This window comes from Tetrao urogallus (genome assembly GCF_951394365.1).
Source record: "Tetrao urogallus genome assembly, chromosome: 13".
Lineage (NCBI taxonomy): Eukaryota > Metazoa > Chordata > Aves > Galliformes > Phasianidae > Tetrao > Tetrao urogallus.
Window position 1 is genome coordinate 14,984,556 of NC_136826.1, and position 144,179 is coordinate 15,128,734.

At 45.2% G+C, this 144,179-nt stretch overlaps 6 protein-coding genes across 10 annotated transcripts in view; 3 read left to right on the forward strand and 3 right to left on the reverse strand.

Annotated features, from left to right (window-relative positions):
- Positions 1-25,288: 25,288 nt before the first annotated feature.
- SLC9A6 (solute carrier family 9 member A6) lies at positions 25,289-40,535 on the reverse strand (the record flags this gene model as incomplete). Its single annotated transcript, XM_079541836.1, is given in 18 exon segments — positions 25,289-25,564; positions 25,981-26,086; positions 26,620-26,699; positions 27,650-27,680; positions 27,800-27,953; positions 28,145-28,256; positions 29,794-29,907; positions 30,120-30,208; positions 30,405-30,505; positions 30,723-30,878; positions 32,816-32,921; positions 34,566-34,678; positions 35,469-35,545; positions 36,157-36,234; positions 36,569-36,768; positions 39,887-40,303; positions 40,306-40,356; positions 40,457-40,535. Coding segments are annotated over 18 exon segments (2,340 nt in total).
- Positions 40,536-40,583: 48 nt separating this feature from the next.
- On the forward strand, positions 40,584-43,241 carry MMGT1 (membrane magnesium transporter 1; the record flags this gene model as incomplete). The annotated part of the gene is made up of 4 exons (XM_079541902.1): positions 40,584-40,665; positions 40,914-40,966; positions 41,816-41,919; positions 43,082-43,241. The coding sequence occupies 4 exons, from the start codon at positions 40,584-40,586 to the stop codon at positions 43,239-43,241; spliced, it is 399 nt and encodes a 132-aa protein (XP_079398028.1).
- Positions 43,242-54,632: 11,391 nt separating this feature from the next.
- On the reverse strand, positions 54,633-86,831 carry LOC306951279 (integrator complex subunit 6-like; the record flags this gene model as incomplete). The annotated part of the gene is made up of 18 exons (XM_079541750.1): positions 54,633-54,732; positions 55,148-55,241; positions 56,651-57,043; positions 57,902-58,133; positions 58,274-58,416; positions 58,943-59,066; positions 59,519-59,734; positions 61,302-61,412; positions 62,148-62,242; positions 66,182-66,314; positions 67,888-68,040; positions 69,061-69,224; positions 71,187-71,315; positions 72,131-72,314; positions 72,621-72,710; positions 73,395-73,544; positions 86,564-86,641; positions 86,721-86,831. 18 exons carry the CDS (start codon positions 86,829-86,831, stop codon positions 54,633-54,635), a joined length of 2,700 nt encoding a protein of 899 aa, XP_079397876.1.
- A 26,269-nt stretch (positions 86,832-113,100) lies between these two features.
- MOSPD1 (motile sperm domain containing 1) lies at positions 113,101-120,781 on the forward strand (the record flags this gene model as incomplete). Of its 2 annotated transcripts, none has more annotated exons than XM_079541933.1 (5): positions 113,101-113,315; positions 113,494-113,569; positions 116,440-116,666; positions 118,259-118,420; positions 120,750-120,781. In XM_079541933.1, the coding sequence occupies 5 exons, from the start codon at positions 113,162-113,164 to the stop codon at positions 120,779-120,781; spliced, it is 651 nt and encodes a 216-aa protein (XP_079398059.1). The 2 variants fall into 2 exon arrangements, with proteins under 2 accessions (XP_079398059.1, XP_079398058.1); XM_079541932.1 differs by having other exon boundaries at positions 113,162-113,315; positions 116,440-116,669.
- Positions 120,782-127,466: 6,685 nt separating this feature from the next.
- Positions 127,467-138,711, reverse strand: LOC306951565 (P2R1A-PPP2R2A-interacting phosphatase regulator 1; the record flags this gene model as incomplete). Its single annotated transcript, XM_079542088.1, has 10 exons — positions 138,560-138,711; positions 136,916-136,994; positions 133,584-133,640; positions 131,292-131,335; positions 131,158-131,212; positions 130,645-130,737; positions 130,031-130,119; positions 129,362-129,426; positions 128,660-128,756; positions 127,467-127,626 (listed from the first exon to the last, which is right to left on the reverse strand). Exons 1-10 carry the CDS (start codon positions 138,673-138,675, stop codon positions 127,467-127,469), a joined length of 855 nt encoding a protein of 284 aa, XP_079398214.1. The 5' UTR covers positions 138,676-138,711.
- A 2,224-nt stretch (positions 138,712-140,935) lies between these two features.
- PABIR2 (PABIR family member 2) overlaps positions 140,936-144,179 on the forward strand; it is a gene marked incomplete at both ends in the record, with an annotated part of 7,980 nt that continues 4,736 nt past the window's right edge. For 2 of the 4 annotated variants that reach the window (XM_079541709.1, XM_079541710.1), the window contains 6 exons: positions 140,936-141,051; positions 141,266-141,344; positions 142,591-142,647; positions 143,024-143,067; positions 143,146-143,200; positions 143,427-143,528. In XM_079541709.1, the coding sequence (XP_079397835.1) occupies positions 140,936-141,051; positions 141,266-141,344; positions 142,591-142,647; positions 143,024-143,067; positions 143,146-143,200; positions 143,427-143,528 (453 nt within the window). The remainder of the gene's footprint in view (positions 141,052-141,265; positions 141,345-142,590; positions 142,648-143,023; positions 143,068-143,145; positions 143,201-143,426; positions 143,529-144,179) is intronic. The other 2 variants (XM_079541711.1, XM_079541712.1) reach the window with 1 other exon arrangement.

Consider the following 144,179-nt stretch of genomic DNA (forward strand, 5'->3'; position numbering starts at 1 on the left):
TCAGTACACATGCAAGGTCAGCGTCATCCCAGCATCCTCAAGTTTTCAACATTGCCTGGAAAAATCACACTTGCCAGCATGCTGTCCCTGAACGGCCCAGCACGACCCATTCGTGTAGCTGTTTGAGGCTGGAAAATGTGCTAAAAGACAAGCAAACCAAAATCCCTTGGCTAGGAAAAGCCTTACATTACTCCAGCTCACCTATAAACTCTTGCAAATTGCTTGCATAATTCAGATGGTAACAGGAACTGTAACAACTGGTATTTTCCTGTGCTAATCTTGCAGTGCGTGGTGTAATATTTACAGACATTAGTTCATTTTTTGGCAATACATGTCAAGTTAGCACCATTAACCACTCTCACACCTTTCTAGTTCTCTACAAAAGAGTTGACACATTCCCACATGGCTATCATTTTCTCCTTCCCCAACACACCCTCTGTTTTCAATCACAAACAGCAATCTTTGCTCCCCATCCTGAACTGCAGCACTGCCTCGTCCCACCCAGAGATGGCTGCAGTCCAGCTGTGCCGTGGCAGCATCTCAGACATTTGGCCATCAAAACGCTTCACGTGCACAAATGCATGTGTGTTTGCAGCAACAACAGGCATGGGTTGGAAGAGGTGGCAGGGAGGAAGCTTGACCAAACAACAGGAGCAGGACACAGAGGATACTGCTACCCATGAAGTTTCACCATGAATCTCCCTGCAGCAACATTTTACTGCACAGCTCGGCCTGGCAATTCCCCAAAAGCAGTCTGTAATAACAAGGCCATCTTTGCTTGAATTCGTGGCCTCCTGGGCCAGTACAGCAAGGACAGGCTGGGAAAAAGCCTTGCTGAGAAGACAGGGCTGCTCTTGTATTTTCTTTGGTCTCATTTTAGCCATATGACCTTGAGCAATTCCCATCTTCCCCCCACAGGTCTAATTCATCCCTGCAAGCCCAGCTCCTTCTGAATGCAATTAAACACATCAGTGGTGCAAGGTACAGCGCAAGCACCAAGGAGGGATGTTGTCACCCCATGGATTACGGCATGGAGCTGAAGCTACCAGGAAAGACAGCATGCTCCAGAGAAAGGAGGGCAGTCCTGACAGACAGCACATCCCACTGCCAGACATAACACACAGCCTTGTGCAGCATCACCACGATGCCTCTGCTCCCATCCCATCCACGCCACCACTCTCTACCAGAGCTGGGCAGAGAAGAAGGAGTGCTGTAAGCACACAGCAGGGCACACAGGCTTGGGTTTTGAGGGCTTTAGCATTAAGTATGTCCTGTGGGTTTTCAGCACAGCAGGATCTGGACACAGTGACCCCACCGCACAGGTCTGACTGCAGAGCAGCATGGCTGGCACATAGTGTCATCTGCTCGGATAGACAAATGATTCACATTGTGCTTTCCAGAGTATTTTCTTGCCCTAACAATCCTGCCAGAAAAGGTCTGGGCGTCTCAGCTTGCCCACACATCCTACTGTCACTCAACAGGCTGTGAGTCCTAAATAAAGCCAACGGAACCCAGGCATTGATTAACTATTAGTCACTATCATCAAAGAAAGAAGCAGGCAGCAGTAAATACGAGCAGGAAGGGGGCACCTGTCCACTTCTTAGGGCAACACTTCACCTCCTGCTTTTATCAGCTCTGCCTTGGATGCAGAGTGAACCTGCACAGAAAAGCACAGCAGCGATTCAGCTGCTCCGTGTGAAAGCAAAGCAAGAGCCCAGGTTGTTCTCAGCCTTCCCATGGGACCAGCAGGCTGAGACTGCTGCAATAGCACTGCAATGGCATGGCCTCTTTGCACACACATTTCCTTCTTTTCAAGTAACAGCTGATTCAGGGTTGCTTCATTTCTTCAAATCCACACGTAGCTGGTGTGCAGCGTGCATTCTCCTGCAGCAGGGAGCCCTCCTTCTGTCCAAACTATTGCAGATCTTAAACTCCCCTTGGCTCTTCTGAGGCAGAAACTGAACAAAGTAATTCTACTTAACAGAGCTCACTCTTTCCCCTCCCCCCCCCCCACCTCATCTTTTTCTCCTTTACCTTTCGCTAAAGACAAAGTTTGCAGGAAGCCAGCAACAAAGGAGTTGGACTCACTGACACAAGCACCAGCAGGGTTAGGGCAGAGGACAGATCCCTAGGGCTGATGCAGCTCTCCAAGTGCTTGGCTCTCCAAGTGCCTTGACTTCATGTGCTTCCTGCTCCCAGCACCAGTTCTGTGCTGGTGGAAGGGCCACAGGGTGGTGTTTGCACTCGGAGGGCTATAAGCAGACAGTCCCACAAAGAGGGAACCAGGATGATTTCCTTCCTACTGTGCTGACCTCCAGCCCAGAGACTGAGATCTGGGTTCTTCCAGCCAAGGGAAGCTTTCAGGATCAGCGATGGAGATACGGCACAGTGGAAGTGGGAATAAGCTGATAAGAAGGCACACACAGGTCAGTTAGCCCTACATGAACTCAGATATAACACAAGTAGAAACAAAGGGGGGAAAAGAAGGAAGGATAAGAAAAGAGAAAAAAAATAAGATGTAGTAACAGACAGGAAGGAATGGCACAGTGATAATGGAGCTGGAAACAGAGGGATCTGAAAAACAGCAAAACTGGGAAGAAATAAGCTGGGTTTTTCCCATCTGCCTCCATCCACAGGCTGGAGCAGTTCCAGGACTATTCCCATGGCAGCTCCAAGTTTATTTCCCTGCTTCCATCTGCTCTGCAGCTCCCCTCCACATACGCTCTGACTGGCACTTGTTCCCATCACCTGTTGCTGACATGGCAGCCCTTCGGTGGCTGCTGAAAGCCAAGTGACACCACAGCTCGAGGAGAGCATCTGTGTATAAATCAAGAGCTGCTTTGTACAGACAAGCTCTCTCTCTCTGCACTGGGGATGGAGAACAGAACAGCAGAGACCTGCAGCAAAGGCACAGAGCACCCAGCCAGGCAGCTTGACAGCCTATTCCAGAAGAGACAAGCTCTGATGTGCACTCACAGCAATATAACCTTACTGTACCCATAAAATAACCACTTGTGTTGGGGCTTCACCAAGCTTTTAGTGAGGCGTCACTGAAATAATATTTCACAACCTCCAGTATGTTCTCTGCACTGCTAATTGCCTCTCATAGGCATGGCAGCTGGCTGAGCAATGCTGTCCCCCCAGTGAAGTCAAATAGCTCACTGTAATGAGCACAGAGGTTCAACTATTAGTTTGCATCACTGCCTGAACTCTGGGTCATTCACCTTCCTTGGAAATCTACACGTTATGGATCAGAAATGTTTCCCAGCATACACTATGTGAGCATCCTGCGTTCATTCAACACTTGTAAAACACTGAGGATAAACAGCTTCAGTTGAGGTGGTCAAGAAGTGTCTGAACGATGCTTTTGGTCACACAGTCTGATTTTGGGTGGTCCTGCCTGGAGCCAGGAGTTGGACTCTATAATCTTCCTGAGTCCCTCCAACTCGGGATATTCTGTGATTCTGTGAGATGGGCTAAGCAGATTCTTCTCAGAAAGAGGCCATGCAGAAGCACACTGCCCAGCTATGGTGAAGACACACCATTTTGATGAGAAGGACATGTCCTTCCTAGCACTAGCATACCAGTTGGGAAGACTCCCTGGCATCCAGCACACCATCAAAGCACTGCCCGAACTTGGCACAGGTGCCAAGGCCATGTCCCAAGCTCTGATTTCAAGCTGGCAGGATCCAGCCCTGGCATATAGGTTTATCAGAGCAGTCAGCCCATCTCCACAAGCATGGGACAGTCACCTCCAGCAAGATTAGCATTCTGCTATCTGCACTTTCACTTGTTAGATGGCGCTGGTGGCTGAAAGGACCAAATCACCCTTGTTACGTGGTCATCTTTAAAAATAACCTTTCCCAAAGCCCCACAGTGCATAACCCTGCGTCCATCTCAGCCAGAGGAGATCAGCTTGCAGGGCTGAAGGGGTATTTTTGGGCACTCTGACTAATTGTCAGGACATATGCTGTGCATTCTTTACAAGGAAAAACAAAGCTGCAAAGTGCCCTCCGGTAAGGCCTATGGAGTTGGGTGAGTCACAGAAGTTATTCTCAGCAACCTGGGCTTTGAGAGGGTTTGGTTCCATGTCTGGCTCCAGAGAAGCGTGTATGAAAATGGAGGAAGGGTCCACTTCCTTGCATTCTGACACCAACAACAAAGGCTGAGCCAGACTGAGCCACACCACATCACAAGGGCAGAAATGAAAACCTTTTACACTTTGGAGTGGCTCCAAAGCCACAGCTGCTTTTTTTGGCACCACCTCACATGGACGCTCACTGGATGTGCCAGGGGATGCGCCCCAGAGCAAGCAGAGGAGAGGTTGCTCACTTGAGGAGGCCCACAACACCCGCACAACAGTGAGAACCTCCTGAGACCTCAGTAGCTCTTCACCTTGAAGCCCATTTAAGCCAGCACTCACCCAGCTCCATTTCTCTGAGCACACCTTCAGACCAGATGCTGTTTCAATGTTCTGACCCCACTGGCATCTCAACCCTGTTTGCTGGCCCACACTCTTTTCCTTTCCCCTTCTCTTGCTCTTTTTGTTCAGCAGAAGCACTGCACCAAAAGCACACACACCTCAAGTGACCAGAGCTCTGGTCTCCTCTAGTGCCTCCTGCATATCTTTCCCTTAAGCTGCAGAGCAGTTTCCACTGAGAAAAAGTGTTGTCAATTCAATTTCTAATAGTGGCATTAAAATGTATGAGCCATTTCTCTGGAGCCAGGGATAATATTTTCAAAGTGCCTGTGTGATACAGGAATGTAAATCTCATTTTTCATAAAGCAGTAAGGATCTCAGGTCTCCCTGGAAATCATGTCAGATGAGAGCTGGGCAAGGACTACGCTGAAAAGTATTCTCCATGGGTTGGTTAAAAAGCACTGATTCAAATTAAAATTAAAAAAAGAAAAAAGGAACTGATACCCTTACATCTTTCACTGGGGTTAGAACTCAGCTTCAGCCAAAACCAGAGGGACACAGCCCTTGGCCATGGCATGCAGTGTGCCAGCTGAGCACCCTACCTGCAGGATGGAATTACGCTGCCGAATTAAGTTTGTTCTCCATTTCCCAGAGCTGCAAATGCCTTCATCCCCACCTCCCTGAGGACAGGCTGGAGCAGCTGGACATCCCCTCTCCTCTCCCATGCTCCCTCCACAGGTCTCACAGCAGAGTGGCACAGCATTACTATCCCTACTTGCTCTCAGACCGCAGGCTCTGTGGGCTGCTACATTTCTCAGGCAGAAAGCTTAGGATAAGAAAAATAAGATACTTAGAAGCGTGCTTGAATTTAAACACAGAAATTAAGTGGAGTTGGTACAACCACTTAAGTGCTTCATTAAGCCATCCTCTGCTCTGCAGCTGGATCTGGGCCCAAAAATGGTTTTGTTTTCTTTTTCAAGTAGGAGTGAGACAATAAATCGAGGCACAATGAGTAACACAGTCTGCAAAGGGAAGCAGCCCTTCTCGGTACAATTGCTGCTTGGCTGTCAAACCACGGTCCAAATCAAACCAATAGAGGGTCGGCTCTACATGACTAATTGTGTTAATTGCACACAAGTGCCAGAGAAAACCATCAAAAAGCTAAAGCAGATGTGAAATAGTGGCTTGTTTCTTTTAAAACCAACTTGTGCAGCAGCACTGCACGAGGCCTCACAAACGCCCTTATCCTGCAGTGACCAGCACAGGGCAATGCGGAAAACATGAGGTTTCCCAATCCTTGAGGATTCATCCAGCAATAACAAGGCATGGGATGGGACTCCAGCATCACCTTGCTATTGGGCAAAGTTCTCTTCCCAGCTATGCAAGCCCAAATTTCACTTGGTTACAGCTGATCACGTTAAAATTGCCTTCTTTCAAATGCCAACCTGCTCCAAACGCTGGAGTTCCCTGATGCCCTTTCCTGGCACTGCTCACAGTGCCAAGAGACTCAGCTGTGTCCCCAGCACATTTCTCATGTGGCTCCAGAGAGCAGCTAACAAAATCCACCCCCAGGCCTGGAAGGGACTTGAAAGAACACAGAGACCTGACACTCAGCGCCTATAAAATTATAATAAAAGGCTTCCAGAACATAAAAATACCCCCACTGAAACCAACGTGCTTTTTATAGACACAGCCTTTGTCCCTTGCTCCAGAATGCATTTGGATAAGCAATGCCATTAATCCAAGAACAGATTGTGTTTTTGTATCATGTGAGTACGTTCAAGGATTAAGTTTCAGTTGCTCAGTTTCTGCCTGTATTGGTGCTGTTAATAACTGTAATCTGCTTTTTATCACCAGTATCTGTGCCTTCAAGATATGGTGAACTGGGTCTCTGGGAGGCAGTTTGTGCATGGCTTCAAGCCTCCCTCTATCCCTGAGCCCAGGCCTTGTGCCCATCCTGGGGCTCGTTGCTGAGGGCATGAGAAGAACAGGGGCTCAGGGTGCTGCAGCCAGCCCTGTGAGTGCCACCAGAAAGGGGAAAGTGGTGCTGTGTGGGGCACTGCAGGGATGGGCAGATGCAGAAAGCTGCCGTAATGAAATAACATAGAATCATATAATGGTTTGGGTTGGAAGGGACCCCAGGGGACTTCATGTTCCAAGCCCCCTGCCACAGGCATGGCCACCAACCTCCAGATGTGGTTCTAGACCAGGCTGCCCATGGCCCCATCCAACCTGGTTTTTAGCACTTGCAGTGACAGAGCATCCTCAATCTCTCTGGGCAGCCTGTGCCAGTACTTCACCACTCACTGTAAAGACCTTCTCCCTGACATCCAGTCTAAACCTTCCCTCCTTGATCTTACGATAATACGCTGCCACCCATCTCAAACAAGTCCTGGTCTTGGCTCTGTTCTGGTTACTTAACCTGGGAACACTTCAGGGCACAATAATGGCAGAATCCACAGTTTCAAGCCCTTATCCATGGCGTGTTGCAGAAAGTAGGTCAGATTTTACCAACACAAGATAGAGGGAGGAAGCAGCAGCTACCCCCTCGGGGCTCTCTGACCCACAGTCCCACCAGGAAAACCACTGCTGCATTTCCAACAATTGCGAGGGCCTGTGCTCAGCCACAGCCCCATGCACCATCCCCTGCACAAGCTCATTCGCAAGGCAAAAGCAGTCTGGCAAAGCAGCACACACAGCTTCCAAATGTCGGCTGAGCAGACAGCGTTCCTGGCGCTGGCTCCCCTTCCATCCGGCTGCTCCAGCTCAGGCACCGGCATTGCTCAGAGGATGAGCTCATCGCTATTTCAGGTTGCATTTGCACTTGGCAATCTCCCTGGTAACCAAAACAAGTTACTCATTGGTTTATAGCAGATTTATTGGTTGTTTGTTTCAGCCTTGAGTGAAGTACACAGAGAGTGTCACTACACCGTGTCCAAAAGCGCGTAGGACGGTATTTACAGCCATTGCTATGGAGATGGGCTGTGTTAGCACAGGAGGTCAGGGGGAAAGCTGACCGTGAGCCTGGCCCAGTGAAATGAAATGGCAAAAAGCAGGTTTGTGGCATGGTGTGAGCTCAGATGCTGCTGCACAGCAGCCTCGGGCTGTCCCAGACGGTGGGCAGGCGTCAGTCACCTCTGGAACAGCAAAACAAGCCAGAAAGAGGCTGCTCACAATCCTCCTCAGGCAGAAATCAAGAAATCCCTCCCAAAACAGGTATCTGACCCTCTCAATTCCACTAACACCAGCTCTCCTCAGCTCCATTTCACAAGTCAGGACCATGAGGACACAAGCCTGTTATAGGATCCACTGCCTGCTTATGCTCTTGGGCAAGAATTTTCCCCCCATTCATCATCACAAGCACCAGCACAAAGGGCAGGGAGAAACCAGGGAAGCAGGACTAACTTCACTGTATTTGCCTGCAGAGTACTCAAAAGAAATCGGCGATGCCCATTTCTCTGTCGCACCCAAACCCAATCTATGATACTGCTCAGAAAATGCACAAATTGCATCGTACATTTCATGAGGGGTTTTTGGGCTTCTGTTTATTTTACTGAATGTGTTTTTGCCAGAAAGACCCTACCCAGATGGGCCCAGTCCTGCAAGACAAAACATTTGGAAGCCCTGCAAGTAGGCAACCTGCAGCTGAGCTCCCAGCCCTGTTTTCCCAAACAGAAGCACACAGGCTGTGTCCCCTTCCTGGGAAGGGCACATCCCACCTCACAGGCAAATCCAGAGTCAAAGTTTGTCACCATGGTGGTTTTTGGCTACAGGTGGGATCATACAAAGGAGAAGGGAAGATTTCAGCAGGAGGTAAGTGACATGCTCATGAAAATTAGGACAAAATAAGAGACTTTAATCCCTGCCAAGCAACTTTGTGCCTCCATGGGGTGAGCATGGGCTGCATTCTGGTCCTGCTCCCATGCTACTTCCAGAGGCAGCACTGACATGCTTTATCCATCAAGCAGCATTTACCTGGCAGGCTGTTCCAGGGTGGAAGCGTGACTGGCTTTCAGTCAGCAGAGCAGGGATAGACAGGAAACAGCATTTGCACGTGTTGAGTGAGATATATAGCTCTGTGTATTTTTAAAGTGAGATGAGACCAGAGAGAGAGGGAGGGATTCTTGCACCCTCGGCTGCTCATTACTGCCTTGCCTGTGGAACTGTTGGAAGCACGGCCAGGTCAAGACAACGCCTAGAGCTCATCAGGGAATTCTGAAGTGGAAGCAAATCAGTAGGAATTGCTCATACATCTACATCAGGACTGGATTAGAACCACAGAGCCCTGTGCTTCCGGAGGTGCTGCCTGCATTGCATTCCCTCAAACCACCAGTAGCACTATGGTAAATGTGTACAGAAGAGCAGGATGTAGTGCCAAGCCCCTGGGATGCTATCAGGATCCTAACAGAGCCCCTGCAGGTCATTCATCTGAGCAGACATCACCCAGATGGCTCGTGTGGCACATCACCAGATTGGGTAAGTAGCACTGAATAACACAGGGCCCAGCAGGACTGCACACAGCTGTACCATGGCTGCCTGTCTTGTGGGATGTAGGTAGTCCTGGGTTTGGCACAGATGGGATGTTTAAAAAAAGCTCTCTGATATGCAGACAGGAGCAAGCTAAGGGGTGCAGAGTGAAGTGGAAAAGGCTCAAAGGTCCAGAAACAAGATGGTAAGACAGAAGCTGGAAAGGCAGGCAGTGCCTCAGAAGTGACTAATTCCATGCTTTTGCTCCAGTGTTTATTATAGAAAAGAAGAGATAAGAAAGGCAGCTAGTGGTAACAACTGCCAGAGGCAGCCAATCCCAAGCTAAACAAATACCAAATGCCATGCAAGCAGCCTGCCAACTCAAAATGGTTCCCACAGCTGGGGGCATTAATTTATAACAAATACATTACCCTTCAGTCACCCACTTCAGGACGCTATCAGGGATGGAGAAGCTGTGTTTTGAGTGGTTTCATAGCTACTCTTGGGGGGATTGTGGCCAGAGACAACTGGAAGTCTATGAAAACTGAATATACCCCACTGAAGGCATTAAGGAAGAGCTGGGAGCCAAATCCCAGCACAAAAGCCAACTAGGAGCCACAGTGGGCCAGAGCAGCTGTGGGTTTAGTGTGCTGACCATTATTTTTCTTAGCAAGGGAAGAAAAGCACATCCAGCACGCTAGTTCATAATACAGCCTTGGAGAATTGAGTGTTTGTTGGTGGTTTATTTTTTTGCTGCCTCTGTCCAAACAAAACAATGGAAAGCAATTCTTGCTCTGCCAGAAGCTCTGAATTCTTTGCTGCTTGGACACGGGTGTCACACAGGAGAGCTTGCATACTGGTGCAACTGCATTGTCACTACAACCAGCTTGCAAGAACCTAAAGCAAAATAAGTGGATTGTCCATCTCTACACCAAGTGCTTCCCAAAAGGAGTCCTTAGCACATCCAGCACACACATGTGCTTGCCACCACTTCAGGACACAGATTCCATTGGAGTCAACCATCATCCAAAGCTGCCCCATCCCAAAGCATCAGGGTCTCCAATGTCTTGAACACAAGTGGAAGGATTTTCCAGAAGGAAAAGCATTTTTCAGCTGTTTCTCCTGTTCTTCCTCCCATATACATCACAAATGTACAGATAGATGTCAGAACAAACTCGTTTTACTGTGGTTCTACAGCTCAGCAAGAAGCAAGCTGGCTCCAAAACACTTTATTTGCAATCGTTAAAACCTAAGGCAAACCTGTCAGGCAGCCTCCTGTGAGACAGATGTCAGTCTCCTCTCTTCCATGAGTGGAAGGATATTAGAAACAAGGATGTGGAAAAGCTGCCCTGCAGTGCCTATTCTAGCAGGAATGGTCTTTTCCTGTTCTTCACTGGAGGTCTGGATGACAACACGCAATCCCGGCAGAACATAAATGCACCCACCACTTTAATCCCTCTGAGTTAGCAGCTGCTTGCTGAGCACTTGTGTGCCAAGCAGGCAGCTCTGCCAGGCAGGAGACAGCAGAGGTTTCCATCTCCAGCTCTTTCCCACCACACAGGAGAGAGCCACCCCAAAGTGCACCAAGCACAAGGCTCAGCTCAAAGCAGGCACACCCCCAAAACGAGTGGATCTTCTGAAAATGCCATTCTGTCCAAGCAATCTGAAGTTAAGAGGTTTTGAATTTCATATTTGCAAAAACAATGCAGTTCTGCAATACCGTTCCAACCAAAATTGTAACTTTGCCTTAAAGTTTCCAGTCAGGCGCGCAGCTAAATACCACTGCATCCATCCTGGCCTGCAGCTCCCACACTGACGGGAACCCTGTGCAGCCTCACCCAGGATACAGTGCATCTCACTCCAGCACGCCTATGGTGCAAGCCTCGCCCTGCTTTTGAATAGCTCCTAAGCCCTAAAAGACTTTCTAGCCTTGTCCTGCCATAGAATGTGATGTGCCTGGGGCTGGCTCCTTGCTGCTGGCCTCCAACAGCAGCAGGGCACGCAGGTCAGAGCTGAAGCATGCCGGGCTGTATCCATGTCTGACCTCAGGGGATACCCCAGTGCCTTTGCTCCTACAAACTGCCAAGTGCTGCAGACAGGGTTTCGCCAGAGCCTCGGGATTTAAGAACTGAAGCCAGAAAATACGGCACAGTTCTCCTAAAACTATGCTGCAGAAGTGGAAACAAAGCATTTATCTAAATAGCATTTAATCCTTTAGAGTCCTCTTGTCTCAAGAGCCATCTGGTTAAAATTCCTCTCCAAATCAGGGTATCTAAATGAAACATGAGGTCTCTTTCTTCCTCCCACACTCCCTCTGCCAAAGTCAGACATGAAATATCTGATCTCAGACACTTTAACTTTGTTATCTTCCCTGTCTGAGTTTTCCGTAATTGAGAAATGAAGGGGAAAAAAAGTCACCATGAATGAAGCTGAAGCATTTTGACTGTACAACTTACAGAGTGTTTTTTAATAAAAAAGGGACAGGTCGGGTCTGGAAACATTTCTTTTACAGACATTATTTCCATTACCTTCTCAAGCAAAAGTAATTCTACGTAACTGAAGTTTAGAGAACTATATCTGAAATCTCAGCATTGCTATCTAAATTACCCAGTGCTGTCCCCAAAGTGGGACTGAGCTCAAAAGTGCATCACTCACATAGGTCACTGCTGTGGAGGTGACAGTATTCCTGGCTCACATCATCATTATCTCCACTGGAGCACGTGCCCCAGCCTCAGTGTGCTAGGAGCTGCGTGCTCACAGCACTGGCAGCAAGTACAAGTTTCCAAGACCGAGATGGAGAGGGCAGTCACTCAGCCATGGTACCCAGGAACCATGGAATGTCATGTTTTCACAAGGTATTAAACAAAAAGGAATATTTTTCTTCTCTGTGACAAGGAACAGAGTTTTTTAAAGCCTGTGTTATATGCTGGTGCAACAGACAGACTGTACTACAATATATTTAGAGAATATGAGCCTAGATCAGGGCTAGCACACATGCAGCAGCATCCTTCCCCCTTCATGAGTACAGACCTAACAGAGCTCTGCCAGCCGCCCCGTGCCACACATCTCCATTTTCCATTCATGGTGCAGTTCGATGGAGAGGCAGCTTCCGAAATAGAGGCCAGCCAAGATGGGCTGGAGAGTGTTTATATTCAAGTGTTCGAGTACCATAAACACTGCCTCCTTTTGAACAGCTGCCTTTATTTACATCCAGGCAGAGAACTATACCAGCGTAGGTGGAGGCCAGCCATCATTCACAGCAGGGAATAACTTCTGTTAGAAACACTCCAAGAGCCCAAAATCCAACAGATCTCTCGTGGCCAAAACTCCCCAAAAGCAGTTCAACTCAGACAGAAGCTGTAAGCCCCAGCTCTGACAGGGTCCCTCCAAGCTCCAGTTCCAGACCTGAAGCAGTTGGATTTCTGCTGCCCTGAGCTCTTGGTTTTAGCACCTGCGCCTTCATTGTTCCAGCAGGTATTACTCAGTAAGGAATTTGTCTGTGCTGGGCTCCTTAAGGAGAAATTAGGAACTGGTTTGCATTCAGGAATAGGGGAAAAAATACAGAGGGTGTTGTCACTGCGATGAAGCATGTGGGTGCTTTTATCATTAACATTTCAACTTCCCTTTTTAAAGCCATATTTGGTTACTTGATCAGCTATTTCCTTCATACATCATAGCTTAAGAATTGAAAGAGTTTCCTTCGTGAAGTTTTTTTAAACAAAAAGCACTTCCTCTCAAAACAAGGTAAAACTAATTAAGAGATGGATTGCTCTAATCTTTTTTTTCCCTTTCGTGTGCTATTTACAAAGCAACCCCATTCATATCTAAGCCACAGACCAGCGCCTGCTTACACAGTGCGAGCTGAACCAGAATCTCATGCATTAACTTATCTTGTGGGCAGCTGCTAAAGAAAAGATTGATGACAGAAACACCCATCTTGCAAACACACCAGTGAATAGTTTCACTCATCCAAGTGATTCCACAAATACAGATAGAGAAGAGGGCGCAGTGTTTGGGTAAAGATAAAGGCGTTTGCTTTCAGATGGGAGCAGCTGTGAGTGCCACTTGTTAGAAAATCTGCAATTGTTGATACTTCACAATATAGAAAGAAAGCAGTGACAGTTACTAGCTGAAAGCTGGCATTTCCACATTTTCCCCGGCTCTGTCCCATGCAGCATTCTCCCTCAGGGCAGTGGGTATAACTCCTATCTTTGCATGAACATCGCATCACCTGAGCTGCCGACAGAACAGCGGCTGGTTTGCTGATTTCCTCCCCAGCTGTTATTAACCACTTCAAACAGGCACAGCTGATCCCCTGCCTTGGAGAGCCCTGCTGACAGCTCACACACAGCTCTGCCCACTGCAAGCACTCCCAAACAACACTCGCCTGGGAAGCAGAGAAAAGCTCTATTTATACGTAGTGATTGCCTGCGCTCTCAAAGCCGTCACCTTATGGGGGGGAGGAATAGACACATCAGAGAAAGAAGATGCAAGAGAAATCAGAAGCAAGAATTTAGATAAATCCCCCAACCAAAACATCCCTGAAGCAGAGGCAGTTTCCCATGAGGAAACTTTTCTAAAAAGAGTGCTTTAGAAGTACATTCTGCACTCGCAGACTTCCCATTTCCCCCAGCCTTTCCCAGCCAATTCCCCAGCCAAGCAGCCCCAAGGCAGAGAAAGGAACCAGCACAAGCCTTGAAATCCAAAGACCTGTGGAACGCAGGATGCTGAAACACTCCCTGCTCAGCGAGGATGCTCGAGAAGAGTGAGACAGAGGCATGTGCTTACTGGCAGCTGGAGAGCCTGGAGCTGGGAAGGGATGGAGCACACTCCCCTTGCAGCTGTGCTGTGGGCAGGACGTGGGAGAGCTTCGGTCCAGGGCTGAGCCTCCAGCCCCTGGCTGGACAGCTGCTGCTTCGACACTTATAGCAGGGAGGCGCGTTGCAAAAAATTAATCCAGCCAATAGCACCGGTCCTGCCCAGGGAGCAGCTGGAGGTGGGGGGAACAGCCTGCTCCTCCCAGGGCCTCTGCACCAGCACTTTTTGGGGAAAAACCCAACCAGCAATGGCATTTTGCCAGCATCGCTCCCCTGCAGCAGCAAAGCTGCTGGGACCATGGGATTCACCAGGCTGGGCAAAGTCCTATTACCCCACGGTGATTCCAGAGCTCTCCAGGCATAAAAAATGCAGCACCAAATCTTTGTATGGGGGGAGATTTGTTTTCAGACTCTCATTCTGTCCAAGCAACCCCCTCCCATATCTGAAACATCTCCTGCCATACCTTGTGTCACCATCAGGTACATAGATAGAGATTCAGGACAGAAAACAAACAGGAGGGATGTGCATCAAGGCAGCAGCCTGCAGGGAGGGGAGGAACACAGCCAGAAAAGCACAGCTCAAGTGATGCCAGAAGATGAGTATTTTCTTCAAAGACATGAGAAAAAGAACTATCAGGTAGCAAATCATTCTTGCATTTAAACACATTCGCCTGTTGAACCTGCACCAAAGTAGACAAATCTGACAGCCTTCATTCTATGTCTATCATATAGCATATGATATATATGTATGATATATAGCATATACTATGCTATAGCATAGTAGCAGCTAAACAACCAAACAACATGTCAGCATTTGCAGGATCAGACCTTAAATCTGAAGATTTAAAGCAACTGGTATACCTAACACAGAAGGACTTAAAGCACTCTTAATCTCATATGCATCAAAATAGCAGCTTAATTCTGCTTGGAATTAAACAGAAGATAATCTAGAGAGCATAGACAGCATATGACTAAAGTCAAGGAAGAAGCACTCCAGTTAGAATTGCAGATGATACAATATAGCGCTATAAAAGCCTCTGCCAAAGCTCTGTCCTGAGCAAGAATGCACTGCAAAAATGACACAATTCATTTCACAGAGTTGAGACAGCTCTGAGTGCTATCACCACTGCTTGGTGAGGAACATCGCTGGTTATTGGGCGCATTGATTTTTGGCAAACACAGTAAAACTTAAAAAAAAAAAAAAAAAAAAGGAATCCAATGTATCTCTGACTAGCTATCCAAACAAAATGAACTATGAAGCACTTCAAACTGAGTCGGCTGAATTACTCACCCAAAAGCTAACTGCTGGGAAACTTTATTTGGAAATAGCGGAGCTCATAAAGCTGCTTCAGGGCAGAGCAGCGCTGGAAGGAGCCCCAGGGAGCAGCAGGCTGCCCCAAGGCCACAGCAAAGGGCTTACCTGAGAGCAGGGAGCTCGTCCGGAATGGATGGTGTAGATCTCAGACATTGTAGATCTCCAGCCTGCTTTAATTCAATCTCTCAGCAGCTACAGAGTGAGGAATCTTCTATGTAATCAGGTCCCTTTTTGCACACCAAAAAAACCATTTTGAGGCACATCTGTGCAGAATGAGGGTCCTGCACCCCTTGGGTGGGCTTGGTTATCCTGATTTTCACTTGTCATGGCATCCCAAGACCAGAGCTAGCATCAGCACCAACAACAGCCACTCCATCTGTGGGGACAGGGCCATCACCGACACCTGTCCTCTACCAAACTGAGCCAGAACAACTCTCCAGGCCAGCACAGACATCCTGTCCTCACAGCTTGCAAAAACCCAGCAGCCATAGCCCAGGCAGCATCCAGCCATCTCCTGCCTCCTCCCTTCCTTCCCCTCACAGCTGCTCACTCCAGGTGGGGCAATTATCAGTTCCCCTCACTGACTCTCCCCAGGCAAACACCCTTTCTCAGAAGCAGCATTATTCTTTCCTTCAAAACATCCTGGAAAAGCCCTTTTTCCTTTGCAACACTGCAGCCTGAGGGAGGGCAGCCACGTGGGGGCTTGGCGCAAACACAGCCCCCTCATCCCACCAGTGCCTGAGAGCAGGAAACATTCCTCTGGTGGAAAAAGAGAAGGAACAAAGCAGGGAGAAGGCACAGCAGTCTCCATGCCTGCCATTTTGTGGTCCTGGGGACAACTCTGGCCAAGCTGGACCCACAACAGCTGAGCCTCACCTGCAGGCAGGCCTCAGCAACACGTCGCCAGGCAGGAGAAGTAATGGAAAAGCTGAAGTATTTCAGAGTCATTCCTCTCAGGGAGTAAGGAAGGGTGGGGCTTTGGGGATTTTGTAACGGTGTGGTTAAAGCGTCAGTGATGTAAACCCTTTTTCCATGGAGTTTAATGCGGAGACTGCTGGGCTGTCAGGCTCTGTGCCAGGTGCACCTCTGCAAAGCACAGGCGTTGGTCAAGCAGAAAGCAGAGCCTGTGGAGCAGCGTTCAGCCCTCCTTGCAGCCAGCAAACATCAACAGGAGGCGAGGGCTGTACGTTTCCACCTCTCCGGGGTGGACCAGCAGCCCAGCAAAGGCCCGTTCATGTGCTCATCTTCAAAAAAAACATTACCACAGCCTTGCTAGCTGGAGATGCTAAAGCAGTGCACTGCAGGCAGCAAACCCATCCAGGTGCAGCTTTGGGTTTGTTTGATTTTTCTCAGCAGGTGATAAACTGCTAAGCAGAGGGCCCCACTTTTTCTGCAAGTAAAACCCATCTTTGCATACAGTGTAATTCTTCCTGTTGCTGTGGTTTGGGCATTGTACATATGCACACACTACAGATAGGGGTTACATTGCTGCCAATGGGCATCAATGGACCCTTTTCCATCAGCAGCTGTGCCGCCAGCAAAGGATGTAGGAGGAGGTTCTGAGCGCGGCAGGCAGGCAGTAAGACAAGAAGAGGGCTGTGGCTGCTGCCACCCTACTCCGCTTTCCACCCTTTAATGTCTAAATACGTCTGTAGCACAGCCCTACAATGCCACCAGCAAACCTGGATCAAAAAAGAGTTTCAAAAGCTAGAAAATCACCTGCTGAAGGGCCGGTGCCAAAGAAGCCTGCGAGCAGTTACAGTGACCGTGTTATTCGAGGCATCACCACCACTCAGATTTTCCTGAGTGCCACCAGAACCTGCACTTTGAGAGAGGATCTCACTAAGGATTGTTCCCACCTTCAAAAAGCAGCTGTGGGGAGGGTTCAGCTGTCAGGTGAAGAGGGGTGGCCGTGTCAGCCTGCACGCTGGCCTTCGGCAGGGGCCAAAACGCTTCTCCCGGTACATGGAAAATCGCAAAGGTGACTCCCATTTATAAAGGATGATGCACCAGAGCCCTGCAGAAATGGACCCATCTGTTGGCTCCCCAGCTGCATTCTGAAAAGGCAATGCTGACAAAGGTTTCCAGCTCTCTTTCCAGCAACAATATAAGTTTTCAAGGAATGCTGGCAGCATAGGCGGGCATTTATCTGCAGCCTGCGGGGGGCTGTTAAACACATCAGATTCTCTGCCAAGGGCAGGGCTGGAGGCTTTGTGCTGCGTTGTTGTTGGAGCTCAGCGTTTCCAGCCACATTCACGTGCCGTGCTTTGTTTGCTCTGCTGCTGGATGTGGAAGCCAAGGGGCAGCAGCACGTGGGTGTGCGCCTATGGGGCACGCTACCCCTGTGAATGGGCACACAACTGCTCTCCCCTCCCCATGCTGAGGTCTCCTTCGGTCTCAGGGCTTGTGTAAACCTTTCCTGACCCTTGCAGTCTGCAGCACGGGGAATAGTCTGGGCAAACAACTTTCCTCGAGCAGAACTACTGCTGTGACTGAAATTTTTCAGCCATCCTCCACTGAAGTCAAATCAGTTTCCATTGACTTCCACAGCTGCTGGGTCACCGTTTGCTTAAATGTTTCCAGACTTTGGCCCTGCAGCGAACATCTTCAGCTGATATCCCTCAAATATTTTAGTATTTGCATAAGCAAACCAGATAACATCTGTGACAAGGTGTGGTTCTTCTTCGTCGTTATCAGTTATTGCTATTGAGTGGATATATATCCACCCATATATCAAAGTTACCCTGTGCTTATCAAACAAAGGGTGCTGGCAGCAATGAGGCAAACTGATAGCAGTACAAGGTTTTACTTCTAACGTAGCAATGGGGTTTGCAGACGTATCTCTTATTGCCACCTCAAACATCCTTAGTTTCATCTTGCTGTCCATAATTCCCCTAACTGTGTTCTTTTTGTATGTTGTGAGTCTCAGTGTGACATTCATGTTCTGAAAGATGGCTTCTGGATATCAGATCAAAATTAAGTCCTTTTATTAATTTTAGCTTTTGATCTTAGTCTCATAAAATAATAATAATAATAATAATAATAATAATATTTCAAGGAACCCACAGACTAACGTCAGTAAAGTAAGTGTTTAAGTGGCAGAGGGTTTTTTCAAAGCACAACAAATTTTGTTTTGCTTGAGTCTGCAGCTAAAATCAAATCAATCAGCAAGCTGAGGATCATGAAAACACACACACAGCTCGGTTAGTTCATTGAGATGCCCATGAGAAATGATAGGTACAGCATGGGCTGGGGTTTACAGCTCAGGGAACTCAAACAGAATTCCTCATCCTGCTACAAGTGCCTCATTCCATCTTGGCTGTCACGAACCCTCTGTCCCCTGGGCACTACCTGCCTGGCTCTGGTACAGGCAGACCCACTCATGCCCAATGCATGCAGTCCCTGCTTTGTGGCTGCCTTCACCCTGTCTGCACGAGCTTTTTTACCTTCTCTCTCAGTTCAATTTCCCCTTTTCTGAAGAAGCTTTGATTAAAGCTATAAGGCTATTTATTGAAGGTTTAATCCCTAATAATAAGGTTTCTGGGGTCTTCATTCCCTGTCTCACAATTGGACAGTGTTCCCATAAACTGTCTGCTTCGTGTTTGCTTCATAGTCAGGAAAAAGTCCATCTCTGAGCACTTTACAAAGGCTTTGTTTTGCGAGCAACAACAACAAAAAAAGAAATAGTCATGGGAAAATTACAAACTCCTTGGCACTAAGGAAATTATGAATGCAATTTCCTGAGCTTCATGTGCTGGAGGAGCTGCAGCAGATAGCGATCAGGCAGCTTTCTCTACCAAAAGGTTTCAGCCACAACACCAGGCTGGGATCTGCCTGTGCTGGACTTCTGCTTTCCTTCCATTTCAGCAGGGATTTGCAGTGATTTAGATCACAAAGGGAGCACGGGTGTGTTTTCTGTGGTTTTAAACCAAGTTTTGTGGGAATCAGCTTTTATGCCAAAATGAGAGCTCTCTTCTTAGCTGAATTCTGCTGAAGAAAAGTGATTCAGAGATGGTTTGAAATCAAAGCTGAAGGAAACCCAAGAGAGAGCTCAGATATATGCATGGATATAGAGAAACTGTCCTCCTGCCACTTTCATACTGAAATAAATACCTTCAGTAAAAACAGATTGAGATTTTTCCTTTCAGCAGCTCAAGCAAGGGAACAGAAGAATGAACTGAACCAACAGTGGGGAAAAATATTTGGCAGTAGGCACGGTGGATCTGAGGAAGAACGTGAGAGGTATGCTGAGGCCGTTTAGATTTTGTCAGATGAGCAGCACCCTGCAGCAAGGAGCCATCTGCACACGGCAGAGGCTGGAGCAGACACTGACCTCATAATGTGCTGCACAGAAATACCTTCTCCCCACACACAGAGGGTCTGGGGGGAAAAATGCTGCTAGAACAACATTTAGGGACTCATCAGTACCTCATATCACCCTTCCCAAGGCTTCTGGCGCTTGGTGAGTGCAGGGCTGATGCTGGGATGTTGCCCTGCAGCTTGAGCCAGCCTTTGCCCTGTGCTCTGCTGCCTGGGAGCAGCTCTGCAGCAATGCCCCTGGCTCCTGCAAAGAGGTCTGTGCCCTTTGAGCAAGGCTGTGAGTGTCCCTGGCAACTCAGAGCCACAAACACGGAGTGGTCAGAGCCAAGAGGGACCAGCCAAACTTGAAACCTGGTAACTGTGGTGTAAATATTTACACGCTGCGCCTTGCCTTGGCTCATTATGCTACATCAGGAGCACGGCCAGCCACAGAAGTCCAGGTATTAACTGTCCCATTTGTTGTGGTCCAGGACTTCCAGCCAGACTGTGATCCCACCGCCTTGATGTCTCATGTCAGCCCCGGAAAGCCGCAGGTGCTCCTCACACTCCTCTTCCCAACCCAAGGTTGCTCCAGTCTTAGCAGATCTACACCATTTGATTTGTCCCACTGCTCCCCACGCGATCCGATCTTGCAGCCCAGCCTGCTCTGTGCTGCTGCTAACACAGCTACTCCAATGCATTTGGAAGAACTGCTGGCTAGAGAAGCTCTGGGATGATCATCTTTTTCCAGGGAATGTTTTACTCAACCCCTACACCCTTGTCACGAGTGCCATCAGTCTATTATCAGCTCTGTCATCGCAGCACAGGCTGATTCCAGCTGAAGCTACGCATTGCTGGTGGGAGCTGAGTTTAGGCATGCGACTGTGCCAAACGGTGCTGGCATCTCTCTAGTGGGACAATAGCACTGAGCATTTTAAGGCAGCTGGCCCAGAGCTAAGGCATTTTATTGACAGCAAATATCTCTGCAGCAAAGCTCCAGCTGGCAAACCAGTTCAGGAAAAGCAGGAACCAAGTCACAGGGGAATTCATTTGCCTTCTGTAACAACTGGGACATTCTCACGTGAGCAGCAGGCACAACCATGAGATCCCACGGTGGAAAATGTGACCTTGTGCATTTGCAGTTTTGTATCTCTTTACCTGATGCTCACACCTGCTCATCCAGAGTCATCCAGGCTCCAGCGCTGCCTTGGTGTTGCACCTTGAAAGCAAACAGCAACGCACATAGTGACCTCAGACCACTCAACCTTAGCTAAATGGCTCCAAAGCTAAAAAACATAGCAAGTCTGTTGTTCCCCTTGTAGCCCTGGGAGCTTGGAAAGCAGATTTAGCCATCCATCATCACAGAGCAGCACTTCAGGATGCTGAAGGAACTCGGCTACCCTTCAGGTTATGCTTATAGAGCTACTAAGCAGAAAGGACTCATTCTGGCATGTCCCCTCCACACTGGAGGGGCAAGGAAAGTGCAGCAGATACATTCCAGGTGAAGAATATGCCTACAATTGGGGAGGTGTGGCTGTCCTCTAATTGTCTCTAATTAGCCCATCCTAAATCAGAGACATTAGCTGGGTACCTGCAGCCATGTTTTAGGTGTACTCAGAGGAGAGAGAAGGTGAGGGCAAGTATTCCTACTGCAGTCTCAGACTGAGTACATTTACGTTGTGAAGTGCTTTGATGTTCAGTGGTTGGTATCCTCCTGCTCACAAAGTGTCCTCTGCACCATGGTGCACAGCTCTGCTGGAGGGTGCTAACCTTGCTGCTGCTGGGAGAAGAGCAGGCACCATGCAGAGAGCCGATGGCTGTAGTTTGTACACTTTTTATCTTTGTCTGCATTCTTGGCAGCTTATGCATACAGGAAAGGGAGTGACGTTCACACATACCCTTAGAAGTATCTATGACTGCACTATTCAGCTGAACACACGGGGTTAGGGATCACAGCCTTATACGGGCTCCTCAGGGCCAGAGAACTGCTGGCGCCTCTGGTGGGAGGACAGATGGTGGAACTGCCTGTGAAAGGACAATTAAGAGAGATCAAATCCTTTTGTGTTTATGTATGTCTAAATATTTGACAATAAATCCAAAGCTCTGCTACATGGGAGTCCTAAACCTCAGAGAGTTTTCTACGGAGCTGACTGTCAGCAAGGAGCTGCTTCTCCATTTCCTCACCACTTGCCTTTTCTTCAACCACAGATGGCTGAGGATGCTTGGAGCTCAGTACTGGAGGAACAGGCAGCGTAGGTCTGTGAGCCTTATGACCAGCAGCACGCTGGAGATGGACAGTTGCTGCCCTTTGCAATATTGCCATCTAGAGGGCCCAGCGAGGACAGGAGATCCTTGCATGCCACCATGAGGTAAGGAAAGAAATTCCAAAGTTTATTCTTTTTTTTTTTGGTAGTTTTGCCTTACACGAAGACTTTCTCAGCATGGCATGGAAGTGGCGAGCCAAGCACACAGCACTCAGGCATGAGAATACAGCACTGCTCTGAACACAGGCCTGTGGTTTGTTTGAGGCTGTAGATAGAGTGTTGGCCAATTCCCAGTGCTTGATTGATCCCATGTGAGTATTGCGGCTTGGCGCAAAGCTGCCCATGACCTCTCCAATTAATTTAACTAATAGAACGGGGGCTGCTCAGCAGTTCTGTGCACCTACCTGCAGTGCAAGTCTATGCTGGGATCTGTCTCTCCCTTCCTCCATAGCAGCACCTGTGCAGTGCTGCCCCTTTTACAGACACTCAGCCCCAGTGCCTGTGCTGCAAAACAGCTCCAATGAATGCAGCCATGTGCACTGGGGAGCGCTGGTGTGCTGGAGAGCATTCAGCAACGGTGAGCCCCATCGTTCCCTATTTCAACACAGCCGATTAATTGTAAGGGGTGTGCTGCACTTCTCTGGAGGGTTTGTGAGGATAAGGAGATGCCAAAAGGCATTTGTTTGATCACTAAACTGTGTCCTTGCACAGAAAGTTCCCCTGTTCTGCTGGCACAATTGAGTAGCCTTGCTATCTTTTACATGACCCAGAATGGATTGACATAGGCTTGGAGCAGCAAGCCCTGTACATCCACAAAGAGGTCCAAGAAGGTAAAGCAGCACCTCTTCTCTTTGCTACAGGTTTATTTCTGTGTGAATTAAGGAAACAATACGCACAATTCCAGAAAAAAAAGATATTTTATAGGCCCAGAATCCTTCTTTCACAGTACAACGCAACAGTAAAGGATTTAGTCAGTGTAAACAGAAGGTCCAATAGTGATCATCAGCTATCACAGATCAGCTGCACAAACACCACAGCTACAGGGTTAATGCCATTACCACACAAGTTGACAGTACCTGTACAAACCATAACTTCACCTACAGTGCTTTTTCCTGTGCAAAAACCATGACAATTCAATTCACAGAAGGAGGTCACCTCCCCTAAATTTTTGTGTGAGATGTAAACTTCCTCCTCGGAGTTGTCCTATTTGGCAAAGGGCCTTGGGGCTCAGGATACCTCTTCCCAGCCCCTGCAGCACACAGAGCAGTACAGCTCCACCTCCCAACCCAGCACTCATGAGCTCCGTGCTGCAGACCAGAGAAGGGAATCAGGTGAGGATTAGATGAGTCATTTATTGCATCACCCCCAAACTGCAGCATACATCCATTCTTTCAATAAGTTTTGGTGAAATAGTCCTGGTTATATGATGTACGGATAACAGCAGTTCATAGGTACCCCATACAATCATCATTTGTTATTAATTTTTTATATGTACTAATTGAGCCGTGACTGCCATCAAAAGCTGAGGCTTACTGTAATCTGTTGGCAAGTTTGAAGAAAGTGGATAAATGATTCAAGTGGGAGAGTGAGAGGAGGAAAAGGATGCCACCAAGGCTGTGGCATGGGCTGCAGCTCTGCACCTCAGCCAGGATGACAGGAGGGAGCCCTGCAGCACCCACAGGCTTCTGCTGCACAGAGCCCAGCGCCCGCACCGCCGGTTGAATTCATTGTCCGACCACACAGGAAAAAGCAAGAGGTGGTTATTTATCACACCTCTTCAAAAAGGCAAAACGAACACAAAGGATGGAGGAGTGATGTAGTAAACCTAAAGTCAACACGTACCTACTTTATTTTATTTTATTTTAATCATTTGTTTTTCCAAACACACGGAGTTAAGTTACAGATGCCATATAAAATGCACACTTTATGGAATTCCTGCATAGCAGGAAACAAAGAGCCTAGCGCTAATCCAACAGCTACGTTAACAGCGGGACTGCCACTCACTGGTGCAAGGAAGATTCCCTACCTAAATAGAAAGAGAGCACACCCCCCTTCTAGAGGAGTCCTATGGCAACACATATACATCTTGTTCAGAAGGAAAAAGAAAGCATTTTCTTGGAGATAAACTGCCAAAATAATTGGTTTCGCATCCATAAATTTAAGGCAATGTTACTTAGACCTGAGAAAATGAAAAGAAATATATATTTGAATTTATTTACTCACCCATAAATACACACTCAGAATTTCAGTGTCTCCTGTCTCCTCCAACTCTCAGGTGCCACTGGGGAAAACAGCCATAGGGAAACTGCTCTGAGGTCTCAGGGTCGGATCCTATGAGATGCAGAGTTCATTCCAAGGAAAGCAGCTGGGAGCTGGGAGGGCACACCCTCCCCTGGCGCCATCAAATACTCTCTTTTTAAACACCTCTGTCTGAGACCTCTGGAGTGGGTAAACTCCAGAACAGGCCACAGTGCACTGATAACCCTGAAAGGTTTGTAGAGCAAAACTGCAGCTAAAGCAGACAATAAAACATTGAATTTCCGTGCTTTCCTCCATTGAAGAAGGAAAAGAAGGATGTCAGGGTTAATAATTTCACTGCACCTTTATAGCCTTTCCTGTAACTACAGCTCAAATCCTGTAACACTAGTGTGAAATCACAAACTGTTCTGCACTCTTCCTTGGGGAAAAAAAAAATAAAATAATAATAAGAAGAAAATCAACTGGCAAACATTGCTCGTTAAATGGTAAAAGACGTGAGAGAGATCAGGTGGGGATTACAGACACACAGCATGCTAATGCTAAGGAGTTATTAAACAAAGTGCAATGATTTCGACCATACAGGAGGACGGACAGATGGACAACTCCCTTCAGTACCACTCAGGTGCTGAGTGCCCCTGGGGAAGCACGGAGGCACTGTGTCAGCCTGCAGCCATCAGGACTGGCCACACTCTGGTCCAGCACATCCACGGCTTCAGCAGAGATTTGCTTGCACAAAGACACAGTCGCTTCCCAAATGTGAAGTCTGGTCACCAATTCAGGGTTTGTTGGCTGCTTCTAGAAAGCTGCTGAAAGGCAGAGTCGGCCCTATAACCTGTGCACACCCTGTGTAGCTTCTGCAGGACCAGCTCATTCTCCAGCACAACTCACCCCTCCATCAAGCTGTTAGTCTGGGGGGGTCTGCCATCAGCTCTGGACAGAGCTGTAGGGTCACTAAAAGCAGAAAATCTCCAGCTCCCTGCTCAGGTTCCCAGACAGCCAATGAGAGCCTGCAGTCTGTTGTTCTGCTGCCATATCAAGCACAACTATCCAAAGATCAGAGGCAAAAACTAACCCTCATCTGAGCAGAAAGCAACTCCTGCTGCTGGCCAGCACCTCCCGCGTTCAGAGGAGGGGCAGGGAGTCAGCTCCTTTACTTACCTAGCTGGGAACAAAACCCTTCATCAAATCACACATTACAGAAGCTCGCTGTGTGCAATAGGCTCAATGCTAAAACGGTTCCACCCTACACAGTGCAGTCAACACAGTTTTTAACTTAAAATTGCAGCTTGTTCTTTACAAGTGCTTGGCAGAGAATATTTATATTCTTCTGACACCATATAAATAATATTTATACAGCTTAAACATTTTGAGACATGCATTAGACTTTAGGTAGTACACATTTCTTGATCATATATGCAAACATTACTGTCAATTAAACCAAGCAGCCTTACGCTGGGCCGTGCCTTGCGCTATCCAGGATGCTTGATGGCGGCTCCGAATCGTCCATGGGAAGGACCAGGCGTGTTCCCCGGATCACAAGTTCATGGTCCCCAAAAGCCAGCTCTCGATCAAGAGCATCCTCAGAGCTGTTCCCCACGAAGCGCCGTGGCACGCTGCTGGACGTGACCGAGTCGGTGTTGACGGTGGAATCCCCGTAGGTCAGACTGATGTCCCCATCGTTCAAAATGAGGTCGGAGTCATCGTCCTTCAGCTGCTCCTGGTTCTGGGCAACGAAAAGAGGCAAAGCGCTGTTTAATGTTTCTCAAACAGCTGTCGTAGAATACCCCGTGTTGGAAGGGATGCATAAAGATCGTTGAGTCCAACTCCAACAGGATCACCCAAAATTCATGCTGCTGAATGAGCACAGGCGCTGCACCGCAGCCTTTCCTACACTGTGGAAAAAACTGAACTTCCCTGCTGATAAAACCTGAGAAAGGACACCCAAGCTTCATGCAGCCATGAACTCTCACCCACACATCGTGCGACCCTCCATGGCCGAACAGTCAGCTGAAAGAGCAACACGCTCATGGGACTCAGCCCACGTATCTGACTTCCTCCTTGGCACCCAAAGGCTGCAGAGGAACACAAGCACATCAAACCCCACTGACTCCACCAAAGAGGGGGCACCACCGGACTCACCTCGTAGGCCTGAGGGCTCGTCAGGCAGCGGGCTATGGGCCCACAGCAGCCTGGCAGTGTGGTGGTGAGGGGAGGGCCGCTGTGTGTCAGCAGAGGCTTCAAGTAGCTGCAGGGAGGGGTAAGGAAGAACAAGGAACACGAGAGGAGCACAGCAGTGTCAAGGAGTCAGGAGTGGATGCAGCAGCGGGGCTTGGTGTCTGGGGGAAATCAGAGGAAGGAAAGAAACACAAATCCCTGAAACCATAAAACTGAAAGGGATAAGCAACCTGAGTGCAACCAACAAAAGGGATACGAGTGGATCAGGGCACTGCAAGAGGATTTGCAGCATCCCTTGTCCCACCATCCTGCACCTCTCAGCCTGGCATATGTTAGCTCATGGCAAAGCATTTGAGACAGAGGAGAGACACTGATCCAGCAGGAGGGCTATGAAAGGGTATGTCCCTTGCCTCCCTGCCCTCCTGCCCTGGGGAACAGGCACCAGAGACCTTTGGAGACCTTCTGGGTTTCCAGGCTGGGAACACAGCTTTGGACTGAGCCAGCACTGTGCTAAATGGCCATGGGACAGGGAAGTGAGTGCTGGCTCATCTGCAAAGCTGGCATGGGGGATTTGGCACAGCCCCAAACACAACTCAAGGATACTTGTGATCAAAGTTGTACCACATGCGGAACAGCCAGGCGCTTTCTGCCTTTGTGCTCCTCCTCTCACTCTCTGGGACGCCCTGTGAGAGAGCAAAATGTTATCAGTAGAAGAGCAAAATGCTGATTCTGTGGAATGCAGGAGAACACCTTCCTAGCAGAGAGCTTAGGGTGCAGTGAGCACGTGGACATCACTCACAGCCTCAGGGAGATTTTCTGCTGGGGCTTTCCAGCTTCTGCCCCTAAAGATTAGTGCCCCACAGCCAGCAATGTGCCCAGACATCACACTTAATGGCAGCTGACAGGGCCAGCCTCTTTCCAATCTCCCTTGAGGTTTAATATGCAAATAATCATGTGCCACGGGCACTCAGTGCTTCCTTTTAGTTGGAGAAAAACACAAAACTGTTTGGAAGGGCCTATGAATACAATTACACATTTCACAGCAATTTGGCTTTCAGATTCCAGCTGCCTTTTTCTTTAGGAGATGAGCAACCCAGCCAGAGGCACTGAATGAAACAAGCCCCCAGGATGCAGAGCCCACCCTGAAATCAGCCAGAGGCACAGCCACAGCATGGCCAGGCTGCAGCACTCATTTCACTGCCACCAGTGGTCCCTGCTCAGCCACGTGGCTGCTCCCAGCACACAGAGGCACGGCAAGCCTGGAGATGCTACATGAAATGGGGCAATGAATGGCACTTCTGTCCTGCATGGGATGCTGGGATGGCAGAGAGCCTGTGTGTCATGCAGATTTTGATATTAACTTCAAAGAGAGAGACAAAATGTCTTGCAGCAATAACATGGACTGTCTAAACACTGCAACGAAACACTTCTGAGGCTTTCTTTCAAACTGAACAAAAAGAAAGCCCCATTACAACTCCAGAGGGCACAGAAAAGCAATGACTCCTACTGACTGCAAACTGCTGAAAATCCTCCCACAGCAAGAAGGGAGCAGAGCAAAGAGGAGCATTCCCAGGCTCCCAGGCACAATTCCTGCACCAAGGAGTGCAGAGCAAAGACCAAAAGCTGCACTCACCACGTTCTCCTGGTCCGCGTCCACACCGACCCTGAGGAGGAGAAAGCAAGCACAGGGTGAGCACAGGCAATGCCTGTGGGTGTGTGCTGCCTGCCATGGGGAAGGACGGGAGCTCTGCAGCTCCATGCCCACACTGGTGGCTGTACTCACCGGACATTCAGGCAGGACAGCATGGCTGTGGTGCCCCCACCGAAAACCCACACGGTAAAGAAAACGATGAGCAGCGTGGTGCTGAACATCATCTGCCTGGCATAGGTGGCCGTGTCACGGATGGCAAGGGCAAATGCCATGGCTCCTCGCAGCCCTGTGAGAGGAAGGGACAGTGGAGTAGCTATCAGGGACAGGGCTCCATCTCTACTGCAACGTAGCACCAACATTCCACTGCCCAGACCCCCCTGCTCCACCTGGTGAGTCCCACAGAGCCCTGGCCTGCCCAGCCCTGAGAGGTGGCTCGGGATGTGCAACGTGTTCAGAGAAAAGGATGCAATAACGTACCAGCAAACATCATCATATGCTGCAGATTTGTTCCAATCTTATTTCTCCTCCCCAAATTCAGTAAAAATGACAGTGGGTAAATATTGGCAGCTCTTCCTAGGAAGATAGCAAGCTGTGTTTGTACTTGTTAAGGAAACTGTTCTTCCTGTGTCTCCCATCGTATCCCACCTCTGCACACAGAGCCAATTCCTGGTGCCAAGCAGCAACACGAGGAGCTCTGAAAACACCAGTCCTTGAGATGCAAAGACAACAGCCCAGCTCAGTGTGGGAAAAGCATGCTATGCCTCACCAAAGTGAACCACACACAGCAGATCAGGAATATCACACAGAGACAAATATAAATAAACAAGGGAAATGAGGAGAGGGCAGGTTTGACAAGAGAGAAGAGGAAAAACACCACTTCTCACTGCACATTCTCCTGTGCTGTGCTCCTTTTCCACCACAAAGATTACTTGTCCTTTGCAAAGCTCAGGTTTTCACAGCTTCCACAACCCCTGCCATTCCTCAGCACACCACACAGCTCGGCTTGAAGCTATAAGCAAAGCCTCATTCCCAAAGATTATTCAGCAAAATGAAAGCAGCAGCAGCTGAGAAGGAAAAAAAAATACCCTAATGCTGTTTCCATAGCCTGTAAGATACAAAGAAGAACAGCCCCTTCATACTGCTTTTCTCTTTGAAGCCGTATGTTTTAATACCAATGCCCAGATGGCAAAACTAATCTTGCAGCCACCAGAATTCAGTGCAGCCTCAAATAATATGTAAAATGCTCCCAGCTTTTATGTTCTTTCCTGAACACCATGAATTTGCATCAGAGATGTATTTCGTATTCTTTCACACGAATGAGCCACTTCAACACTGAGCCAGTTCCTACTAAGAGACAGAGCACATAATTTCAATCTGAGCACCCAAATGAATTTCTGTGTCCTTCACTCCCTTTACCCCAAAGCAACTTTTCAAAAGCTAAGTGGGGGGAAATTCAGCAAATCCCACTGGAAACTCACAGGTCAGCAGTGGTGAAGATAACATTTATTCATCTGTATAAACGTGCTTCACTGCAGGCAAAGAGTGAAAATAATTCTGCACATCTGCAATGGCTTCTGTGACATGAACAAAATTCCTTCTGATTCTCACTTTTCTGAGACATAGCAGGGCTGGTTGTGTGTCCCCCCTAGCATCAGCCAGTAGAAGGGAAAATCCTTTCTCACTGCATCACTCAGAAGCATCTCCTATAGTTTCACTATGCTATTTTAACAAAAAGATGCTTTTTTCAGGGTTAACCAAAGAGAATAGCACAGAACAAAGGAAACAAACTGCTGCATCAGGAGGTGACTATCTGCAATGCCACTCCTGTGCCATGCTGCCACTCCTGTGCCATATGATGATGAGGCATCATATTCACATCCAGCCCTGAGCCCCTGCAGCAGCCAATGAATGGCCCTTGGAAGCAGGCAAGACAGTAAAAAAGAAGCTGGGAAAACACTGTCATAAAATAACCAGCAGCAGCAGAATTACACAGGAGAAACCCTCTTTTAAAAATAAAGCTAGGCTGAGTGGGGGAAAAAAATGCATCCGTATGAAAAACCACAAACTAGGAATGAGGAACCTCTCTTTTTTTCTTATTCATTAAAAAAAAAAAAAGCAAAGGATACAAAAGCCCCCACCACGAAGGTAGGGTTAAAGATGTGGTTCTGGAAGGTGAACAGTGCAAGTCCCATGTAGGAGAAGATGAAGTTTTCTGCCAAGAAATTCAGAAGTTCGAACAACTGCAAGAAAAAAAAATAAAAATTGAAAGGGAGTTAAACATAGATTTAACAAGAAGAATCTTAGCCCATCCATCACAGAACAAACGCTTCTGCAGAAGCAACCCTAGCAAAACACAGCTGCAAACTGGCAGATGCCCTTCACTCTGGCTAGAGAGAAGCAGAGAATACTGAACTGCAGATTCAGAGGATGAAGGGGGCTCGGGGGCTCTCACCTGCTTAGTTCTGTGCTGGGACTCTGTAGATAAGTTGTTATAGGTGTAATGGGCTTGCGTGATCCCGCAGAAGAGTACAGCCACCACACCTGGGGAGCACAGCATTGCGTTAGACTCCTGGCCACAAAAAGGGAGCTAAGCTGCACCCCAGCAGCATGGGGTTCAATGCAATAATGCTAAAACCCAGAGCAATTAAACCTGTGGAAGCAGAGGAGAGCCCTCTGCAAGAAGCAAAACCCAGTGGCATCCCTACAGATTTCTATCCCAGGTGGAGCTGGAGCTTACCTGTAAAGCCACACGCTTCGGCCAGCAGGAAGGTGCTCCAGGACATCAAGAAGAACAGGCCAGTCTCCAGCAGTGGGAACTCCCGCAGCTTGGTGAACTTGGTGACGTTGCAGATGGTTAAGGACAACTCAGAGAGCAACTGTAGGTGAAAGGGTGTGCACTCTGTGTGTCACAGCAGCACTGCATCACCTGCCCCCACAAAGGCCATGGTGCTGCCTTTCATTCATAGGCAATCATGAAACACCGAGTCTGGGCGAAACGCAGCACAGCGAAAGAGGAAGCTGTTATGAAAAAGCTCGGGGGGAAGAAAAAGAACACAAAGAAAAGGATATTAAAGCTGTCACAACTCCAGTAGCTGCTCCCATTGCAAAGGATCCACTGAATATCCCCAGGAAGATCCCAATGGACTTGAACATTGCCATGACATCAAACGTGTGGCTGTTGTCACCCGCCGGCTGGTAAGCAACAATTGAGCTGAAAGAGGGGAGAGAAGCACACACAAGAACAAAACACTCCTTAGTCTGCTTATCAAAATGCTATGACTGCTGCAAACTGTGAGCGTGAGAAAACAGAGCAGCGGGGAGGGAGCAAACTGCCCCTGGCCCACTTGGGCTGCCCTTCACTCCCAGCCCCACTCCTGCAGCCCAGCTGCCCCAGGGAGGCTCTGCATTTGCTCCTTCCGGAGCATCAGAGCAAAGCCCATCTCTTGCACATCTGCAAATGCATTCGCTAGGCAACAGTTCATTATTTACAATGGCAGTGTGGGGGCCTGGCATCAGCTCCCCATAAAGCCAGACCCTCTGGGAACACAGAGCATTTAAGTGGGAAGCCAGCACTTCTCTGCCGACACCGCAGAAGCAGCTGATGCAAATATCCCATGGAGAACTGCAAGTTCCTCAGCTTTACTGCATTTAGCATGCACTGTGTTTATGCTGCACTGCTCTGGGTGCTGAAGTGCAACCTCACAGGGCAGCAGGGTGAATGGGGCTGGTTCACAACCAGCTTTCTTTCAGGTCCACGTGTTGAGAACATTAACTCCTGGTTAGCCGTCCCCTGGCTGCCTCTTGGACACGACCTTTGGGCAGTTGCTGTTTAACCTCCTGAGTTATGCTGGAATGGAAAGTTACTGTCACCCACACTTCCTCCAGCTTTCCCCCAAATAACAGACCAACATTTTTCTGCAACACAAAGGATAAGCCAACACTTTCCAACTTGTAACGGGTCCCTTCCCTTGCTAAATTTCCTGCTTTTCATAAATTTTAATTCTTCTGCATCATCTTTTATAGCGTAAGCCACAGGTTTCGTTTCTTTCATCCACCTTCTACTTCCCACTCACCACCATGGCCTCATTCTGTGGCTTCGTTGTTTTGTGTGGGTTTTTTTTAAATCCCAGTTGGTTTCCCCCTGTTTGGATGTAGGTTGGGCACTTGACCCTTTTGCAGCCTTCCTCCTGGTTTTGTTTTTGGCACCACTAATAAAACACCATTGCCCACGCCTTTTGGGAGCCGTGCTTCAGCCACTGTGAAATCCCCTTTGGGAGAAGCAAACTGCAGCCCAGCACCAAACTGCACACCATTTTTCAGTTCTGGGTTCAGTTCCCTTTACAGCCAGGTTCCCTGCCACAATGCACCTCTTTGCAGGGCAGGAGTGATGCAAACAGTTCCAGAAATGCTCGATTTAGTAAATGCAAATCAGTATGGAGCTCACAGTGCTGCCTCCACGTCAGTAAAACCCACGCAAGCAGCGTGACAAATATTCCAGAAATGTTTTCTGCATTAGTCGTAGCTATAAGTTAACCTGTCACAACTGCAGGCACGATGTATTTCCAGATAGGCTCCCATGTTGACAACACAAAGGCAATGCGGATAAAATATGTCCCACATGCAGAGGACATAAAATATTAAAGAATATTATAAAACACTCTTTAGAAAGGCAGCCACTTTCTGGTGCAGGTGCTCAGCACAGGATCCAGCAATGCCCTCTTCTTGAGGCACGCACAGTGAGCAGAGAAAGCAGACAGCTGCTTTAGCATCTATTCCCACCCAAACCAACACAGCATTTGTGGGTGGGGGGCCAGCAGGAGCAGACATTGAGCAAAGGGCTTCAGTGGGATCCTGTAGCTGGCATAGAGATGCAGTGCTTTTGGCACGTCAGAGAGGCTGGGTCAGCAGGCCATCAGAGAGCACAACATCGTGCAGCAAGACACTGTAACTCCAACCCACACTCCCCAGTAGTGTCTTCAAGGAGGAGAGTGATCAGAAGGTCACTACAGCTTCTGGGGACACTTAATAGGAAATTCTGGACTGGGCAGCACTGATGCTCCTGTTTTACAGGAGTGAGGCCTGGTGGCTCCCCACAGTGCCCAACATGTAAGGTACAAAACAATTAAAAGTAAAAACAGACGAACTTACGAAGACAGCACTATGGCAACGGCATCATTGAGGACGCTTTCGCCAAAGAGAAGGGCATACAGCTCAACATCAACCTGGAGTTCATGGAATATGGCAAGAACAGTCACTGACAAATAGAAAAATAGAGAGACATTCAAAAAGGTGCCGTCAGTTTGGTGTCAAAGACAAAAGGTTCCTTTTAGAAAGCTGCCTTCTGTACTTCCAGAGGCACCAGCTGCCCCCCTGTGCTCTTCCTGTCTTCCTTCTGTTCTTTATGACACAGATTTGTCTTATGATTGACCTTCCCATCCTTTTAGGAAGACGCATCCTGGGCATCAGGTCTGCATTCTGAAGCAGAGAGCAGAGTCTGCTGCCACGGGCTGCTAACTCTAGCCAGCTTCTTGGGGTCACCTTTCCAACAATGGATGTGGCTCTGAGCAGCCTGGTCTGGTGGTTGGCAATCCTGCACACAGCAGGGGGATTGAAACTAGATGATCATTGTGGTCCTTTTCAACACAGGCCATTCTATGATTCTATGATATACCAGTAAGATAAATACATTAGAATTGAGAATATTCAGGGACTCCCTCTTGCACACTGATGGGGATTTAACCCCTATGCTCTTTTTTCACCCATGAAATCTTGCTTCTACTTTCAAGCTTGAAGAAGGGACGTCTCACCAACAGCTCTGCATCATCTCTAAGCATTACCTAAAGAGGCTGCCCATCTGCCATAGGGATTCCCCACACACCCACAGGGTGCTCTCCCCATTGCAGGCACTCCAGTTCCCCAGGAACAGAGGAGGCTCAGCCTCAGGGGGACACGCTTGGAGAAGCTGGGAAATCACGTCAGCTAGATTTTTTAATAAAACTATCAGGAGTAATAGTCACATATACATACACACACACTCCTTAATTTGTCTTCAAAAATGGAAATGACTGATGAGATAAGCAGGTAACAGCCAAATTCATCAGAAATGACAGCCACTAGCACCTGTTTCAGAAGGGCAGAAGATTTGGCTTACCCAGGCCTGCAGCCCTTCCCTCTCATGTAAAACTGACCAGTATCTGCATTTAGAGCTCCCAGAGCTACTGCAACTCCACTGCACCTTTCCCAAATGCAGCAGCCAGGCTGACTCCAGAACTGATCAACAAAGGGCTGGAGGAAGAAGAAGCCCTTCCATGGCCCTGCTTTTTTAGAGGAAACTGGAATGTGCAAACAAACAGCTGCCATGTAAAAGCAACCATCAGTCACGTGAGGTTCAGCTGGACAAGGTGTGGTTTTCTTAGTTTTCATTTACAAATTGCTTCAGCAGACCAAGTTGTCACTACTACCCTCAGTACTGCTCATGAAGATCAATTTTCTGTTAGATTAGCCACTTCCAAAATCCCATCCAAACAGAGGCTGAAGGCATTTGGTTTTATTAAGGTTGAACTAAAACCTCCTGCACAGTATTGTTCTGCATTCGCTAATTGTGCAGGATGTCAGAAGCAGACAGCAGAAGCAGACACCTGTCCCAATGGACCCAGAAGAGGTGAAAGAGAGACTGGGTTTCACAGCAGACCAAGACTAAGAAAAGCAGAATTTTTGAAAGTATATTACACACAACTGGAAGGAAACAAAAGGGAAGAAATCTGACCGCTGAGAGCGCTGCAAATAAACCTAACTTCAAAATTCAGAAAATGGGAAACTGCACAGGTTTCAGATCTCTCCTTTCTTCCCCTCTTCCCCAAACGCAGGCAAAACAAGGGAAAAAGAGCACCTAACATACCTGGGTCAGTAGCTGATACAATGGCCCCGAAGAGGAGGCAGTCGGTGAAGTAGAAGTCTCCCCCGAGCTGCCCGGTGACCTTCATCAGCGCGACACAGCCATACAGGACCGAGCTGCGGGAGCAGAAGAGGCCACTGCTCAGATCTGCAGAGCAAAGAGTTCCCCAGAATCTGCCAAAGTAACCCCCCAAAGTTGTCCAAGGATAGGAACACTGAAGAGCTGCGTTGCATGAACTCAGTCTGATGCAACACCGGGGTCCCAAAGCAGAGTGCAGAACTGGAATCCAAAGCACCGGCAGCACAGCACCAAAGTAACAGCACTGGGAGGAGATGGCAGTGAAACTCCCCTGCTGACAACATGGCCACAAAGAGCAGCAGGCAGGGAAATGGGATGGGCCATGGCAACACCTCTGGGTCTGCTTCACAGACTTCACGCCAACACATTTCAGTGGGACAGCCTTGGCCTCACTATAAAACATCCCAAACTTCCAGCTAGGAAGAGATAATGCAGGCACTGAGCTTGGCTGAATCCCCTGGATCTCCAGTGGAAAACACCGTACATCCACGTATTGCTATTCAGAACAGGAATTATCTAGCTCCTTCTGTGCACATAGACAAATAGTTAGAAACACAATCTGTGTTTGCCAGGCATCTGTCTCCAGCAAGTAAGGGCAGGACGCACCTTTATGATTCTGCTCTCCACTCGTGTGTCTCATGCTTGCTAGGACTGCACTTTCAATAATTTCAAGTTAGCACCTGTTTTTCCACCTGCTGGCTGCACGTATGGATGTTCTGTATGAGGTGCAAAGGAAGCACTGCGTACAAAGAAGCCTGCCTGACCTCCCAGCCCCAGTCCACACACAGCTCACAGCCTCCCCAGCACTGCCCGGCCTCAGCTGCTCACCCAATCACCAGGCAGGAAATCGCAGTGCCAAGAAAAGCGTACGCCAGAATCGATCCCAAGTTCCTGAAGAAGTGCCTCTAGAAGGAAAAAAAAATGAAAGAAAATGAATGACACCTCACTAACAATTTATTTCAAGCTGTGCCAATGGAGAGATACCCACTGCAGCCTGTGTCCGCTGCAAATACCACGAGCTGCATGAGCACAGCAGCACGGTGTGCAGCCAGAGCAGCACAGCTGGTGCAGCATTAATAAACATGAGGATATTTTCCTGTACCAATGTATTTAATAAGGTGCTGCTCCGAGCCTTGGGAACTGATTTCCTAATGCAGCATGAGTTCTCCTTCCTTCTCCCGCAAGCTAAACAGGATCGTTTTCCTCTCCCTCTCCATTTCAGAGCTTTCTAAAACCTTCCCTCCTCCAAAGTGTTTCAGAAGTTGGAATGGCTGGAATGGCCCAGCTCACATCCAAACCCCTGCACAAATCCGTGCTGCCAACAGCTGAAGTCACCAACTCTTCCTGGGGCAAGAATGAGACCCACAACCCTGCATCCCACCATCCTATGTGCACTGGGAACACTGCACTCAATTCCACAGCTGTGGCTGCTAAGCAAGCTTCAAAGTACTCTCAAGTATAAAAAATGCTCTGGTGGCAGAGGAGCTGAAAACGTGGGCATTGTAAAGGCACATACCCTCTTTAAGCTGTAGCCTGCATAAAATATAATTGGAGGAAGCAAAATGTTGAAAAACACCTCAGGATCAAAAGTCACCTGTAAAACAAACATACACAAAAAAACAGTAGAATGGTTTGTTAAGCTTCTGCAAGACAAAAAAGAAGGAAGAATGAGCTATGAGATACCCTGTACTCCCACAAGGTGGGCATAGAGGTGTCAGGGATCTTTCAGACCCACAGCCCAAAGCAGCTCAAGTTAAGATCAGCTGCAACCACAGCTTCATTACATTGCATGTTAGCTAACAATGCATGGAACCAAAGCAAATACTGATTAAAACAATCACTTGATCCAGCGGACACAGGGTTTCTGTATTTGCACAAACCCACTGGAACTGGTGAGGAGCACCCCATCCCTTTGCCAGCACCCTTACCTTCCTCAGCATCTCATTGTCCTGGACATTGTTGAGCTCGTGGGCGCTGATTTCCCCCTTCAGAGTGTACTCATAGAACTTCCCGCTGACGTTCACCAGCAGTGTGGCAGGGCTGGTCTGCACCTGGCAGCTCAGAGTCACGTTGTTGACATCACTGGGGACGTGGATGCCGTAGCGCAGGACCACACCAACCAGGACACCTGGGGAGAGATGCACAAAGGGCCGGGGATGGACGCTGTGAGCATTTGAAGGTGAAGACCTGATAGGACATGTAACACCAGCAGAGAAATACAATTGGCAGGGGATTTAAAAAGACACCAGGAGCTGTTGTGAATGCTTTGAGGACAGTAAGCATCTTTCTGTCCCAGGCCAGAGTGAAGGGGTGCTCACAGACACTGGCCAGAACAGCACGGATGGTTTGGGGTCACTTTTTGTGCCATCAATTCCTTCACTCCAAACCAGCTGAGTCATTCTATGAACTTCTACAAAAACTCCTCCTTCCACAAAACAATGGGAATAGCTCCCTTCTTCCCCACACAGCGAGACCGTACCCACCAGGCAGTGGAGCCACGCCGCCACCTCCTGCACCAGGGAGCTTCCCAGCAGCAATCCCTGCTGCAGTAACTCAGGTAACATTTGGGGCCAATCACTGTGCTCTGCTCAGTGCCCTGCAAGCTTTGTCTCCACACCACCAGCATCAACCTAAGGGTGAGCCAACGCTGCCTGCTGGGGTCCAGTGGGGTGGATTTACAAGTCAGCAGTTCATACGGCACTCCTCGTTTGCAGCACAGCTCGTTAGCTGCACGCCAAGGTCTTGCATCCAGATTGATGGCATTTGCCAGCATGAGCTCCTCCAGCTCCCCCTCTCAGGCACAGTGCACTGAACACACTCCCAGCACTGCCTCCTGACAGCCACAGGCTGTGAGCATGGGATGTCCCATGGACTCTTCCCACTTGGCCTTCTGCACAAAAAAGTTTGGAAACTCCTTGATTCAGGCAGCACAGCCAGAAACTCCTGTGGCAGCTGTCTGTCTCCTCAGCTGGAATCCCACCCAGGGACACCAGGACTCGTGGCTTTGAAATGAGATGCCCTGCTCAGGGGAAGGAGGGAGAGGTTTTGGTGGTGGCTGGGAATTCAGGAAGGATCCTGACCCACCCACCTCTCGCCTCTTAATCCCTGTCCCAAACAGGGGCTACATCTGATAGTGGTGCTCATCCTCACCAGCTCACTTACTCACGCAGCTGTTCCCAGCCCCGCATGCCAGCCAAACCCCAGCTCTGGCCAGCAACAGGAGAAGGAAGGGAATGGGAATGCTCTGGAGCCAACCTTCCCTGCTCACCTCCCATGTAAGGGAGCTGCCCAAAGGCTCCTGGCACAAACCTGACCCAGACGGCCCAACTTGTCAGACACCAGCACCAGCCCTGGGCTAAGCAGACCAAGCCCAGCATGTCCTCTTCTTTCTGATGGTCTCTTAGGAAATACCTTAAAAACCTCTGGCATTTGAAGGGCTGTCCTAGCAGCAATCTGTGAGCCACCCACCGGTATCAACATGGGACAAAAGTGAGAACCTGACACCAGGAAGCTGCAAGCAGCGAGGAGCTACAGGCAAGGCCGGAGAATTCATGGAGCTCTTCTATGCAAAGTACGACTTCATTTTCATTGCATTTATCCCAACTTCATTAAAAAGAAGAAAAGCCCACAGGCTTTTTTTTTTTTTTTTTTTTTTTCCAGGTGCTGTTGAATATATCTCAGTTAAGATTTAAAATACAGGCTAACAGATTATGGCAGCAGCACCAGGAAGCCAACGGCACACATTAATCTGGGCACTAAAAGGAAAGAAAAATGCAGTGAGCACCCAAAAGCACCGTGCCAACACCCAGCTGGGATGAATGCAGGGGCCAAGAGGGAACCAGTACAAGGAAACTGAACTTCTGGAGAAGCTTCGGCACATCCCCGCCAGCCCCCGAGCCGAAATAAAACGAGACTGCTCATTTAATTGGCCTAAATGCTGAGTACCTGGGGTGTGGGAACCTAATTTTAAACACTGAAATGAAGCCTAGGGGCTGCTGAGCACCTACTGTCTATCCCAGTGAAATAACTCCAGCTCCTGAACACCAGCCCTGAGCCAACAGTGTAATTTGTAAGGTATAAATCCACCCGAAGCAACAGCTTACAACTCAGGGTGAGAACACAGACACCAGGGAGTTGTGAAGTAAGTCAGCACGAAAGATGCATGCAAAAGTTCTGTTCTTGGGCTTTTTTTTTTTCCAACTAGAAAAAGACAAGCTTTTACAAACTGCTCCTCTACCCAGATGTGAGTTGTGCAGCCCTCCTGCTGCAGCACTTCCACGTCTTCTACTGATCTCCTCTGGGCTGAAAGCATCACAGGAGTTGGGTATGGCCAAGCTGAAGCCGCTGATTTTGTTCCCAGCAGCTTTGAGGTTGTTGCTGCAGAACAGCAGGTTCCCACCAAAACCATGTCCCTGTTCTGACCCGAGGTACAGAGCACAAAAAGTAGTGAGAAGTTGGGATTTTCTGCCTGGTCATACAGGAGATGTTACTTTTTTTTGCCAACACCTCCCTCAGTGCAGCCTGTGAAAGAGTCGATGGAAAAGATGCGTTTTAGAAACCGAGATGATGAGGTTCATCCTCTGAGAGCACAGTGCAACCAGGAGGTGACAACCAGGGCCTGCGGGGATGGGTGAGCAGGGATGGGTGAGCGCAGGCACCGCGTGCCTCCCCACAGCTTTCTGAAGGACGCTTGCAGCTGAACCGTGGGGCAGCAGGAGGAGAGGAACACAGCGGGCCACCACCCTCACAGCAGGGCTTCCTTCCACGGGCAGCTCAGCCACGACCAAGCTGCACAAACGACAAAGCTGCACAACACCCGGGGTGGGCGGCACGAAGGGAAGTGGATTCCAACACCCACCACAAGACGCCTTTCCTATGCTACGCTCATCGCTCCTGCCTGGATAAGGCTCCGTGCCCGCGTTAATCATTCCCCCGGCACAACGCCCAGCCAAGGGCCGCTCGGCCTTCAAACCGCACCGCACGATCCCGGCACACCCGGGTTTCCACCTGCACACCCGGGGCACGAGGAGGACCAACTGCGGCAGCAGCCCGTGCCCGGGGCTCCAGCACAGCCCGTAGCTGGGCACGGGGCGGGCCACGCCGCGCCCCCCGGCCCGCGCCCCCCGCAGGCTCCGCCCGCACCCCGCCGCCACCGGGATGAAGGCGAGAAGGCGCGGATCGGGGCGCCGCCCCCGGGGGTGCGCGGGGTGCCGGCGGGATGGGACGGCCGTGCCCGCGCCCCTCACCGTAGATCATGGCGAGCCCGGTCTCGTGGAGGAAGCGGGCGCGGCGGTGCTTGAAGAGCCAGATGGTGAGGATGGTGAGGGTGAGCAGGAGGATGAAGACCAGCAGGTTGGCGCTGTCCTGCCGGTGGCTTTCCTCCGCCGCTTTCTCCGACACGATCTCCTCCTCCAGAGCCCCGGGTCGTCCCGCCGCCGCCGCCGCCCCGAGCCATAGCCCCGCCGCCAGCACCGGACCCGAGCCCGGCCACCGCCGCGGCCCCGCCATCGCCCCGGCACGGCGCGGCCCGGCCCCGCCGCCAGCAGGAAGCGGCGCTGGGCGCAGGCGCGGGGCGGGGACGGCGGTGCCGGGAGCCCGGATAGGGGCGGAGACCGCGGGGCCGAAGTTTGGAGCCGGGGTGGGGGTGAGGATGCGGTGCTGCGCGGTCGGGGCCGCAAAGCGATCGTTTGCGAGGTGGGCGAGAGGAGAAAAAGCCCTCAAAGCGAGGACGAGCAGCGAGCGGGGCTGCGGCGCGGGGAGGGGTGCGGGACTGCCCCGCCCACAACCCTTTAGGCCACGCCCACTACCGTACATACCGCTCTCCACAAACCAGCAGGCCACGCCCACCAGCCTCCCGTCCCGACCCCCCGTGGCCCCGCCCGCCCGTGACGCCATCACCCCGCGCCCGGTAGGGGCGCCCCTGGCGGCGGCGCGGCGGGCAGGATGGCGGCCGCCTCGCTGTGGAAGGGGCTGGTGGGACTCGGCCTCTTCGCTTTGGCCCACGCGGCCTTCTCGGCGGCGCAGCGTGAGTGTGCCGGGCGTCAGCGCCGCGGAGGGCTGGAGGGGGGGTCGGCGGGGCGCGGTCGGCACGCCGGGGAACTCGGGGCCGGGCTGCGGCCCTGCAGGGCGGGGGGGACGCGGGGCTCGGAGCTGCACTGGGCCGGGATGGCCGGCCGTGTCCGTGCGCGGCGGTCGGCGCGGGGTGGAGGTGCCGCGTCCACGGAGGTCGGGCCGGGCTCCGTGTTGGACGCCCCGCGCGTTTGTGTGTTGCAGATCGCTCCTACATGCGGCTGACAGAGAAGGAGGACGAGACGCTTCCCATAGATGTAAGTCGGGGTCGTGCGGGTGGTTGGGAAGCGCGGTGCCGTGCTGGTAGCTGGGTCTCTCTTGTGTTGACGTGGTAGGCAGGAATCCGCGGCGGAGCAGCTTTTAGGTTACCCGTCAATTCAGGTTTCTTCTGTTGAAAAGAACGCGATTTCTCCATCCCCACATCCCGTAGCTGTGTCTGTCAGGGCACAACGGCCCGGCCCTCTGCTCTCCCCCTGTCCTGATGCCTCTCAGCCAGGCAGTCCCTGAGCGCAGCCTGAGCTCCAGACAGCTGCTGCCCTGGTCTCCTGCTCTGCAGCATAAACACCATCCTCCCTCTGGCTCTTGTTGGCTGACATTTGTTTATCTAGCATGGCTCTGTGCCCGTCTGATGCCAGCACAACCTGCTTCCAAAGGGCCTTCTGTATTTTATTTTTTTCTTTTTTTAAATTCCGCTCCAGTTCTCTGTTCTGGTTTTGTGTAACCTCAAAGGTGAGGAGATGCTCACCCCCTACAAACAGCACCCCCTCCCCTCTGTGCAGCTACCATTGGGCACTGATACACTTCTCTGGAAGAACATTAGATCCTTAAGTGCACGAGAACAGTGTGTTGTTGTGCAGATCTCCCCGTGGAGCTGTGTGAATCAGTGCAGTTCATGCAGCACAGACAGGTTGTCAGGTGCTGTGAGCTTTTCTCATCTCTGTTGCTGAATAATCCCGTGCCTCAGTTTCCCTGCTGTTGAACTGGAAAGCACTTTCTGTCACTGGGTGAAAAGTGCAGGAGACACAGTTTGAAAGATGAGATTTTTTTTTTGTTACCATGAAGAATATTTAGTAATCGGTGTGTTGCATTGTTCCCCTCTCTTACAGATAGTTCTTCAGACTCTGTTAGCCTTTGCAGTTACCTGCTATGGGATTGTACATATCGCAGGAGAGTTTAAAGACATGGATGCCACTTCAGAACTAAAAAATAAGTATGTTTTATTTCTTCTCATAAACACATCCGTTACGCTCTGTGCAAATGGGGCACGTCTGTAAAGTGGCAGCATCAGGCTTGGCCTCTCCTTAGCTCAGCTCCTTCACACACAGCTGTGGCACACAGAATCAGTCATATTTGGGGAAGCCAATAACATGTGGAACTGAAGGCAGAGAGTTAGAAAACTGGAACAAATTAAATACATTTTCCCTTTACTTCTGTTCCAAAATCCTGCTGTGCAGAAATGTTTGCCTGGGGAGTAAGAGCTCAGCAGTCACAGAGCGCTGTTGTGAGGCAGTCTCACGTATCACGGGGCCGTGTGCCTGTCACACCCCCTGTTGCTTATGGCTTCTTCACAGCAAAAGCCTGTGTTGTTTGAATCTCACAGTGAAATATTCCAGGCAGAATGACAGATTTCTGCAGATTTCAAGAAAATAATGAACTTTGAACTGAGATTTTGAAAAGGGTGTGAAGTTAGGATGGCAGGGGTGGCCTTTTTGTCCGCTCCTGTAAGCCTAGGAGAATATGGAAACTAAACAAGTTGACATTGCCATAGCATTGCTTCATAGCACTTAAAACCCTGAAGTTCAGACGTAGAAAGGAATGGGAAACTGACAGTGTTACAAGTCATGAGGCTGTCACATGTGGTATACATGCAAATAGCCATCCGCAGCTCTGCCCCTGAGCTCAGGGAAGGAAAGTGAAGTTTGACAGCAGTATGGGCAGCCTCTGCAAACTGAACACGCAGAATTTGTCAGGCTTTGTATTTCATGGAATGCCTTTGGAGGGGACCTTGAAGATCATTACCTCCAGGCCACGGGCTGGGTGCCCCCACCAGTTCAGGCTGCCCAGGGCCTCATCCCAGCCAGCCTTGAACACCTGCAGGGGTGGAGCACAGCTCTCTGGGCAGCAGTGCAGGGCCTCACCGCCCTCCGATCAAGAGCTGACATCTAACCTAAATGTCCCCTTTTAGTTTAAAGCCATTCCCCCTTGTCTTATTTTCTCTTAGTTTAGAAAACATGTGAGGTGAGCATGGCCTTCCTGAGTTTTCTTTTCAAAACCTGCATTGCTTTGTAAAAGCTGGAATGCCCCAGACTGACTCTTCTAAAAGTCCTGCTCTAAAACAGTATTAACGCTGACTGTCTGCCTTTGTTTTGAAGGACGTTTGAGACGTTAAGGAACCATCCATCTTTTTATGTATTTAATCATCGTGGTAGAGTATTGTTCCAGTCCCCAGACACAGTGAATTCTTCAAGTCAAGATGCTTTGTCATCCAGCTCGTCACTGAAATTTCGAAAACTTGAACCTCTGCGCCGCTAAGACTTTTACAGATCCTAATAATAATCCAGGACACAGAGATGTAAATTGAAGTCGGGGATGTAAACACTTTTTTTTTAATTTCTGGAGCAGTATTTATATTGATCTTCCAGACTTTATAAAGTATATATATAAAAACTAAGGACCTTCTTTGTATGCTGTTGATGAAAACGAATTGGCAATGCGGTGTAAATTATTCTACAGTTATGCTGTGAAGCACATCTTCAAAATTTCACATACTAACAAAGTTGCAGGTAACCTAACTTCAGCTAAAATGAAAGACAAGCTAGATTTTACCACGATTACTGTTCTTTGCTAGGAGGGAATGTTTGAGTGCTATTTATTTTCTCAGTTTGCTTGCACTACAGTTTATAGAAACTCCTTCAGAAATACTGTGTGCACTGCATCACTTATCAGCAGAAAAAGGGCAGTGTTTCCTGTTCCTACAGAGCCACAGAGACCTGTGTGGTGGAGGTACAGGAAGTCAGAATGGTTGCATTTGTTTTTATTTTTTTACAATACTGGAAAGTGGTTTTGTGAAGGGTTTTGTTTTGGTTGTTTTTTTTTTCCTCAATTCTTCATTATCAAATGATTTCCTTGTTGCCCTCCTTTCTTTAAAAGCAAACTGTCCTACGTTGCCCTGTTTGCCAGGGATGTGGCTGTACAGTTGGTGCCTGCGTGGGGGAGGCAGCTCACTGCTGATCACATCAATGATCTACTATGCTCAGTTCCTTCACCCACTGCATTTTTGTTCTTTGATTGTGAATACAGATGACTGAATGGTGCAGAAGTACCTCTGAATGGTACCTCTGAATGGTTCCCCTTTTCTGTGAGAGGTATTTAAGTATCAGTAAGCAGTGTCCCTTCTGTAAAGGTTACAAGAGCAAGGTCCGGCAGCTGTGTCTGCTTGCTGGCATTAATACAGTACAGGTATTCAGCTAATTATAGTACAGTTTCCCCTTTTCTGCCTACAGAGCCATTAAAATTGATTTCTTTTTCTAGCTGAGCCTGGAGGTGATTTAAAATGACTGTCTTGATTGTGTTTATTAGGACAGATGATGCAGTCCTTAACTACTGACTTCTAAATTCTGATCCCCTCTTAGGGGCTGAATCAATGCTCACGTTTTCCTTGGTCTGGCATTTCAGTTCAGCAGTGGAACGCTCTTCTCCCACCTACCTGCCACAGCAAAGAGGGGGCAGTGCGAGATACTGATGGGGCCAACCAGAATTGATGATGTCTCACTGCCTCTGTGCAAAATCAACCTTTTGTTCTAGCACCTGTTTTTTAAACAGCTAAGAACCGTCAAAGGCAAAAAGCTTAGCAAAACTACTGTGTAAACTGAAGCCTCTCTTTCTAGCTCTGCCCATCCTATGGATTGGGTGCCCCAATGCTAGAGCAATACCCGTAGCTGCTGCTCTACAATCACTCTTAAACATCTGGGTTTGGTTGGAAAGGGTTACTCTGCCAATTAAAACCTTAAGTGTTCTGGTTCCCCCCTAGCTGGTGTCAGGGAGGGAAAGTGAGGCCAAAGGTCTGTAATCATTGTACCAGACTGATCCTGCAACTGTGGTTGGCAGTGAGCCATTGGGAGAGGGTATCTTAGAGCAAGGCTGCTCACCTTATATGTCTAAGAAGCCCCATTTGTGCTATGGTAAGGCTACACAGGCCTGTCCACGGTGGGCGGTGCTACCATCTGACAGTTGTAAGTCATTCTTGGAGAAACATTGGTTCCTCAGATGTGAGTCATGCTGGGAGCACCCTGTTGGCTGCACCAGGTCTCTGTGATGTGACAAGTAGCCTTACTCTTCAGCAGCAATGGTGTACAAAGCTGTACAAATTATTTTTTCTTATTGATCTTGCAATGTCCAATAAAAACTGATATCTTAAGAAGTGTTTGGGAGTGGCCTTTATTTCTCACCTGGAGCCTGCTGCAGGAAATCCCCAGTGAGAGCATATTGAAGCGACTCTATCAACAATAAGTGATCTTGCCTTAATGATGGCAGCTCTGTGTGACAGCGTGTGTCTGGCCTGGTGTTCATTTCTGGGAGATAAGATCAGCGCATGGAATGAAAATAACGCGCTGCAAGGAGCTAAAGACGACGCTTTGGATGAAAATGTTACAGGCCGGTGGTTTTCTGCCTTGGCCATAGCAAAGGCTTTCCTAGCCCTGCCTGCCCACAAGGACAGGCTCCAGCAAGGGCTGCTCTTGCAACAGCTGCTGGGGGAACAGGCAGACTGCTTCCAGGCTGGAGGTAGTTCCAATCGCAGACTTGAGCAAGATCTCTTTGCACTGCCTGTTCTGCTTTTCTTACGGGGAAGGTTGGAAAGATATCAAAATAGAGGAGCTTGCTTAACTACAGAGTGAAGAAAGCAGCAGGCTCACCCTTCATCTGCTTCCTGTGCTGTCACAGCTGTCTGCATCCGGCACTGAATACAAGGGTGCAAAAGCCAGCAACTGGTGTCTTAAAGCAGCTTAACCCGCTCCCAAGGATGCAGTGTGCTTACCCTGCATGGCAGTTCCTCACAGATAAGCCAGCCTTCTTGAAAAGCAAACATAAGTTGTGCCAACAGCCCCTTGGATGAAACCAAATAGGAAGAGTTTCAGCCTCACCCAACACTCTTCTACCGCCTTCCACTGATTCGGCTGCAGGATGCAACGTTTCTACTACATGAAATTCTAAAACAAAAAAAAGGAGCTGATAATTTGCATTCATTGTGTCACAGATCGTTCCCTGCCAGGGGCTGGGAGATCTCTGGTGGAGAGCTCTGTGCTCCAAGAGGGGTCAGTAAGGGCAGAACTGCAGCACCTCTTCTGAAAATGACTTCAATGGCACGCGTTTGTTCCAGGTCTGGTGTCGCAAAGGTCTGTCTCTCTTCTCTCCCCTCCCCCCCCATAGGAGCTGGATCCCGCAGATCCCCATGCAATTCCTGCTGCCCCCAGGCCTGGCAGGCAGCCAGCATCCTGGGGAAGGGCACAGAAAAGCTGTTCTGAATGTTAAACAAGCAGAAAACGTTGGTACCAGCTTTCCTTGGCCACAACCAGCAGCGAAGACAAACCTCCTCCTGGCTGCTCGGCCTTGAGGGTCACCTTGGAACCTTCACCACCTGGGGGAGAAGTGCAGTACGAATAGATGGGGCACCCCAGCAGGTGAAGGCCTGTTAATCAGTCGGACATTTGTCTCAGTGACACAATGTCATTTCAAAACACTTCAGACCACAACAAAAGCTATATCCTTAAAATGGCAGCTAATTAATTCTCCTGTCTTGCTCATTTAATCCGTTTTCCAGCCACGAAAGGCAAACTGGAGTTCATGAAGCAGAGGCAGCCCAGACAGAGCCTGGCAGAAGCAGGAAGGCTGTCAGGAGCACAGAATGGAGGAGCACTGAACACAGGAGCATAGAACACAGCATCAGTGAACATGAGCACCCCTTCGGCAGGGGTGCAGGCTATACCGTGTCACACTTAATCAGTCACTTTTAAAGGAAGGAAGGAGAAAAAAGGGTGAAAATGGGATTATCCAACCAATGGCCCATCCTACACCAGTGGTCCATGGGAACACACAGAGCCCAGTGCAATCATTGCAGCCAGGCAGTGCCCTCCTGCCCTTGCTGGTGCTGCTGAACCTGTTCCCTAGGTTCAGCCGCAGGCACTCCAGATTTAAAACAGAAAAATCACCCCCTCCTCCCCCAAGAATTTTCAGCTGTGTGGTTTAGGGAAATTCAGGGCCAGCCACGCAAGGCCAGAGCTGATGTGCACAGAGCCCCAGGGCCCTGAAAGGACTCTGCTGCAGCGAGTGCTGAGGCAGGGATCTACACCTTGTGCTGGGTGCACCAGTGCAAAGAACAGACACTACAAGTGGTTGGCAGCCCTCTGTCACATACTGAACTGTGCCCAGGGACTTCAGTGCAACCAGTGGGATTTCAGCCACAGCTCCACCACCATCACCACTTGGAAGCAGTTCTGCTTGTGTTGCTGCTGCCATACCTACCTGAATAGCACAGTCCCAAAAGGATCGCAATGGAAAACCTGCAGCAGAGTGAGACCTGCATTCTTCTTCCATTGGACAGACCCACATATCCTCTGGGGAAGAACAGGGCTGGTTAATAAACGCAAACATAGTGCAGGCACAGCAGTGCTGCTGCTTGGGTTTGGCCAGAGCTAACAGCAGAGGACAACCTCTGGAAGAGACAGGGCGAGATGTCCTCTTACCCTGCACAGCATGAACAGTGCTCATTTCTTGTGGTTTGGGGAGGGCTGCAAGGCTTTCTCCTTTCTGCCCTTCCTTCTCACACCAAGTGGGAGCCACACAGCTCAGAAGAACTCAAACCTGCAACGTTCCCAGCAGCTGGAACACTCAGCAGGGATCAGCCAGCACACAAGTTAGGACAGAAGCCCTGGAAGAAGCAAGGTGAGTCACTGCAGATGTGGTTCCAGAGGAGCAGCAGGGCACAGATGCCCATCAGCCCAAAACCACAATCCTGGCTGGCAATGGGAACAAGCACACAGCCTCCCAAAGACAGGCACGGCTGAGGTTTGCACCTATCTCAGGAGAGACATCTCTAGGCACTGATGTCTAAGGATGGACAGAGCAGAGCTTTAACTGGCATTTTCAAACTCCTACAGGCTTCCTACTGTGACATGAGCAGCCCCCTTCACGTCCTTGCTCACTCAGCCCTGTCCTGCCTCAACGTGGTGAGCACACCAAGTCCTGAGGTGCAATGCAGGCCCTAGGAAGGAAAGCGCTCTCTGGTTACATCTGTGTGAACGCAGCATTTTGCAGCTGGAACCCAGGCAGCTTTCAGTTGCCCTGTGAAGTCAGAGCCTCCTTGGGGCTGTGTTGCACTCACTTATGGAAAAAGCCAGCACCCAACCTACCCAGCAGCAGCTTCCTTTCTCAGCCCGGGCTGTGACTCACCACAGACCGCCTTCCCCCTGGGGAACATGCTGCCAGCTGCCAGGAAGGAGCAGAGTCTCCTGCCCTCACCTCACCTCACCTGCACCAGGTGAGCTCCCTGCCCAGGGCAGCACTGAGCCCCTGCACGCCCTGCCCACACCCAGCCCTGGGCGAGGGAATGGTGCTGCCGCAGCATTTCAAGTACACTGAGTTTGTATTCCTGCTCTCTGCCCGTACTCCTGCAGAAGGATGTGCTGAACGCAATGTATTTCAAACGGCCTTTTCTAGAGCTCGCCAGTCCCCCACCATCTCCTCTCCCACTAATGACTACTTTGGATTGTGGCTTCTACGCTCTGCCCACTGCTTGTTGGCAGAGGAGAGAGCACTGAATCCAGGGATGCCAGAGGAATTTAAAACACGCTTTTGTAACGGCTGAGAAAGACAAGGTGCTGGAGCAGCTCAGGTCAGAAACCAGAACTCGAGTTTTAAGAGGGGACAGCAGCCTATGGCCTTTGGCCACATCTCTGCAGCCCTCCTCCCCCCCCCCCGCTGTCCCAGCCCCTTCTCTCCAGCCCTCCTCAGCCCACTGACAGCACAGGCCCAGCAGCCCGCATGCTGCTGTAGGGTGGGATTTCCAACACCAGGGAAAGAATTCAGCGTACAAGACCAAATTAGGGCATGCATTTTATAATCTTTGCTAGTGACATGCTATACGACCTTGGGTAAGTCCCTCCATCCTTCTTTAAAGATGCTCTCGGAGGAGTGCCGTGACACCCTAATTAGCAGCCCAAGAAGCACTTGAGATAGTTTGTCTCCCTTCCAAAATACCCAACCGCAGATGAACTGGGACAATCTTCGCTTTGAATTCTGCAAGCAACTGGGATCCAAGCTGCTCTCAGATCAGCCACTTAAATAACACAATCAAAGTTAAATGTGCCAGCTGTGCACAAAGGATTGTAATATGCTGCACAGACTGGAAAATAGCTTCAAGAACTGATGTTATTTTTCCATGGCTGGGATGCCACTGTCGAGCAGCTGCATTATAATAGTCTGCAATCAGCAAAAATTTTAGCACTTTTTAGTCCTGGGGAGGAAGGCTCATTGTTATTTCTGTCCAACTTACAAAAGCAGCCTTGATTCCTGAGGCACCCCTTACCAAGAACCGCCGCAGCAAGAGAAACTGACAAAAAGCCTTCAATGTCCCGTGCTCAGAGCTCAATTACACCAACCATTTCCTAAGTGAAACAAGTTGTGCACGCAGTACCTGCTCACACCACTACCACCACTTCAAGAAATAGCATCTGCCTTTCCACACTCCTGCTGCCCACTGCCAAACACCCAGCGTGCTCACTGTCAGTGCACCCAACCACTGCGCCCATCCAGGCCCGTGCAGTGGGATGGCTGCAGGGCACGGTTCTTCCTCTGCACAGCAGCAAGAGGGAAAGCCTGCCGACTGCATCGCTCCTAAAGGATGGAAGGTCTCTGATACGTTCTACAAATCAAATATTGACAAATAGAATGTAAAATTAAAATACGCACGCACTCTGAGAAAATGACAAAAACCAGGCAGGCCGTGCAGAACAAGCTTTGCCCTTTTGGCTACAGAAACACTCTGAGCCTCTCCTCCTCCTCGCTGCCCTGCAAGCATTTTACAAACAGGCACAGCACACAGATGCCTCACCAACAGCTTTGTCCTGCTCAGCATGGCCAGGGCAGCACAGGTACCCAGAAACTTGCCAGAGGTGCACAGTATTTTCAGGGACATCACACAGTACTGCCTGCATTAGAGGAGTGGCAGTGACTGAGATGACAGCAATAATGCCAGGGGTTTGGCTGCTTCCACAGCAGCTGGAGCCGATCCTAGAATCAAAAATAACTGTGAAGCTCCCATTGCAGAAGATAAAAGAGATAAAACTTCCCCCGGCTCTCAGAAAACAGATCTGCAGCAAAAATCCGACTGGGAGGTTTCCATTCTGCTGTGTTTCCCAGACCAAGCTGTTCTTCTCAGCTTAACCAGAAATTGTACGCGAGCTTTGGTCCAAGTTCAAAAACAAAGACGCCAGCTTCTTCAGCAGCTCCCCAACTCATGTTAAAGGCTCCTTTTCTTGACACGGTATCAGCAGTTTCCATTCCAGGAAAACCCACGTGGCTGCCAGTCCAGGGCAGCCATAGGCAGTGATGTTGTTTCACCACATCTGAAAATACATCTGCACTGAGCCGACTGCAAGGTTGTACAACAGTTTAACCTCTTCCTCAGCATTTCTTCCCCCTTTTTCTGAACTCTCAACAATCGGCTGCTGAAGTCACCACATCTGCACCCCCAGCCCTGAGAACAGTCTCATAGGCTTCTTCAATAAGGTTCTGAAGCAGAAAACAGATGAAACAAAACTGGCTTTTACAGCATCCAAGAGGCAGCTGCCGTTCCCACCAACTCTCTCAAACCCTGTACTCACACTCCCTGATGGACAACAGGGTTCCTGCAGAACTCCACGCTGCGTCAGCCACTACCAAGAGCCAGTTGCAAGCACTATCAACACAGCAGAGAAGAAAAGCACCAACACTGAAGCCAAGCCAGCAGGCCGCTTCCAGGGATGAAGTAATGTGCTGATCTGCAGCTGGACTGGGATGGCCCAGTAAATCAGACACACTCAGTGGCTTTGGTTTAGTCTTCCCCACCTGAAATGCCACTGTAAGGAAGGCACTCAAAAAGCCCATCACAGGATTGACAACTAAACCATTCCTGCAGGCCACAAGCTTTTGCTAAATCCCAAAGCATTCTCCTTCTCCTGTTTCTTCCTTTTCCACTTGACAGACTTCAGAGCTTGTTTTTGCAGACCTGAAAGTTGTAGCTCCATTTAAACCCAGTGACTAACATCCTTCCTTCAGATCTCTGCCAAATGCTGTTTTTGCCAGATTTGAGGTGTCTTTGGCCTCATTTTCAGCTTAACTAGGTTGCATATTCTTCAGGACAAGTGCTACAGAGCCCATTTGCTAAAGGTGTGATATTGCCATGCTGGCTGTTATGAAACACTCCAGTTCAGCTTTACAAACTGTTTGTTTCCATTAGGCAATCCATTTTCACTCTTATTTTTTCCATCAGAAGCTTCTTAGCAGATATTAAAGAAACAAAACTTAATGCACTACATCACTGCCATTTCAGTCAGCCAGCTCAGAGGCAGGACCCAGAGAAAACTACAGAACAAAAATGTTACGGGAAAATTACTTTTTCCTGTAAAGGGAGACATGAGACCTCTTAACCATTGCAAAGCCAAGCACAGCTGAGCAACAGCCTCTCCAGCTGCTATTTCAGAAGATGACAGTCGCTTTCTGATGTTGGCTAGGCCTGGGGAAGAATACATCCCTGCACATCATAAACGTACAGCACGCAAACTGGAAACAGGAGCACCTAAGAGACATCAGCAAGTGGGCCTGAGAGCAGTAAGGCTGCAGGCTCACTTCAGGAAAGGGAAAAGCTTCTTGTTTGTAAGAGAAGAATGAAGACAATAAGCACTAAGGATGCCCAATCAGGGTCAACAAAAAAAGCAGAACACATACAGATATCTGGACACCAGGGCACCACACTTTTCCACCTTTAGCAGGAAGATACACTGTCAATTTAGACTGTTAAACAATGCTCCTTATGGAAAACACAGCAAGCTACAGTTGTGGTTTTTTTCCCCTAACATTTCACTTTAGATGTGCTGCATTATTCCAATCTTGTACAAGGGCTCAACAAACGCAAGTACGATCAAAGCACACGCAGCTTTCCAAATTCCATCCACAGACACATTTCCACTGCCCAGCCTGTGCCCGTTTCCTCATCCCACGGAGCACTCTTGCTGCTCAGAAGCTGACCAGAAGCACTCAGTAGCACTGCTGCAGGGGTCACAGTCTCCACGCACAAGAAGGAAGGTCTGACACCAGCACAACCCTTCCTGGCTGTCCTGGTTGCACATCAAAGTGAACTGTGCTATTTGAAAGCCATGGCTGTATTTTTTTCAATGCATTTGCCATCCACATCAAACAAGGTTGTTTGTTTTACAAAGGATTCTGTTAATATTCTCCTTAACACAAGTCTGAGAACATCCACTGGCTTCCTAAGCAAACAATGTTCATTATGTGCTCCACTTGGGATGTAGGACCGTGTTCATCCAGACTTTTCTTCATCTTCTCATTGAACAATCTGAAGATGGTATGTCTTCTTTCTTTCTTATGAAGATTCATGTCCAGTTCAGTGTAAAGCTGCTTCCCCTCTGATGTTCTTACCCAAATTCATTTTATTCCTGTGCATTTTCTGATATACAGGTTTCCAAACAAGGTCACCATCTCCCTACACCTGATTTGGCAGCCAACTGTATCACATCAAAAGATTATGTTCAGATACTACACAAACAAGGTCACTAGCTAAAAACTCAGCCTCTGCACAGGCACACTGTGATCAAGTAGCTCTCCTGGAATCACTAAAGAAAATTAAGTAAGAATCGACTGGAAGAAGCCCATCTCCTCTTACCACCTACTATTAAAAAACACTATTAAAAAATCACAAGCAATTCGACGCACATAACTATGCATTTTAAAACCATGTACAGGCAGTACATGTGACCTACTGTCAATCAATCCCATCTCAAGAACCCAACATTTGGCATGCAAGGTCCATTCAGGTGACATATGACTTCCACATAACGATTCTGAAGAGCCGAATCCCAATTTGTATCACTTATCTCCGAGGTATGACTGTATCTTTTAAAAATATGTTCAACTGTACAGATAAGTAACAGCTAAGAGTTTACAGTCACTTCTTTCCCTGTATCATTTCATCCACATAGCATTATAACAGAGAGTTGCTGCTGCTGGAATTTATTTTGTTTCTGAACTTCACTGGTGTAATTCCAACAGTCAAACTACCACTTCCAGAGGGTGCTTCAGAGAACAAGGAAAATACATCTCACAGGCTGGCTAGTCCTGAAAACACCAGTAGGAACAGAAGTCCACGTCACCAACTTTGATCAGTTTCCCTGCCTCTTGTGCTGGCTGGTCAAATAGAATCCTTAGGATGTTCACAGTACTTCATAAAGAGCTCATTCACATGAGCACAACTTCATCCTGTCGTTTAAAACAAAGCTGTTAAAGGATCAGAGGATGTTTTTATACGTGAACAACTGAAAATACAGAATTATCTGAAGAGCCACCTACTACTGGCATCTTATTGGTACTGTTAAAAGGAAGAATTGAATTACATGCAGGTGCTTCAGTCTTCTTTGCATGTTCTGTGAATATAAAATTGCCTTTTGACAAAAGAGGAATAGAGGAGAGGATACCAACTCAGGTAACCATGGATTTGGTCAGATGGAACTCAGTGAGTGAAAACGTGCACCCTGCACAAGCTGAACTGACTGATGGGGCAAGGCACACCAGGGCTCGTGCCATAGGAAGATGAATACAAACACGATCTGCAGCTGCTGCCATAAGCTGAGTTTGAGGGCGTGCAGACCAGAATTACAAAAACATCAGCAGCCTGCTGCTGACAGACAACTGGTGGAACTCAATGCTGCCCGCTACAGACTCCTCAGATCAGCACTTCTTAAAAATTAATAAAATGGTTTATTTTATATATACATTATGTTCCAAAAAATTTATACAGTTAAAATATCAAATTAGTGATCTGGTAACAATACTGTTCAAAATAATCTCTTTTGTATGAACATTAAAATACACGTTTTTAAAAGCGTTTCCTTTTAGTGCTTCCAAAGCACAGCGTGTGCCAAGGCCACCTGAAGAATCTCCGTCCTCCTCACAGGATGAAAGAGAACTGAAGTCGGGGACCTGGGAAGCCTCAGGTGCACTTTCATAATGTCTGCAGACAAAACAGAAGAGAGTCTGAGGTAGATTGTTTAGTGACCATCAGGTGGTAACAGTCACAGGGCTGTCTTTAGCTTTCATTAACACAATAGCAGTTTCTTTACTCTCAATCTACACTGAATCTCAAGTTTAAAGGCATGGCTAGTAGTTCTCAGGAACAAGACCCTTGTCTCTGTGGTGGCAACATGCAATATTACCAGTGCAGGTGTTTCTGGGAGGGTTTTTTTTTTGGGGAACACATGGGATCTCTCTCCACGATGCAGACAGTGTGTGCATTTGACAGTGCCCCATTTAGTGCAACCTGCTGCCTATAGCACGTAAATGTCTAATGACAGTGTTCAAATGAGTAAATTCTCATCACCTGCAGGAGGGGCAGCAATGGTTATTTTCTTCAGCCTGTCGAGCAAATAGCACCCTCCACAGGAAAAAAGCCACACCTTTCATAGCAAATCCTTAAGGTTATAGCCCAGCTCCTGCCGATAGAGGTTTGTAAAGTTAAAGCTCCACTGCTTCTTCTCAGACTCTGACAGTAAAATCAGTTGACTGCCAAGATGGTGACGGCAACAGCTGCATTCTCTTCCACTCTTCCGCGGCACAGCAAACTCATTCCTGGTCCGTATTCGTCTGGCTGGTAAACTATTATCTACTGTTGACATGATTAACTCTGTTGGGTAGGCTGTTGAACTCTAGTTCCTCTAGTATTCTCTCTAAGTGTTGTATTAAGACACGTTTTTTAAACCTAAGGAAGAGAAAGAAGGTTATTTATTTATTTATTTCCCAAAAAATAACAGTTTGACAACCCAGTGTCATTTAGCTATGACAAACACTACTACCAGAGCCTCTGTTACCAGCATGGGAGAGCTTCCTTTATTTGAGGATTGGACTGGCAAATGTGATTTAGTACAGCCACCATTCCCAACTCAGACAAATTCTGAGTTTTTCTTCCAACAACCACCATCTTTCTATTCTACATTTTCTTCACCTAATGGCCATTTACTCCAGGAAATGTAAGGGCAGACTGACAGCTAGAACAACTATGCTAACTGAAATATGTCAAAATAGGAAAACAAAGTAGCAGTACTGGAAATTTTTATATTTTATTAACACAATCCAAAGTAACCATTCATGACCGAGTCATTTTTGTCCATACAAACCTTGCTGCTTCCTTGATAGCAAATTCAATGAAATACTTCTGGATTTCCATAGGTCCTTGTACCTCTTCAAGAAGAGAGAAGATTTTTTCATAATCTAAAAAAAGAAAAAAAAAATTCAAACAGTTTAGAAATACATCTTTTGAATGCAGGTTCAATAACTCTGAACAGTTGAAGCAACAAAGCCCAGAGTTCCACACTTCAGCAGACATGCTGGACAAAAAAAAATATCCAGCGTTAGCTTTGTGCACAAGAAAGCAGTGATACAAATAATCTGAAGCAATACTGATGATCTGGTATCCAAATGTGTCACTGAAGAATTAGGTTCTCTTAAGTGAGCAACAGCTGGAAACATCAGCCCTTGGAAAAATGCAGGCGAGGTCTGAGCAGCAGAGAAGATCAGCACGGATGCAGCGCCAGCAGCAGCAGCAGATAGGAGCAAAGAGGCATCCCCTCTTTCATGCCTCCCTGAACACTGCAGCAAGGCATGCCACAAGAACTGATCTGCCACAGTGATTATGTCTCAGTGAAATGCTAAGCTTTGGGAAAGCAACAGAAGATCAGAAAAAGTTAAGAATAAATAGTCCATCTGATTACCAGCTCTTGACAACGTATTAGAAAAATGCTCAGTAGTTTACATTGTAGAAATAACTCACTTGGATACAGACTACATTGAGTTCATCCACAGTTTAAGAAGAATTGAAAGATTATGCCTATGGTAAGTCCTACAGCATACACATTAGCTGGAGATACTCTATAGTTAACAAAAGCCAAGGTGCCAAGTTACTTTTTCTGACAACAATTCAGATTTTGGGGAATTATTAAACCTTACAAGAAAATAGACAACAAATGAATTTTAGTCTTCAGTTCTTATGGGCTCACAACAGCATTCCATCATTAATTACACTCTTTCTCAAAATAATAAGATATTATTGTGCTGTTAACTGCAATTTTCCCTTTCCACCAACCACATTTCAAGGTGTACCAGCCCTCATAGCTACATATGCCTTTGCCCTCAATCACAAGTTCTGGCAAACACAGAACAAAGTACACAGGGTATATATACATATATATATACACACACAAGGAGTACTGCAATATAAGGGAAAGTCTAAGATAGGCATTGCTGACTGTTAGCCTTCCACTACTGAAATATCAAGTCTCATAACATCATTGGTAACACTTACAAAAATAAAACCTGTGAAAGTTGCCTCATAAGATACTTCTTACAACAGTTAATCTAACTTAAGGGGAAAGCAAGGTCACTTGGCACTCATCCACACACCCTGCTGTCAACTCACCTGCCCTCCCATTTAAGGACCTTCCTCCTTTCCCATTCCCCTTCTGCTCATATCCAAGTTATCAGAAACAATTTGAAACCTGAAGTTCTACGAATTTTCAAAATAGCTCCTGACATAAAAGAAGTCTTCTCTCTCCCTTGCCCATTTTTAGTGTATTACATATATATATTATATTACATTATATGTTATATAACAAAGAACTTACTTCTTCCAGGTTTGCGAACCTCTTTCATCACTTTAATTTTGATATCAGCATTGTTTCCCTCCAGCATCATAGGTGTTATTTTAAAGGAATTTGGCACAGATTCTGAAGCCGCCTCCATCGCTCGTTTTTGGTCATCTCCAGCCACACTGTAATTTAGAGGCCCTTGAACAAGTGCATTGGTGCCTGCTTTGTGATCCAAGCCATCTTCACTTAAACAATTGAACTCATCAGGTAGAGAGTCCAAGTCGTTGGGTAACATTTCATCATCTCCCATAGCAGCTGGAACAGAGGGGGCCAGTTGTACAGATATGCCATCAATTTGTTTTTCCAGCAATTGACAATTTTCTGCTTTCTTCTCTCCATTACCATCTTGGACAATATTGTTAGTGGTGTCTACAAAGTAAAAAGATGCATATTATTATTGAATAATTCAGTATCAAAAGCCAAAAAAGGAAGTCACTCTGCATCCCTTCTCATTTAAAGTACTGTGTCACGATCAGAGAGTGCTGAGTAATTCTCTTCAGAAGTTTTATCCAATAATCAAGGCAATCAAATGAAAATATCCCTTAGGATAGCAACCATCTGATGGAATTGTCACAAAGACATCATTTTCTGAATTCCTATTGCAGTGCTATGACTTCTAAGTAAACTAAAAATCACAGAATCACAGAACTGTAGGGGTGGAAGGGAGCTCTGGAGATGACAGAGTCCAACCCCACAGCTGACGCAGCCGCAGCAGGTGGCACAGCTCAGCGACCAGACGGGTCTTGAATGTGTCCAGAGGAGACTCCACAACTTCCCAGGGCAGCCAGTGCTCCATCACTCTGACAGTAAAGAAGTTCAAGTATTCCCTCCCCTAGCTCAACAACTCAGAGTATTCTCTTGACTCTGCTGCAATAGGTATGTAAACATAACTGTATTTGTTTTTACTTTCCTTCCTGACCTCTCCTTTCCCCACTGCAGAATACACAAATGAGGACTAAAAGCTAAAATGAAAGGCTCGCTAACTCCAAAGCACCTTGGCGAAAGGTTTCAGAACTTTTTAAAAATATTTCATCAAATTATTGTTCATTCAGGACTTCATTAACTCCAAGAATAGCCTGCTTAGCTACAACAAAAGAAATCCTATCTTAATCATCATTAAAATTAGCCTATTAGCCTAGAAATCACAGAGAGTTTGCTGGTTTGGTTTTTTTTTAATCTATTTTGCATGGACTTTCCACTTCAGATTTGTACTACAACTCAACACACCTTTATTTGTCGGTACACCTTTGAGGTTCGCATGTGCCAGGGATCCAGAAGCACACGGTGGCCCTTTCCCACCAACATGATTTGTTACAACTGGTGGTGACTGTGGCCTTCTCAACAGTGGTGACATGCTACGCCTTCTCTTTAGAGATGCTGGAGTATTTGGCTCTCCAGGACGCTTTATCTTATTCTGAGGCCCAGCAACAAATTCATCTGCTTCATCTATCATCATCCCCTGAAAAAAAATACATATATATGTATATAAAACAAGTAAGAAAACACATATATTGCTTTATCAATTCCTAGATTAATTCCCTCTGCGACAATGCATGTGGCTTTCAAATAACAATACAGCAGATAACGGATTCATCCTACCTTCTTATCCTGCTTGAATGGATTGCCAAATGTATGAAGCCTTTTTGGTTGATCTGGATCAATCTCTCGAAGGGGTGAAGGCATCATTTTCAAGTATTCCTGGTAATTCCCCATTTGAGCAACAGGAACACTGTGAAGGCAGTCTGCAGCACAACAAGACATCTTAATGGAGTCGACCTTAAAACTAAGGCAGTAAAAGCCTCACACACTTCAACTGCGAGCGTCAGTATTTAAGAAGTAGAAAAGTACAAGACTACAATTTCAGAAACAAGGTTTGTAAGAGTGAAGTTTAACTGGCAAAAGAATGAAAAATAAGCAAGTTCAATCTCTATTTTAAACTGCAAATTTAGACCACCAGCACTTAACTAACAAGGGTGAAGTGAAACACGTCTCCCCCTTTGTATACAAACAGGTTGACTGCAATGTATTGCATGGGAAATTTCTTCCACAACACTGCTTTTTAAAACTCAAAGCAAGCACAACATATTTCCCGCCAGAAGGCAAATGTTTCATTCTTCCCCTTTCAGAGTCTAGCAAAAGATAATGATTGACTCAATAAAAGATGCAAGGTCCACTTCCTTCCCACATGCAGGACAGAAAGTTCCACTTCAGTCAATTAAATCGTTTTGCTCTCTTCCAAACTGTTAATGAGTAACAGTGGCAGCATACCTTCATCCTGCCCCACGATGTGCCTGTGTGTTTTCAGAAGATTGGTTCTCATCCTGGTTAGCTGATCTAGAAGGCTGCGCCGAGGAATATCGTATGCATTCCTGAATGCCTGTGGCTTCAAATCCTAGTTTTATAATAAAACAGATAACCTTCAGTTAACCCATCAGTGCTCACACACAGAGGAATTTCTCTATGACCTGTAATAACATCAACTACTAAAAAAAATTATTCTAAAGCAACTTCAGATCTTCATCATCAGATACAGCAGACTCAATTTTTTTTCAACAGTGCTTTCAGTTTTAGCAAAACTAATAGCATTCATTTCTGGACTGACAACACTAGCTGCCTTGTGCAGAGATTGTCACTTCCAACACAGTAATCTTTGCTTAAGACTGGGATTTTCAAATTATGTCCCAAAAGCACAGGCAAAAAATTGCATTTCCTCTATTTACGTCAATGATGCATTTTTCAAAATTCAGCAAAAGTCCTCAATTCCTTCTCCTGTGTGAAGACCATAAAAATTACTCATTTCAAACAAACCAACTGCTGAATCATTCAGAGCACCGAGCTGTTTACCTTGTTTAAGAGTCCTATGTGGAAGCCAGCAAATTCTTTAACATTCATTTCCGCCAGTCTCAGAGGAGATTCCCCAGTGATACCTTGAAGCAGTTGCTTAAAATCCCTACTGTGCACCAAGGAGAGGCCACTGGAATGATTTTTCACTTTTATTCCAATTTCTTGTGGAACTTTCTTACCCACTGAACCTATTATCCGTTCCGACTCTATTTTTGTCTAAAATGGAATCACATCACGAGTTAAAGAATGAGCAAGCATTGCAGACTTCCAGTATAAAACATCAACAGAATAAAACTACAATTTGGTTCCCAACCACTCAACAAATGGGAGAACTACCTACACCCAGGGATATACTGGAGGACACATATTAGATCTGGTTTAGAATAAACTCCCACTGCGCTAGCATAGAGAAAAAAAATATTTAGCCAGTTTATCTAAATTTACAAGCCAGTAGGTGGTTCTGAATGTCCCTGATTTTGCTGCAAGTCTGCAACTTCCTTTTTGTGCTCCTGAAAAATCACTTTTAAAAGGGAAAAACAAAAAACTATCTGGAGGTGGGATGCCTCAGGTTAATGTCAAGTTCTGTTCAAAACAGTATTTCAGATTTCATTTTGATACAACCTAATAACTAAGATTTGTAGTAGGCTTGCATCAAGATAAGGGAGTACAGTAGTTAAACCTACAGGTATTTGCTTCATGTTAAGCTTCTGAAAACATGTAACTCCTCCAATCAACAAAGTTTTCTTATTACAGCTACAGATGACTGTACTGTACTAAGCATGGTGATCTCAACCCACTTCCCCCAGATCTCATCCTCTACAGGATTTGTTTCACTGTTTATGGGAAACTCTGAATTTTAAGGACAGATGAAACACATCAGAGTTCAGGAATTGCTTGGCCCTATATAGGAGCCTATAATGCATGCAACACATTTAAACTGTTTCATGTCCTGACAACGTCTGCGAAAACCACAGTAGTCATTTCAAACCATTCCAACTCCATATTGCAGATTAATAATAGAATTTGTGTGTCATTACATTAGCAAAATAACACATTTTATGCCTAATAGATGCTCGGTCATTCAGAGGCTTTTGGAACATATTTTGTGCATTCTTTAAGGCGGAGGATCTTTTCTTTGTGATTTCTAAGGGTTGCACTGCTATGCAACTGCCTTCTAGACATTAAACTACTGTTGCAAGAACCATTCATGCTAAGGAGGCATGGCTTTCAGACAGTTACACCCAAAAGGGCATTACTGACAAAAAGAGAAAGATCCATAAGACTATTTTTCATCAGGTGACACAACACACATAATGGATCTGACCTGAAGGAAACAGGAAGCTCAGATATAAAATGTTAATTGTGATCTTACTCGCCATGGACGGGCATGTCCACTGTTTGGAATGTACACACTGCTAAGGCATCCACGGAATAAATGTGGAACTGAGAGCAAGCCTCTGACTTCAGCTCTGATGAATAATGCAAGAGCAGTCATAAATCCAATTAGTGATAATCTTTGGAATGCAAAGATCTAGCAGACACTTAAAATGCAGCTGAGGAGGCCTCCTCACTCCCCTCCACCACTTACAGAAGGCACAGTCACTGGCTACAGAGTCACTCTGAGTTCATCCGTGTTTGTGGTGGAAACGCTCACCCAGTCCTCGATTACAATGTGTGCTGAACACCCATATGAACTCCCACAGGGATTAACTGTGTTATAATAAGATTATCACAAACTAAATAATCAACGCACTTCTAATTGCAAAGGTTTTATCAATACTACCTGTTGGCTGAGTTTTTTAAGGTAAGAGATAACACTGTAACTAAGTCCACAATCTAAATTATCTGATATCAGATTTGGAGCTCCCATCATCCTTAGGGCTTTCTTTAATGGCTATAAGGAAAACAAAATACACAATAGTAAGAGAGTAAGTCTTTAAACAAAAATTGTATAAGATCAATTACAGGAAGCTAAGGCACATGGATTAGTGCTCTAGCTTTTCCACTTTTGGCAACTAAAATTCAAGTCTATTCAGATAACAGGTGACATGAGTTTGGTAGTCTAACTAGCTTGCAATGGACATTATGCCACATTACCAAGACACCACACGGCATGGTGTCATTTCCACAGAGGCTCAGTACCAGAATAGCCGGGATGATGCAAGTCCGTATTGAGGTGCATTGTCCAAGCTACGTATAAAAGGTGACATGGTTCCTCCCACCACCCTTTATCTGGCCCAGCCAGTATCTTAGTATCAGCAGTTATCAGATCTAGCAGTTACATTAATGAACAAACAAATCTGCACTTTCCTTACCAAGTTAGAAAAACAATGCCAAATTTGGTTGCAATCTATAGTATATTAGATCAAAGCTCATTTAGTATACAGTGATCTGAAAATGCATTCAATTACATTGATATTGTTACTAATACTCAATATTGCAAGAAATTGATTTATTTTAAAAACGTTTGACCTGATCTACATACCTCTGCAAAACAAGATGTTTAATACCTAAAATTTCACTTGTAATTACGTCAACAAAATTTACTAGGAAGAGGTATGGTGCACAGGATTCTGGTCACATAAGCCATTATTATACCCAGGAGCACAAAATGAGAAAAGGAACATACCAGTATGTAGTAAGGAGGCATTGTTTTTAAGTAGTTGTCAAAAGCCTGTCTCCACTTCAGATTTGGCTTAAGTTTGTGAACCTTAAACAAGTCATCTGCAAGAAGGAAAACAACAAAAGAAGGTTTTGTTTATATGGTCCCAGACCACTAGCATTATCACAGATTCAACTGCCAAGTTCTCCCCCACCCAGCTTTTCTTCTCCCTCCTCCCATCTCCCAATGGGCCTTCCCCACAGAAACTGTTCTTAACCTTAAGTATGAAGGATTTCGGAACTCCGATCCTAGCTTTGGCAGACAGTCCAGAAAAATTTCGCATTACAGACAAACTTACAAGATATGCCAGACTTAAAATACTGTGCACAACTACTGGTAGCACGGAAGGTGCAACAGATTCACCTGCTGAGTTTCACCTCCCTTGTCTCTCTCTTGCATCATCAGGGACTCCCTGTTTCTGATTAAACCAAACCCCTCTAAGAGAAGGGGGAGTGGAGTACCTTCAGCATCACTGCCAGCCCACGCTAGGTCAGCAAACTCTGCCTCACATGTAGATGAGAGCCTAATTAGCTACAAAAACTGCTGCCCTTTAAGAGAGGGGCAACTAGACGGATTATTTCCTTTGGACACCATGTTACAAATGCCTTGCTTGCACTAGAGATGTGCATGCTGCGTTTAAAGATCACTGATCTAAGGCACGTAGCCATTTGCTGCACATGCCATAAATCATAACAGTGATCTCTAAACAGAGGTGAACACAGTATCCTGCAATTAATCATGAGAAATTGTATATTACCAACTGAGATCGAGTTTCTTTTTAGTAGGGAAACAGTAGGTTAACATTGGCAAAGTGAAGCTAGTGGAAGTAAAGACAGGACTAAAGAAAGGGATGTCCAAAAATTAACTGGAAGGAGCTGCAGGTGACAGAGTTGCACAGAGAAGGGTGTGAAAAAGACAGATGCAGCAAGGAAATTGTTTTCTCCAGATGGAGCTTTCAGGAAGACGTATTTGGAGAAGAAAATTTGACTTGCATAGTGTTCTGCACAAATGGAACAGATGTTAAGATACAACTTTCCAACTTCTCATAGTCAAACCATACTTAATTACAGGGATTTTCTAATCTAAATGAATTTTGTACCGCGTATCAGAAACACTCTACAGATGTTCAAGCTGCTCTCTTTCCAGGCCTGAAGGAAGGGGGTGGAGTTTGATAGGCTAAATTAGAACTCCGCTTAAAATCCCAATGTACCACATGCTTAGAACCATTATCCTAAGAAGCCTGTGACAGTATCACAATATATGGCAAATACAAAGCAATATCCATTTGTGTCTTAGAAACTCATTAGCTCTTTATGGCAGAAGTTAACTATACCTCTCTCCCAAAACTGAAAATGAAAAACATTAGAAATCCTGTAAAGTGTTCAGTGTTATAGCACGTTCTAATAGCTTAAAGCCTATGAGTTGCTTGTAACAGCTTTAACCTTGAACTCCTACTGTCCCATGTCTTCCTCTGTGCAGGTAGTTCCAGTATATAACCCCTGAAGTCTGACAGCATAGCCACTCTTCAACAGTAGAGATGTTCATAATATGCTCTGGTTCAACTGCATACAATCTTTGCTGCCTGAGTAAGTTCTCAAATCTAAGCAGAGCTTCAGCAAAGACTTGTCTTATCTGCACTGAGAGCCTCCCCCACAGCATGAGTTTCTTCTAAAAGGAAGAATGTCACAGCAGTAAACTTGGCCACAAGTTTCAGGGAGATCACCAGTATCTTACCTGCCTCTATTGCAAGAGTTTGAGACATGCACTGTCAGCAGGTTACAACACAGGCACTAGGCATAGAAATGTACTATTTCCACTGTGCACTGGGCTGCACCCCATCATTTATGTAAGTAAGGAAACAAAAACTCAGCTAACTATCTTTCACAGACCAAATCCAAATCCTTTGGATAATATTTTATAATATTATAATGATTACTATAATAATATTAAATATTATTTTAAATAATATTTTCATAAAGCAGTTTTAATCCAACCTACTGATTTTCAGATACTACTTCACATAGTCCAGAAATCAATATAAAATTCTTTTAACTTCTCCTAAGCTCAGAGAAAGCCGAAAGCAGTGGATTGCTGGGAAGATGGCATTTAGTAACCACTAGGAATGGACCACAAGCTGTAACAATTCCAAGAGAACAGGTACAACTACATACATATCAGTTAGTGTAAGTCATGCTCCAAAAGTCCTTTATCCACCCTACACCAACACAGAGAACCACCAGACCAAGACAAACAAGATATCAATACACATCTTTTATATCCAGTGCCACATAAGGGTGCTTGATGCACTTTCAAACTCAGTGAATAGCTTAAAAACAAAGAGAGGGAAAGATAGAGAAAATGGTCAACAAGCATCCAACCTCAGTAGTTCAGCTGGAACCTAATTACCAGAGCAGTTCATCTGACAACAGTCCAGTCGTGACAGCTTACACCACATAGCCCAAAGTAAAAACATTAGAAAACATCACCACCCACATTAGATTCCACCTGGACAAGTACAGAACCTCTCCATGTTGACTCTCTGAGCTTTCTGATGCTTCTGCAGCCCTCTATGGGCAGACATGACCTCCCACTAACACGAGTGACATCAGTCACAAAACACCTTGTGCAACACAGCACCTCACCTCTGCTCCGATCCACGTCTGTTCCCTCACCTTCACTTTAGGAATTTGGTGATCAAAACCAATCTTTCAACAGGGAATTTCTGTAACCTGATAGCCAAACACACTGAGCACTGAAGTACCTCAGCATCCTTCTGCAAAACGTTCTGCCTTCTGAAGTGTTCCTCAAGCTGAACATACTAAAAACCCACTCTTGCAGAAACAGACATAAATAACCAAACCTACAGAACGTGGTACTATTTAGATCCTTCCATCATGGACCACCATGAACATAAATTCCACCATGCCTTAGAGACTAAGGATGAACAACCTGGAACAAGATCTGAACTTAACAAGCAGGGAAATTCTTCTGGTATCATTGATGACTTTTCAGTGAGTGGACCAACAGCAGTAACTCAGCAGCCACCAGCGTACAGAGAACACTAAATTAATCTTGAAGCCTCCTGCTTCCACATTCTGGGACAGCTGCTAGGCTACAAGGATCATTATCATCAAATTCACCTGATCAGCAAGCACAGATTTCTCTTCTTTTTCATTAAGATCAATTAGGAAAAAGCATTGCTAAGTTGTTTTCCAGAACCAAATGCAACAATCTTGTGTAAGATAGTAAGAATCAAACCTGTGTTAACTTTCTTAGATTTCCACTGTTATTTTGTATCATTACATATACCCACAAAAAAAAAAAAAAAAAAAAAAAGAATTAAAGTATCCTATATCTGTAACTAAAAAGCTTAGTAACAAACTTTCTGCCATTATCCTTATGCCAAAACCCCAGCAGTCACAATTGGTAATGGCAGTTACTCACACAGCACCTTTTCATATCATCTCTCTTGTAGACAGGAAGTTCATTGTGAGAGTGAAAAACATTGGTCCTTTGGGCAGGGAAGAACTGTAGGCTGTTTCACTGCTCTATTCTTTCTTACAGCTCTAAACAGCGTCAGGGAATTCCCTCTTCCCAACACCCATAACACTGCATCTGATCCTCCAGAAAAAATAAAAAATGAGCTGCTACTAGAGCAACTGAAAAACCTGGATACACCATACCCTAAATGAGGGAAAAGAATGGAGGTTGAAGCTTACTCCAGGTTAAGGAAGAGGCTACGTGTCTAGGAGGTGAACAGCATCAAACATGCACTGGAAGCAGGTAGCTCTCCTCCTCTGCTGGAGAGAAAAAAAGGGAGAGGGGGTATGAAAATCCTCTCCTCCCAAATTTAATATTAAAGAGTTTGCAACATTCTCTACTCTCCAATCTCCGTTACTTTATAACGTCTCAAGCTAAGGCAGAACACTAACCACTTCTCAATTATTTGTTCTTATTCTCAAGTAGCTGCATCGGCAGTCCAATGTAAGTGTGTTACCTACCTAACAATGGGAGCAAAACAGGATAGTTGTAAGGCATCACAAAGAGGTTTACACAGGTTAAAGTAGTGCTTGCTTTTAAATACCCAAACGGATGGCCAAGCTCGCTGTATTTTCCACTGCCACTCACAAATACCTGAAGAAAAAGAAAAGACATCACTGCATTACAGGAACACAAAGAATACAAACCATACAGCATTTAAAGAAGTCTGAATTCAACTGCAATGAGACAACCATTATCAAGAACAGCCAAGTTGAAGGTGGCATGCATCAGGACGAGCATGCACTTAAACTCTCCAGCTACAAAACGCAGACATGCAACATTTAGTGTATGCCAGCCAGTATGGAAATACTCTTCAAGGTGTAAAATTTGAGCAGGAAAATTATTTAGAATAGGTTAAGGGACCATTATTAAAGACATATTAAACACAACACACTTGAAATGACTCTGACTCATAGAAAAGCATGACTAAAATTTACAACACTGATAAAAAGAAACCTGAAACTTTTTAGACTAACGTAGCAAGCCCACACAAACACAAATGTTCAATATTCAACTTTCAATTATGTCATATTTCCATTTTCTTAATGTTGACTTCTTTGAAGTACACATGAACACTAATCCTGAAAAAGCAATACTTGCAAAGATATTTTGTAAAGGATGAAGACGGTACGTATTGGGACATTCAAAATAATCCGCAGCGCAAGAATAATTTGCCTAAGAAAAATCCAATCTTGCAGTTCCAAAGGAAATCTTTTTCTCAATTTCTTTTCCAGGAACTTTACTGGGAGTGGAGGTGGCCTAAGGGCCTAATGGGGTTCCTTCTACAGTTTCTACAGTGAGCGCATTTCCCAAGCACAGATGCCTGTTGATCAGGCAGAAGAAAAAGCAGGTTTTGAAACAGAGCAGAAAGGTTTTAGTCAAAAAAGATTTCCTGGATGACTTTGGCAAGTAAAATACCTGGGAGTGCTTTAACCCCACATTTGAAATACGTTTGTTAAAATTAACTTCAACTTCTTCAATTAAAACCAACTTCCAAAATGTTACACTTTAAGTGAAGTTGTAACACGTTTTAGGGAAACAAAAGCAGAACAAAGACACTTCCAGTCCCACCCTTCCAGCTAAGATATTACTCATCAAGCTCCTCTTGGATCTATTCAGATAGCCCTTCCAAGAACACAGTTCAGAAGAGAATTACAAGCCTTACTGTCTAGAGAATACAAGAACAAGTCACTTATCCAAATCACAAATGATTTCAACAACAGAACTTTGGCCTCTTCAAGGCCAATCTGGTTAAAATCAATAGCTTCCATTCAACTCCCACCAGCAGTTTCAATTACTTAGTGGAAATCATTACCTAATCAACATCTAAAACTACGATGCAAACGAGCACTAGGTTTTCCCAAAAGCAAATGAAAGCCTACAGAGAATTGCAAGATAGCCAAGAATGGAGCTTGAGGGACACATTTCTCAGCAAAATGAAAGGGACCTAGAAACAGAATCAAATGAGATTACAAAACCTGTAGAGGAAACATTCACTCTAGCTTTTCATAATTCATTAGAAAGAAGGTAACGGAAACCTTGACAAGCTTCTTCCAATCAAGTGCAGTCTGACACCAGGCCCCAAAACCTCCAGGCCTACAAAAACTAAGGTGCAGTCACTTTAGGGTACTCATTATGTTTCTAGAATCAAATAAAGGGCAAATACCTGCCAGCAGGTATGGGGAGACTTTCGTTCCAAGATGTATTGCGTTAAGGGTGAAGGTTCAAGCTCATACTTGTCAAAAGGAAGCTTGTCTATTACCATTGGCTCACAATCAACACAGGAGAACCTCACAACAGGGTGAGCTGTGCGTGGAGGCTAAAAGGAAGGGAGAAATATAACATATCTGTTATCTGGTACTTACAGTTAAAAGCAAATTAATTCTTTGGGAAAGAAAAAATTCATAAGTATACATTTCACTATCTTTTCAGCTTGAACACTCCTGCTCCAGTTTCCTTCAAAAAGGAGACATGCCCCTACAACAGAATATTAAGCATTTCTCCAGTTTAAACACACAGACATTGCTCCCCAACAAGAGAAAAATATGGTTAACATCCAACCATTTATCTTGATACTTAAAAGTCTCCATGCTGTTCAACCCCTATCACAGTTACGTTTGAAGAAAACTTCCAATTCCGCTTTCCAGCTTGCTGTTGTCACGGAATTACAGGTTATGAACCACTCACTTCACAAACAATATTCTCAAGATATTCCCTGCTGAGTTTGATTTCTTTTCCCCTTGAGTCACGGGTGGTGGGGAGGAAACAGCACTGAGCCCACTGGCAAAGTGCAGACACAGATCATGCCTAACAAGAGAGGCTAGTAAGGCATGCCAAATGCATGATCATTCTAGTGGGAAAGGGTAAAGTTAATGCTGTTTTTATCTTATTTTCTGAATGGGTAGCTTTTCTATTTCAGTTTTAATTCTTTCTGGTAGAGAAAGAAGAGGTCGTACATGAAGTACTGCTAATCAGAAAAAAAATAAACAGGTCAATCTATCCTCATCAACAACAAATGCTCCCTGTTCCACCCAAAATGCATTTTACAAAGCTTCCAACTAAAAGCTGTGGTGTATAAGGTAATTTGTAGATCAATTCTACAATCTTTTCAAAGCTTTACCAAAGTATCCAACTATATATAGAAGTAAAACTTTCAAATAGAAAGTAACAGCATAGATTATCTCCATGACATTGTTCTGTGTTAAAAAGAATGTTAACTACCCTTTTAAAGTGAAGTCAGATCATGTTAGCAAACAGAGAATGTAAGAAAAAAATTGTATTCATTTTCAATCCGTTTAATTAGGTGCAGAATCCTTGTTTTCAGTTCTTATTGACTTACCAGTGTTGGTGAATTCTGATCAGGCCAAAAAGATTCTGGGATTGGCCAATGCCCAACAGGAACACCAGTTTTGGGGTTAGGCCGTACATAAATGAGTTTATGACAACTATGCCACGGTTGAGAAGCAAATGAATTGATGGGCCTGGATGAATCAACAAGTCCATCTAAAATTTAAACAAAGCAAAATAACAACAAAAAAAGAAAATAAAAAGCTACATGGCATGCATTTGTCTCCCAGCAAAATTTCTGTATTAGTAACCAATAAGGTGCTTCATCACAACTCTTTCAAAGACACAGATCTTTACATCAGTGGTTGAAAAAAGCTACATTAAGTGTAAAACAGCATAATCTGAGAAAAAATTGGTAACATTCGTCCATCTATCCTTCCACACCAGTGGCATAACAATTAGATAATTAGTGCAGCAGGGCACTTTCATATTATGAAAAATGCTATTTGTCTAAGATCAGTACTTGGACACACATCTGATAAGCAATAGCAAATCTTTCATTTTAGTTCTGCTGCACCTGTAAAGACAGACAGTTTGCATTTACAGTCTTTCTCCATGGGATGCAAAGCTCACTGACTGATGTCGCCACTCATGGAAACTGAAAGTGGAGAAAAGTTTCATGGAAAAGTCAAATGCATCTGGCAGGAGCAGCTTTTGTCACATTCTTAATGAGAAAGCAGTCAGAGAACACTTCATCTCCACCACTTCCTGGAAAAAGCAGTGTTATCTGCCAGCCTGCTGTAGCATACTAGCACAGAGTTCCCTCCACCCTGACTGCAAAGAGCTTTGAAGCAGCACAGCAGCTCAGAACAGTTTTTCAGGCTGCTCTCCAATGCATACAGCACAAAAGAGATCACCTTTCTAATGAATCTTAGCATTATTTGAGTTTACTAAACTGACCTGCTTTCGACAGCTGGCCAATCACACCGTGCCTTTCAGTCTGCCAGCACTTTTTGCTCCTCTGCACTATATACACAGTGACCCTACAGCTTTGCTGAACACCACATTTCTCTCTAGTTGAGGACTTCCTCAATTTATGTAAAGGCAGAAGTTCTCATAAGCATCTTCATGCATATGTATTCACAGTACATCACCACTTAAAATGTGACAAAAGGAAAAAAAAACAATTTCACCAGCTGTTTTGTCACAGGAGAGCATTCGAGCCAACCGAGACCCAAGAATCTGCTGAGGTGCTGTCCTGCATGGCCCTACAGGAAAGCCTTGAGCATACTTCCAATCAAATGATATTTATTAAGCAAAAGGAGAAAAAAAAATGTATAAAGCAAGAAAAAAGTGATTAAAAACAAGTAATGAAAACAAAGTTAAAAACAGGCTGTTCTGGGATGCCCTGGGGATCCTAAAAGCTATCGTGCTTCTGACATTCCAGCAACACCCTTATTTTCTAAGTACAAACTGGTCACAGCTCTCTCCTTTCCAGCCATGAATTCTGCAAAGCTGAAAGCCTGTTCCATGTTAAGGATGCATTTTCCTATTTGGTTGTGAACTTCACTTGCAGCTGGCAGATCAATTCCTTGTTCTTAGCACAGTTTTTCACTTGCAGCAAGGAACATTCAAGAGTTTGTGATCAGTTAACAGTATGACTCAAATACTCCTGAATTTATTTCATTTATACACAAATTTTGACAGCACTAATTCAATATTTAGCACTTTCATTAAATACTCACTTCCCTCTGTTGCTTCCTTCAGCCTCCAAAAAAAGAAGTGAAGAAAGTGACAGGAGAGCTGGCAAGCAGGAAGGTTATCCACTCAAATCCACTCAAATTCATAGAAACATACAGCACTTATACACCCTAATCTTATACACCCACCAAGGACCAAACTAATACTGGGAACAATATAGCAAAGACAAGACTAAACAAACACAACTCAAAAGTTATAAAAAGTGCATCCACTGTGATCTGGAATATTTAAAGAGAAACCAGAGCTCGCTCACTGAAGCTTTACAGTTTAATCACTTTTTTTTAGATTATATTAGGCCTCTGAGAAATCCTGTACACAGTGGTGAAAAGTGAGCAGGAAACTGAAGACACTTAAGGACATTTGCATGCACACAGAACACTTTTTAAAAAACATTAGTAGAAAAAACAGTTACTGTACCTTCTCCAATAGGAGCTGGATCTGGTCCTGACTTTTCAAAGTTAATAACAACTCCACTTTGGACTTTTTGAACTAGAGATTCTAAACACTGGTTCAACATTCTTTGTGTCCGAACACAGTAAGAACGACCTACAAGAGAACATTAAGATCACTCAAAGCTTTCCTATTCTCCCTGTGTAAATTAAGGAAGATATTTCGTTATATGAAGTCACACTGCCAAGGCTTTCAGCTTTATCAAACATAACAGCAGCAAGCTTAGTAGAAACTGATGCAAAATGCTTTACAAGTGCAATAAAACCAAAGAAAAAAAAAACAGCTCAGATTTTAATTCTTTATAAGAAAAGCCATTAAGGCTGAATCAGGCTGGAATAAGACCAAGTTCACAAGGCCCTCAACAAATTCTGATTTCACAAAGTCTGTACAATTTGTCTACTGAAATCCAACCAACACCAACACAAACCCGAACCTCCCCTCCCATGCAACATTTTGTCAAGAACCAATTTAACAAAAATTCTGAGGAAGATCTTGAAGAACAAAGCCCAAAATTAATTATTTTAAGGTTCAATATTAGTTTATCAGCCGTTCAGCAGAATTAATATCCCATTAAGTAACACCTCTTCCTCACAACTCAACATTTATGCTTGTAAATAACAACCTCATGAGTGAGCAGAGCCAACCCCTGGAAGGACAATCTAAGAAATTTTCAATCCTTCCTACACTGGTGCACTGAGAAAACACTCCCACATCCAGTACGTCTGAAACTGGAACGTGACTTTAAAGAAAGTTCTCCCATGCTGCAGGAAACTAAGCTCAAAGAGAACCACAAAGACTCAGGCAGACACTGAGTAATTCTGAGTGAGAGAAAAGCTAAAGCAAAAATGAATCCAATACATGTTTTAAGGCAAATGCCAAATGTAAATCAAAGCAAAGTAATATCCAGGTACCTCCTGTAACTTCGCACATCTGTGTGATAGCAGATTCATCAGTAGGCACACTCCCAAGCTGCTCTGGTTCAACAGATGCAGCTCCTGGCAAACGCAGCACTAGAGCAAACAGTCTTTGATCCCAACGAAATGGTTCTTTGGTTAGTTCACTTCCAGGCAAAGGAGAATTCAAAGGAAGATGAAGCTGGTAAAGAAAGATTTAAGAAAGTTTTCAATATTTGACAAGCCATCTGAAAACGTAACACCTATTCCTCTGTAAAGGACCCCATTTCTCTTCTATGCACTAGTTTATCTGAAGTTACAGTCTGGAAATCCACATGGGCTATGAAATTGAGGGCTGAGCAATGACAGCAATCCAGCTTCCTTGCTATGTAGAACAAGCTGATGAAACAGAAGCACTTTTTGCAGCAATAAAAGCACAAGAAATATTCACCTCAACACAGCACCAACTTGTAAGATCATAACTCAAAAGAATTTAATGTCAGTTTACCTCCTCCTGAACTCCAGCCGTGTTCGTCAGTTTGTTTCCATCTGTGATGGTAATCAAAATAGATGGCTCAAGAAAAAAAGGATTCCTTCCCTAGAAACAAAAGCACAGGACATTCAGTTGTAGACTAATATTTTTGTCATCGTGAAATAAGCAATAAGATGAACGATTCATCAAACCAGAAGTTCTCTTCCAGCAGGCATGGAGCCATGCAGAGCTACTCACAAACTGCATGTGCACAGACACTCACTAAACACATTTTTAGAATTACTCGTCCTTTTCTTCCAGTAATAACTTCAAACTTTTCTATTCCACAGAAGCATGATATAAATTCATAATAACCCAGTGAAGTCATCATTGCACGATGACAGTGGGGCAAAAACTGAGTATTTTTAACTGAATCTTCCAAATGTGAGAAAGGAGAAAGACTGAATGGTAACTACTGATAAAATAAAACTGAAAATAAAATTTGCTGCCATCCAGTGTACATGTTCTAAAGCAGCAACTGCCCACTACAGATTGAGTTATTTATACTACTACTTTGAAGTTCCACAAGAAAAAAAAAAATTATATTATCATGGTATCTCATGGTATGATCAGAACATGCAGTAAGAAAGAAAATCAAATCTGTCAAGTTTTAGCATATAATTATCCAATAGAATATTGAAAAATAGGGAAAAAAAACCCCACAAAGATATACTTAAACCATCAAAACCCCTCCCTAGCATAATTTAGAAGCACACAGAGAAAAAGGAAGACTAGAGACAGATTTGTTACCTGTCCATAGTTGTCTATTCCAGACACTAATCTATTGAGATTTAACAAGTCAAAAGATGATCTGAGTGCCTGACCAAGGGTTGTCAGTCCTGATGCCTGCAGATTTTTCAGTTCATTCATAAACGTTGCATGATTTTCTTTCCATCCAGCCTGTTAGATAAAACAACAAAGAAAAGTTTTTTAAGTCTTGGTTTTGCAACAAGCTTGAATCAACTGCGAGTTGTCATTAATCCCCCTTCCTAACAAAAAACAAAAAGAAAAAAAAGCAGAAAAAGACTGTATTCCTCATTAATCAATATGATGCATCACTTACATGCTACATTTACCTAACACACAGCTGCAGAACCTGATGTAAAACATATGGAAATATACAATGTGATACTGCCAGCTTCTTGTCATTCTTCCTCCAAGAAATCAAGAGTACAAGAAAAGACTCCTACAAGGACTGCTACTGCCCCGCTGCTGCTGCTCCCAGGCTATCTCCTTTCTGGTGCACCAGGCTCAGCAGGAACCACTGCTCTCTACTCCATGTTGTGCAAGAGCCTAAAAGGACAGGATTTTCCTGTTTTTTTTGAACAGTTACATCCCACTGCTAATTTCTAGAACATGCTATGGATTGGGTAGATGGCAAAAAGACAACAAGCTAGGAGTCATAAACCAATTTAAGAACAGAATAAAAAGGGAGGAGATGAGAAGATCACTGTCTCAGCTGAATTCTCAGGCCTGTGCTAGATCTTCTTCCCTTCAGAACAAGAAAGTAACATAAGCAAAACCAATCAATTAACAAAAATGTACAACTAACAAACCGCAGGAACTGAAGCATCAAGAAAACTCCCAGAGATGCCATGGTCTGGGTCTGCTCACCTGCTGCTCTCCCTGCCCAAAGGGCTCTCATGGCAAGGATGTGAAGGTGAATGCTTTGAGTAGCTCAGCTCAAAGAGCACAGAGGATTCCAAACCTCCAGAGCTGTTCCGTATGAGGCATCCTCAGAGCCACCTCCTAAAAATGCTGCAGCACAGCACCGCATGCTGCGTCTACATGCATCACACCAGAAATGTTATGTGAGCCATCAGAACACACGTTACACCCTAACCAGCCATTCCAATGCTTCAAATCACTTGCTCTGTCGTTCAGAACGAGCTCTCTGCCAACAGGGAGTGCTTCTGGGAGCTCTGTGGGAGCTATTGGGAATAGGTGAACGGTTGGACTGGATGATCTCTTAGGTCTTTTCCAACCCTGATGATTCCATGATTCTATTCTATGATTCTATGATTCTATTCTCCACCCAAAACTGCTGGAAGTGAGCAACCACAAAAAACTGTGAGTGAATCCCTCAATGATCCTGCCTGGTAACAGCAGCTACACAATGAGTTGTGCCTCATGGGAAAAGCCAGGTTCAAGGGCAGCAAATCCAACATTTCCTAATTTCACACCTAGTTTTAAATAAAGATTAGTTAACATGCTACATTCTCCAATTTAACCTCAAAATAAGGATATGCTTCGTTTTGGTTTTGTTGTGATCTGTTTGTTTTAATTAGAAAGACCAAACTTAATGACAAAAAGGTTTTCCGTTAAATGGATTTGCAAGAAATGGTCTGCTCAATGTATATAATTAAACACAAACTCTGAGGACAGAAGCTCGAGGCCAAGAAGCTGTATTTTCTCCTCTCCATTTATGCAGCAGAATCATTCTCATGGCAAAATGAAGAGTCAAGTTTATAACATGGAGCATACGCATTACGAGTTCAACAAAGCACTTTAAAGTGATTAAATAATAATCCTCCCTAAACTCAAAATACACCCAGTAATGCCACTTTGAGGGAAAAAGAAAAGCACTGTGTTATGGAGCACTATTGCTGAAATGGTAAGGAGCAATTAAAAAGAAAGAGAAAAAACAGCCGTCAGACATCCAAATGTTAAGAGGACCAAACACAAACAAACCTACAAGAACTACATGTCCTCTACAGGTCAGTAAGCTTTAAGTCAGAACTAAACATCAGTTATTTTAGCTGTACACAAAGCAATTCTAAACAAACTCCCACTACCTTCCATATTCCATCCCTACTTAATAAATGTTGGGCATAAAATTCATAGCAATCTGAGCAGTCATCACCTTGGCACTACACTTCCATGCTGTCCTTTGGTGGTTTACACAAGGTCATTTTAGCCTTCCTGTGCACACCAAACAACTTTTCAAAGACAGCTGGATAAAAAAAAAAGAAAAAAAAGAAAAAAAGGAAACGCAGCAGCAGTACTGTAAGCAAAAATCTGCTTGCTTGTGCCAACAAGAGGTGTCGAGGTAGGAGACCAAATGACTGCATTTTCAAGTGCAAATTCTGGACTCCATCCTATGCAGCCCTGAGGTCTGGAGTGCTGTCACTGTTAGCTGCACTGTGCCACCCTCTGTAAGCAAATCATGCTGGGAAAAAAGCAGCATACCTGACAAGCAGCTACAGCTCTGTGATAGCTTAGTTTGGAGACAAATTTACACCCTGCTCTGTTTCACCATACGGCTAAGGGAGTATCCCAGCAGCTTTGCAAAGCAGCTGAAGTCAAAAAGCTCCTCCTGTCAGCAGGCAGCCCTACACTACCTACAATGCAGGCAAATGTCAAGGCCAAAAACCTAGCAAGAATAAGCTTTTATTTACCTCAACCAAAACCAAGACGAGCTGAACAGCAAAAGCAATAGAATTGAGCAGCAAAAGGAAATTTGATTCAGGATCAGTAATTTAAAGAGACCCTGAAGACAAAGGAGAAACAGGAGAAAAACATTTCGATTGCAAGAGGCTGGAAATGACATCCTATAAATGCTTTAGCAAAAAGCAAGCAGAACAAAAAAGCCACTACATTTATCACACAAGAAAGCAATATCAAAACACAGGTCACACATGACAAAGTTCTGAACATGCAACATGTGTGTACTGCAACCCAGCCACGCTGCTTTAACCTGATTTTAGATACCACAACATCTTTAATGCAAGCACTCACATTTCACACACAGCACGGGGGGTGGCAGTGACATCAAATAAGGTAAGAAAGAAACTAACTGCTGAGAACTAAAGGCAGTTCTGTATGGAACTGCAAAGTATCACAAGAAGAAAGTGGAAAGCAGATGTATATTTTGCCTCCCAAAGCTTAAGTTCTGTTTACTGATAACTTTGTGCGCCCACCACTCAATTTTGTCCACGTATGTGTAAGAATCAGGTAGATATTTCTGCCCTAGGGAAAAGAACTAACTCTTTTTGACTCCCTACGATGTCAGAGGTGGCTTCTCAGTTGTCACCTCTTCGAACACAGCCCCACATGGCTCCATATCCTCTGCAGAAAGGAACACCCTCCCAGGTATTCCTGAGTACCCCACCCCAGCTTCAGTAACTCAGTAACTTCAGTAACAGGGACAGGAACTGTAGTGAAAACAGTCTTCATTTTCAAAGCATGAATACTGAGAATTGGACACCCCAGTTTCACTATGACAGATCTTGCTGATGGGGGCAGGAGGGGGAATACCATCCATCCGCCTCCTTTCTGCAGAGCTACAGAACGCCCACACTGCTCCCACTGGCTTTTATCTGATGTTCAGACATCTACCTGCACAGCAGATGAGAGGTACTAATTATGCCAGGAAACACTCTGTACCACTTTAACATCTCTAAAATAAACCAACACCACCCAACATACATCACCCACCAACTTCATTTGCACCAGTTGTTTGCCCTGCACCAACGAGGTAGCAGAAGGGCTGGCTCCAACACACACTCACAGACATAAAACTCTTCTCCACATACTTAGGACTCTCATCTTTGAGGCAACAGAGCTCACAGGTTCTGCCTGTTTCTTATTTGCAGGTTAACTCTTCTCTGGTTCCCAGTACCTGCATGCTTTTATGCAGCACAGCATCCTGTTACTGTACAGCATCACACAGCCCTCAGTAAAGAAACCTGTAAAACCAACATTCTTTTTCATTCTTGGCACAGAACAGCATCACCCCATCTCTTAGACATGAGATCAGAATACCTCCAGCACCGAGTGATCACAGCACACAGGACTGAAACCAACTGGGCAGGGGGTGGCACTGGGTGCAAGGAACCAGGGTGCATTCGAGCTGCCCTCGTCTTGGACACTGCTGTAGATACACCAGCAGATTGTGCTGGGCTGCTGCGGGAAGAGAATCCAGGGTTGATGGGACCAAGCCAGCTGTGTGCATCTGCTACTGCTGTGTTATACTCCCCAGTACACAATAAATAACTTGTTTTACTAGTTTCCATTCCCCATTCTTCCAGTCTCCCCTTGCCTTAGGTAAGGGTTTAAAACACACAAACAGCTGCTACCCAAGTCCTCTGAAGCAAACTAGGACTGCAGGATAACGACAAAAGGACACGTACATATTGGTTAGCGAGCCATGGGAGCTCAGCTTTAGGTTTTCATAGGAAGCAGAAAATGGAGCAAAGTTTCAGGGTGAAGATCAGACATGAGCCTATTACAGATATAAGATGCTATGCGCTGCTGTTGCACCATTTTAGAAATATCATTAGAAATAAATCTGAAAAACACTGGGAAGAGCAGAACAACTGAAAAATGGCTGTTCTGAACAAAACTGCACACTGACTCCTAGTGCTCACTGCTCTTCCAGACCATCAAACTTGCTTTCAGCACCAGCCACCCCCCGGCTCTGTCCTCCTGGCCTCTTCCTGCTGCCAGCACTGTTGGAAAAATCACAAGGAAAAAAGACAATAGCTAAGAGGTTACAGAGCGTGCGCTATCATCACAAGGGATTCTTCATGACACATTGTTGGGACTGGAAGAATTGCTCACGATCCTCTAGCTTTACAGCACAGAGCTGAGATGACACAGCATGATCCACATTCATGCTGAAAATTCTCACATTCTTCCCAATCCTTCCAAAAGCACGTCGCCAAACCAGTGCGGCTCACCAAAACGTTACGTGTCTTGCAAGCTTGCTCTGAATCTCAACAAACAAAGCAATCAATGCAGAAGTCATCTCATCAATGCATTTCCCCCACTCACACCAGAAATTGCTGCTCAGGGTGCTGCCAGCCCAGCCCAGCATGCCCACAGCCCCAGCATGCGCCGCCAGGGCGCCTGGCGTAACTTAAGGAACCAAGTGCTCTGACTCAACAGATGCAGATTTTCCCACTAACCAAAGTGTTTTTTTCTTTTTAGTTTTGGGGTTTTTAAAACCCTTACCAGCTCTAAGCTAATGTGCTACAAACACCAGTACTAATGCATTACTCTCACTTCTGGACAGAACACGCAACAGCTTAACTCAACCATGCTGCAGATTTTGGTTTGCAGTTGAGTTAGATGACATCCATCTTATGGAGATGTCTAATGTTACACAGGCTGTTTTAATTTTCAAGAGTTTAAAAGCATCCCAGAAAACAAGGCTGAAGCAACAACTGTAAAACTTTAAAAAGCAAGATGGCAGAGTTCTGTAGAGTTGACTCAGTAGTCCATAATAATCTTTAACATTTCCTATGCTGCTTTCCTGCAGAGTCCTTATAGGAGCCCACGAAAAGAAACACGGTGACCAGGTAAAACATGAGACTGGCCCTTTGGTTAAAAAAATAATAATCATAGACTGGCCTGCGTTGAAAAGCACCACAATGCTCATCTAGCTTCAACCCCCTGATACGTGCAGGGTCACCAACCAGCAGACCAGGCTGCCCAGAGCCACATCCAGCCTGGCCTTGAATGCCTGCAGGGATGGGGCATCCGCAACCATGTTTTTCCTTGGCACTTTACTAAAACCTTTACCCTAGAAAAACCACGCTGCTTACACTTACAATGGATTACTATACAATTGTTTTCTAAAATGATTCTTCAATTAACAAGAAAAATGCAAAGATTATTTTTAATTACTCACATTACATTTTGCTGTTGTTGTTGGTAAAGACACAAGAATCACATATTAAGCAGTACACTGCAAGAACGTGGTTTATGAAGGAAGAAAAGTTTCCAAGGCTAAATCAGGAGTGAATTTCTTAACTAACAGTCTGTATTTACGATTCACAAAAACAACAAACTCCTCCCCTGTTCGGTTGTTTTGTTTTGCTTTTCCTTTGTCTTGTTTGTTTTGTAGTTTATGCCATTAAAAAAAGCCAGGACTACGAGCGTTCAAAATACAGGAAGAGGAGAACCACTGAAGGATGGAGACATCCAGAATCTTCTGAGAGGGCCCTGAGGGCACCGCCGTCCCCTCCGAAAGCACCCATCTTCCAGAAGGCCACAAGCTGCCTTCCAACTCACACAGTACAGAAATAGCTTTTTCCCCGCATTTGACTGCAACTATCTGGAGTATGAAAACGCCACGGGAGATAGCATTAAGATCTGTCTTACCCATAATAGGCTCAGAACATCACTCCTGCACCACTGCAGCAAGTCACTGCTTCCTCCTGGCAAGCCTTCCCAAAGAACCACGCAAGGACGAACACTGCCCCCGTGTCAGCAGCCTTAATTACCTTTTTCCATTGCTTCACTGTGTGACAATCAGCATTTAGCACTATTAGCTTTTCATGAAGGTTAAAAATAAATACTCATTTTCGAGATATCACAGAAGTATGTTCTGCCTATTCTTAGCTCCACCACCAAGCCAGGCTGCGAGGCCCAGCCCTTCATACAGAAACACAACCAAAAAATGGAAAGGCACACATGCAGAACCAACAGGGAGCAGGCAACCAATGAAGATTACACAGGACAGGAATCAGTATATCATGACCTTCCTACTTGCAGAAGATCTCAAGTAGGAGAGAGACTGGGAGATCCAATTTAACTGTTTGATTACACATTTTAAGCTTCTATTTTTAAAATAAAAGCAACTGAGGATGAGTTAAGCTTCTTAGTGCAAACATATCTACTTTTGTCTAGTTTATCCTGTAGTCTTAAGGGCTTACATCTTTGAACGTGTTCAAGATCAAATAAAGAACCAAATAAAAAGATGAAAAAATAAATTACTACTCTGGCTATGAACAACAGCTACTGGTTTCCATTCCAATCCTTTGACATCTCACCAACAGCATGGAGCAGAATCCCACTTTGGATGACAAGTCTTATTTTACAAACTCCTGTTAAAACAGAACAGCTCAAAACGTTTCCATTAAGAATTAACACAGCAACACAGATTCTCCTTTCTCGTAAGGATTGGTAGCTTGTTTTGGTACATAACTAAGTTCCAAAACTAAGTGGCAGCCAAGCAGAGCTTTGCCTATCACATCCATCCAGAAAAGATTTCTTCTATTTAAATTCACTGTCTTCCAAAACATGATCATCTTACATTACCTTCGTTTTTTTAACAAGGGACCTTCATTTCAGTGTCTAGCAAACTCCTTCTTTCTTTTAGAAGAACCACTCTGAATATTACTGCTTTTAAGGAAGGAAAAGGTACACTGCTAGGCAGAAAGCTCCTTAGTTCAGTCCTTCTCCTTGTCATACAGGTTCCTGTATGAGCACGTTGCCTGCAAGTCACAAATAGAAGGCAGATAGCAAGGAGCAGTCACTCCATATAGGGAGAAGGAAAACCAGCATGTTTATGCATGTTTAACAGCACATCTGAGCTTCACTCTACTCAATATGACGCTTCTCAAGAAAGGGAATGTGTTTTTTAAAAGTTGCTCTCTGCTGGAACCCACTCGGTACCTCTAAGCTAAGGGGAGCTACAACACCTCACTGTGTGAGGCCAACCTACCAGTTGTGTTCAATAAAATTATTTTAATTTTTGTAGGCAGACATGCACAGCACTTCTTAAAACGCAGATCTACTACTATTATCACCTTCAGCTTTGCTTGTTCAATTTGGTTAATTAAAAGCAAAAACTGGGCCTCTGTGCATGCAGTGCACACTTCCTTCACTGAAAGATTTAAGTGATAAGGCAGTGAGACAGAAAAGTGAGGTAGGAACTGTTGGTGGGGGATTCTCAAACAGTATTAAGTGGATTTTGTTTCGTCCTCAAAACAACCAGACAACTGGGATTTGCCCAAGTGCTCCTTGAATAACTGACTTTTGTTTGCTCCTCTTCTTAAATTAATTGTGCTTAAAACAGAGCAAGGGTGATCGTATGTTTGAAGCTGCCACTCATTCTCTCTGAAAGCCAGACCTGTAAGAACAGGCAAACTCCATGGCAAAAACCAAACCAAGCACATCAGAAGCTGCATAGCAAGGCTGGCTCTGCTCAGTATGTCACAGGCAGTGGAATATGCTAGCACTGAGACAGATTAAACCTTGCTATGAATGACTCAAAACACACAGGAGGAATTGCTAGTAAGTAAAATAAGAATGGTTATCTCTCTCTAGTAAATAAGCACAGAACACAGACTCCTGAAGCAGTTGTCAATAGCACACCATGTAGCCTACCTGTATGTCATTCAATTCCAATCTAGATCCTGCAATGTTTTTTTCTCCTCCCAAAACTCTTGGCTAGCAGTTCACTAAGCATACAGCATACATGGAGAGAAAGATAGGCCTCTCCCACCCACCTCAGCCTTCTTTCCCTCTCTTGCACCTATCTGACAAGCAGCTTCCCTGTGTTCCTCCAGCTGCTAATCTGCTTTGCACCAGAGCACTCTGCCTGTTGGTAAGCCTCCAGCTGCACTCCCAGTTGTTTCCTTTTCCAGACAAGTCAGACCACTCAGTACTTGCAGTTGCAAAAAGTCACACTTTTTGTATAGAAAACCGATCAGTTCTTCCGAGTCACAGGGGACCACTGATCAACAACAGCCTGACCTGAAACTATTAAGAAGAGGCGTGTCTAACAGGAGGTTTTCAAAGAGCAGCCATACGCTGTCAGGAATGTTGAGCCAGGTCTCAGACAAGCACAGAACGCAGTCCTGGGCCCAGATTCTGGGAGCCTATTTATAGCACAGTCCCAACTGACTCCTGAATTCTCACACAGTGCAAACACATATAATTTCAGACGCAGCAGAGTAAATGCAACTTAAGTTCTCCCAGCCCCGACTTGTTACCCAATCGCTCAGAAGGTCGTATTACAAATTCACGCAATAACCTAACACAAAAGCTGTAATTCTATGACTCTGTCATAAATAATATTCCTCAAGCACTGAAGGAAGGCTGTATCAATACCAGGAGCCCAAGATAGCAGTCATTAGGGAACAGGGCACTGCAGTTGAGAAGACCGTAAGACCAGCATAAGACCAGCACTGTTTGTTTCTGGGACTGGAGCAGCATTTGCAACTGCGTGAGCAGACCACAAACAGCAGGATGGGAGTTTTAACAAAATCAGCACTGGGAAAACAAAGAGCTAAATCTTGTTTTCCTTTTCAAAACTCTTTTTAGGTAGAGATTTAAGTACATGACCCATTTACAGAGAAATTTAGGGAGATCTTGCTTTAAACTCCTTCCCTCTTTTCTGCATGGCTGGAAAACAGCAAAAGTTTGGCGGAACGAGGGCAGGTGAGAGGACTTTTCCCATCTCTTCCCACACTGCTAATACCATTAAATCAGGAAAAGCCAAAGAAACTGCAGATTGTGGGATTTTAGGAAATCAGAATTGTAAGTATTATACTTGGACTGTTTTTCCTCCCTCCCCTACCTGGTATTTCATTATCAACCACTTTTTGCTCAGGAGGTGAGGTTGGCACATCCTGAACGAGCACTAGTGTCAGGTTAAAGCATAGATAGGAAGGAACAAGCTTCTACTGCCAACAAGCCATTAATACAAGCTTCAAAACAAGGCTGTGCTATATTCAAAGAATCATATAACACATTTATCTTAGTCAGAAGGCCAAGGATGTCAAACACCATCCCAGACAGCAAGACTGTTTTTAAATCCACTTTTCTCACCCGATAAAACTAGAAATATAAGTGTGTACATTCCTTCAATACCTAAAATAAAGCACCAGTGTTTTAGTCGTAACGGACACCTGCCACGTGCTACTGGATATGAAGAAGTTATACTGTAGATACCATTTGCTCCCCGAATGTGCTCAACACTCAACATGAGAACAGACAACCCGAGTGCAGTGCCAAAAAACACCACTAGACTGAGGCAGACACACGTGACAGTATCCTACTTACAAATTTCCATCTAGAAAGTCTCTTACCTATAGCATAAACACAAGGCTGCAATTCTTACTTCAAGTAACATACTCTTTCCCTTCTAGAGTGACCCACTGATCAACAGAAGTTACAGACAGCCATCCTGATGACTCGCACAGGATCAGATCTTTGGATACACACAGCTTTACACATTGCATATGCACAGCATGCTTTTATAATATTACAACGTTGCCTTTAATTGCAGAGAATTTTGATAGTGCAGTAGCATTTGCAAATGATCGCAGCATAAATCACCGCCTACACGTGACACAGAATCAACCACAGATCACAGCATGGTGGAATGTGATGGTTCAGAACGCACCTTAAAGGTGACCCAGTTGCAAGCCCCACACGAGCTGATTGCCCCCCACCAGGTCGAGATGCCTGGGGCCCAATCAAGCCCAGCCTTGAGCACTTCCAGGGGCTACGCAGCAAGCGAGAGAAAAGCAGCTCCAAAGGCATTTGCCGAGTGAAAGGTGCTTAAGAGATTCCCTTCCCCTCCACCTCACTGCCTCTGCCTTCCTGGGACACCTGTCCCTTCAGACACGTGCCACCCCAAAGCTTCGCAGGGCCACGCCACTCACTGAGCAATCTCATGTCAGAGAACTGACTGGAGGGCACACAGCAGCCCTGTGGCTCCTCTCACAACCGCTCCTGCTGTCACATCTCAAAGCACTTCAGGCCTTCCACGCTGAGGATAGTTCCAGACACATCACCTCACTGCACAAATTTTAGCACACCATTTGTGCTGTAGCAGAAGCCTTCCATTTAGGCAAAATGCCACCACATGCACGATGTTCTCTCCTGATGTGCTTTCCCACCAAAAATGAACCAGCACTGCTGTTTTAATATATTCAAAGGCTGCAGGTAAACAAGTTCTGAGCTATACAAAACCAGTTCATCTCAATTAACCCACAGGATTATTTCCTTTGGTTGTTTTACTGCTAAACTTAAGAACTATCTGTGAGATTACGATGCACACTAATCAAATTACATAAAGAAAAAAAGAGGATAAAGCGGTCACTGAACAGAACCAGCCGCCACTGCACGTACTTGGAAAGCAGACCTGCAAAATACATTCACTTGCCAACTCTGTTTTCCCTTCTTCTAAATCAACAGAGCTAATGAAAAGCCATCTACAGCAGCTTTAGGAAAGAAACTAAGCTTTACTTCTTTCAGAAGTGCTTTTTAGGATGCCCGAACGTACAGAACCTGGGCCAGACTGAAGTTTTTCTCAAATAACTTGTTAGAACTACAGAGGGGCACCACAAATACAGGTAAAGGACCTGAGAAAGTGCCTTCAGCTGGGAGCAGCACGGTGGTGTTGCTGTAAAGATCTCTCTGCTGAATGAGAGACAGAACGGCAGCCAAAGCATAGCAATTTCTGGGGTGCTGCGATGTGGTGATGTAATGAAAGGAGAAAGCAATCTATTAACTATGGTAAGCATTGATTTATTGGATTGGCAGCCCATTCAGAGAATGATGCTTTAAGGTTAGGGTCCAATCTGAAAGTCAGCATACTAAAAGGAAATATAATCTAAAAAAGTCAGGCATTTGCATAAGAACTGAAAGGTGTCTTTTTTTTTCCCCTCAGCTATTTACTGTATTGCAAATATTATCTAACTGGACAACAGGTATCACACAGTCCTGTTTGTTTCAGTCATTATTACTAGAACTGAGCACACAGACGTTCATCAGTGCATTATTTTAAGCATAAGGATTTTCTCCATCAGATCTGAGCATCGCATGTGATAATAACCTGCCACCTTATCACACAGCTCTCCAACCAGAAGGGTCATTTTTAATAAATAACCATCTGTGGAAAGGTTTCTCCCTCGATCTTAAGATCTTCCTTTAAAGCACCTGACACAAAACTAGGATGGAACCTTTACTCAGGAAATTCAGCTCTCTGGGTCTGTAGACACTTGGTGTTTGTGCCCACACGATGTTTGCATCCATTCACAAACGGATCAGGAAAAAGATGTGTGTGCCTTACGTCTTTTAAAGAGATTAAAAAGATACAAAGCCACTTTTCAGGCCAAGCCAAGGTGCGGTGGCAAATCTGAAGTTTTTGCAGCAGAAAACTAATGGTTCCCAGTCACAGAAATATGGTTACTTCTGTTCCCTCTTCTAAAAAAAGGGCAAGATGTAAAAGTAATGTAGTGCAAAGATGTAAAAATAACATAATAAATGAACCACAATAAAAGCTTTCCATTTCCTGGTGAAGTTAGCAGTGTAAATACACCGCTGATGAAAGGAATTGTGAGATAAGTTCCTTCATTAAAGGACAGGGGCACAATCATCAAACACTGCTTTTTTTCCCACAACTTTTCCTTGGGAAGTTCCAGCTGGGGAAGCAGGCAGGAGCCCACTGCGAGTTTGCACAGGGCTTTCTCCGGCCTTTGCGGCAATTCCTGCGTGCCCGCCGCTCTGTTTGTGGTAACCACGGCCCTGACGGGGGGTTGCTTAGGAGAATTCTAACCCCACCACGGCACAGACGTTCTCCGCAGCACGCTTTGAGCGCTCGAGATGCGAGTTTGACGCTTTCATCCGCGACGCCGAGGCCGCGCCACCGAACGGCCTCACCGCCGCTTTCCCTCCGGCCGCGACCTCGTGGCGCAGCCGGCAGCGCAGCGCAGCCCGCCGCGCGGCAGGCCCGGCACGCGGCCCCTCTCGCTCCATCCCCGCGGCCGCAGCCAGACGGGAGGAGGCGGCACCGCCGTGCGCGGCCCCGCGCTGACCGAGGCCGCTGCCGGGGCCGCCCTCGTGCCGCGCTCGGGGCTGCGCGGTGGCGCCGTGCGGCGCGGCCCCGCGGGAGCCACCGCCTTACGGAGGGCGGGCGGGCGGGCAACGGCCAGGGAGGCGGAGCGCGGCGGGGCGGTGAATCGCGCCGCGTACGTCTCCTCCCCCCCCCCTCCTCCATCTCAGCAGCGCCCTCAGCCTCTCTCCTCCATACAAAAGCAAAATGTCCGCCATCTTCACCGGCCGCTGCCGCCGCCGCCGGGTCGGCCGGGGCCGCGCCGCGCCGCCTCCGCGCGACGGGCGGCTCCGCGGCGGAGCCGGGACGGCGGCACAGGGCGGCGGGGAGGGGGCTCGGTTACCTTGATGCAGTAGGGCGGCTCGTCGAAGGTAACCAGCATGTACCTGTCGCCGCGGCTGGCCGGGTCCCGGGCCCGCAGCTGCGGAGAGAGCGGAGAGAAACGGCGTGAGCGGGCGGACGGGGCGGACGAGGGCGGCGGCGCCCGGCCCCGCACTCACCTTCATGAAGATCTCCACGGCGCCCTTGGCAATGTCCAGGTAGCTGGTGCCTAGATACGCCCGCTGGTTCATGGAGGCGGACGTGTCTATGAGGAAGAGGAGGATCGGCATGGTCCAGGCAGAGCGCCGGCCCGCCGGGCACCCTGCGGGGAGGAGGGAGCGGGCAGCGGCTCACCGCCCCCGGCCGCCGCCTGTCCGCCCGCCCCGGCTCCGCTCGCTCCGGCTGCGGCGCGTTACTGAGCTGCTGTGTTCGCCGAGACTCAACTTCTCTTCCCTGAGGTTCCACCAGCACCATGTGACCAGCGCGCACGCCATTGGCTGCGAATTATACCCGCATTTGCATATTCATGAGGAGGGAGGCGGGTTGAGGAGGGAGGTGCCAGAGGAACCCTGCGCGCGCGCACACCTGTCAGCCCGCCCCGCCCCTCTGCGGGGTTCCCCGCCCTTCGCCCCAGGGGCTGCCCCGCCCGGCCCGGCCCGGCGGCGGGGGGAACCTCCGGGCAGCGGCTCGGCGCCTCGCGGCCCGCTCTCGGCTCCGGCCCGCGGCACTCGCTCCCCCGAGCGACCGCACGTCGCTCCCCCGGGCCGAGCCGCCGCCGCCGCCGCCCCACACCTGCCCGCCGCGGCCTACCCTGGCTGCCTGAGCAGGCGTGGAGCACGGAGTGGAGCAGGGGCTAATCACCTGTGATATAACCGCTGTGCTCCCGGCCGCTGGAGGTTTCACTTAAGCACTAAATCCTCAGCCCTTCCGTTTGCTGGTTTCTGGCCAGGCAACAGTTGTCTTCTGGAGTTCCAAAGCGGGACGTGGGGCCCCCACACCCCACCCCGTGCCAGTGGGGCACCCAGCTGAAGGCAGGGCAAACTGCAGCCAAGCTTCCACAGCCAACACGCCGCCATCCCCACACCACACACCGCTCCCCTCTCAGGAGGGGGAATTCAAAACCACCAGGCCTCAGTTCAGGCCGCTCAGCCGGGCCCTGCCGTCACAGCCCCAGTGCCAGCGATGGGCAGCGCATCGGGCAGCATTCGGTGCCTGTCTGCTGGCAGTTACTCGTTTGCTTCCAGGATTGGATCCAAGAAACACAAAAGCAATGCTGTCAACATGAATCTTAGTTAGCAGTAATTAAGTAGCTAATAATATTTTCCAGTGTTTTTACATGCAAAGGCTCTTCCTGCATATTTTTTCTCGCTCTTCGTTCAAATAATAAGCAGAGGCACAGTTCTTGCTCTGTTTCTCAAAGCTCCTTGGGCAATAGTTATTTCACAACACCGCAGGTGAACGCTAAAATCCCCATTACAAAGCATTACAAAATGCAAAGGTTGGTAAAGATACCATTACCCATGTTGATCAAAATAATCAGATGTAAACCCAGGTAATTCAGGGATGCATTTGTTCCTTGTGGTCACAGAAACAATCAGGATACAAGAGAGTGCCAAATCTCCACACTGTTTGCAGAAAGAGGTTCGTGGGGGTTTGTTTTAAAAGCTTCTGCAAATATTTTTCACATCACGTTATCAAAGTATTTAATTGTAGTGTGCTTTAAGTGGATTAATTAATAGTTGAGAAGCAGCTTATTTTGAAAACAAGTACTGTCAAACTTGGAGCCTCTCCATTCCATTATCTAGGCCCTCTCTGTAAGTTACATATCTGTGACTGCAGCTGTGTTTAAAGTTTCTGAATGTTAGCAATCATAGCAGAAATGCCAGGAGGGATAAACAGATAAATAATTTTATGTAAGTATTAGTGCATATCAATGGAGCCAGACTGCAGGAACAGGATTTGAATCTCTACAGATAAGGCAAAAATGCTGATACCATATTTTTTGTACTGCTGCACGTCAGTCTGGAAAGACAGCTCCTAGATAGGAATAGATTTGCTAAGGCCTGAATGGAAAGTAAACTATTGGTAGGAGATGTCAGCTAATACTGTTAGGTTCCTGCACTGAGAACTTGATGAGGCCACCTATGCATTTCTCTCACATCAACCAGATGAAGTCAGAGACTAACTTTTGATTCCAGCTGATCTCAGCCAATTCAAACTGGCAATCCAGGGGCCTCACGTCCTACAGTGTCCTCGAGCCAGGCTGCGTCAAATGCTCAACAATTACAAGTTCATACCCTCACATTTTCATGTTGATTTTTTTTTTTCTTAACGCAGACTGCCTGAAATTTGAAAGCCAGTTCTCTCACATTCAAACCTAATATTTAAAGGTCAAGACAAAACACTGTTTCCAGTTTCAGAGGGTGACCTTTCTAAGGGCAGCAGCAGGCAAGGTTCACATACTCTCCCTCTCTTGAGGATTCTGGCTTTCAGAGCTTGCTCCTGCTGGATACCACAAAAGCTACAGTCCAGCAACTTTCTGGGCATTACACGTCATTTACTTAAAGAGGCTTTTTTGTTTGTTTGTTTGTTTTTAATTATTATTACTGAAAATAATGGACACCACCGTTGCTAACATGCACGAATGCAGCAAGAGCAAGTAGTTCCATACTACTACCACTCTACAGAATTTGCCTTTTTCAGTGCTGACTACTTGGCAACTAAGGTGACAGACATTTGTTACATCTATAAAGTTCAAAGTATTCTTAATTTTCAATTGAAATTACACTCATTTTAATTTCTTTAGCTCTGATCATTAAGGAAATTTTCTCTAAGGGGAAATTAACCAGAACAGCTACTGCAGAGTAAGCTCCCCTACAATTAAATATTTTGAAATCACTCCTGTGTAGATACTCTGTCAAACAGTAAAAAGCAGCATTATTTTGTAAGAATGATCAAACAGATCAATTGCATATTTTCCTGCTGCGCCAATAAGTTATTATTTTTCTGCTTCTTGTCCTAACACAGCATAATATCTAAGCTGTGGCATCTAACAGGTTTTAGCTTTAACAAATACTTCTTAACCCTTTTGTATTGCTTCATCTGTTATTTTTTTTTTTCTCCCCTACTTTCTTATCTGAAAAAGCAACATAGCTGTGAGACTCTAGCCCTGTTCCTTGGGACACCAAAGAACATCAGCTTTGGCACCACTTGGCCATATGAATCTGAGACGTGCTTGATACCTTAGTCAGAAAATATCCATTTAAAATCTGGTTCCAAGGCTAAATCCTTCAAACCTCCTTCCACTTATGCGGCTCCCTGTCTTGGTCTTGCAGTACAGCTGCCCTGATGACTTATTTAAAAAGCTTCAAGCCAGAGCAAAAATGGTAACTGTTCAGTAACTGTAAAAACAATAATGAATCCATGGGAAGTTGGGAAGCATAATCCTCATTAACCAGAACAGGAGCTGCCACAGGGCTAAGGGATTTGTGTAGTAGCACATCAGACAAAAGTTTCAGTATTCACAGTGAGATTTTAGAAGTGTTCAGCACTTAGCCAGCCATAAATCTACATTGTCCCTTTCGGAAATATGAAATCTTTGATTTCAATATGAATTTGTGTGCAGTCCATCTGTACTAAGATTAAAAATAAAAACTTGTGCTAAATAATAACTTTATCCTTCCAAAGCTCTGGTAACTATATGGCAGAGTGGGGGTATAGAGAATTGTATCTGAGATGGCAGAAGCTGAGCAAATTCGAGACCTTTGATATTTTGTGCTCTATCAGGGCTAAATACTCTCACCACTCAGCAGTTTGCCATTCTTGAGCCAGACAATGGAAGAGAACAGGCTTCTTCTGCCACTGTGTCACACAGCCCCTTCTGGAAAGAAAAAAAATACAAAAACAAATACAACAACAAAAAGTAGGACATTGCTCAGCAGCACTTTTTTTCCTTTCTGATTTTGTAAGTACGCTACGTGCTTCCACAAACTGTAACTCAGCCCTTAAAGCCTTCTGCCCCTCCACCTGCTCCATTTTCCTTTCTGTTATCCCTCCACTAAAGACAAGTCAGTTTGAAAGTCAGTCAGCTTTCTACAACATTTGAAGAGCGTGCGTTTGCAGAGTAGAGGACAGTAACTGAAGCTGAGGTGCAAATCCCACATTACTGTGTGCCTTCAGACTTTGTGTGAACCTCTCATGGCACCTGAATTTCTTTTCACAGGCTCCAGTGAATTCAAAAATTCCATTTTCAGCTGAAGTATAAGAAGTAGACAACAGATACATGCCCTGTCTGCAGCCCATTTTCTGCTGATTTATTGACTGTGCATAAATACAGCACTATAACTGTCATATTTAACCACAAAAGAGAAAGCTCTATGCTCAGGAAAATAATTCAAGGAACATCTGAGAGTTTCATTAAGTCATGTCATCTCTTCCATGCAGTAAAAGACGCCTTTTAGTGAAGGGGAAGAGTCCAGCCAGCATTGTTTCCTCTCTCTCTCTCTCTCTCCCACCCCAAACCCACAGTTTAAGCCTTTGCTGTACATTACAGAGGCCAGGAAGGTGGGCAAGGTTGCATTTCAGTTCTGTTGCAACCACACTGAGGAGAGATGTGAACCTCCAGCTACGCTCCTTGCCACACAGCCATTCCTAGAAAGCTGCTGCCAGCAGGGCAGCAACAGTGCACAAACACAGCTCCACAAAACAGACTGAACTGTCCTGTCTTTGGCTCTTTCAGGAAAGAAAGCACAATCCTCAGGCCCTCACGGGGCTGCCAGCTGCATCCACCAAAGAGTATCATGGTCCAGAGGGCTCCCAAGTGTCTCTGCAAGGTTTCCACGTGAACACAGCTGACACTGCCTGTGGTCCAAAGGTAAAAGACAGATCACCACTACCTGCATAACAGCAGGTACAGTTTAATTTCTATTTTGCTTTAAAGACCAGTGAGAAGGCTATGAAGAAGTGATTGATTGCATAAGATGGTGGATCGTTTTGCAATAGTGGTAGATAAGCAAAACTCTGACAAAATGTCTCCGAGGAGAAGCTTTGAACAGCAAAACATGCTGTAACAAACGTCCAGAGGCTCTCCATATGAGAGCTGATTTCAAAGTCCAACAATCCCTCCAGAGAAGAAACAACATTCAGAAAGTTTGAAGCAATAACAGAAAGCAGCAACAAACAAAAACCATCCTGACTACTGGAAAAGAAACTGAAACAGTAAGCATAGCAAGCTGGAGAAATGAGTTACTGTGAACGTGAAGATGAGAAAAAGAAATTAGAATACTGCACATATCTATGCATCCGCAGAGAGATACAAAATCAAAAATACGGGCCTCAGCTCCATGCATCTTTGTGATCAAACTGCAAATAGCATCAGATTAAGACCCTGCAAATCTCACCGAGTTTTCCCAACAAAGATTATCATCTCTTATGCATGCTGGGAAACAACAGAGAAAAGAACAGAAGGATTTCTGGTGGCCTGAGGCAGGAGCTGTGTGTAGCAGGCAGTCACAGCCACAACAAGCAGGGGCTCAGAGGCTGGAGGAGCCCTGGGGATGCTCTGACCTGTAGGTGCGTTGGAATTGACAGCCAGCCAAGAACTGTGTGAAATTCCCCGTTACTTCCTTTTACTGGTCTTATGCTAAATATTGCTAAGCTGTACCTGGGAACTGGGCCAAAGCAGCTTGAGAATCTTTGGATGAAAGGCATTATATTAAAAAAAAATATATATATATAAATCTGGAGTAGTACCCCTGTGGAAAGCAGCAATATGAACTACACGAACGTGCAAAGTAACAAGATTTGGTTTTTATTACATTCTACGAGGCAAAATACAAGATAGACAAAGAACACTCACATAGGCTGGGGATCTACTCTGAACTGAGAGATTTTACCATAAAGGTAAAGCCACAACTGTTTCATTCCTGGACAGTTATGGCTTTCTACTATATCATCTATGCACGTCTTGCCTGCAAGAGAAGTTAACCATTACAGCTTTCAAAAGTATCTCCAACAGAGAAAGTTTACCTGATGGTGCATTCCACATCCTGCCTGCACCTGATCCAAAGCACACCAAGCCCACTGCAAGTCTCAGGGAGCCCCAAGTTCTGTACATACCCATGACTCTGGTTTTGGTCTGTGAGTCACTCTTCAGCCCTCAGCATCATTTCAGTCCACAGGGGAACACCCACTATCCCCAGCCAGCACAGAGATGGGGCACAAGGTAGTGTCTCAGAAAAAACATCACTTTAATAGGTCATCATTTTCACCTTGCTGAAATTGAATTTTTTAATGGCCTCAATACATTTATCGTTATTTAGTTGTCAAGAAAACAAAACTACAACAAAACAAACAAAAACAACACAAAGCTACTACAGAAAACACTGTGTAACAAAAATGCTTATGGTAAAATACAAGGCATTTAGAAAATGTTATTTTTTCCCCAGAAGAGTTCAGAATTTTATCCGAATGACTGTTTTTCACAGAAGATGGTTAAAGAAACAGAGGATTGTCCACACAAAGCACAAGCTTTAGTGCTACATAAGCTCCTACTGTTCCTCCTACAGACCTTCAACCAGCATCTTCTGCAGCTACCTGGCCTCCCTGCCTTGGTTTCCCCAAGCTGCACAATGACTTATTTTGCTGCTATCACTCCTCACCCTGCCCCCAGTCTGAAAGCCACTCAAAACTGTGCCAAGCCCTCAGTAAAAAGACAAGAAATCAACCCTGCCCTGTAGTTCTCTCAAGCTAATTTCAGACATGATCTAATGAGTGGGTGGTAACAAAACAACAAGGCGGGACAGGAGAGAAAGGCCCAAGAAGCACTGCTGGCGTTAGAAGGAAACTCAGCAAAAAGCAAGTGTACAGGAGAACAAAACAAAGGTTCTTAATTAGTCAATAATTAGTTTTATTTTAGATAACCAAGGAAGAGGAGGGAAAGGCTCACCTCCTTAAGTATCCGGTAGGTGTTTGGAACAAGTTTCCAGTAAAAGCATAATCAGAGATAAAACCTTTGTCTTGTTAGACCAGCTCCACGCATAGGGTGACACGATGAAAGGAGATGGCAGGAGCAGGCAGTGAGGTGCAGCAGGACTGCCAGCAGCACAGACCACACGGAAACTCACAGAACTGAGACACGGCAGCAAAGGTGTGCAGAGTTTTGAAGAGCTTGAATCTGCTGCAGTGGGACACACACAGCAAAAGGCACAAGGTGGAAAACTGCAAGTCTGCCAGAATGAAAGGACAGCAAGGTGTTCCTAGCAGATGCTTTCTCATGAGTCTGAAGACACCTGCATTTGCCTTTCTCAAACTGGATATTTATGCCAGATGGGAACATAGAGAAGAGAGCAACTTTTTATTTAATTTTTTACCTCCTTCTCTTTCTCTTAAGATTTACCGTGTCAGAAGATGCAGCACTGACTCTGGACTAAATGAGGAGGGAAAAAAAAGCCACAAAGGAAAAAACAAACAAAAAGAAAAAAGCCAACAACCCACACATTCTGCTCTCTGTTCCTGTTTAGCTCTGCTGACGTTGCTCAGTACAGCCTTACTGAACTTCCTGATCTCTCAGGTCCCAATTTTGTCACATCCTTGCACTCAATCAAATTCTGCGTATTAAGCTTGAAGGTTTGTTGGCAGTTAAGAGGACTTCAAATCCAGACATTTCTCCTGTTTACTTGCCATTTGCTCTTATCTACTTTAGGATATGAATGCAACCTCAAACTGGAGAGGTTTAAAGAGCAGTTTTCTCTTCCTTTCAGAAACTTTTGGCAACTTCTAGGAGCTGAAGGCTAATTATTTTAGCACAAAGAGGGACCAAATAATCTTTTAATATGGTATTCCTGTATAAGGTTTCCTCAGCACTTCTACCTGAGAGAAAGAAGAAAGAGCAGTAATAAGAAGTCTACATTTATCTTTTTGAGGTACAGAACAGCTTCACTACAAGAAGAAATTAAATAGGCAAAAGCTCTTCAGGTTGGAAAAAAAAAAATGACTGCAGAGAGAAGTGATAGCAGTCTATAAAATCCTGAATGGAGATGGGAGATGCAGTGTAACTGTTTGCTTTCTCTTCTAGGATAAAAGCTGAAGGAGCATCCAACAAAGTCATTACGCAGCAGGTTTAAAACCAACACACCCAAAAGAAAGCACTCTTTGGTGCAGTCCATCATTACACAGTGGCAGTCATTGCTTCAAGAGATTGCGGAGGCTAAAAATGGATTTTAAAAGACAAATTCATGGACAGTGTGATCAACAGCAAATAAATACAGTTTACAATACTGTAAATGAAGCTTCTGGGTTTTCCCAGAACCTTTACCACACTGATCTCCCAAAGCCAGGATGATACACAGGATACACCAAGCCAAGATGTTTGTGCATGTGCACTTTTTCTTCATCTCTCACCATCTGCCACTGGCTGTTCCTGGAAACAGCGTGGCAGTTCCTGTTGCTCAGTGCAGAGCTACAAGGCCAACTATTGCATGTTAGTAATGAGTGGTCAGAAGTTCTCTGCATTCTCCTGCTTGGCTCTTTCATATCTTCTGGCAGCCTTTCTCTTAAGGTAGAAGATACTTCTGGCAAAGCTTCACAGTCCAACCAACCATTGTCCCTGCAGCAAAGATACTAGCATACTAGCAGTTGTGTAGAGAGAATGTAGCATTCACTCTTTCCAGTTAAGTGCAAATCTCACATTAAAACAAGGAAAAATGTAATTTATGTTTTTGCATTTAATTGTGGCCACTGTATCTCATATTCAGTTTTGAAAGAGAAGACATTGCAGCTGCCCTCCATTCTCAGTAAAAAAAAAAAGTTCCTAATCCTCAGTAACAATTTGATGCTCTTTACAAAACAGTAGAGACGTATTAAGGCCTCCAAGCAACCACTCTCCATAATTAAGTGCAAGTAGCAATTTACCTGAGAGCAAAAAGTCAAGGAAAAATGCAAACAAAAGAAAAAAACAAACTCCACCTGGAAGTCATTCAGTTTCATTAAAAAAAAAAAAAAAAAAAAAACCAAAACACTTTAGTAGAAGATTTTATATGCAACAATTATAATAGACAAAACTTTGCAATTATGATTTTGTCCACCCTGTTTAAAAAAGCTATAACAATGCCAGTTCTCTTCCAAACAATTGCAGAACAGTCAGAAACATTTTCAAACTTGAATCATTCCCTATTCAACTAAATGCATTGTGTTTGCAAGGAAAATCCAACTGAACAGGGAATTTGTGCCAGCCATTTCCCGTATCACATCACGCTCGTTCATCAACCCAATACTCCTCCAGCTTGGCACAATTTATGTACTGTTGTGTCCCTGTGCCAATGGCAGGCAGCTTGTCCCTCACACCCAAGCATTCCCATCCTTTCTTGTTGCTCCTTTCAATATCTCTTCTCCAACATCCCCTTTGCTCCCAACACATAGACCTCCTGCTCCCTCTTTTTACTACTCTGCAGCAGGACAAAATAGAAATAGAGAAGAAAGCAGCAGAGTGGGGGAGAGAACAGGACATGGTGGGTGATCAACGCTAGGCACAGACTTTACGTACGCGTAAGAAAGAAAACAGGATGGAAGATCCAAGAAGGCAGATCACAAAAAACCTAACGATGGCCAGGCATAGCAGAAGTTTGCAATGAGCCACTGATGACTCAAGGTTTCCATAGCATTTGTATTCTCAGCTTTGGATCACACAAAACAAAAAATACAAAAGAAGTGGTACTTGCAGTAAGGCAAAGGTGTCCTAAATTGCCCAACACTGCTGCAACTTGGTTCTCCTGGGAAAAGTCACTAATACTGGACTGTGCCCTACAAGGTTTAATCTCAGTCCTTAGGATTTGGAGATTCCTACCAGGACCACACAGCCCCTTTTCTCCTCTAAGACTAAGAGGGCAGCAGGACCCTAAAATCCAAAGATATTGTCTGCATCTCTGACACAGCAATGAACAGAAAATAGAAATACTCTGATAGCAGCATCTGAGCATATTCTTTTCCATATGTGGCACAAACTGCTAAATGCAGTACTGCACGAAGAACAGTCCCTGAGATTGAAGAGAGAGCAGGACAGCACCTGTAGTTACGTGGGTTGTGGCTCTTATAGGGAATGCTGCTATGGCCAGTGCATTCCTCACTAATTAAATACAGTCCTTTGGCTGCCAGCCAATTACCCTGTAACCCTGCCATGGCCGTGTTTGAAAACCTGTGGTCAAACAAGGGATATGTGGAGAGCGTAGAAGTAAGTAAACTCAAATTTAAAGCCTTGCTGCATACCAGATAAAACCATAATATTTCTCTTGCTCATCTACTATTTTCAAAACAAAAGCAAAGGGTATCTGTTATCAAGCTGAACTCTTACTTCCCATCTTGCAAAGCTGCAGCTTGCTGAAGCTCAGAAGCTCAGACTCAGAGGTCTGTCCCATGGCTCCTTGCACCCAGGCTCTGCTACCAGCACGTTCACAAGATCACAAGCTAAGGCAGCTGGTGATGTGGCAAACAGGGAGGGCAGTAAAAGAGGGTAGGGCAGGGTTACAACAGTGCTACAGAAAGCTGCTGCACTTGCTGCATGTACGATATGCAGACTGCTGTAGTTCAGTGCAACTCTATTGAAGCACAAAGTGAAGATCTCACATTTTTAAAAACTATTCTTGAAGCACTATACGAAGCTGTCTGTGTATAAGCATTATATTCAGCTAATCTTTTAGTCAAAAGAGTGCTATCTAATTTCAATGACCAGGTCTTTCTCAATATTTTTTTTCCCTAACTTCATTAAAATAAATGAAATCTGAGGTCAATGAATGACTTACGAGCTTTAGGGTTTTGCTAACTGTTCTTTCCTACTGAGATTTACTTTCTCATCATAGCCTAATTGTTAATTTCACAGAGGTATAGAACATATACATGCTCAACAGGCAGCTGGCAGTGGCCATATCCTGACTCCTGCCAAAATCCACTTATGGGGATCTAAATAGGCTTGGTAAAACTCTTCACTTTGTGGCCACTTTCCAACAAAGAAAGCATGCAGGCACAACTCTCACATCTAGGTCTCTCCACAGATTCTGCCTTCATCTTAATTTTTATGTATTGGTACATAGGAGTTTCCTGTATCATGAGCTAGAAATTGCTTCTGTTACATTTCCAAAAGACATCAGAGGATAGCAATATCAGTCACTGTGGCACAGAGACCATAAATAAATTTTAACATGCAATAGAGGAAAAAATCCTGAACCAAGACCTAGAATGACAAAGCAACCCAGTCCTCCCTCTGAAAAGATATTGCTTATTGCTTCCAAGGTTAATGAAACTATAAGCAAGCTGCTTTAGCAAACCCTATGAATTTACATATGTCAATGTTCTGAATTGTTAGTTTGGAAGATATTTGAAGAATGATTAAGCACAGAAGTAGGCGGGCCTCAAATACAGCAGCTGAATGAAAACTCAGTGAGCTTGTGTGGCACTGAGGCTAACCTGCTGCTTCTCCAACAGCTTCCCATGCTACCTGAATTTTGAGCCAGGGGATCAAACATGACAATTTCCAGGGACCTCAATGAAGAAAGTATGAATTTCTGGCTTCAAGTCTAGAGGCTGTTTGCTGTTGCCTCCAGAGGACCAGACCTTTTTCCTTGGCAGATGTGCACCTCAAAATCCTGCACGGCAAGGAAAGAAGTCAAAAACCTGACCTAAGTTTCTTAAGGCCATGTTAAATCTCAGTATCAACAGACAGGAGGAAGCTCTCTGGATGAGCTTAGATCTGGTTTGGGATCATAACACAGTGAAAGCCTTCTGTCCAACCAGTTATGGGCATATCAAATAATTAAATTATTTCTTTGTATGAAAGTTGTGCCTTTCATATCTCATCAAAGGCAATAAAGGAGCTCATAAATGACCAGCAAGATTGAGAATCAGTGATGTGTTTGTATTACTTTTGTACTTGCCAATATTTTGGTTCAGTGACAAACGTTAATCCCAACTGTTACCAGTCACATAAACAAACACATTCAATATGCTTCCAATGGTTCAAGTGTTTTATTCTTATTCACTAGGGGAGAAATTAAATCAGTAGGATTCAAAGGCACTGTTGTCATTGAAAATCACAGCTGACTGCTGTTTGCCTCATTTTCTTTACCAGTAAAGAAAGCACAATTTTGACTTTTGCTCACAAGTTTGATTTTTTTTCAGAATTTTTACACCTAATACATTTCTAATGTAAAGGAGGTGACATTTGCAGCCTGGTTTTAAATGCTTGTCCAGGGCCATGGAGTAAATGTATGACAGAAATTACAGCAGAATCTCTATTCTGTTACTTACAATAATGAGCTTTAACAACTATTCAGTCTGCCTCCCTCACCTAAACAGGAAATCATAAATGCAGGTGGTTCCAGCTTTCAGATTATACGATCCCAGCCTTCCTCTTCTGTTGTTGTTCATTCATCCTTTTTATGTAACTGTTCCCTGTGAAAAACATGAAGGTCAAGATGACACTGAACTGTATCATTTGGAAGAATTACCAAAATTGTGGATAAAATTTAGCAGATTGCCACCCATTCTCCGATTTTTGGGAGACGAGATGTTAGTAACATGTTAGATAGAGCCACCCCTGTGAACTGCACAGCAAATCTGCTGCCTAGGATTGTGTATGCCACAAAGCTGTACAAGGGGGAGCTGTAGTTAAATGGCATATTCTTGCTAATAGCAAGGTCAGATAGCAGTGCTGTTGCATTCAATACATTTGGGGGATCCAGTTTATATCACACATTGCCATAATGTTGGTGGCATGATTTCATCAACTTTTATCCCAGTACAATCCAAAGTGTCTCACCTGCTAAGTGTTTTTTGTAGTCAAAAATTTCTTGTGAGTGTAGTAAGGTCGTGGCGAATTTATCAGCATTTACTACAAAAAGCACAAAGAAACTAAAATAGAAGATACACCAAGTGCTGTATCTGCATTGTCTGCACTGTGCTGTTTTAACTGTGCTGTTAGCATTGCATTTGGAAAAGAAGCAACCCAAAGCTGTACTAGACCAGAAATTTTGAGAGGATCTGTGTCAGTTTGTGCTGGAACACCTCTGCCATCAAAGGCCCACTCTTATGGTAATTGAATCTTTCAAGAAATCAATAACTTTGTCAGATATTCACTTCAGGGGAAAAGCAACATTTCTGAGAGCATCTGGTGTCATTTCAATATTTTTCCCTTCAGAATAACTTTTCAGTATTGAGCCGTGCAGCACAGTGCTGATAAGTACCACATAGACCACATTACAACAGATTCTACATTTCAATAGATCCATAACACACGTCTTTTTCTGAAAGTTTCAGTTGCACTCCAAATAGCCTACTAAACTTCACAGATCTCTTAAGAGAGCTCTCTCCCTCCAGCATTCACCATGGGATTTCCTGTTTTTCTGTTTCTCGTGGCTGAGCCAGGAGTTAGGTGGGCAAATCCTGAAAGGAGAACATGGCAGAAAGGCTGCGTGTGGGCCTGCTGTGATGGAAGAGAGCTGCAGTTCAGGCTAGAGCTCAAGGCACAGCTTTCACCACACTCGCTCTCAAGCTGCCGCGCTCTCGTCTCTCTTAGCTGCCATCAGTGTGTTTATCAGGCAAAAGTGGGGAAGAGGTGAAAAGCAGCATGTGGAAATGCCAGGTTGCAGCAGGAGTGCTGCTGGGCCTGAGCAGTGCAGGGGCACAGAGGGCAGTTCTCCCATCAACTCAGCGCTCCCAGCCTGTGTGCATGCAGCACGGCGCTGGCAGCCTGCTGCTGAGTGTCAGAAGCTCTGAAAGAAAGTCTGCAGCTTCAAACAGTCAGAGGCTGTGCTCCAGCAGGGCTGCAGTTAGTCCTCATTTAGTCAACCTCTGCTTTCTCACAGAATCCCCACAGCTCGGTTCAGAACCATCCCCTGCCTTGCACTAAGCAGCACGCACACAGAGCACACAGAGCTGTGATTAAACCGCGGCATAGGCCACACTTCTCCTGCCAGCCCTGGTAGAGACATGGGACTTTTATGATGTTTTAATGAGCTTCAGAAGGGAGATTCTATCTGAGTGAAAGCTGGTCATAATAAAGAAATTAATTTCAAATCATATTCTCTTATGTTTGCATTTCAGAATAAACATAAATATCCAGGAGAACAACAGGCATCATGAAACAAGATTTGTAAACGTGCTGGTACAAGCTTGCGTGTGAGCCAGTCACAGGTGACCAATGTGGTGACTGACACTACAGTTCAGCTTCTCATGCAGCTTAAACGAGCACTCAGTTCTGCACCCTTTCATGACAAAGTGGCATTTCATCTCACAAGCAGTTAGCTTTAGTTCAATAAGAGACAGAGTTCCCAACAGGAAAAGGCTGAGCAGGATGAGGCCTCAAAAAAAAAAACAAAAAAAACAACCCTCCCCCCCCCCCCCCCCCCAAAAAAAAAAACAGATTAAAAGCATTATTTGAAAAATGAAATATTAATACGGGCAAGGCTTCCAACCAAATGTTTCCTTTGGTATTTGCACAAGAGAATGTTATACCTCTAGTGGCAGTAGGAGTGAATTACTTAATATAGTGACTGGAAAATTCAGACTGCAGTTAAGTAGTTTCCCCATCTTGGATACAGGTACATACAAAAACATATGTCATTTTTGAAAAATGACATCTTAAATTCCCATGTCAGTAATTCACACAGCTCAGAGCCTGAAAGTCAAGCAAAAGACACGAGCAGGCCATTCCAAGTTAAATACTGTAATTCGTCCAAATAAAATGACAGAACAAACTCACACCCAGAATTCGGATGTGCCTATGGCTTCTGCTGGTCATCAAACACCTACCCTCAAAGGAAAGTCTGTTATAAAAATGCTAAGGTACAGTTCATCCCTTCAGGTACGTGGGAGGGCAAACTGCACGCTACAGCACTGCTGGAAGACACATTATCTTACATTTTGGAGGGAGGTGTAAGGGAAGACTGGTGCACACTGTGACAGTGCAGGGAGCTGTGTCTGTGGACACATATCTCCTCCCAAACCCAGCTGTGTTGACAAAGAGTCCTCCCTCAGTCTGCCCAGGGGCTTGTGAGCATTGCTTTGCAATAGGTTACCACCCCTCTGATCTGGATATACTTGTTCGAACACTCCCTAACCTCTTTCAGTGAATATCGTCTGGGCCAACAAACACTTATTACTTACAATGTTAGGCCATGCTTGCATAGTCATTTTCCTCCCTTGCAAAGCAAGTTCCAGCTATTTCTGCACCCCAGTCTTTGGCTATGCCCTTCAACCTCAGCATCCCCCACTCCAATAGATCAATGCTCTATTTTCCATATTTTCATAAGCCTAAATTGATAGGTTTTAAATTGGATTCCTTCCATGCTCCCAACTCACCTAACTAAATGCTAAGGTCTACGCTAACAGAACAGAGGATATGGCAAGTGGTTGGAAAAAATGGCCATGGGGTTCCTAGGTCAGATTTGTCCAGAGGAGAAATGTTTACAGAGCCATGGCCCTTTGCATTTGTCCCTGGGAAATGACAAGATTTATTTTATAATCACGTCACAAACAATCTGAATGTCCTGTCAATGTCACGCTCTGCTGATCCATCAAACCGAGTTGGATCTCCACAATCAAAGCTCTTTATGGCCTGAGCCTTAGTGTAAGTAATTGAAGATGTGGCTGTTGCTGAGTTGTGTATTCCCATATGTGGTTCAGAATTCTCCAAAGGCCTGTTGCTTTTTAAAGCCTTGGAGCTTTCTGAATTTCCAGATCAGAGGTAACTCCAGCCCATATGCCTCCTGGACTCCAATTTCTGTAATATGTTCACCACGTACTGAAGGTTGCATGAACTAAGCACAGATATCTGCTATCAGCAACAACAGTGTCTTGTTCTCTGCTCCCAGCCTTTTAAAAATCCTCTGTCCTGCTGACCTTAATAAAGAAAGAGTTCAATAGCAAAGGTGCATGGTTCCCACGTATATTCCCAGCAGAACTCCATGCAGGAGCCCAGAACACATCTCAGTTCCATGCTCAAGAAACACAGCGTGTAATGCAAAGAGTCCTTCAGAAAGTAGCTAGGATCAGAAAGAGAAGGACAAATGGTACTTGAGGTCAACTTTTAAAGACAAATCTAAATATCAACATAGGCATTTGCCAGCAGGACAGCAGAGCCCTCAGTAAGGCTGCCCTGCCTCCACACTGTACAGCTGCACAAAGACTTAATAAGTTGCACACGTGGAACAACTGAGCAGCGGAGGTGTAGAATGGATTGTACTGAGAGCGAAGCCGTTAATAAGATTTGTATAGCAATGCTTTTTATGTTAATCTCTAAAGAGTTTGCTTTTGTAACATTTAACTGATAAGCATATAATCTAGTTTTAATTTAATCTCTGCAGGTGTTTCCCAATGGTAAATGTTAAATTTTTATTGCTTCCTTGGGCAGCAATAATAGGGAAAATCTCTTTAAAGCTCCTACTGTCCATTTGTATGCAGATAGCATCATATTTTATAATAACTGTAAATCTGTCAGGAGAGCCTCTTTCTTCTGAGATGACATTATAAGTGTCAACCCTGAAGTAAACATATTTGGAAGGAAAATGAAGTAGAGATGTTATTAGAGGTCTAATGAAACAACCGTAACTGCTGATTTCTAAGAGATGTATGCACACATCCTTGAAAGAAGCAGAGCCCACGCTGAGCTTGCAGCTTTTTGTTGAGCAGGACAACGGAGGTTCTCAGCAGGGTCCAACAGACAATGCAGAAATAGATCCTACACTTCATAAAGATGATGACTATCTATAAAACCCTCAGTGATTGCTCTCTCTGAGGTTCCTAAATGATTATAAATATCATGGTGTCTAAGAACCAATTATGGCTTCTTTCATATAGCTTCGCAGAACAAAGGATATGTCAAGAACTCCAACATCAATAAGCATAAGTTCAGACACCAAGTACAAAGAAGCAAATCTTGACACCTGTGTGAAGTATATTTGGGCAAAATTCATTCAACGTGAGACCTGAGTGAGAGTTAAATGAATGTTTAGATCTTACACTGGCTTCATTCTCAAGAATGAGCATGCATGAAACCTGCCCTTGTTTAACTTTATTGTTTTAAAGTGAGCTACACTTTAGGCAATAGCTTTCCCAAATCACTGTATCTACTCTGAAGGAAATACAGCTTTCTGCATGCTGTACTCACCAGGAGAATGTCACAGGGGCCATTAGTGGAGGCACAGAAGATAAAGGACTTCTATGCTGGAACAGGCTTGCTTAAAAGGCAGCTTGGAGCATGGGCAGTTGAGAGCTTTCAGATGTCTTTGCTCTCCTGTATGGACATGCCTTGAAAGGGATTACACTTTAACAGAGGTTTAGATATTTCCTCAACGGTGCTTTGATATGTGGCTCCCAAGGTCCACATTATTAGTCATAAAAACAAACACTGTAACCCCTGACACAAAGAATACATGCTAGTACATTTAAGTCCCAAGTGACATAGAACGGGAATGCAGCATGCTGCCACTGAGGGGTGGAAATTTCAAAAGTTGCCTCAGAAGCAAGTGGAAAAAAAAAGCCAAACTTTTAATGGGTGATTTAAAGGTACAAGAACTGTTTGGACAGTATAGGTTGAACAATTCTTGCTTTTATTATAAGTGAGAACATTTAGGCTGCTTTAAAAGGTGGCAGTTTGAATGCAGTATTTTTTTTTTCTTCTGAGAGTCTTTTAAAATGAAACAAGTATCTTTTATGATGTTGCCTGTTTTTTGCGTTGTTTTCTTTTATAAGCTGGTATTAACTAGAAAACACTGTCCAGAGAAAGACAAGATAAAAACAACACAACGTGGGTGTGAATGGAAATAATGCAGATATACCTCATTTCCTGAGGTATTTGAAAGGAGAAGTGGATTTGCAATGCCGTGCCATGGAGAAGGCAACTGTCAAAGAAAACCAAATTCACAGGGGTAATCGGGCATTAATGCTGTTTTTCTCACAACTCAAGAAAATCTCCACAACAAACGAGTTTAGAATCTCACATATAAAGTATTTAAACAGATGGATAATCACCACAGCAACCAAAAACACTTCCAGAGAAGTCATTCAGGAGCATTCCGTATTTGCAGACTCCGGTCTCAGGTTTCTGGCAGCAAGCAGGCAATATTTTATGTAACAAAGACAAGCCAGTGTTTTTAGGTAACTCACAGTGGTTTCCAAGGTGGGTAGAAAATTAAGAGGACCAAACATAAGCTGCAGGAACAGAATTTTTTTTAACTCCTCCAATTACACTTACAGCGACCTGACCAGCTTGTCGCATATTCACTACTGCATCTTATGTCTCTGCTCCTTTGGATCTATATTTCTGACTTCCTCCTCATCCACATATTTTTCTCACTTTTTCCTCCGCCTTACCAGCATTGCAAAAAGGACTGCAGCCTCGGTCTGCCTCTGATCCAGAACACAGTTATTCTGGCAAAAATAACATAAAACTGAGAAGGAGAAACTGAAAGAAACAATAATCTGACTGTAAAGAACTTCACATAAATCTGTGAGATAATTCTCATCATTGCCATACATGGCAGCAGTCTCTATTTTCCATATCTCAGATGAGCAGCCTACAGACAGCACAAGGCACTCCTTACAATACTCTTTTCAACCATCTGAAGTATTGGGCACTGCTGGCAAGGCAGCGAGAGGCAGGACTGTATCAGTCTGGGTTTGGACATGCTCCACACCAAAAACTCGGCATCAGTGAGTTTATCAAGCAGCTCTGCAGTATTTTTGCATGCATCAGTACTTGTCAAATAGCAGCAGCACATCCATACATTCAATAACGTCCTGTACGAAACACAATCTCTCTCAAGGGCTCGCTATTGCAAAATTGTCAGTGACGTGGGGCGTGTGCTCTCTGATGCATCAGGCACAGCAAACAAGGACGGAACACTGACTCCTACTCAGCTGTACACAATACACGTTTAATTGGAGTCAACACAGGGCTTTTAAGATACCAAAATAACTCAAAACAAAGCCCAGATAGGTGAGTGGAAAAGGAGGAGCCCAGTGTGATTGCTGATTGTCAACAAGCAGTCAGTATGTGTAAACACCATTGAAAGTGAGACAGTTGTTTTTACTGTTTAAAGTTGAGTGCTGGAAACTCACAGAATCACAGAATGGCCAGGGTGGGAAGGGACCTCGAGGTCCAACCCCGCTGCCACACGCAGGGCCACCAACCTCCACATTTAATACCAGCCCAGGCTGCTCAGGGCCCCATCCAACCTGGCCTTGAACACCTCCAGGAATGGGGCATCCACAGAATCACAGAATCACAGAATCACAGAACTGTAGGGGTTGGAAGGGACCTCCAGAGATCATCGAGTCCAACCCCCCTGCCAAAGCAGGTTCCCTACACCAGGTAGCACAGGTAGGCATCCAGGCAGGTCTTGAACATCTCCAGAGAAGGAGACTCCACCACCTCCCTGGGCAGCCTGTTCCAGTGCTCCGTCACCTCACTGTAAAGAAGTTCTTGCGCATGTTTGTGCGGAACTTCCTATGCTGCAGTTTCCGGCCATTTCCCCTTGTCCTGTCTCCACTCACCACTGAAAAGAGTCCGGCCTCGCCATTCTGCCCCCCACACCTTAGATATTTATAGACCTGGATCAGGTCCCCTCTCAGTCTCCTTTTCTCAAGGCTGAACAGACCCAGTTCACTCAGCCTTTCCTCATAGGGGAGATGCTCCAGGCCCTTCACCATCTTCGTGGCCCTCCGCTGGACAGCCTCTCTGCGCAGCTGTTCCAGCACCTCACCACTCTCATAGTGAAGAACTTCCCCCTGACATCCAATCTAAACCTTCCCCCCCTCAACTTAAAACCACTTCCTTTCAAAGAGTTGATTCCCCTGCTGTTTATAGGCTCCCTTTAGGTACTGAAGGGCTGCAATCAGGTCACTCCACAGCATTCTTTCCTCCAGGCTGAACAAGCCCAGCTCCCTCAGCCTGTCTTCATAGGGGAGGTGCTGCAGCCCCCTGATCATCTTAGTGGATCCAAAACGAGCTCTCAGAGAAGACCAAAGTCTGTCAATCAGTCTGAAAACAGTGATTCCAGCTTATTTGTAAGCATTTAGAAATACTACTTCTAGCTGATTGAAAGTTGTTCAGACACAAAATAAACTAGTTTTCACTGCACAGACTTCCAGAAATCGACAGGATTATAATTCCTATATATATTTCAACTGTAGTATTAAGTAATTTGTGGCTATAAAACTTCCTAATGAACTACGAGCAACGATGAGACCTGCAGAAGGATTTGGTAAAAGATGAGCATTAACACATCTTGGCTGAGCGGCAAAAGGAATAGTTTTCTTTTACTCCGCCTTTCACAACTTTTAACAGACAAAATACGTTGCTTTCTGTCCTGCATTGCTTCATGACACGACATGCCAATGGCTGCTGTTTGTTTCATGCAGAATTGCAAGTCGTTTCACTCTGCTAATGGGTAAAAGATTTTGCAGCCCTACTGGCTTGGAAGGCTTAATTATAAATCTTAATTATTCACCCGGCCCATAATAAAAGCGCCGCAGTGTCCATCTTACAGCTGCCAGTGGCCTCGCACACTGACTGTGGGGCTGGATTTTTCGCACCACGCAGTGCTAAGAAGCCCAAGGCAGAATAAAAACAAAGGCGATAACGGACAGTGCGCAAAAGGAGCCGAAGTCCACAAACAGCTTAACAAAAATGAGGCCGCTAAGTAAATAAGAGGAACACGGAACAAACGCAACTGCAGAGCAGCTCACAGGATCCACGCGTCGCTTCAGGCGTTCTGCTGGACGACGGCCTAAGGGCACTGGCCAGCCGGGGGGAAGGAAAAACACCCCGAAAGCGCCCGCAGAACGGCCCACAGCGACCGCTCCCTGCCGACGGACCGGCCGACATGGCGGCGGGAGGCGGGAGCGAGGCGGCGGGGGCGGGGCTCGCTGACGTCTCGCGATGGCTGGAGGCAAGAGGGAGCCCGCCGCCATCCCGGCAGCCATAGCGACGACGCTACCCGCAGTGACGGGAGCAGGCGGGGGGGCGCCGCACAAAGGGGGCGCCGGGCGAGCCCGCAGCCAGCGGCCCCGAGCGGTGAGTGCGGGGAGGGGGGCGCCGCGCGACGCCGCCGGGGCGGGACAGGAACGCCGCCTCCTTCCGCTTCCCTTACCGGCACGGAGCGCCGCCGGACCCGGCGAGGCCTCGCTGCCAGGCCTCAATGCCCAGCGCGGGCAGCGGGCCGGGCCAGAACGGGCTGTGAGGGGCGGCGGGGACGGCGCGCTGTGCCGGGCGGAGCGGGGCCGGGCTGTCGGAGCCCCGCCGCCGCCTCGATCTCCGCTCCCGAATAACAAAGGGGATACGTGGAGCGTGTGCCGTCGCTCCTGTTTCTCTGCCTTCAGTAGGTGCGTCTTAAGAGCCCAATTAGAGCGGCTTCTTTCCCGTGTTTCTCTCAAGGAAGAGCATTTCCCGCAGTGAATCGGTGCCGTCCTGACATTTGATCTGTGCAGCTGAACCTGGGGGTGAAAGGCCGTGTAGCGCCGTGTGAGTGCGAGGGCCGGGGCACAGCGCCCTTGTGCCCCCATAGCGCCCTGTGGAGGGAGCAGCAGCTGAGCCCGGCTGGGATTCCACGTGTCCCTGCTGCTGCACGCCCCTCAGGTGTGTTCGGACAAAGCTGCTGTTCTCACCTTGTCGGCGTCTGAAAAAGTCAAGGAAAAATAACTGGGCTGCGTTAAAAAAGGGGTGGCCAGCAGGAAGAGGGGGGTGATTGTCCCCTTCTATTCAGCTCTTGTGAGGCCCCATCTGCAGCGCTGCGTCCAGACACGGGGCTCCCAGCACAGGAAGGATGTGGAGCTCTTGGAGCAGGTTCAGAGGAGGGCACTAAGATGATCAGGGGCTGGAGCAGCTCTCCTGTGAGGAAAAGTTGACAGAACTGGGCTTGTTTAGCTTGGAGAAGAGAAGGCTTTGGGGAGACCTCATTGTGGCCTTCCAGAACTTGAAGGGAGAGTATTACAGGAGGGAGAATGGCTGTTTACGAGGCTGAATAGTGATAGGACAAGGGAGAATGGTTTTAAACTGAGATGAGGACGTTTAGGTTAGATATTAGGAGGAAGTTTTTCACTCAGAGGGTGGTGATGCACTGGAACAGGTTGTCCAAGGAGGCTGTGGATGCCCCATCCCTGGAGGCATTCAGGGCGAGGCTGGATGTGGCTCTGGGCAGCCTGGTCTGCTGGTTGGCAACCCTGCACACAGCAGGGGGTTGGAACTAGATGATTATTGTGGTCCTTTTCAACACAGACCATTCTGTGATTCTATGATGAAAGGTGTGGATCAAGCAAGTTGTGCTGTTGGTTCTAATAAGTGACCTCCTCTGAGAGTCTTCTGATTTCCAGCATCCTGAGGACAGTTCAGTGACGCTCTCATCACTGTGCAGTAGCAGAGGGTTTGAGAAGTCTAGAGTGGTTCTGCCAGTTCTGATGTCACTGTCCACCCACTTCAGTGCTTTGCAGAATATGTGCCCTCGTAGATCAGCAAACTGAAGTGAGGTTAACCAGCTTGCTGAAGGTCACAGGGTCAGTGACAGAGCTGGCAATAATGGAACGCAGCCATCTCCACTGCTGGCTCTGTGCTCATCACTGGATGACTCTCCCAGATAATTGCAGGTAGTTTAAACATTGCGTTGCGTAAGTCTGTTTTGAGGCCTTCACAAGCTTTTGGAAAGACGAAACGTTAACAGATCTGCTTCTTGTGCTCTGTTTGCACGGAGCTCACGCTGAAGCTTAAAATTCTCCTGGCACTGGGAGAAATTTTGAGGTCTTCGTGGCTTATTTTGTGAATATGTGCTCAAAAGTCATCTGTACCTCAGTTGTGTGTTTGTTAAGTAAATGGTGTGGAAAAGCTCTTGTGTAGCTTTAGAGGGTAGATGATGGGATAGAACAGACATAGATTGCACCTTAATTACAGTTTTTAAAAGGAGAATCTGGAAACTATGGCTCTAAAGAGTTCTCTGAATAAAGTGTTTACCAAATGATGTTCTGTCATTTGCCACTGTTTGAAAAAAAAAAAAAAAAAAAACAAACCAAACAAGTGTGCTGGGAAGCCACAGTGATGGGCTGATGAAAGTTAAAATGGAACAAAAAGCTTCCCCCTCCTTGATTTATTTTTTCTGCACGTAATTGTTAAATAAAAACAAACCAGAAGGGCTGTCATTTCTGAGCCTAGAGAGAAGTTTCACTTCATGTTTTTTGTTTTTTTTTTCCTGTTAAGCTTATGAAGAAAGGGGTTTCAGAGGAAATGCTGACAGTTCATGCTGGTGTGACACATGCATTGTATATTTAGTAGCTTCAGGGAGGAGAGATCCTTAGTGAGCTGAAGAAAATATCACGGATAGTGGTTGGTGTGGATCTCAGAGAGCGCTGGAAAGCAGGCTGGCATTGCTCAGGTGTTCCACCTCAGCCCTGTCCTGCAGGGAGCCTTGAGTTTGGCACAGTCCTAATGCTGCGTGGAGTTGTGCTGGTGGTCATAGATAGAGACCACAGGTCTGTGTTTTGTAAGCATTTGTTTGTTCTTATCTTTGTGTTCTGGGATTAATTCTGGTGACCATTGGCTGCACAAAGTAATCTGATAGGAGTTGCTGTGTTGTAGTGCAGCATGGAGAACAGCAATGGCCATGTTCCTTTTAAGTGCTCTGCCAACGGTGCCAAAGCAGCACTGCGTAGCTGTGCTTTGGGCATCAGCAGGAGTCGTGCTCTAGGTTTGATCCATGCAAAGGCATTTTCATGATACAGGCTTCCTCTGTTTAAAAAAAAAAATGACAGTTTGTTGTTGATGAGCACTATGTGAAAGCTGCACTACTGAATTGCCATATCGCCCCTGTGTTTGTACAACTTATAATGCTGTCTTTAGGAAAAGTACTTGTGCTGATATTACCTGGTGAGGTATCCCAGCAAGGCAACTTGTCAGCTGAAATAATTCTCGCAAAAGGAATGCTTGTGGCTTGCCTAGAAACCTACAACTTTATATCCTGAATGACACTGCTGTGTCAGCAAATGAGTCTGTTGTAGAGCTGAGTTTGCCAGACTTTACTTCTGCCAGTTTGAGTGCTAACTTCTTATCCAGCCAAGTTAAATAAGAAAAGGAAGCAATAATGGGATGCACTTCTTTTTAGGGTTGGTAGCTTTCAGTGTGAAAGCTTGTGGAATCCAGGAAGGTTTGTGCACTGTTACCAATGGATGTGTAAGAGCAAGACCTGCTGGTAGGCTTATGGTGCACAGCTCTGCGTGCTGTGATGTGTGGGCTGGGAGCACCTGGCTGCTTGCTGTTGGCTGAGCTGAGGAAACTGGAGCTGTGCAGTGATGCCAGAAATCAGAATGAAACCCATGCAGTGTTTAATGGGACTGTGGTACTCCATCCCTGGAGGCATTCAAGGCCAGGCTGGATGTGGCTCTGGTCTGGTGGTTGGTGACCCTGCACACAGCAGGGGGTTGAAACTAAATGATCGTTGTGGTCCTTTTCAACCCAGGCCATTCTATGATTCTGTGATGCTTCATTTGTAATCATTAAATAAAAAACAAATGGTTTACATTTTAATAAATCTGGTCACCTAAATATCTGGCAGCATTTTGGTAGTGGTTGTACAGAAGTAAAACACTTGTTAGGAAAGCAATTGTTCATTTCAAGAAGATGGCTTGTATATCTGATATGTATAATGTATGCAGTAGGTCTGTTTGAGAGCCAGTTGTTCTCATGTGAACTTACTGTATACTGTGTTAATTTTGGGAGGAAAAAGAAATAAAAAAAGTACAAAATCTGTGCATGAGAAGCTCCAGAAGACATTATTTCCTATGCTGATTATTTGGCAGATAGTCATATTAATAATGTAATAACATATTTGATGTATATTAATCTATTTAATCTCATTCTGCAATGGCTCATACAGTTTTGCAGGAAATATTGTTTGCAGCTGCTCCACGCAGTGATCTTAGAGCTCGTTCATTCCTCTGAAACAAAATGCATTTATGACAATTCTAGGAAGCACCACGGAGCCCAAATTGCCACTCACAGATCTGTTTCTTTTTCCAGTCCCTTCTTAATAAGGTAGCAGAGCATCAGCTTTGGAACGCTCTCACTGGGGATTTGTTTTCAGAGTATTCTTAGTAGCATCGCAGTGAAGCGGAAATCAACCTGTGCCCTGCACAGCAAGTGGGCCCAGGGAAAGGTGTCCAGTGAGAGCAGTTCTCTAACGAGTTGCTGCTTTAAAAAGGTAAAGAAACAGAAGAGCTTAACGAGAAACACAGCCTGTGCATCGAAAGATGGGGCTACGAAAATACCTTCTAGCAAACATTCATTCCTGTCACGTTTCGAACACAAAGCGCAGATTTGGTGTTGGAAATGTAAACATCACGATGTTCTGAATGCAAAAATCCAAGCTTTTATTTTTGTTTGTTCGGGGCGCTATGGGAATTCAATGTAGACATTTCAGAAACTGAATTTCTTAAGGTGCAACCAGATCAGGTTATTCGTCTGGAGAACAGCTGGAACAGATGTTCTGTAAGGCTGCATTGAAAGTAGACATTGCAGCTTGTGAGCCTGTGGGAACTTTTTATTCTTTTATTATTTCCTATTGTAGAATAAAGCTGAGCCTCACAGGACACCTTTAGTTTGATAGTAAACCTAGGGGAAGTACAGTAAAATCTGACAATCTTGGGGGAAGAATAGGGGAAGCTGTTTCACTGTGTTGTGTGTGCAGTGTGTAAGGTCACTGGCATGCAGCGTGTGCTGAGGAATCTGCCCTTAATTTTATTGGACAAATTACATTTGGGATTGTTGCTCGATCAGGTCAGAGGTTCTGGTTTTAGTTCTGGAATGAGACTTGGAATAAAATCTGTGGGGGTGGCAAAGGAGAATCACGATGGTTATGTTTTGTTTAGAGGCAGATTGGTAGAAAACCTTTCTCATTTCTAGAATACTAGAAATTTCAGAATACTAGAAATCCAACATGTATCTCCTGTTATTCATCCCAGTTAATTTTCAATTCGTTGCCAGTAACTACTGTGCAATCATAACAAGACCTTAGTTTAGACAAAGCACGAAGATGTTCCCCATTCCTTTGTTCTGAATCTGCCTGTGTGAGCAGATACCTCAGTTACACTTCATCCAGGAACGGCTGCACAGCTCACAGCGCAGTGAGATCCTTTCAGCGATGCCTGCTGCTGTGTTTCCTCATTTTGCTCTTTTCTCAACTGTTTGTTTTCTGAGGTGAGAGTGGCGTTTATTTGTGTCGTTTGCTTTGTGTTGCACAGTCATGTCACAGAGTCACGGCAGACTGGGGGCTGCAGAAGTGCTGATCCATTTCTTTTGGAGCAGTTTGTTAAATGGATGCGATCTGGTGCGGATAGAAAAGGCATTGCCATGTTTTTGAATGACAATATTCGGTTATGCAGCTACCTGTATAGAGTTCTACCTTCTTACATCTTTGTTGTCTGCCTCAGTTTACCAGAGGTTCAGGGCACAATCTTCTCACCTTCTCTCTTTTTTCCCTTTTTTCCTTCAGAATTGCCAAAATGCTTTGGAATTCTTAAACGATTCTAAAACTGAAGTTGCTGAAGATACAAAACTCATAAGAACACAAGAAGCAGCAAGGAGGATTCAGTGCCAATGCAGCAACAAAGAAGACAGCCAGAGTTAGTGGAAGGAAATCTTCCTGTCTTTGTTTTTCCTACAGAACTTATATTTTATGCAGATGACCAGTCGACACACAAGCAGGTGTTGACTCTATATAACCCCTATGAGTTTGCCTTAAAATTCAAAGGTGGGTTTCTTAGGTTAAGTTGTATTTAAGGATTAGTTGGTGATCTTGAACAATCCAATTATAGTTTGTGTAATGAATCATATTTGCGACAAAACCAAAGCCCTGTCTTCACGTGTATCTGTTGATGACTCAGGTGTTGATGTGTGACTTGTCACCTCTGCTGTCCTTTCCTTTGCAGTTCTCTGTACAACTCCAAATAAATATGCGGTGGTTGATGCGACCGGAGCAGTGAAGCCTCAGTGCTGTGTTGATATGTAAGTAAAAAGTGGTTTATTTTTCCCCTGATGTCTGATTACCTTAATTTCCTTCATTATTGTAAGAGGTAGTAAATGACAGCAAACACAGCATAAACTATATAAATATTACCATGCTTTCCTGATCTCTTGTATTCTCGTGGCCATCCAGTCTTTACTGTTCTTTTACTCTAGGGCAAAGGTAACGATTCGGAGATTGCTTCTTTAGTTTTCTCCTTAAGCATAAACAACTTGCTACTAAATGCATCCTGCAGTATAGTTGGTAAATCATCAGTGAGAGTATGGAGTCTGTATTTTGTTATTTCTAACAAGAAGAACAAGACCACCCCTAGGGTTGGGATTTCTTTGGGAGAAATATTTGTTTGCAGATTGACAAAGTGAAAAAGTACAAAGTTCTACTGAACACACTTTTCTGGGACATATTTAACGAAGGTACTTTTGCCCATCCTTCACCCTGACCACCTGTCTTGTACTCTCTGCTCTCTCTTCCACCCCTCCTTCCCCCTTTACTTCTCCTTTCAGGTCCCAGCACCATAACAGAGGAGAAATGAACGCTGGTTAAGTTTACTCCAGTAGCATGCAGGGCCTGCAGGCTGCTGGAATTCAAAGTAGAGCAAGAACCAATAGATATGATAAAATTGCCCAGGTTTTTTCATTGTGTTTGCAACATTATCTCTGTGAGGTACAGATAGAACAAAATCAATGAGAATATCAGTAAGCCACTGGCAGAGTTTAGTAGGCATTTACACATTCTCAATGTTTAGTTCATCTTTGGCTTAAACAAATGTGTTAAATAAGAGGTATGCCTATTTCCTGGGGAGTTTTTGTGTGGCAAAGAAAACCCCATCTGGTTCTGTTGACGTTGTTGTCCAATGTCAGTGTTTACTGCAAAGCTATGAGCAGTACTAGGTAAGTGTGGCTGCTTGCCAGATAAACATATTCTACGGAGCTTCTAATTAAGCAGTGGCCTCTGACAAGAAACATGAGCATGTATCTGTTTATAAGGGTCTGCAGAAAACATCTCTTAGCTTGGCAGCAGATGCATGTCTCATAGTGCAGCAGTATGTACAGATTTTGTTTAGGTCGATAGTAGCACATATAAGAGGAGAAAAAAACTGTAAAGGAAGTCTTAAAGGGAGAAATAATTTATCAGAACAGCAGATTCAGTTCTCAGGGTTGTATGGAAGTGTTGTTGGGGAAAATCCCTCTGTTTTAATGAAAGCATTCACCCAACCACCACTCAGCTTCTTGAAGCCTGACATAAGCACACTGCTTGGTTCCTAAAGTAAAACCACAGGCATTTCTATGCCCATCTTGCTTAGGAGGGATGACTTAGTTTCTGTTTCCTTGTTGAACGATCTGTTCAAACTATATACTGGTTATAAGCACTGCTCTGTGTTTATGATTGTAGATACCTTGCTGTGGCACAATTCATTTAAAAGAAACCAGAAACAAACATCTGTTTCTTGTAGCATTTTAATGCACATGCATCACAAAGATAGTGCTCATAATCGTTTCTGAAAAGTTTATCCTGTATTAATAAAGGTAAAACCACTTTTTTCCCTCAGGATATGGCAACCTTCTTGAAGCCACACCACTTATACACAGGTGTTTTTTCAGGTTAGCTATTATTACCTTAGAAATTTAGAGTAGCCTCTCATAAAGAAGAAAAAAAAGTTTTCCACTCCAGAAAAATCCTTTGTTTTAACTGTGAGAGCTGCTATGACTTTTAAAAACCTGAATGTTTTCTTTTTTTAGTGCTAGATGGGTATTTTCATAATGAATCATAAATGCAGAGAGGAGGCAGGTGAGCAGAGCAGTGTTGCAAAGGTCTGTATTGCCTTTGATCAGTGTTATTTTTAAATGTGCCTTTAACATGTCCTACATATGATTTTTTTTTTCATATTAAATACCATAAAATTAGAAGTAATGTAACAGCTATCACAGTGCCTTAATTTTGAAACCATCCTGGCCAACTTGTTCAGAACAGCAGAGTTCACAGTGGTTGCTGGGCAGTACAAAAGTCTGTGAGGGAACAAATGGACTCCAGCCATGGCTCAGCTTTGCCTGTGCTGCAGTTGGGGTCTGACTGCAGCTTGTGTCGATAACAGCAGGCCTAACTCTTGCTAGCTGGTCAAGTGCCTGCAGTATTTCAGTTCAGGCTGCAGAATATGCTCAAGGTAGCAGGACTGCTGAGCAAAGCTTTGACAGCACAGAGCTCTGAGAGCCACGCTTGCTCACTTCTTGTATGGAAGGGATGGGAAATGTTTATATTGCAGTTACATGCCTTAAACTGGTGAGTTTCTGATTTCAAAAATCTTTTTAAATCTAGATGACTCTTAACCCGTAGAGAGAATTAGTTTTGCTTCTGGGAAAATATAATTTCAAAGCTTTGAGCCTGCTTTCCTGAAGAGACTTCTGCCATCACCTTGTCTGTCCAAGCGCTTGGCAGTCCTTTTTTTCCCCTATCTACCCCACGTCCCCCTCTACCTTTTGACATATTGGACAGCATAGAGCAAAATTGTTTGAAGAGGAGGCATCTTTCAGATAATGGATGTTCTGTGAAAAGTGGCAGTCAGGCCCCTAATGGTGTCTTCTGAGAAAGAATAGCTGTGGTTTTTTTGGCCAGCCAATTGGAGCAGATATATTTAGGAACTAGAATGCCCTGCCATGGTGCAGCAAACGGGGAGGAGAGAGACGAGGCAAGATCAGAGCTTCAAGAACATTGAGTGACTGAGGATAGAGTGGGGATGTGAACTACTGAATGCATCTGTGTGGGGAAAACGGGAAGCATTGGCATTGCAGGGCGTGATTCCACACGAGGCGTCGTTTTGACCAGCTCCTCTGCTTGACATTGTTGTACTCTGCAGTGTGATTCGTCACAGAGATGTTCGTGCTGCTCACTATGGTGTGATAGATAAATTCCGACTGCAAGTGTCTGAGCAAAGCCAGAGGAAAGCACTGGGGAGAAAGGAGATTATTGCTACTCTGCTTCCATCTGCAAAGGAACCACCACAGCAAAAGGAAGAGGAAGAAAAACGAATAAAGGAGCACCTGTCTGAAAGTGTCTTTTTTGAGCAGACTTTGTGTCAACCAGGTAGTTGAAATCTTTATCCATCCTGTTCTCTGGATCAGTTTTGAATAGCTTAAATAATAGAAAGACTAGACTAAAATAAGCTTGAAAATAATTCTTATTAGTTACCTTTAGCACCAAAGGATGATTGCACTCGAGAAGCAAACTGTGATAGTTCTGCTTGTGCTGTCTTGATTAATAATAATTTTTTTTTCTTCTTTGTCTGAAAAGTACAAGAAAACAGAATTGCCACTGGAAATTCTTTGTATGTTTTGAATATGATGAAGTGAATCTAAAGTCTTGGGCAAAGCCTGGACCAAACAGCTCAAAGTGACAGGAAGAGAGAGAAAAAATATTGAGTCTTACTGGAAGTGCATCTGAATGGATCCTCAACCTCTGCTGAATTATAGTGTAATGTTCTTGTCACTGCTTGTTTTTCACGACAAGAACAAAAATAAGTTCCTGAAAAGAAACTGACTTGCTTGAGACTGTTTCTCCTGCTAAAATCAAACTGTGTCAGCATTTATAAATGGTTTGCTGGCTGGTGAAACACCTTGTATTAAGAAAAAAACAGATCCATCTCAGTATGTATTGCAGGAGGATACGTGGTTAAACTAAACCTGCACTGTCTCTGGGCCCACAGAACACACTGTTAATGTGACAGTTGTTCCAGTACAGAGGGTTTGAACCATTCTGAACAATCTGATATTGGTCTCAATCCAAACACTGCTACTTCTCTTTAAACCTTTAATTAAATTGTATTGCTTGCTTACAGAAAAGCAGCAAACAGCAGCTTAAGGTCTTTGCGTATAACCTGCAACCTAGAAAGAACAGTACTGGAATTAAAATAGGATATGCAAGCCAGTCACAGTGAGGATAGAAAACTTTGCTAAAAGCATTTGGTAATGTGTTAGTTGACAGTGCTAAGAACCACCTGTTAGAAATTAACAGCTTGAAGTGTGTCAGTGAGGAGATTCCAGCCATTGAACTGCAGCACAGCAAAGAGCATGGAGGATAAATGAATCTGCAGTTTGCATTCCCTTGTTTGGGTGACACTGGATTGTTGTGGTAGTTCAGTTCTCAGAGCAGGCTAAACATGCTACTCAGCTGTGGCATGTGAACTGGACCTGGGGCAGGCCTTAAGTTCTCCCTTAAAGAAAGAAGGGAAACTCACCTGGACCACCAGCTGTGCTCTTGCTGTAGCCAAGACTTGTTTGGAGGTGTGAGAGCTTTCTGCCTCTGTACTTCCTTTTAGTGTTCTTTCCCAATTAACTACTAATTGCACAGGGAATGTATCAGTGTCAGGATGCATAGTGAAACCTCAAGCATTGCTGAAACATCTAACTGCCAGCAGTGTGTATATATAGCTACTAGGCCTGGCAGACTGTTCCTCTAGAAGGGGGAGATTTGGAAAGTCATGTGAAAGCAAATTCCAGCATCAGCCTTGGAACAGGAGCAGCCTCCTGCACTGCAAGATGCAGAAAGCTTAGGGAAGTGGATGTAAATTGTTTTCCATCCCCTCCAAACTCAAAAAGATAAAGAAAATATCAAGGTAGTGCAGCTCTGATGTTGTGTGGGTAGATGTTCCCTACAAGTGGTACTGCTTTGTTTTTCAGAAAACAGACCTGCCTCATCGGGACCGAGTTTACTAACAGTCTTCCTGGGAATAGTGTGTATTGCAGCACTAATGCTACCTACATTGGGGGAAATGGAATCCCTGGTGCCTCTCTACCTCCATTTAAGTGTGAATCAAAAGTTAGTTGCTGCTTATGTTTTAGGTAAGTATTCTGGATTTCGTGTTTTAGAGGAGCTTTTGTGATTTGGGGAACTTCTCAGCTGTTTGTCAGCAGCTTCAGGAAACCTGGAGACAAAGAACTGCCTTACGTTTTCTTTTCCACCCCAGTTATATTTTACGTTACAGCCAGAATGATATGAGGGAAAATTGATTATAAATATTTTAGACCAGATTTTAGTCAATGTTATATACAGGCTTCCATGTACTAGTTTTGCCTTCATTCGATGACTGGCCCAATCACTCATACCTCTAATCACCTGCCAGCAAAACTGAGTGGAATGAATTATGTTTCTTACACTGAATACAGAGTTAATCAGTTGCAGAACCTAGAACTCTTCTGGTTCTGTTTCTCTCTCCAAGCCAAATAAGCTGGTCTGAAAGGCTGCGTTCGTCATCTTCTTGATAAGCAGTTGAAATGTTCAAAAATAAATGGTTATTGTTGCTTATTAAGAGATCACTGCCATCCACACCTCTTCCTGATTGCTCACTTGCTCCTAAATTAGGAGCATAGAGAAGTTGCACGCTTCACTTGATTTGTCTATTTTTCTGTAGCTATTTCAGATTGGAAGAGCACTCGCACTTAATTCAGTTCTCCCACCCCCCTGCCTGGCAGAAATGAGAATTTAAAGGAAAGGAGATAGGCAGCTTCAAACTGAGAGCTGGAGGTGAGGTAGTGGTGGGAAAGAACACAAGATCTGGTCGATTAAATGCACGCAGTTTAGTGACTGACTTTGCTAAGTTCATCTGCTGAAAGGGTTTTAGATCTCACCTGCTGCTGACCAGAAGCCTGTGTCTCTATCTGAGCTGATGGCATTGTATTTCCAGATTAGAACCTTGCAGTAATCCTGGTTTTATTTTTATCTCTAGTTTTGAAAATAGTCCCAGTTTCTGCTGGTGACAACCATGGTGTTAAAGTGTTAAACCATTTGAATTCATACATTTACAACAACTCACCTGTTCGTAGATGCGTTGTGAAGTTGCTACAGGTCTTGGTTCTACTGGGGGCAGGGTTCACAAAGGGCTCCTCTGGGTACAGCACTCATCTACAACACAAGCGGATTGGCCATACGAAGGTGCAAACGCTTTCTTCCACAATGAAGTACAATGGATTGTTTGGTTTTTAACTGAAAAGGGAGGTTTGTTCCACACCAATGGGACTCGGTGACATTGGAGGAGAATTTGCTTCACAGAAATGAGTGAAACCCAGCCGTGGTGCAGGTTGTTCCGTAGCACCTTCCAGAATCCTGTTACTCTGCAGTGATTTAAATAATCTAAATCAGGGCCTACAGCAGTTCTGGTATTTGGGATTGTCTGAGCTAATGCAGACCTTGACAAATAGCTGAACTATAATTCCTCTTTAATGGGATGAAATGCTTGTCTAATGGAGGGCAGCATTACAATTCTGTTCAGTCATGCTTTTATGTTTCAAATCTTTATCAAATAAGTTACATCAGTATGGAGAGGCAACATAGCAAGAGAGCCTCAGCAATTTCTTTGTCTGGTAAAATCTGTAGGCTGTAAGATCTGTGCTGTGAAAGGCTATTATAGAAACGTATTCCAAGCCTGAAATAAGATTGCCTAAGAACTGATGAATTACTGTTCTGGTGTGTCAGAAGGCCTGTATGTTTTTTCCATATGCCTCTTTGCCCTGTACTAAATACATTCATGGCTATGAACCTTTTTCTTATCAACACAATGGCAGTGGGTTTTTCTGTGTGGCAGTAGTAGGTTTTCTAACCCTGGATTTTCTGCTTTCATCCCTGGAGCCTATTTTTAATTGTTTGGGAGTTTTTTAGGCCTCTGTCAGAGCAGACTTTTGTTTCCCTCCCTTCTTAAAGGTCACAAAGCCTGCAGAAAGCTCCCTGTGCAGACTGAGCAAAGACGAGTTCAGGACAAGTATTGCTCTGCAGAGAACTGAATAAAAATCATCATCTAGCTTTTAGCTAACCTGCCTTACTGATGACTCAGCATTTGAATTACGCTGCCCATAACCATCCCACATCAAAACCAATGGCTTCCATGCCCTTATTAAGCTTAGATTTCAACATGGATGAGATTTTGCAGCAGGCAGTTGGTTGTACAGAGCAGTTATGGCTTCTTTGAGATTTAGTTACAAGGCAGCACTTCCCTATAATGGAACACCTGAGTTTTGTCTACATCAGAATTTGGAGCAATACTTGTAGTACTTATGCAAGGGGTCGGTATGAACTCCTCCTGCATGCATTACTTCTGCTTTAGTTTCTGCCCTGTGAAATAACTGTCTTCTCCATCTCGGAAAGTTAAAGCACTTGGTTCTTCATCCTTTCCTCCAGGTCTCATCACCATGGTTATTCTGAGAACATGAGCAATGACTTAGCAGGACATCAAACACCTTACTGTATATTCACATCATGAATGTGGACTGCCTTTACTCCCATTGGGCTCATCGAGATGCTAGCAGCTCTGTTCAGTGATCTAAGATACCTTCAGAAGTGTAATATATTTTAACTATGTATAATAAATGAAAGACTCAAAGCACTTTTAGGTGCTTCTGTAACAGACAGCTATGAAATGTTCAGTGATACCTGTGAAAATAATTTGAAACACTTTTATATTTACGCCTACTGTAAAAAAAATCCTTATTAAAGCAAACATTTGTTATTTTTAGTCTATGTTCACATCAGTGCGTGATCACTATAAAAGCAAACTGTCATGTAAGCGTTCCTTTGGTTTGTGGCTGTACATGCTGAGGCTGATGCCTGACACTTCTGTATGTGTACCAGAAGGATGGCAGTCGTGGCTGATCATTGAAGCAAATGGAAAATTTCATCAGTGAAACTATGAAATAAACCATTACGTTTAGGTGAAGAAGTAATTCTCAAATTCCTTACTTCACTGTTACCCATGTATCGCTGAGTGCTGGTTTTCTTACCTGGGGAGGTAATTTCTGCAACAGACATTTTGTATCGACCGTAGACAATAAAGACCAGTTCTGTAATCAGATCCCTTCATTTCTCAGGGCTGCGTGCAACCTGTGAGCTACGTGGCATTAACAGAACCTGAACCCGCACTGCACACCAATATAGAATTCAGCACATTTTCCAGTTTTACAGACCAAACTAAGCAGAGCAGCAGAGGCATTTTTGTCTCCACCTTCCCCCACCACACCATACAGCCGAGGCAGGATTTCTTTGGTACGAGGAACTCCTGCTCAAAGTCCAGTGTTTCATTCCAGGTGAACATTCACCCCATTTCACATTTCATTGTAGAGATGTTTAATTATAACATTTCTACTGCTTCATTTCACTATGACTGCATTTGGTTCATGCATACAGATTTATAAGGAGTCTATATAGTAAATATGCTTTGATTTGTATATGGAACGTTTTGGAAGTTAAGCTTCCCCCTTCTGCATGTTACAGGTCACGTTTCTGGACTTTGTGCACAGAAGCACAAGGAAACCACACAGATGTTGCTGTTTAAAAAACAATGAGGTTGAATTTACATTAATAACTACTGTAAATTTCTTACATGTAACACCCCAAGTCTTTAAAGGGCAATAAAAACGTTACTTCAGCTTGATTGCCAGGTGAACTGAGACTGTGTCATCTATCAGCATCAGGTGATGAAGAAACAGACATTAATAGATCTTAAAAAAAAGTTGGTTTGAGCTCTTGGTGTTCCAGACCTGTGCTACAACTGGAGGAGAGCTCTGGTTACAGAGGTGGGCATGGCTCAGATTCCTGCTCAATTCCTGCTGCTATGGAGCTGCATTCTCGTAGCTTGGCTGATATTTTTAATCACCTGTTAATTGTTAATCACTGTTAATCTGGAGTTTTGTGAGACACACATTGCCAACGTTCATTTTCATGGGATTTGGAAAGAAGCAACCAGCACAGAACAAACACGTTGAGCAAAGAAATTGGGAGCAAAGAGTTATCAGCAACCAAGAGAACTAAAACACTGGAACGTTTCTTGTTCAAGGTCAAGCCAGGAACAACACACAGATAAAGTTTCTGTGCACAGCATAACACAGCAGCTGCAGATAAAGCTCATGCTTAGGCAAAATAAACATGAAAAAATGCAAATTTTGACTCCCATGTCAGGGAGGTGACAACATAGTGACAGATCTACTCTAACATTGGATAAACGAGACCTGAGCGCAGCTGCAGTTATGAACGGGGGGAAATGCCTCACCTCATGCCACAGCAAGGCACAGGGAGACATGAGGGAGACACTGGGTCTCTGGGGTGGGTGTACAAGGCTTAAACCACGCTCAGGATGCATTTATCTGTCTGTGTGCACGTACCTCTGGTATCCTGAGGCTGGTTTAACAGGACTGTGGCAAACACTGGATGCCTCTGGAAATCAGACCTGAGACAGTGAATACACTTCCTCTTCAAACACCAGGAAAAATAGTTAAGTGCTCACGTCATTTCCCATTCCTGACTCCTTAAGACAAACAAAACAGTCATTTCCTTGAGATGGAGAAGTATTTTGAGCAGACATTAGGAGTGCTTTAAGATCACCCAGCAGAAACAATCAACTTGTTTACCCACGACTCGCTATGGCACTGGGATCTCAGACAAGCAATGCTGGCAGGCAGGAAATGAGAGCACTGCGAGGATCCTCTCCAGCTGCATCACTCCCAGCAGCAGGGCCGTGGTGCACCATCTCCTTCAGATCTTCGCTTTGTCTGATGAGAAAATGCTTAGATTTCCCCCTTTGTTCTGAAGAAGCGGATCACAGAATGCTTACAACTACAATGGATCCAACGCAACCTTTCCAGAGCTCCAGGGACAGAGGGCTTTTCACACCATGGCTTCATCCCAGCAGGGAGCGCAGCTGATGTCCCTGAGGCTGGAAAGCGGGCCCAGCAGCCTTACACAGAAATAGCCTGAAAAAGGACTCACCTACTGCCCCCATTTCTCAGAACATGCCCAGGGAACACAAGCAAACACACCGTCAGATGGTTGCATTCCTGCTCCTGAACAGTTGAACGGTGGCATTTGTGGCAGCCCAGAGAAGTCACGCACAGAACTGTGCCTCCACCAGCAAAGCAAAGGAGCGCTTTTTGGAATCAACCAGCTAAGAATTCTCAGAGTCAACTGCATGAAATCTTATGCTCATACGTAGCAAGTATGTGATAACGAGCCTCCACCAGAGGGGGGCTGCTCAACAGATTTGGCAAAAAATTGCCCTGTTTCACTCCTTGTTTTTCAATGCACGCTGAACATGCACAGCTTTCAACCTGCAGAAGCTCTCTGCTGTAAGCTAATGAGCTGCTCACTTTACACAGTAAACCAAAGCTAACTTTACCAGCTCTCAAAGTTACAGAGCTCCATAACCACACTGATAATAAATTGCGGAATTAAATGCAAGTGAAGTAACACAGGCTGGTCTGTGAAACAGCAGAGAATAATTACACAAAGGAATATATTAAGCAAGAGCAAAATCACAATTACAGCAGCACACATGAAAGCAATGGCTGCCCTCAGCATGAAGAAAAGGCTGATAAGGGCTGCCTGAGTAACGGGTTTCCTGTGACACCTCTGCTGTGGGATATAAATTCAGACATGTCCAAAACGAAGAGCTACTGCTGAAGTCAATGTGCTTGTAATGAAAGGATCCTGGTTTATTTTTAGCAGGAAGCTTCCTGCATCAGTTTCAGTGCCACCACCTGATTCAAGCTTCTTGAAAGACTGGAAGTCAAAACAGTGCACTATTTTTGTGCCACAAAAACCAACGCATGATACATACACCATGGTTTTGATTTTCCTCCGCAGAGGGGGGAAGCAGCAATAAGAACCAGATGTCCAAAGAACAGAACCTTTACCTCTTCCTACTTCAGTTCACATCCAGTGAAATGACAAAGATTTACGTGCCATAATTCATCACAGGAGAGAGTGCTAAATAAAACAGGTTTGTTCTGCTAAGTGCCAGATTTGCCTGAAGAATCTTCACGGCCTGCCTGTTTCTCAGGCCCGGGTTCATCACATCCAACAAGGATGCTCATTTTCTGAAACCACAAATCAAATGAGAAGTGAGAAGACTGTACTGTTACAGGCTAAGAGCAATAAAGTCATCCACAACATAATCCTTGAAAACAGACAGTACACAAAGCAGCAAGGTGGCATTTTTTGTATCTTAGTTATTGAACAGTGTGTTCCAAGCAAAGTGCTCCTCTGTGGATTGAGAGAGTTTTAATTATAGTATTTTAATTGCGACATTCAATGACACTTACAAATATTTTAACTCTGTGCTTATGAGAAGAGGGAACAACTTAAACTCCATCTGACAGCTGGCAACAAGAAAGGGTACAAAGAGCTCACATATTCTAATAGCAACTCCTGAACCTCTCTGTTTTAAGTTCCAAATGCAACATATGCAGAAACATAACAACAAAGTGAACACTGCTCAAGTGACAACTGCTAAGAAACGTTCAAGCTGTTACGTAGCTTGAAGCTGGCTGGTGGAGCTCCTGCAGTCACTTCTGCCTGCAGTGATTTCATCAGCAGCACTGGGCTCACAAACACACAACTGACCTGAGAATCACAAGATTGCCTCACAAGAACACGTAAGACTTTGCAGATCTATTTTGTCAGCGCAAGTCAGCTATCGCTTACAGCCCGGTCTTCAGAAGAAAGGTGAAAAGTACAAGTTTAGGATTAGGTTCTCATTCTGATGATCAGGAGGACAGCTGTTGGGTATTCAGATGAACCGACTTGCTGACAACACACAGAAGACCCAAGCAAATTAATCTGGCTGAGGCACTGGCTCATTTTTCCTGGCATTTGTGTCACTCTCCCACCATGATGTATCTATTCCTCTGCTAAATGCAGGAAGAGCTCATTCCAAAAATACAATCCCCTGAGCACTGAGCATGGGCACGGTTATCAACGTTCCCTGGGCAACTGGGAAGGTAAACCACAAAGATTACTTTTTGGAAATGGTTTTATTCTTCAGTTTTCCAAGAGTTGTGCTGCAGATTTTAGAGCCAACTTCAATGCTAAACAAACAAGGGTGGAAATGTGAGACAATAGATACTCTGAGTTAGAAAGAAAAACATTTAATCGCAGATTAAAAGAGTAATGCAGTTACCTTTCTAACACAGCACAGAAACAGAAAACCATGTATTTTTTTCTATTTATTGGCACTTATTTGAAAAGCATAAATATCCAACAGAAAAAAAGACAAGTTGACTTACACACAGTCACGGAACCCCCCACCAATGCATCTTTCTTGTAACATTGGAACAGACACCCGGGGGCCCATTCTTAAGAAGAAAGTAAGCTGAAAAAGTCAGTCTTGCCCTCACCACAGAAGAGTGAGCGCACAGCAACTCTTTGGCACGTCATCTGAAATTGCAAAACAGAACTATGCCATACGAGATGGCAAGGAGACATTACATACAAGTTCATCCACCAGCCACGGGGCAAAGGACAGTCTGAATAATAACAGAAAAAGAATCTGCAGGCAGGAAGTTGGCTACTGCAGTAATTTGAAAGGAATTAAATCAGAAGTGAACCTTACTGATATACCTTGCTTGAAAAGTGTAAAGCTATTAAATAGGTTCTATGTTTTTCCTACAATAAGGTAACGAGTTGTTGGTCCTAAAGTCACTGGGCAGTAAGTCATCCGTTTCTACTTCTGATGGCTGCTGTCCAAAGCTCCATCCATGTGAATATTTTGCAGCAGAATTCAAGATGGGCTTCTCTCCTACTTGAGGATCTTTCCAATCTTCTCATTAGAAAGATTTAGCATCCAAAAAACAAAGCATTTTGCTATGCTATTGACCTCTCCGGAGAGAAGGCTTACAACCACAAAGGGGGATCCAGCTGGGGAAGTTCAATTCCATAGCAGGAATCAACCACCAACATGAAGTTGCCACAGGAATGCTTGGCACAGTTCTCTATGCTGGTTTACAAATTTTTCCTCTTGTCTGGGGGATTTCAGAGTTGAAATCGTGTTGCCTCAACCCAGTGACTTTTCCAATGAAGTACAAGAACCCTGAAACACAGCGCATCACCAACCTCTACACTTCCAACCAGCACCCGAAGCTTATGGCAGCAGAAAAGCCCTGGTGCTGTTATTCAAGGCAGTAACATCAAGAGATCAAATTCTGAGGTGATCTGATCACCTCAACCTGCATAAAAGCATTCATTGTCCCTCTTTGTTTTCATCCATCCAAAGTCACACTCAAGGACAAATGCTGTTTGTTAAAATAATGCACTTTTGGAGTACTAAATACTAAAACCTCACAACTTAATGTTTTGTGCTAAACATGATAACTATTTTTCCCAATGAAAAGATTAATGGAGCTTCTAACACTCTAATACATCATGTAAATGAAGAAAAAAAACCACAAAAACCCAGAAGGTTCCACATTAACTTTGGGTTTAGTCACAACAGCAGTCCTGATCATGAGTAAAATCCAAGACACACATCTAAGGTGACAATACACCAGCTTGTTCTTTTGGAATCTAATTAGAACAACGGAATTCAGTAAAGTCCATCCCAACAGAATACAGGGATCAATTATCCCCCCCTCCCCAACACTCTCTCTTTCGTAGCAGAGCAACAGCAAAACAACCTAACGCACACTGAGGGAATAAAAACAAATCAGTAAGCTGCTTCATTGGTTTAAGACTGAGGACAAATGTGAATTATGTCACTACACAAAGCACCACTTCATATTAGCAAGGACGCTGCCTCTTGTCTGCTGGAGAGCCAAGGCTTCCGCATGCATACAGTATTTGTAACTTACACCAACAGGAATAAATCCATAGGAAATCAACAGCTTGGATACTGATGTCAGCATCAAATATGTTTGCAATTCAAATGCTTACTGTATTTCAGTAAATGTCATACAAATCACTAGAAACGTGAATTCCTCCTCAAGGAACCATTCTGGCAGTTTTCTGGGAATAATGACATTTCTGGAAGTTCCTATGAGGAACAGAATCACATAAAAGACTCAGTTACACGCAACAGGAAGCCTTATTGATATCCAGTCTGTTTCTTGGTATCCATTAGCAGACATTTGCTTCTCAATCGATAGGTAACTTAGCTGTAAGATCTACTGGTAAAAATGGAGATCTGGAGTCAGAAAGCGACACTGGAGAGCCGGTGCTGGTGCCAGCTTCAGCTGGTGAGTCACAGGAAGAGCCTGCACTGCTCCTGTTGTCATCAAGGGCGCGCGCCGACAAACTGAAAACACAGCGGCATCAAGAGATGAGAAATGAAGCCCTGCAGTTTCCCTTAAAAGTTCCAAATATCGGCATCTACTCACAATAAGCCCATTTCAAGAACAACACACCCCTGCAGGAATGGTAAACCTCACGTTTGAAATACACCTGTCACAATACCTCTTGCCATCTCTTTCAAACAGACATCTGCCCCTTTCTCTTCACCCAAAGTAGTTCACTCATTTACCAGTGCTGCAAGCTTTACTCCCATCTCTTACAAGGTCCTCACGTATCCAGATGCTCTTTAGTGCATATCCCACAGCATGCGAAGCACTGTTCCATCACCAGTGACAACAACAAAATGTTTTTTAAGAGTTACCATCTCCTAAAATAAGCAAATAAAACCCATACTGCTGTGCCTGCTATGAACAGGACATGCAAAAAAGCTGTTGTCTTCAAATACACCTATTTCACTATCACCATTGCAACGGGCTCAAAGCTTGTGCACACCTGTGCACTTTAGATGACCCCATAAACAATCTCACCTTGGTATCTGTCCTGGCATACCCTAGGTATTACTACGCCCTCCCAACCAAAATACTAAATCCCCTTGCTATTTCATGTGGCTATTTTTCAATTAGTGCTTTTATCTCCTCCTAGCAGGGATGGTTGGGGTGGTCCGATATGACTAAGAACAGAGGGAGAAAACAGAACAAACAAACAAACCCCCTCCCCCCCAAAATATTAACATTCATATTTAATTACAATTTGCAACTGGATTTCAGAAGTTGCAAGCCATAAGGAATCTTTCCCTAAAGATTTTCAACTCCTATGTACCTGAAGCATGTTAACAGACAAAGACTGTCTATCTGTTCTAGAAATTCTAAAGTTGAAGTGAATGGTAATGTCTGTTTGCTACGACACCTTCAAGGCTTCAGAAACACAGGATGCTTGCTCTAATTCAAAAGGAATATAACTCCAAGTGTGAGCATTGCTAGATGAAAAGGAGACTTGTAGTGCCTGTGGTGCAGCCTGCACAACAAAATGGCAATTACCATCCGCCAAGGTCTGGCTGCTGCAAAGCTTCAAAGGAAAGCATGTTGGTGGAGCCTTGGAATAACCTTTTCGGATGATCTTCCATTTCAGTTACACCTTTAGTAAGAGAAAGGGTGATACAAATTACTACTCGCTTAAACCAACATCTGCAGAGCAAAAAACAGAAGTTCAAACTTAGAAAGTAACACTCCATAAGCTGCAGTACTAAAAACAGAAGTTTGAAGCTGAAATTTTAAAGGCTATTTCTTAGATAGCTTTTAGCCTAAGCAGCAAGAGAGTTTAAATTATGGACTGAGACATAGTTATCAGCTATTTGTATGTCAGAAGAAAATGTTTTCATTTAATTCAGCTCAATCAATTCACCGACTTCTACCAGCCAAGCAAAGAAGCTGAGAAAAAGTAAAGCTGTTTTCCCTCTTGTAATTAATGCAAATGAAGTTCAGGATTAATTATCATTAAACTTATCACTAAACAACTACAGCAATGCAGACACATTGGGTCAGAAGCAGCTTTACTGAACGGTACGCACTCATTTATTGCTTCATCACCACAAACAGTCCTATTTGTTTAGTAATCTGTAACACCCTTTACTTCCAGTCACTCTGCATCAGCCAGTGGAACAGAATTACAAAGAGCTACATATGAATGATGGTAAAAGTAACCATTCTGCCTGCTGTCCCAGCCAAAAACAAATACTGTACCTTTTCTTTTTATTGGCCCAAGAACACTCGGTCGAATGCAGTTAATTGGACTCTGGCTTCTCCTGCTAAAAGAAGACAGATGCTATACTGATAGCACCATTACCAAGGGAAGTTTGAAAACATGTAAAGAATTGAAAGATTTTCAGATAAAGTGGAATACAGTAAGAAAATAGGCATTAAAACAGCCTCTCCAAAATAGTTTTCTGACATTTTATTTGCATGTATTTAGAAGACAGACCAGGGAACGCAGTCCTCCACAGAAAAAGTTAGGTCTCACTGTCTCACAAGTGGAGCAGTCTGAAAGCTCAGGCAGGCACTTTGCTTAAGTGTTATGGCCCAACGAAACCTAATGGTTTTCTGCCTACAGCACTCAGAACAAAACAGAACCCATAACAAATCCTAAATCCACTGTTTTTTTCCCCTTAAAATTCAGTCAGTTACAAAAAGAGCAAGACAGACATGATATTGCAAAGACAGATGCTGAAACGTAGCCCGCTTCCCTGCTGTTATAAGGATTTCAACAGCCATTTTAAGACACTGTAAAATCTGATGTTCAGATCACATTATAAGAAATATACTTCAACTACTGACAGAACATTTTGCTATTTCAAAAGCTGTGTGTGAATAAGCTGTGCCAGTTTCCTATTGCTGATATGATCTGGAACTTACCTTGAAAATCGCCTTGTGGGACTTGGGCTGGGACTTGGAGGTAATCCACTGCTGCTCACCAGACTTTGCAAAGATGGTGAGAAGCATTGCTGAGAGCAGAAGTTTGTGTTATTTACACTTAGTATCACAGAGAGTAGAAACCAATCCTTATGCAGGCAAATCAGCAACCCATTCCACATTTAAAGCAACCCACCTAGCTGGCTATACTGAGCGATTTGGTTACTGAGAAAGGAACTGAAGTTGGACAGACTCCACTTTCATGCAGAATGCATGCAAGCTGACAAGCATTTAGTCCATCTCAGGCTGGTTAAACACACTAGTTAATAAAATAAGAACGTGTGCCTCCTCCTCTTGTTTTAAATTGAAAGCAAATTCAATTTATTTACCACAGACTAGAGGTGGAACACTCCACAGAAACTCTCATCTACAAGGCATACAGCTGCTAGCTGGGAGTTTCAGTTTGAGTCTTAGGAGGGTTGGGTTTTCTGGTTTGCTCTAGTTTTTGATTTGCAGCTGATGTAAAAGGAGCAGGTGGCTTGCTCTCTTGCTACTAACGGGATCAAATTTAGTTAGCACTGCTCAGGACAAAGCTTTTATTACCATGTTTTGCTCACCTTCCCTATTCCTCTGGTAGGTGAAGGAGCTGGAGAGACTGGGACAAAGTCTACTTGCTTTGGAGATGATGATTTTTCAAAATCATTGTTACTCTGTAAACAGTGCATACAGTTAATCTTGTGAGCAAGTATCTTCACATGAGAAGGGCTGTTTTGTGTAGAGCTGAGCATGGTTCAAAAGTTACCAGGCTTCATCCTTGTGAACTTTTTTCTTAGGCAACTATCTATAAAACAAGCCTTAAGCATTACTTGTTAAGTATTAGAACACGGAGGAAAATTTGGACATGCAGACATCCATGCAGTTTTCCTTTGACATTCCAGCCCAAGGAACCCACAGATATCCTTGAGCAGCTGATAACTGCGTGCCTTACTAGTGTGAAAAACTGCTGGTCAAAAGCAGCGCTACATTAACCACCTTAACTGTGCTTAAACTACACAAAAAGAGTTGATGCAAGTTTCTGTAGTGTCCTGATACTGATAGCAGGAATACAAATTAAAGCACAAATGCATTACCAGGCTCAAGCTCTCCTCCCATGACTGGCTCATCTGCATTGCTACTTGCACTTCTCTATAAAGAAGAAAAGAAACGTATTGCCCTAGGCCCATAGAAGACTGGATTAAGTAAGCTAGCTTCCCTTAACGCTTACCTTTCATGTACTGTTTCTCTGTTCATCAAGTTCATTCCTTCTTCCTAAAAAATAGATGAAAAATTAAAACAAAAAAAAAAAAAAAAAAAAAAAGCTTTGCTACAGAAAACCAGGAAAACTGATTTTATTTTACTTCTGTATAGAGATTTTATTCAACTTAGTTAAGTAACAATTACCTCAGGCTCTCACAAGACAAAGAGCAGAGGGAGAAAAAAGGAAAGAAACACGTCAACAGGGACCATCAAGAAGTTGGGAGCTGGCTGTTTTTCACACTGTTTTTTTTAATTCATTTTCACTCTATCAAAAAAGCACTTCAAATGCAGAACAATGCCAACCAGAAATCCTACACACGCTGGAGTATCTTTATGTGCTCTTGCAGAATCTACTTCTTAAAGTAGAAACATGTTTAAGGACACAACTGGATTGATAGAATAAGAAATAGTCCTTATTCTATGTATCCAACCAGACTGCATCTCACTGCTATACAGCACATGCTGTACATTTGGGATTTGCTGTTTTCTTCTAAAACATTCATACAGTATTACTAAAACAGATCAGAGATGAGGTATTAAACATTAACATGACTCAATCCCCTCTTAGGTACGTGTGCATCCTTCCTTACAAACAAACACTAAAACCAAACAAACACTACACAGTCAATGGAGTGCAGGAGTAAATTCCCCAGTTCAGACCACTTCAAGAATAAAAGCTGAACTAAATACATTCACAACGTTCATCATATGGAGGGAGAGCCCTACTAACACAGTTGGTTGTGTGCTTTGCTGGGATTTGAAAGAGATGAGAAGTGGAGCACGTTGTTCCCGTGCGCCGGGAAGCACAGAGCACTTCAACTGTGAATTCAACCACCAAGGACAAGTTAGGAAATGTCAGCACTCAAATTTATGGAGTAACATTGAATACAGAAATATCTGAACTCAAAACAATTTGAGCGATCAACCTTTCTTTCATGTAATAAATAGAGCAGAGAAACCACAGACATTCATCTCCTTGTGCTCATCATATTCGTGTATTTCTCCTAAGCTTTTCTATACTGATAAAAACAGCTTTAAAACTGATCTGAGTGTTTCAGCATCTTTTGAAGCCAGTACACTGTTTACATAGTAAACAAAAGCAGTTGTCTTCTTCAGTGTTATTAATGCACTCACATTAAATACCTGAGTGGGATGCAGAAGCACCTCACATCACTTCAAACAACAAACCCTGAAAGTGCTGCCTGAAACTTTTGTTTTTACGAAGTCAGAGAAGCAGCACATCCATTGCAAACTTGAAAGTTCAGAGCAAAATTAAGCACTTTCAAGCTAATTTTGTAAGCACTTGACTGCCAAGAAGTCAATCTCAGAATCACAGAATGGCTTGGGTTGGAAGGGACGTCAAGGATCATGAGGCTCCAACCCCCCACCACACGCAGGGCCACCAATGTCCACATTTAACACCAGCCCAGGCTGCCCAGGGCCCCATCCGACCTGGCCTTGAACACCTCCAGGGATGGGGCACCCACAGCCTCTCCGGGCAGTAAAGAACCTCCCCCTTAACATCCAACCTAAACCTCCTTCAGCTTAGAACCATTTCCCCTCGTCCTGCCAAGGACAATATTTAAAATGGAGGAGCCACAAGAGTTCAAGTTTGCTAGTTTTAAAACGTGCATCTTCAGCCTGAGCCGTGCAGTGGGCAGCAGCGTTAGTTAAACCTGCCCAGTTATCTGCCACCCTCCCTCCTCCTCCATGCTCCAACGCCCTTCCCCTCACGCTCTAACTGCACAACCAGTGATCTGGATGAGAATCTTATGCAGATTAAAAGCAGCCCAGCCAGGAGAGTCTGAACTTTTTTTCTTTTTTTGCCAGATTGCTTCCTTACCCAGTTGTTTTTCCGGCTGCAGTGAATGCTGTGCCAACACAAGTTGTCATTAGCCTGAAGTGTTTATGCTGGCCTGACTGCCAAAAAAACTCAGTGAAACTTTATTGGAAGGGTTTACATTACAGGTTTCCTTCCTAAAGTGTCAATTCTAAGACTCTTCACCTTTTTCAATTCAAGTCTTCTCACTGTAACACGTATTTGTCTTTTCACAGAGTTTGGGACACTGCACACGAGACATAATCTCTACTTTTGAACATACCTTGAAGCAATAGAGCACTGCAGACTCTGAACTGATTCGTAGCAAAATCTGAAGTCATTTGAAAGACAATGCACATTAAACACACGCCAAATGAAGCACAAAAACAACCCAGCCACCTACAAATAATTTCATATTTAGAGATTAGAACCTATTCTTACCTGTTTGATTTGATGAAGACGGCTGCTAGGAATACGGATAGGAGATGATGGCACAAACTGCAGAACAAAGCAATACATGGCTGAAACACACTTAAAAACCACAGGAGAGGGAGGGGGAAGGTACAGAAATGCAACTCTGTAACACTACTCTAAACTCAAACAATAGGCACCAAGGGTTCTGTTTGTTTGAACAGCATTTGTAGCACTCTCAGTATATACAAACCCCACCAAGCACTCCCAAAAACACCATCACAGGCATTTCCACATCATACTGCTGTGTGCTCACAGGTAAAGTTTCACTGGTGCCACTCTGGCAGACAGCACGACCAAAATAAGCAGTCAGCTGCCCCTTCCATTTCTGTCCCTGCACTGCCCTCTTTCTTCTGCCAACACAAGCATCCGTGGGGCCTCACAGCAAACCAGCAAAAAAGGGAAAAACCAACCCAGGGAAAGCTGTAGCTGAAACAGTGGCTAAACATTTAACCACAGCCTGAAGTGCTTTGCCTTAAAAGAAAAAAACAGTAGGAAAGAAAACCACAGCATTTATTCACTAGATGCCACTGATGTGTTCTGAAAGGAATTGCACAGATCCTGAGCACAGCTGATCCCTAGGCAATACATGTATTTACCAGAAATGGCATAGCAGCCCCTGCTGATGTCATTATGAAAGAGTCTGAGACTTGGAAAAGTTCATACAGCAAGAAAAGCTCCTAGAATTCAGCTGAGCAACTGGGACAAGCAGCCTAACAGCCCGGAGATGGGGCCAGGACGTGCACTTCTGTTAGCTAAGCACTCTGACAGCTCCCACTGCTCTCATTAGAGTTAACACAACACTTTAGAAAAATTACTTCTTTCCCATTCAGCTTAACACAACGTGAAATGTTAACTGAACTTAGCATTTATCTGCTGAAATAAACTGACAGCTTCAGTCATTTACTGAACGCTGTAACCATCTTTATTACAGCTTAAGCTGCAATAAAACCTAGATTAATTTTTCTAAACACTTAAAAAGTGTTTTGAAGTACATTTTATCACCTAGATACTATGAAATTAAATGTATCAGGACAGATGTCAATCTAGCATCTTAGAATATTCTAAGGCCAAAAAAAACTACACTTATTTTGCTCTAGCATGAACACCAGGAGAAGTTGCTTAGGGTCCTTAATGCTGAAGGTTAATTATGTTCCAGAAACTGTTTAGCTGCAGCTGATCCTGGCTTAGGGCAACAGGAGGAAAGGATAATCTCTAAGTTCATTTCCAATTTCATTCCCCTTCCCATTTCCCATGCTCAACAGAACCAGAAACCAGCCCATCATACAAAGAGACGAGGCACCAATCTAGCTGCTGATAAAGCACCTGATTTTTAGCACAAGTTTCAGCTGGATTTTGTCAGCATCTGGTCAGCAAAGAGTGAAGAATAAATACAAGCCCAAAAAAATGACTAATATGAGGCCACAGGGACATTTCCTCGTGGGGTCAGTGTTGAATTCAAGTCTCTGATGCACGCCTTGTGGAGTCTGAAGGGAAGGTCTTGGAAGGAAGCAGTCTCTTAGAGCTCCAAATGCAATGTAAGCATGGAGGAAGAGCTCTTTGTACAAGAAAATGAACAGCAGGTTTAAGAAGATGAGACAAGAGACTGAAGAAAAAAGAGACATAAACTGCAAAGTATTACTGAAAATTCCTTTGTTAGCTCTAAATCAATTTTTGTCCTTAAGCACCACGTCTGTCTTTCCTAAAAAGTTTCCATCCTTAGTAGAAGAGTAAACCTGCTTTTCACTTCTGGGACAGCTGTAAGAACCAGCCCAGCAGTGCACCAGCTCCTGCTTCTCAGCAAGTTACAGGCAACCTCCCCAAGTTAGAATTCTCTTTTTTTTCCCCCCAACAATTGAGGAACTTCAAGAAGAGAACCTAACAAACTGAGCTTTACCTTCAGTTTGTTTCCCCTTTACTCTGACCATAAGAATAAATAAGTTTCCTCTAAGCTGCAGCCCTAGAAAGTACATGAAAAAAGAGACACTCATTTAATAATTTGTTACCATAATAGTCTATCAGGACTTATTTCTCAATGATCTTTCTACAACTTTACATTAAGTATCCTGAATCTGTTACAGACACAAGTCTTTGCTTGCGTAGCTGTCTGTCCTGGTTTTAAAACAGAATGTTAGCAGAGGGACATCAGCCAAGGGAATATGAGAGTCCATTCTTCAGCCTCTAGCATGGAGCTAGCAGATTACTTCTAAAGCATTGCCAAAAGGCAGCTAAGAAGTAACAGGGTAACTGCAATCAGCTCTACAGGAGACTACAACACTGCCAAAGAAACCAAACAGGGAAATCCACACATGGGAATGCACCAAAGGCCATTATGGTAGCATCACTGGGTTACTGTGGTTTTTCCCCACACTTAATGGGAAATTGTTGCTACCCCCCTCCTACCTGAACATCAGCTTTTCCAAAACTTTAATATTGACTGCAGCTAAGCGTTATCTTACATACATCTGTTTTTCCTAAGGCTGTTCTAGGGGAAAAGTTGTGTGGAGCTGGCAAAACTCCTTGTTGTTGGAGGAAGCAACTGCCAACATACCCCAGCCCTTCTGATAAGGACAAGCAAACCAATACAGGCAACCTGTGCAGGTGTTCTCAGTCAGCCACAATCACACCCTCCTACAGCTTAATAGCTTACAAATTCAGACTTTTGGGAACTGTAGAAAGAAGAGCATGATAAAAATCAAAATGTTTCCAAGAGGTAGAATTCTTCATTTGGAGGGTCTCAAGCTCTGTGTTCCATCAGCCAGTCCTATCTCGTTACATCAGCTGTGGATCTCAGCAGTATGTTCTGACTTTAATAGAAAAAGAACTTAAAACTGGAACATGACTGCACTTGTTTTTTAAGCATCAGAAATTATGAGCACATCTATACAACCAGCTTCCTCCGCTATCCTACTCTGAAAACATCTGCTTGCATTTCCATAACCAAGTTGTGGATCCCCCATCCCTGGAGGCATTCAAGGCCAGGCTGGATGTTGGGAGCCTGGTATGGTGGATGGCGACCCTGCACACAGCAGGGGGCTTGAAACTAGATGATCTCTGAGGTCCTTTTCAACCCAGCAGTCTATGATTTTATGAAGTTACTATCACAGTGAAACATAAATACTTTCCAAGGCCAACCAGCCTACAGAGAGCATTTCACTACAGCTACAGCACACTAATGTCAGAGCAGAGCCCTGTTTCTGAGAACGCGGTTAGTTTCAGAGATCACAAGCTCCTTTCCTTCTTGACTTCAGTTTGCACACTCTGCTTTGGGCCTGACGTGGGTGCTCTGATCGTGTCCTTACCAGGCTGTGGCGATTCATAACCGTGGTGCTGTTCCTGCGGGTTCGCAGAACGCTGCCCTGGAACACCTGTGAGTTATCACTGTGAAAAGAAACATCTGTCAAATGCGAAAGCCACTGCCTTCCCATCAACAAGCACCTCTTGCAATGAGCTCAGTTTCAAATGCTATAACAGTTATCATTTCAAGGTGAAGCACAACCAAGCCCCAGTTACTTCTATTAACTGATTTATCTCATTGAGCCTAAAAATAACTAGAAAATTACAACAGACCCTTTCTGTGGGAATTCATTATGTTTGGAAAGGCTTACAGGCATCATTCGACAGAACAAATTTGTAATAGCATATAACCAGAAACCAGCTTCAGTGGCAGCAGAACATAACAGTGCAGAACCTCAGTAACTCTCATCACGAGGAACACTTCTTTTTCAGCAGAGGTTAAATTAAGCACACTGCAAGAACAGTTTAAAAACCCCTGAGACTTTTGGCTGCAGTGATGCCTTTAGTCAGGAAGCAACACATCAATTTAAATGATGCAGGATTAAGTATTTGACATAAGCACAGCTCCTTTTCCAACACAATCCTCTTTCTATTGATTCCTAAACTAAGTTTCTCCGGCCATCGCTAGTATTGCCAACAGCAATTAATTAGTACTTAATGATACTAAAGGAATTCAGTTTTTGCAGAAACTTTGAGCCACGTGGATTGAGTCCAACAATCAGTGCTTACCGGAAAGAAGTAGGGGGGTGGAAAGATTGATTTGGCACGAAAACAAAAATCAAAAGTAGAGCGAAAGGTAAACTCTGTGCTCTAGGAAATGCCACCTGGAGAAATTCTTACCAAATCTGGAACCAGGGAAATGGGGCTGGTAGGCAGCCACGGAGCACAGCAGCAGCCCAGGAGCTGAGCTTTGTTCCAGTTTGCTCAACAAAGCCATTCTGGGAAAAAGTGACGTTTCTTGCCAAGAGCCGCAATCTCGCAAGAAGAGTTTTCTGCTGGAAAATTCCTAGCAGGCAAACCACTGCAACCACCTGCAATTAGCTCCGTGGGGTTTCAGTGCCATTTGCATAAACACCTCACCGAGCGGATGCAGTTCCAAGGCGGGAGCTCTGGCTTACCTTTCTGTCTGCCCAGATCTTGAATTAAACGGTTTGTTTACAGTGTGGTGAGGAGATTTTAGGGTTTGTCGGTGTTTTTTTTTTTTTTTTAATTTAAGACGTGTCCCTGAGGAGCAGCCATCACTCACAGCGCTCCGGTCCTGCTCAGTGCAGGAACAGCTGCTTCCTTACAGTTACACAAACCAATCACGTTCTGCTTGCTTAACCTCGGCCCACGGTCGGCCAGGCAAGCACTGACGCTTTCTGAGTCGCAGCGTACACTCAGTCGTTTCGGTATGAGGTTTACGAGGTCTCTTCATCGCCAAAGAACGGCACTTGGAGACAAAACTGAACACCAGAACACAGAACCGCAGAGCGGTCTGGGTGGGAAGGATCCCGAAGATGATCCGGAGTTGGCATCAGCCAAAGCAACGCACGGGACAGCGGACACCGCTTGGCGCTGAGCTGCGGCTGCCGTACCGCCGAGTCCCGCGCAGCGGCGTCACCGCAGCGCTGGGCTGAGCCCGCAGCCCGCAGCCCGGCCGCGCTCACCTGAGCCCGTGGATGAGGGGGGCGCTGTTGGATCTCCTCAGCCCGCCGCCGTCGCTCGGGGCCGCGGCGCTCCCCGGCGGCAGCTCCAGGTCCAGCTCCATTTTCTCCTGAGCCATCGCGGCGGCTGCGGCTCCTCCCGCTCCACCGCGACGCCCATTCAGTGCCACCGCCCGCCGCGACTCCTCGTGCCGCGGCCGCCCCTACAGGCCCCGCGGGCGAACGGGACCCGGCGAGGGGGGCGGCCCAAGTAGTTTCCCATGCCGGCGGCAGCCCGAGGGCCGGCCCCTTCACACAGCCGCTCTCGCCACGCTCCGCGATACCGGCGTCGCCACTACGGAGGGAGGAGCGCCTCAGACCGGACGCCCCCCCCCCCCTCCTCCCCCAGCACACCCAGCGCGCATGCGCCGCTGGATGCCCGCTCGGCGCCGTGACGGCAGTGCGCATGCGCAACATCACCTCCCTCGAGAGCTCGGGGCTCCGATTCTGTGTCCTCACTTATCTTAATTACCTTATACTGCTTTATCAGCGGCCGCGTTTGTTTGGCGGCGTATTACAGAGTCACCGGGGTTGGGAGGGACGTCAAGGTGTCATCGAGTCCAGCCTCCCTGCTAAACCGGGTAACGTATTGATGGCAGCGGAGTCCGTGCTGTGGGCTTTCATCTGCCTGCACAGCTGGCGGAGTTACGGACAGCTCTGCTTAGCACTGGGTGCTCCAGGTGCTCCTTGTGATTGTTAGCTCTGCTGTCTTCCTTCATGAAAGATTTTACGCTTTTCAAATGCTGTGGCAAAGCAGCCTGCAGAGAACAGTCGGGGATGGAAGGAAGAGCCAGTGATGTGCTGGGCAAAACAGCAGTAATTGGCTTCTTTAATTCTTGTACCTCGTTGCTCTTGGGGTGCAGTGGGGATTCCTTGTCATTTCACAGAAAAGCGTCATTAGTAGCTATGAAATATCATGAAGAGTGGCTCGAGGTTGTAAAGCGTTTTCTTTCTGCTCTAAGACACTGCAGGGGGTTTGGTGTCTGGGTTTTTTGGTGTAAGGGCATATTGAAAAGGCTTGAAAATACTTAGAGCGGTGTAACATGGGGCCCTGGTAAGTCATCTCAGATCCATAATAGGCACAAGTGCTTCTGTAGTGTCAGAATAATGCAAGAAATGTAGATGTCAGAGAAACAGCCCCTTGGAAATACCTGTAGACGTGGAGCAGCTGCCAAAACTGGCAGCAAACTCCAGAAGCAGTTCAGTTATCTACAGTCATACACATTTGGCCTATTGAAAGGAACAGAATTTACGCAGCCATATTTCCTCTTACATTTGAAATGGTGAAGAATTCCAAGTCTTTCATCCTTATTTTTTCTGTACACGGCAGCTTTGAAAAGTAGTAGGTATTTCCCAGGCACAAATGGAAACCTGAAATCAAGTGCCGGTAAAAAGGCCCTTAAACCCCACACGTAAGAGACAAATGCGTCTGTTGAAATTGCTATTACAGAAAAGCATTTGAACAATAAATCAATCAGCAAGCACAAATGTGAATGCTTTGATTGCTTGGAACGGATGGAGAAAATTGAGTCCCAGACTGAAATACTGCCAAGAACTGGAATCACAGGGGTCATAATGAACTTTACACTGGATTTTTGAATGTAGTACAGAGGCTCGTATTCACATAAAACATTGAAAAAGCTTCATTTGTTAGCAGCAAAACAGAACTTCGGGCAGACAAGAAAAAGTACCGGAAAGAACTGCAGGATTTACATCACAGAAAGAGAGAATCTAAACCCGAGCAGGGCCTCACGGAACGCTCCGAGCCACCCGCCACTGGACTCGAACCCGCGGCTCTCACACGGCGCGCACTGCGCTATTTCAAACAGACTCCCCGCCCCGCCGGCCAATCAGCGCGCGCTCTCCTTCCGGAGGCTCTCGGGAGTCCGTCCGCGGCCGGCGCTGAGCTTCGGGTTCGACGCGCCTCCCGCGGGCATGCGCGCAGCGGCACGCGATGGCAGGACGCGTGCGCACTGCAAGGCGGTTCCAGGTCTCCGCCCCGTCTCCCACGCGTGCGCGCTGGGCGACGACAGAGGGCTCTGAGGCTGCGGGGGGCGTCCGGCCTGAGGCGCTCGCTCCGTCCGCAGCGGCGGGACCGGCGTCGCGGAGCGCGGGCGGCGGCGGGAGCGGCTGCGGGAACGGGCCGGCCTTCGGGCCGCCCCCGGCATGGGGCGCTGCTGGGGCCGCCCCCCTCGCCGGGCCCGGCGCGCCCCCGGGCCCTGCCCGCGGCGCCGCCCGCGGGGCCTGTAGGGGCGGCCGCGGCACGAGGAGCCGCGGCGGGCGGCGGCGGTGAATGGGCGTCGCGGCGGAGCGGGAGGAGCCGGAGCCGCAGCCGCCGCGATGGCTCAGGAGAAAATGGAGCTGGACCTGGAGCTGCCGCCGGGGAGCGCCGCGGCCCCGAGCGACGGCGGCGGGCTGAGGAGATCCAACAGCGCCCCCCTCATCCACGGGCTCAGGTGAGCGCGGCCGGGCTGCGGGGCGCGCGGTCCGTCCGGCGGCTGCGGCGCTGCTCCGCCCGCGGCTCTCGGAGAGACGCGCTGCGTGACCTCAGCGAAGCGCCGCTCCCGATGCGCTCCGAGGGCTGCTCTCAGTGCGCTGCGGCGGAGTGCTGCCCGGCTGAAGTAAAACACGCCTCAGCAAACCTGTTCTCTGTTTTCCTTTTCCCTCCAGTGATAGCTCCCAGGTTTTTCAGCCTTATGTGCTGCGAACTCGCAGGAACAGCACGACAGTTACCAGCCGGCACAGCATGGTAAGGAATCCCAGGCATGCTGTTTACCGCTAACGAGGAGGGGGTGGGATGGAGAACCGAAGCTGAACTCAATTTGTACTTGCACTAAGCGTCACGGCAAGCTTCCAGACTGAGAAGGAAACGATTTCTGAAGCTCGGAGTAGTTTCTGATTAAGTACAATCTTAAAATTAATTCCAACGTGGGATGGAAGAGTTAACTGCTATTGTAACTGGAAGTGTTTAATGGCTGTCTGATTACTCACAAGGAATTCACAGAGCTTCATTCACCTGTTTGCTTTTGGTTTTGTCTTTTTTAGTTTGTCAGGGCCACTTGTTCTTTTGCAAAGCCTGATCAGACAGTAGGGATTTGTATGAAGAAGCGTATTTTATATGCTGGGCAACGTTTTGCCCTCTGTTATATGGGCCTGTTTTTGCACAGTACTGAACTTCTCAAAAACGTGGCATTTCTTTTCTCTCCTGTTCCTTGTTGTCAGCTCTGGACCTCTGTGCTCTCTTCCCTAACGTTTTTCTTTCTTATCTGAGGATATTGAAGATTAAGGTTTGTTTTTCTCAAAACCTGTGGTCCTTCAAGAGTGTAGTTTTAATAGATACGTATTCATATATATTTATTGTTACTGTCATGTGATTCTGATCAGGATAAAAATGAGATGGAGTTTTAGTTCAAAGTCTTCCATTGCAAATTTTCCTTTAAAAAAAAAAAAAAAAAAAAAAAAAGCTTTCAAGATTTTGGAACTTGGATCAGTCACAATAAGCAGGACATCCAGATTGAGAACTGGTGGCCTGCTTGGATGTGGCAGCAGCATCCAGAGGGAGTAAATGCACAATAAACTTTGCAATTGCAGAAGTAAAGTTTTGTGAAATACTGTTCAAGACAGAGATAAAACACTGTAGAAGTCAGCTGGTTGTGTAAGTTAGTACAGGATCTGTCTTATTAAGCTGGCCAGGAGGGAATTAGGTAACATTCTCGGCTTTGTTTCTAATGCCTGTCCTGTCTAAATGGCACACAGAGCTATTTGTGCACTTGAGGTACGAAGCAGCACCTGCGTGCAGCTCTGCCACTCACTGAAAGACAGAATAAATTTGTAAGCAGTAAAACTAGTCCTTTCTCTGGAAGGTCAGTGTTTTCTTTTTGCAACATTATTGAGTCATCTGCATGTATAATTCAGCGGGAATTAGCTGATGCTGAATAAGGCGTATGCAGGCTGTTGATGTGTGCTTTAATTGTTGTGGCTGTCACTTTTTTCAGTTGCTGTCATCATCTCCTATTCGTATTCCTAGTAGTCGACTTCATCAGATCAGAAGGGTAAGTGCAGTTTTCAAACTGTATATTAATAACAGAATGAGAAACGTTTATGTGATATTAAAGTACTTATCTGTCAGGAGTCTTTCCTACTGAGTTTTTTTGAGAGCTAGAAAAAAACAGAGCTAAAAAGGATTTGATTTTGATGCAGAGGCATTATTGTGAGGAGTATTACTGTCACGTTTAAGTTACCTTGCATTTTTGGTGCTGTTTCATTAAGGAGAAATGTTGAAGTAGGCTTGTGGCAGTCCTCTTTCTGCTGTGCTCCTGCTGTCCGTATTTCAATTCTAAGAGCAAATTCTTGAATCGTGAGCGTAATGCCGAGTACTTATGTTGAATCAAATGTTATGGGAAAACTTAGAATGTTTATCTCCTGCAGGAGGAAGGAGTGGATTTAATGAACAGAGAAACAGCGCATGAAAGGTGAGTGTTATTGAAACAAGATGATAAAACAGTCCCTTGTTCTCTTTGTATCTACTGATGGGATCTTTTGTATCCTAGGGAAGTGCAAACAGCAATGCAGATAAGCCAATCATGGGAGGAGAGCTTGAGCCTGGTAATCTCTTTGTAGATGTTTTGTATTTAATTCTACTTCTATGCTCAACTGGTGAATTTAAGGGAAAGAGAGGAGTAACTGTGGAAATAATTTGAGATAAACTTAAGTTCATCCGTTTTAGTTCTTTTACTCACTTGGCCTGGTTACTTTCCATCAGGAGGTTGTGGCTTGGGTTCTGAAGTAATGCTTTTTGCCAATGTTAAGTTTGAAACCTTTGTATTTTCAGAGTGACAATGACTTGGACAAGTCTGAGAAATCTTCCTCCCCAAAGAGAATTGACTTCATTCCAGTTTCGCCTGCACCCTCGCCTACAAGAGGAATAGGAAAGGTAAGATAAGTGAGACACCAAACAGAAAACACATTTTAGAATCTAGCTAAACTGTGAAACTTCACAAATTGTGAAGCTCACAAAGCAATGGCAGAACCCAATGGGAATCCATGTTTTACTGGTTTCTGAGAATCGGGTGTTTATCCTACAGCCTGCAGTTGAAGCAGTGTGTGACTTCCTTCACGTTTTCTTTTCCGTAATGTTTGGGTGAGTTAGAGTTCTGATTCTAAGGGAGCTGAACAAGATCACTGTGGTAATGATTGTGATCCCCAACTGTGTAATTGGGGCGTGCTGGGAAGAAGAACCAAAATCTGAATACATTGTATGTGGAGAGGAAGAGACTAGGGGCTGCACATCTGTATGGTGAGGAGAATCAGTGTATGCCCATCAGTTATGGAAAGGAAGGCATAAACTCAGCTGTCAAGAAGTGTTGAGCATTGAGCATGTCAAATTTGCACTGAGAACTGATGGCAAATGCTGGAGAAGGAGAAAGGCAGATGTTGGATGAACTACTTTTTCTTTTCAGTAGGAACGGGGAAACTGAAATGTAGCAAAGAAAAACTGGCAACTGTGTTGTTTAAATGTGGGCTGCTTGACCTTGTTTCCACCCTCTTGTGGTTCTGCTTTTGTAGTGCTGCTGTTTCATTGAAA